The sequence below is a fragment of the Protopterus annectens genome, chromosome 17.part0 (genome assembly GCF_019279795.1).
Source record: "Protopterus annectens isolate FY-2018-M chromosome 17.part0, PAN1.0, whole genome shotgun sequence".
Classification (NCBI taxonomy): Eukaryota; Metazoa; Chordata; order Ceratodontiformes; family Protopteridae; genus Protopterus; species Protopterus annectens.
Genome location: NC_056751.1, coordinates 513,160,018 through 513,304,196, shown reverse-complemented (window position 1 = coordinate 513,304,196; position 144,179 = coordinate 513,160,018).

Genomic DNA, 144,179 nt, shown 5'->3' with positions numbered 1-144,179 from the left:
TTAGAGTGCAGTGCTGGGGCATCCACGAGTCCAAATTCATGGGATGGCTCCTGGTAAAGTGCCATGACAGGAGAATACTGCAGGGCCAGTACCAGGGCTCACAGCACAAAACGGAGGCCTAGGGTAGTCTCGCCCATGACCTCACTAGTTCCACAGGTATCCCCCGGACTGGTAAGCAGATCAGACACCACCATGCAGACCTGAAGTGGTGGAGGGGGGATGTCCTGGAACAGTGGATCCAGGAAGCAAGGCAGATGCAGAATACCCCAGAACTGAGTAAGTACTCCTTCCACTACGTAGTTAATAATTGCCTAGCTTATGTATACTATGGATAGGTATGGCTAAATATTACTGTACTTCTCTGATAGCTGCAGATGAGCATGCTGTGAACCAGCAAGCCTATGATGCTAGGCTGCAAATGATGTTTCGCGACGCAGGTTAGTAAATAGCCTGCATGTACTGTCATAACAAATAAATGTAAGAGCCTCAGAAAGTGTTGTACCAGTATACAGAATTGTGTAATATGCTGTGAATAAAGGTGTAACCCCTGCATTGCTTCTGTTTACTCTGCAGTCATATGTTGTTGTACTGTTGCAGTTATTAAATAGTACTGTTGTAGTAAGCAGTGTCACCCACACTGTGGTATGCAGATAAAATGTGTATGAAGTGCTGTATAACAATGTTGGAAGTGCAAATAGGTCAGTCATATTAGACAAAATACATTGCAAAGCCACACAATTGCCTGATAGCATAGTATACAGTGATCTTAACTGAAATGCTTTTGTCACACACAGCAGGGCTTTGGCTTCCAAGAGCAGTAGTAAGTTGTATGCTTAACCATTCCAAACAACTGCACACAGTTTTTTAGAATGTTCAGAGAGAAAGCTGTATGCATATTTACCCAACAACTGTACAGATTTTGCTAGAATGCTCAAATAGAGAGTGGTATGCATATTCATACCCCTCAACTGTTCCAGTCTGCCCAGTATGTTCTGATAAATGGCCCACATCACCTGCCTTTTGCCCTGTTCCCCTGACAAATTAGTGTGATGATCCAAGAAATGTAGGCAGCTGTTAATGACATATAACTGATAGTCAGACTTGTGCATAGTCAGAGAATGTACATGCAAACATACCTGTCATCCCAGCATCTCACCCAAAGTGTATGAGAGCAGTCTCAAAACATGTTGCATTAACACCTGCATCTTGTCAAGCCTGTACATAAGACACAGGTCCCGTACATACTAATCTACAAACATACCATTGTACAATGTAATGCCATTGGGTAGTGTAATAACACATGTAAGGGACAGACCACTGCAGTGACTATGAATGTTGTGAAAACTACAAGGATTTATTAGTTAATTGAACTCTCTCTCTCTCACCCCTACCATATGTGCAAAAATAACCAATTTACACAACTCATTTGGTATGTCTACACTCCTAACCTTTGTTGGGACATATGTCCTATTGGTTTATAAATATTCACATCTGTTTCTATACATGTGCCATGTTAAAATACTCCCATATCAGTGGCCTGTTGCTGTCAATGAAACCTGCATGTTGTTGTAATGGCCGCTATTTACCCATATATGCATGTGTTCTGCCTGCTCTGCAACTATTTATATCTGGTGTCTGGGTAATGGAATACCTATGCATGCTGTTATAACTAATTGTGAATGCTGTTGACTATTACTAACCCATATCTGCCTTAAACATGCTACAACATGGTTCGTATGGGAAGGCCGGTCCCAGTGAACCCACCTTTCCCACCTCAGCTGGCCATGGCACCAGGCACCAGCACATCTGGGGCCCGGCCTGGGACTTCCTCGTCTGTTGGCCCTGCACCACCTTTGGGTGGAACCAACACAGGGAATAGGGCTCATCTTCCAGGGAGATGGAGAGGACAGAAACCTGTCACTAATGGTACAGCCCAGGCTGTTGTATGTAGGGAGCTTGACAGGGAGATTTGAGACCGCCTACGCCAGCTTGAGGGTCGAGTGGCACAACTAGAGGGTAAGCCTACCCCTCCTACACAGCCCCCAGCACAACCACCTTCTGGGCTGTGAAGGTGCAGTGGTGACTGCCCATGGGTGGGGACCTCAGTCCCATTGTATCCATTTGTGGGCTCATGGGTTTGTGACTTCCAAACACCCCTCCGCATCCAAGGTGTTTCCCCCCACATGTGTCATATACCACCCCTGTATGTGTCTTGTTTGTCTTGTCTGTCATACTACCCAACCTATACTCCCTGATCATACCTACTCTCCTTCCCCAACATCTCACCTAAAAATAAAAGAAAAAAAGGGCAATCTGTTCCCACAAAAAAAGCACGCCCCATACATAGCTGTCCATTTCACACACATGTCCACTGGACACATGTAAACATTTCTAATTGGCATCACAACATACTAATGTTGTCCTCACCCCTTTCTCAGGGTTGTGAGTGTCCAAATGCACCACCAAATTTATTGCATATGCACAACCGTTGCTGTAGAAGTAATGGACAGCTATGGACCTTCACTACACCCTTCCTGCACATCCCTACCTACCTTGCCTACTGTCTTTCCCTCTTTGTGCCTCTTTTTCACCACTTTCCTATCACCCCTTTTTTCTTTTCTTTTAAAGAAGTTAGTGTGGGAGTAAGTGGGAGTAAGCACTTTTAAGCAGCAGTGAGTGGGTTTCAACCTGTTTGCATGGGGGTAATCACTGCCTACACAGGTTAAGTGATCAAGAAGGTAACTGAGTGTAAGGGACTGTAACCAAAAGTAACCACTGCTTACCATCGGGCAAACCTGGTCACACCCGCTCACAACTGCTTAAAAGTGCCTTAATCTCTCCATATCCAACAGCCCCTGTTCTGCCCAGCAACAAAATAAATGGCCTCTGCAAGGCTCAAAACCAGGACACTGCATACCACAACCAATGTGATTTACCACTAAGCCATGGCAAATATACAGCCATCTGATGTTATCACAAACATATCAAACAGCACAGTCATTCAACAGTATAGGAAATGTATTTCATTATGTAGATGTATGTGTGTATGTTTAAGTCCAGATATATCTACATACATAGATATAGATATATATAGATATATCAAGAACAAACCATGTGACAACAAAGCATTAAAAAAGAATGAAAAGGAAAATGCCAGCAACTCCTGTATTATGTAGTGGTGTTGTCCTATGTAATATCAAGACTCCCTCAGACAGACATGTGTCATTAATACACGCAAACATTTGTACATTGCCCAAATACATTACTTTGAGCATTTTATTTACATTAACCAAACAATTCCTGTCCAATCATAATGTGAGAACAGTACTCTTGCAAGGTGCTTTGTGCAACATCATCATCATTAAAAAGTTAAATGGGGTAACCATAGAGGGACCGGTAGTGTTGTGTGCATACTGCAGTTGTCTGCATCACATGTACCTGGAACCTTTAGGAGTCATGTGCATACCAGGATCGTGTGCTTGAGAGAGGGGTAAGGACAACAGTAGTATGTTGTGATGCAAATTAAAAAGGTTACATGTGTCCAGTGGACACGTGTGTGAAATGGACAGCTATGTCTGGGGTAAAAATCATTCTGGGAACAGACTGGCCTTTTGTTTCCATTTTTGTAAGGTGAGAGTGGGATGTTGGGGAAGGAGAGTAGGTATGCTCTTGGAGGATAGGTTGGGTAGGATGACAGACAAGACAGACAAGGCAGCATACAGGGGCAGTATATGACACATGTGGGGGGCACTTTGGATAGGGAGGGGTGTTCAGCAGTCACAAGGCCATGAGCCCCCAAAGGGAAACAATGGGACGGAGGTACCCACCCATGGGCAGCCACCACTGCACCTTCACAGCTCCAAAGGTGGCTGTGCTGGGAGCTGTCTAGGCGGGGCAGGCTCACCATCTAATTTTGCCACTCTGCCCTCGAGTTGGCATAGCTGGCCTTGAAACCCCTTATTGAGCTCCCTACACACCACAGCCTGGACTGTACGACAGCTGACAAGTTCCTGTCTGGACCTGCTGCCAGGGGGGTCAAGCCCCATCCTCAGTGGCGGTTCCACCCAAAGGTGGTGCAGAGCCAACAGAGGTGGAGGCCCAAGGCTGGGCCCCAGATGTGCTGTTGCCTGGTGCCATGGCCAGCTGAAGTGGGACAGGTTGTTCCGCCGGGACCTGCAATCCCATACAGTCTATGATGTTGCAGTTTTAACACAGTAAGGCTTAGTAAATCTCAACAGCATTCAGGATTACTTATAACAGCATGCATAGATATTACCATTAACCCAAGACAACAGATGTCATACATTTGCAGAGGGAGCACATCACATGCATATACACTGCATGACATCTGTCCAAAGCGTAGATGACTTGTGACTGCAGTTATGAACAGCGGCCCATTATTGGCATGTCACTGTGATAACCTCAGACAGTGACTATCATACCACTGTTTCATGTGATGTATGTCCAATCAGGGATGTGATGTCAGTAACTCTCATCATTGTCACTTTGTACTGACTGCAATCCTCACACTATGCTTCTGCAGTTCACAGATGTGTTTTCTGTGAGCAACACAATAAACAAATGGGTCCATACACTGACCAGTCCACAGATGACCCTACAGATGGGGGTTTCCTCACAAACAGAGCACTGTGTTGTCAGTTATTAAAACATGCAGATTAGCCATTACCGCACACAACCTGTTAAACTGGCAGAAGTCTGAATGAAGCATAGCTACACTTGCATGCTGTAGTCATGTCTGGCACATCACCCTCCTGTCTTTAGGCTGTTTTCCACAGTGTATGTTGTTTGAGGAATATCCAGATTTCATCTGTGGTGCTGTTTACCAAACACCAGATCCAGGTTCCACTCACAGCGACTGTCATTGGCAAACACCAACATGATGTTCTTAGATATTGTACTGTGTTTCCATGCAATTGGCTTTGGGAATGTCACCAGAGCTGTTCCACATGCAATCAGCTAGAGGAGGACTGCAATAGGTGCAGAGGCCATCACCTGATCATGACCATCACTTACAAAACACAAGCTGCTGCTGAGCAGGTGTACATCTCCACATGCACCAGAGAGTGTGTGTGGGAGGGACAGACAGAGGCAAAGTATATCAGAGAAGGGCTGGGAGACTAAAACCTAAGCATCTTCTGTCACACACATATGAGTACAGGGGTTCAACCCCCTGACTGACAAGCCATTACTATTACAAGTGCATGCAGCTACTTCATGTGCCACATAGCTGACATGTTGGTGTGCGGTAAGAACATATATGTGTGCTGGTGAGCAACATCTGCAACAGAGATATAGTAGACATACATTAGATGTAGCACACATGGCTGTTCACATGAACAGATGTCAATGTCAACACAGCCACACTCTCTAAGAGACTCAGACACATTGGCCCACTTTGGCAGGCTCACAAATACACTTACTAACTACTTAGTTTGCCACACTACAGTAATGTACAGGTATTACATGCACCAGAGGGGTTATCCTGATGTTCTATCAGCTAGGGCATGTGAAAGTGTCTGACATCAGTCAGAATGCCAATGGGAGTTATACTGGGTGTGACTGTGGTTGGGAAAATCATATCCCACACGCAGACACAAGGTGCCAGTACTGACATGCATGAGTGCATTGCTTCATTGGTGTGTAGTGGTTGGCTGTGCAAGATGGCTGTACAAGACTGGGTGAGGGGTAATCCTTGGTATCAGGCCACTGACAATGGTCTACAGTGCGGTTCAGGAATTCAGTGTCTGCAATGTCCCACACAGATTGGTATTGTATTAACCGTCCTGTCATCCTGGTTACTATTGTGTGTGGCCATTGCTTTGCAATGCATACCATGTCTGTGTTTGATAGTCCTTGACATGGACATTGCCTGGGATGTGCACGTCCCACATTAATGTACAGTGACATGTTTAAGTGTACCTGGTTTGTTTGGCACATGTTATGTACACAGACTGTTATCATCTAATGTGCCAATCCTGGCCTGGTGTGGCAGGACCTGCTAACAAACAGCAGGTTGACCCTGCACCTGCACTGATAGCATGATACAGGCATTCCCTGGTGTCAGTGGCATCTGTCCATACAGGGCATGTGTGTAAGGCATTGTATATCCTTTGTGGATCACATTTGATGGTACCACATATATTGCAGGCATCCAGTGGGGAACATAGTGAAGGTGCATTGTTTGCAATTATGCACCTATTGTACTGGTGGACAGGGTGTCATGCCCTCTGCAGCCCACTACAATCACACCATGCTTACTATCTGTCAGCAATGGGCAGGGTACTAGCAACATAGCGGGATTTTTCCTAGGCAAATGTGTTTGTGTATAACACATTGGTTCAGACCGTATTGTGGGTAATAGTAGGGATGCTTACTTTGTTCACCAGACCTTTTGCCAGATGTAGGGGTATGGCTTGCCAATCCAGCCTCTTAGCTGATTGACATCGGTAATCCTTGTGAGGTGGACATTGTGACATATAATATGGCCACCATATAGGAAAATTACAAAAACCCACTCCTCAACATGTCCAGTGGCTAAACACTCACAACCACCTCCACACATGATATGACTGACAAACACACACACCTGCTATGTCTTGGAATATAACTCCTACCTATCTAGTTTATCACACTACAGCATTATGCAGTTATAGCACATGCGACAGAGATTACTGTGCTACTCTATCCCCAAAGGTGTATTTCACAAGGAATGACATCAGCAGGTTTACCAAAGTAGGGCATTTCAAATTTCCTGCAAGTGAGTAGCCTAAAATACATTGATCACAAAACAGACAGTGAGACACACACAAAACACCCACCACTGACATGTGTGGGTATAGAACCCATGATCAAGATCTATATCACACTACGTCATGGAGATGTTATAGGATGCACCACAGAGATCACTAAAGAGCTTGTTCCCCAAAGGTGTATTTGTCAAGGAATGACATCAGCAGGATTACCAAAGTAGAACATTGTAAATGTCCTGCGAGTGAGTAGGCTATAATGCATTGCTCCCTAGACAGACATTGAAACACACACAAAACTGCCATGGTTGTGGATGTAACCCTACCACAGTTCTAAATCACTCCCCAGCAGTACACAGTTACCTGATGTGCTACAGAGATTACTGGGTTACAGAATTCCCAGAGGTGTATTTCTAGGTGGGTGACATCAGCAGCCTTGCCAAAGTTGAGTATATGAATTGTAAGGAGTGTGAGTACTCTAAAAATCAATGTTCCCTTCTCAAGCAGATAGACACACACAGTTGCCAAATCTGGGATTAGAACACCTACCAAAATAGTTTATCACACTACTGCATTACACATTTACAGGACATACTACGGAAATTACTGGGTTACAACAGTCCCAGAGATGTAATTCTAGGTGGGTGACATCAGCAGGATTGCCAATGTAGGGCATTTGAATTGTATTAAGCGTGACTAACCTAATTTCCACAATTAGTCTGTATGCATTAATCACTGTCCTGGCCAGACAAAAACACCCCACCTTTGCAAGTCATGAACCCAGGACACTGTACATTATAGTCACAGTAACTAACCACTAAGCTATCACAACAATATATGCGATTGAGATTTCACCACAGTAATCCCAGTATAGGCTAATCAAAGTGAACATGTGAAAAGAATGTATATACAGTTGTCCATAAAAGACCTCCCCAAAGCCAGCTTCATGCTACACAGGGCAGAAGTGACAATGCTTGTGACACCCATGGAGACAGGAGCTAACAGTTCTACAGATGAATCCTGTACTAAGGTACTGTATGAGCACATCCACTTTTGCATGATTCCTGACATCCCACATGGAACCACAATGCTCACCTCCCAAACAAGCAAGCCAGTCTGGTGGTCTCCTGCCATTAACAGAGTATACAACAGAAGGTAGACACTGTTGAAGCAAAAAGGATATTCCAAGGATGCAAACAACTCCCTTACCAGCCACAGTAAGATGTTGAGATCCCCATGGAATCCTCCAAAGCTGGTTATGTAACTAAAATCACCACAGATTCCACAGACAGCCACACACCATTCTATAGTTATGCCCTGAATCTAATAGGCAATGCTGAGACGTGCTCGGAGCTACGACAGAATGACATTACATAGATTGCTCCCACGGATTGTGCCAATATCCTGGCAAATTGGTTTAGTGCCACAGTCACCCCCTCTCACCCCCAAAAGGGCCAATGGCAATATGAACAGAGTTCCATTGGCCAGTAATCATGGCCACACAGGCAGAAACCACACTATCCGCAGCTAAGAATACATCATCCATGGGACCAGACTGTCATGAGTAATCATAACCTCGCATCAGGCCTGGTGCCCACTGAGTGGCGCACAGCTGCAGTTACCCCACTCCAAAAGGGGAGATCCACCTTGGATCTCTGGAACTACTGTCACATCAGTGTGATGAGCCTGACTTACATGGCCATGGGATGCATTATCAGGGAAGTTTGTAACACAGACATTGGCATTCCTCAAACACTGTACCCCACACAGATTGGGCTCATGGAGGGCCTGTCATGCCTCTTGAAATGGATTGTCTGCTTTGACTCAGTCTGCATAGCTGTTGAAGAGGGTAAGACCGTCCACAACACCTATGTGGACATCACTAAGCCCTTCAATACCATACACCAGTCTGGAAACATAGATTAACACACTAATCTGGCCATATATCCCTATACCACTTGATGGTTTGCCACATGGCTTACTGACAGAACCCAAATTGTAGGTGTAACTGTCTCCAAATCCATTCCCAGACAAGTGACAGGTGGAGTACCTTAGGGTTCAGCCCTGGGACCACTGTTGTTTGAATTCTACATCTCTGTAGTACAGGCCAACAGTACGGGACTCTGACTAACAAAGGTAACAGATGACTGCAAAATGGGAGTCATTATGAGCCTGACTGTATAGCATGATATGTTACTGATACCAGCCTGACTTCATACAGGTGGGATGGGGTACTGTTAACATCTTGTGGCCTTGTTGTGTAAGGTCCTGGTTACTGGATCTGCAACAGTTGGTAGTGTATTGCAGGTCAGACATGTTTTGCTGTGGGGGGGATACCTATTTGTGCATGACATATGTTGTTTGTGCCTGTCAACCCCATTCATGGTACATGTGGACATATATGTTTCTGCTATATTCCCACCTTATCTACAGATGTATGTCCGTATATACCTATATAGATATAAATATCTGCTTACACATATGTGGATATATATATCTATATATATCTATATCTATCTAACTCTCTCTCTCTCTCTCTTGCACGCGCTCTCTCTCTCTCTCTCTATATATATATATATATATGTATATATACATTTGTATCTGTGTAGACATGGATATATTTTCACACACACATACATCTGCATGTTAGAATACATACTCTATTATGTTGAATAACTGGGCCAGATGATATGTTTGTGAATACAGTAGGATTATGCATATCAGAGGTGGCTTAGAGGTAAATCACTTTGGCTATGGTGTGCATGGTCTTGGGTTCAAGACTAGCAGAGGTTGTTTATTTTGTTGCTAGGCAGAACAAGGGCCGGTGGATACAGAGTGATTAAGGCACTGTAAAGCAGTTGAAAGCATGTTGTCAGGCATGGTATGCCCGTTGTGAGTCACATGTGAAGGCAGCATAGGTGGTGGTGCAGGTGTCCATTGGGGAACATGGTGGAGGTGCACTGTGTGCATGTACGTGCATATTAGACAGATGGCCAGGGTGACATGCCCTCTGTAGCCTACTGCTATCACTGCATAGTTACTACCAGTGCCCAATATGCAGTGTACTAACCACATATTGGCTGCTGCCTAGGCATATGTGTGCATATGACACATGGGTTGAGTGTGTGCTCTGGGTAATAGTGGGGTTGCCAACTGTGATTGGCTGGCCTTGATGTCACATGTATGGGTATGGCTTTGCACCCCAGCCTGACAGCTAATGTACGTCTGTTATTCCTGTGTGGTTGACATTGTGATATAGAGTATGGCCAACATAAAATATATGCAAAACCCCCCTTCACATTGCCCACACTTACAACCACCACTACAGAGGATACAAGTCACACCTGTCATATCTGGTATTTGAACCCCTACCTAACTAGTTTATTATACTACAGCAGCACAGAGTTATAGTATGCATCACAGACATTATTGAAGTATTTCTTCCCCAATGGTGTATGCCACAATGAATGACATCAGCAGGATTACTAAAGAAGAGCATTTCAAGTGTACTGTGAGTTTTACATGTCTTTTAACCATGTGCACCCACTGCCTACTGTTGCGAAAACACATTTACACATGCTTAAAAGTGCCTTTTTCAGTCCTAAGTGACATTATTAACAACCTTTGCAGGTCTTGAACTCTGGACCATTCACACCACAGTCACTGGACCTACCACTAAGTCATCTGGCTTACATATATACTTCATGGTTTTTAGAATACACATTTTACTATAGGTATTCCACAGTACTGAAAACAAATGGGACAGTCACTTTGTGTACATATGTACAGTACCCTTGAATGTACTGTACTCTGTGAAACAACATAAACAAGTCTTCATATGTACAACTGTTATAAATAAATACTAAATACATATATACACTTATGGGATGTGTACACACACACACACACACACACACACACACACACACACACACACACATATATATATATATATATATATATATATATATATATATATATATATATCTACATATACATACACACAAACACAGCTATAGCCATATATATAAACATGTCTGAACACCTTTTATGACACAGAAGGGTTCCAAAGGAATTGACGTGTACACAAAACAAAGGCAACCCTTGTATTATAACATTTAAATCTTAATCAATTCACAAGAGAAGGGATGGTTGTTGTGTATGTGGTGTTTGGGGTGGGGAATTATGGCTAAGGAAATATAACCCGGAGAGTGTGGAGTTTGGGTGGGGGGGGTGATGGGTATGCTCAACAGTTGCACAGGAAAATAATATACACAGCAGTAGTCATTCTTGACTGTCTATTCTTTTCTATTCCTATGTAATAATTTGTAGACTACACTCACCACAGATGACTATCATGGTGTGCAGCATGTTAAAAGACATAACACATGTGTATGCCTGGCTACAGGGTAGTCACACACACACACACACACAAACACACACACACTTGCCAGTATTGTGCTTACAAGTCTTGCCTATGTAAAGGTAACTAGCAGAAAGGTATACAGTTGGGGTATGTGCCACATAACCCATACAATTACACTTAATCTGATTATGCTTCTGAGTTGGGTGACATCATAGGACTGATTACTTGCAGTGGGGAGGGGGAAAAGGTTGGTTTAGTAGATGACAAAAGGTGGTTTCTCTTTGGAAAACAGTAAAGCCCACTGTCATGACAGGATGCAGACACAAATACTCATACACTCAGGCATTTGCTGACACACACACACACACACACACACACACACACACACACACACACACACACACACACACACACACAGTTGCCAGTGGTGGAATCAGAACTCCTGCCTACCTACAGATCACTATTATAGTACTACATGGTTACGAGTCATGCCACAGCAATTATACATTTCAAATTGCTCAGACTGCCCTTCTAAGATTGAGGACATCAACAGGGATACTGACAGTTAAGATGTACATAGCTGTAAACCTGTGCATTTAATGTAGGAGTCCATTACAACCTGTATGCACAAACAAGAAACATCATCTGCAGGTAAGACATAGGTAGGCCTGAGAGGTATAGTTGTAGCACAACAAGCTCTGAACTGGTGTATGCCCATCTGTGGAATGGACAACTACTATCACTATACAGGGTTACAGTAATCATGCTCATACATATAGAATCACAGGACTTGTTTGGATGCATTGACTCCAATTACACAAGGTGACAGTGGGCATGCTCATACACTTAGTAACACAGGGCCATTTGGGATGCACTCTGACTCAAACTACACAAGGTTATACTGGGCATGCTCATACACTTAGAAACAAAGGGCTTGTTTGGATGCATTGACTCAAATTACACAAGGTGGCAGTGGGTACACTCATACACTTAGTAGCACAGAGCTGTTTGGGATGTAATCTGATTCTAACCAAAAAAGGCCACAGTGGGCATGCTCATACACTTAGATGTACAGAACACATTATAATGGACTCCTATTGCAAACACACAGGTTTACAGCTATGTACATCTTAACTGTCAGTATATATGTACATCATACAGGTTTACTAACAGATACCTGTATGTGGCCCATAAATTATATATCTGCATCTGTGCTGTGTGATGCACATGCATACATGTACATAAAGTACTGCCATACATGTTTGAAGTATACACAATCATGCATGTGTGGAAGTGACAGACAATTGGTTAACTGGTACAAACAGGTGGATGCAAAGTACAGAATGTGTCACACACATTGCTGCCCTGAAAGGCATACATTGATATCAGGTTGTGGACAGTGGCATTATACGTGGAACAGTGGCATGTGCAAGCATAATATGTGAGCCCCATTGTCTAATGTTACTGAGGTGCAGGTGTCAAGATGACCTCACCTGGCTGTGTTAGTAGTTGTCATTATTAGCAGGACCGCTCCACTAAGTATATCTGACATTGGTCATCTACACAATATCTGCTGCTGTCCATCACCTTAGATGTAACATTTGATACCAAGCACAATACTGCCACTTACAGTGATGTCATGGTACGAGTGGCAGCTGCTTGACCAAAACAGTGAGCCAATGTCCTGCTGTAATTATGAGGTTGTCCAGGGTCTGTCATTCTGGGATGACATGACTGAAAGAAGACAAGCCTGTGTCACAGATCACATGCATACATGATTCAAGGGAGTGTGGATAATACCTAGGTTGCATTTACCCATATAGTGCCATTCCAAGGCAAATGTCCAAAACACAGAAGTAACACCCTGACACCTACAAGCCAATTGCATTGGATGCTTATGCTAACCAGTGCTAGATGTGTGACTTTCGTAATCCATTTGCTCAATGTAGAACCTACAATGGGGAATACTGACATCTGTGCAGTGAGGAACACCTGGCTGATGGCTCTTTAGTGCACAGTAGCACTACTACCATATAACTCAGATCCAGACATGTGGGTCATAACACTGGTATGGACCACTCCAGGTGGTGGTGTCCACATATTCATAAAGGCTACTCACAAGTAAAGACCACTACTCCAACATAATTCATCACAGATGAGTCAGGTACAGGTGACTGGCAAACGTTGAATTCTAGGATGTATCCTCATATACATCCACCACCATGTTCTCAGACTACCAACACACATCCATAAATGTGGTATGAAATATTATGGTACAACACCAAATAACCTTCGACTAGTGGACTTTACCTAGCCCTACATCAACTGTGCATAGTACCCATGTACTGACACAGTTGCATAATGTGTTATGCAATGCAATAATACCACTGTTTGTAACCAGGTCAGTTGTACACATACCAGGGTCCTTCGGATGTTGTCAGCAGTAACACAGTTGACTGTTGCTATACACCAGTAAACAACACCCTCATGGCTGGATATGACCTAGATGTACCTGCCCTGGATATGTACATTTCACACTCATACAACATATATGAAAATACCATAGCTGTTGTTGTCCTTTGTACATACAGGTGGTTACATTCATTACACACATGCACATGGAAGATAGGTCCATGGCTGCTGAATGCTAACAGTACATAAGGTTTGATATCTATGTTGACAGTGGTAATATTCCCTCTCTACTGGTCACCCATGACACCTATTATATCATACAACAATCCATGTGGCATGTATGTCATTAGACATGTCCACCAAATGCAATGCCTACAAACATACCCAAATAACAAGATCGTAGGACCTACACACATGGCCCGTATTGACAGACTCAAAGAAATACAGCTATGCTCTGTATGTTCCTTAGTAGTAACAGGTGATATGTCCTTGACATGAACAGCCATGTGTGACCCGCAGCTCCTACATATATCCCATGTCAACAATTTCAAGCCATGCAGGCATCATCATATGCACAAGGTGATAATGTTTGCCAGAAGCCTAGGCTGCACCATTGGATGACATCATCTGTGTGGGTTAGGGCCTTTTATCTCATTGGGCATGTGTGGATATTATGTGTGTGTGTTAAGGTGCCCTACATTTGTTTCTGGTGTGTGTGTGTGTGTGTGTGTGTGTGTGTGTGTGTGTGTGTGTGTGTGTGTGTGTGTGTGTGTGCACACAGGTCTGGCATGTGGCTGGCCTACACAGGGGTATTAATGACAGCTACAGACTGTACGGGGCAGGTTTTACAGTTCACAGTGTCCGGCAACTGTGTCCCTGTTGGGACCATCCAGGACCACGTGCACATGGCCTGCTGTGTCCTGGTGTGGACAGCACAGCACCAGCTGCACTGCTGCTGCTACCACCACTATGGGAGCAGGTATGTGAATTAGCATGTTCATGTAGACCTTCAACACTTGATGTATATGGCTAATGTCCATGTGCCCAATGCCTTACTCCCACCAGATGTTCTAGCACATATATTCCACGTTTGAGGATTGACATGCCACTGTCAAGGACTCCCACCATGTCACCCAATCATCTATCCAAAACATCTTCAAGATGATGGTGAGCATTTGCAATTGCCTGGATGTTGTCAGTTAAAGAACGGACAGCAGTGCTCTAAAACTTCAGAGCTTCTCTGTTGTGCCATTCAACATGTGCCTGTGCCTTCATTACAGCCTGAAACATGCGTCTGGTGACACCAGCTGATGTGCTATGTCTTGCAGGGACATGTTGGCCAGAAGACCTTTTACGAGCAGGCCTGAGCACAGGCCTGTGTGAGACATCACCAGTCAGTTGGCTGGGATCATGGTGTGCAGGCACACCTTCCATAGTCTCCACACATTCCTGTTCCATGTTACCACCTGCCAACTGTCCTTCCACTATGGCTACTGGTGATGTGGTATGTGTAGGCATGAGAACTGTGTGCGAGGATGAGGGGGATACAGGTGGAATGACAACCAATGGCACAGATTCAGCCCCTGACAACCCTGCTTGTGCCTCAATCATACTTTCATCATCACTGCTAGAGTCTGTGGGACCACTAACATCAGGTGGACCGCAGGAGGTCAATGCACCTACGTCAACAACTGTGAGGGGCAGACAAGAACTGTACATTGCAAGTTATACATCACAGTACAGACACACAGAGACAGACACACAAAGACAGACAAAGACACACACATACACACACAGACAGACACATGATATGGCACCCAACAGCATGCAATGTGCATGTGATATGGCAGAAGGTATTCAGCTTAGACAATTATAGTGGTAGTTATCATACATCCCTGAGTTGCACACAGTGGCATGTATGTGTTATAGCAGAAGGCATGCACCTTACACAATTATAGAAGTAGTTAGCGTACATCCCTGTGTTGCACCATTTGTGTTAGTAGGTTATGCCACAAACCTGCAACATAATGCATGCACTATGCACCATTGCACCGTATTGCCATGTTTTGTGCAACATACCCCACATTTTAACAGACCATTGCTGACCTGTGTACATCTGCCACTGATGCTTTGTATTGGCCACTGCCCCTATGTGTGAGGAGGACATGAGCAGAAGGGTATGTTGAGTGAATTCTATGTTTGCCTGAGCCCTAGCTTGCATATCTCCCCTGAAACAGTGCATGTCTGTTCAACATTATTCTGCTTACCCCTGAGCTGAGTCTACAGACAATGTGCATATGGCTGTACACATGTTTAACATGGCTGTCCTTACTTTGCAATGGTGCCACAGACCAGCACAGATCAATAGTACACCAGCCTGATGCGTGGCATATGACCTTGTCAATCACATGTAGTATGACATGTCTTCTCCTAAAATGTTGAATGACATGCATACATGTTTAACACAATGTTGTCCTTTCAAATATACAGTAAGGAAATGGTGTCCCAATGCAGGGATGTGTTATACTAACATGGACCTTCAGCTGACGCAATGTTGTCAGTCCGCCCTACAGATATACAGTGACATACTGCACATTGAGCTGATGTGCATAGCCATTGCAGGACATCATGTGGCTTCACTACTGGTATACAGTGTGAGTTACAGACACAATTCATAGCCATGACTGTGTTCAGATACAATACATATTTAATGTGGAATGTGACCCATGTCACTGAGGTGTATACACACTAAACCCTAATGTGGAATGTGTGACACAACTCACTGAAGGGTATACAGATGACACCCCTGCACATCTGCAACCATATTGCTGATGCCTGGCAACTATGCCCAGACATGGCTAACTTAGCAGTACTCCATGTCCCACATGCCATCTGTATACCTCACACAAATGAGGGGCACCAATGACAGTGATGTCTGACACCAGCAAGGTGAATGTACTGTATCTGTGGCCTGATGTGGTTGTATGTGTATGTTGTGCAACACATGTATGTATTTGGATACTGTATAGGTGAAAGCTTTCATGTTGTGACACACTCAAGATGTTCAAGACATGTTATGTGGTGGTTTGATGTCATGCTTAAACAAGGTGTGCACAGGCCTGTATGATGTTTAGTGTGTCACATCTGCAATATCACCATTACACAAAAGCATAGTTGTATTGTGTCGAGCCAATGTACAACAGGGTGTACACACATGTACATCCCTTCTACTGTTTGTGTTGCTTCATGTCTCTGGCCATCCTCCATGGCCATGTGTAAACATGTTTTGTCCAATGGTTGTAATGGGCATCTATTTCATATGTCAGTGTTGTCCCATATGACATACAGCCATATATGTCATATGCTTCACTGAGGACAGGGTTATGCAGACAAAGGGTGGTATGTTTGAGATGTGAGATATCATGTTTTGCAGGATAGTTAACCAGTATTGCAGTCAGCCCACAAAATGTCATGGACATGTCTGATAGCACATGACATTGTGTGACATTCATAGCAAGGGTATAATCCACAAGGGTGAATCCTGAGGGCTTGTCATACTCCAGCTCCAAAACATTTAGAGTGTGTGCACACATATGCTCTCTGTATAGTACTGTTTGTATTCCCCACATGTGTAATGCTGATCTGTAGTACATGTCCCTACAGTGAACCACACCTCCACCATTGTATTTACAGCTGTCCACACATCTGGCAATGACAGTTTGTAAGGTTTAGTGTAGGTGTTTCATATAGTCTTCAATTATTCCACATGGGTAACCACTGTGATGCATTGCAGGTCTGACCTGTATATATATTAACAGGACCACCATACATTATGTGTACATGTGTTAAATGGCCACATGGCAGATAGCATGCAATTAATAGGATCTGTGCATTATCAAGCCTGATAAATAATAACAGTCTCACCAGCAACAGGCTGCTCTCGCTGTGAAACACCAGATGTACCTACATAGGAGTGTCACAGCAGTAAGATCATTATCCACACCTCTGTGAAAAACTACAGGGTGCAATGTGCATGTTAGCACATAAGCCAGTACAACAGACTATACTATGGAGTATGCACATCTGTGCATATATAGAGTAGCAAATTATAGTATGTGGCATGTGAGTATACATGCCTTGCATATGATGTTATGTTAAATATTGTACAGCAACACTTGTAACTATATTAAATATAGTTGTGTTATATGTGCAGTAGTGACTTACCAGGCAACTCCTGGCTCAGTGGCTGTGAGACACCCACCTCCACAATACCAGCTAAAGCTTGTGGATGGAGTTCTGCAGGTGTCCCCAGGTTAGCCAGTAGCTCCTCAGTACGTGTTAGTGGGGGCTGGGTGAGTGGCCCCCCCAACTTTTGCAGCTTGTTCCCTGGCAATTACGTTTGCATGCTGTTTCGCCCATCTAATGAGGTCAGTGCAGTGGCTGTGCACCTGTGGATAGGTGCAATTGTGGCTGCCAACATAATTTACCCTGCTGCGAAGTTCCTCCCAATGGGCATCATGGTGCTGTGCATCCTGTGGCACATGGCTGAAGAGTGTTTCATTGTTGTCAAGGAGGTATGGAATGAGGACCTCATCCTCCATGCGGGTGTAAGGTGGCAGCCTGGCATGCGGCATACCTGGAAGACATAATGATGGAGACAGGTCACAGTAACTCACAGAGAAGTGCAGAAGTACAGCTGCACATACATGTGTATCACATTTATTATGATTACAAATATGTCTTTGCAAATCTGAATGACACTAACACCAGTGACATGTTTAACTCGCACACATTTGACACTTACTGGTGATTTGATGTTATCACCATATGTGTGTGTGTGTGTCAAGTGATGGCATTGCTCATACTCCATGTGGATGCTGTCTTGATGTGGACATGTCTGTTTGCCTGTACTGGTGTCTTTACCTATCAGCACATGCCTGGATGTGTTCACATTAATGCAAGAGACCTTAATGCTGTGTATATGTCACATATATAGTCATACACAGCCTTAAGGGACATGACCTGTGACCCTGCAGACTTGCTCACGGAAAGTTTTACATGTATGTGTTTTGCCATATACAGCTACATGGCACTGTACAGCAGTATAGCATAGTGGCCAGTTCAAGCAGTGTATCAAGAACAAAGTTCCCCTGCACGTAGGGAGTTGCACGGCAAAAAACAGGACCAGAAAGAAAAAACTAAGCCAGCAACAAGTGAGCCATGACACAATTAGTAGTTTATTAAAACTACTTGAGACTTCATAAAAAGCTTAATTAACAGACCGGTTTCGGCCTGGATTTAACCTGGCCTTCTTCAGTGTATAACAAAAAAAGCTTACCAAAAAGAAGTCTTATATAGTAAATCAAAACATTTGATTGGCTGACAAGACACATCCAATTCCTTAAGCTCATGAATATTCATGTAATATTAGGCAATATTTATACACCACAAAAAGTTTTTCTATCATAAATATTCATTAAACCCTGGATTAAATAGGGCACCAAGTTTGGTAATCCATTTCTTTTCTTTTGCATCAAGTTTCTGATGCCAACCAGATTTATGAGTTCGATCACCAATGAGTTTATCAATAATAATGAAATGAAACTGAGCTGTTTGATGTATAAGTGTGTGTTTATATAGCGCATTTGAAGTTCTTTTACATTTAATGTCACTCAAGTGTTCTGACATATGTAACCTAAAAGGTCGAGAGGTCTGACCTATATAGAAAGAATGGCAACTGCAGCAAGCCATATAAATAGCCCAGTCAGTGTTACAGTTGGCAAAAAATCGAATGTCAAATACTGTGCTACTATTTCTGCTACTGAATTCTTTAGACTTCAAAATGTGTTTACAGTTAATACAATGACCACAAGGGAAACAGCCAATCAGTTTGTCACCCAAAATAGTGGTCTGATATAACTGAGGTAGTATAGATTCAGAATGATGTTTGTAGTGATTAAAATGTCCTGCTAAATTTTTTCCTTTCAAAGAGCATGTATTGGGAATTATTGTTTTGATATTAACATCCGCCTTCAGTATGTTCCAATTGTCCTTGACAATATCCATAAATCTGTTAGTGTTTCTACCAAATGTGGTGGTAAAACGTAATATATTCTTTGACAAAGATTTTCTCTTATACATCAATAGATTATGTCTATGTAGACCCGAAGCATAGTTTTGGGCCATGGTGACATACCCAGAACTGTAACCCCTGTTTATGAATCTATGGTATAAATCCTGAGAATGATGTTTAAAACTAACATCATCCGAGCAATTGCGTCTAATTCTGATAAACTGTGATTTCGGAATGTTTTTGGAGATATGTTTTGGATGATAGCTGGAGGCATGGAGTAAGGTGTTATATTGGGGAAACTTCCTATATACTTCTGTATTCAAGGTATTATCCTGATTTCTTGTTACCAAAACATCCAAAAACATTATGGAGTTCTGGTCATGAGTAATAGTGAATTGTATTCCCCATTTGTTATCATTTAAATATTCCATAAATTCACGAAGATACTCGATGTCTGATCTCCACACCATCCAGCAATCATCCAAATACCTCCGCCAGATATCAATCTCAGGCAGAAACAAATTATGGGTATCATCATATATCAGAATCTCCTCAATATAAGCCATGAATAGATCAGCATAGATGGGGGCAAAAGATGCCCCCATCGCTGTACCTCTGATCTGTAAATAACATTCCTTATCATAGAAAAAGACATTTTTTGTAAGTACATGCTCAGTCAGATTTATTAAAAAAGTGTTGAAACCAGGTTGATACATATTGGACTTGTAAAGCCAATATTCAATGGCATCAAGACCAGCCCAATGAGGGATGTTGGTGTATAGTGAACTGACATCTAATGTGCATAGCCACCAATCCTCCTCTAACTGCATGTCATTAATAATACTTAAAAATTGGGTGGTGTCCTGTATCCTAGATCTAACCCATGGTAATAATGGTTTTAAATACCTGGTCAAAAATTCAGAAAGGGGCTCAGTAAGTGATCCTATGCCCAATACAATGGGCCTACCCGGTGGATGTAAAGGGTCCTTATGTATCTTTGGCAAAAAATAAATGAATTGTCTAGCAAGATCAGTGATAGTTAGATGACTTAAGGTTTTAGTTGTTATGATCCCATTGTCAACCGCAGAATGCAAAAAGTTATCAATTTGTTGTTTAAACACAGGGGTGGAGTCGAGTGGCATTTTGGTATAATATCGAGCATCACCCAATTGTTTGTGAGCCTCGATGTCATAGTCACTCCAATCCATCACCACCACCGCTCCACCTTTATCTGCATGAAGAATGACCAGATCTTTGTTTCGTACTAGTTCGTCTAAACAAGACAACTCATTGTCTGTCATATTATTTGGCATTGGTTGACAAGTGTTAGACTGAAAATGTAAATCACTGAGTACACTGCGTAGAAAAAGATTTACAGAGGGATGCATAGGAGGTGTAAATGATGAGGCATGATATTTAAAAGTATCCATTTGCTGCTGTTCTTCCTCCCCCTTGTCCTGAAAAAACAATTTAAGGTTAATGAGTCTACAAAACGTAAATACGTCTTGTGCAAAGGTGTCTTCAGGCACAAAAAAGCCAGGGATAAAAGATAATCCTTTATTCAATAAAGATATTTGTTCAGGTGTTAATACAGTGCTAGAAATGTTACAGACATTGTTTACTTGTTCGTTAGTACTTCCATCAAATTTTGTAGACTTGTAACCCTTCTTGTGTTTCCTGCCACCTCTCCTCCCTCGATGTTGCCTAAAGGGGATGGATAATTTTTACGTTTAGGAGTAGGGGACTCCATGGTGTGCTGTGTTTCTGTGTCAGTACCTGATGAGGTGTCATAATCAGTGGAATCAGTATTGTTACCACGTCCTTTTAAAATGGAACGTGGACGTTCCCTTTTGGAACTGGATGTATTTCTATTGTGCACATCTTGAAATCTTACATGTCTAGTGTATTTAAAGGGTTGCCCCTTCTCGTAATCAGACAGATCAGGAGAGAATTTTTTAAGTTTTCTTTCTTTAAGATGAGTGTCAAAATTTAACAAATCAGAACTAAGTTTAGATAATAATGCAGAAAAAAATGTATCATTCTGATACTGATTACAATCATCTATTAATTGTAACACTTTGGAAGTTTCTTTGTCAATAATCCTAATATAATACTTGGACAGAGATTCAACAAACTTCATTGAGCATTCTTGTTGAATGGATAGCCATTCCGTAGTTAAAATATCATCAGGGTCAGCTACTAAAGGCTGAATTTTGACCCTCAAACCCCTAGGACAAATGCCTTTAGCCAAATAAGCTTTAAGTAATTTAAGGTGCCAAACACAAGATCTGAGTGTTTTCATATTTTTGTTTAAATCATTAAATAATTTTTCACATTGTTGTTCCGGCTTCATGGAACTAGTATTTACAGAGCCATCAGAACCATGACCAATACCAAAAAGTGCAAGATCATCCTTATCGGATGATAAATCCAAAAATATTTTATTTAGATCCATTATTGATATAAAGTCAATAGTGTATTGATATAAAATCAATAATGTGTTGATATAAAAAACAACCACGCCCTGTATCAAGAGAGACAAAAAATAATAATCGGACAATAATGGCAATATTCCAGTTTGTGCAATATTGTACAAACAATAGATAACTTTTTGCATTCTGCGGTTGACAATGGGATCATAACAACTAAAACCTTAAGTCATCTAACTATCACTGATCCTGCTAGACAATTCATTTATTTTTTGCCAAAGATACATAAGGACCCTTTACATCCACCGGGTAGGCCCATTGTATTGGGCATAGGATCACTTACTGAGCCCCTTTCTGAATTTTTGACCAGGTATTTAAAACCATTATTACCATGGGTTAGATCTAGGATATAGGACACCACCCAATTTTTAAGTATTATTAATGACATGCAGTTAGAGGAGGATTGGTGGCTATGCACATTAGATGTCAGTTCACTATAAACCAACATCCCTCATTGGGCTGGTCTTGATGCCATTGAATATTGGCTTTACAAGTCCAATATGTATCAACCTGGTTTCAACACTTTTTTGATAAATCTGACTGAGCATGTACTTACAAAAAATGTCTTTTTCTATGATAAGGAATGTTATTTACAGATCAGAGGTACAGCGATGGGGGCATCCTTTGCCCCCATCTATGCTGATCTATTCATGGCTTATATTGAGGAGATTCTGATATATGATGATACCCATAATTTGTTTCTGCCTGAGATTGACATCTGGCGGAGGTATTTGGATGATTGCTGGATGGTGTGGAGATCAGACATCGAGTATCTTTGTGAATTTATGGAATATTTAAATGATAACAAATGGGGAATACAATTCACTATTACTCATGACCAGAACTCCATAACGTTTTTGGATGTTTTGGTAACAAGAAATCAGGATAATACCTTGAATACAGAAGTATATAGGAAGTTTCCCCAATATAACACCTTACTCCATGCCTCCAGCTATCATCCAAAACATATCGCCAAAAACATTCCGAAATCACAGTTTATCAGAATTAGATGCAATTGCTCGGATGATGTTAGTTTTAAACATCATTCTCAGGATTTATACCATAGATTCATAAACAGGGGTTACAGTTCTGGGTATGTCACCATGGCCCAAAACTATGCTTCGGGTCTACATAGACATAATCTATTGATGTATAAGAGAAAATCTTTGTCAAAGAATATATTACGTTTTACCACCACATTTGGTAGAAACACTAACAGATTTATGGATATTGTCAAGGACAATTGGAACATACTGAAGGCGGATGTTAATATCAAAACAATAATTCCCAATACATGCTCTTTTGCTTTTCGTAAAGGAAAAAATTTAGCAGGACATTTTAATCACTACAAACATCATTCTGAATCTATACTACCTCAGTTATATCAGACCACTATTTTGGGTGACAAACTTATTGGCTGTTTCCCTTGTGGTCATTGTATTAACTGTAAACACATTTTGAAGTATAAAGAATTCAGTAGCAGAAATAGTAGCACAGTATTTGACATTCGATTTTTTGCCAACTGTAACACTGACTGGGCTATTTATATGGCTTGCTGCAGTTGCCATTCTTTCTATATAGGTCAGACCTCTCGACCTTTTAGGTTACGTATGTCAGAACACTTGGGTGACATTAAATCTAAAAGAACTTCAAATGCGCTATATAAACACACACTTATACATCAAACAGCTCAGTTTCATTTCATTATTATTGATAAACTCATTGGTGATCGAACTCATAAATCTGGTTGGCATGAGAAACTTGATGCAAAAGAAAAGAAATGGATTACCAAACCTGGTGCCCTATTTAATCCAGGGCTTAATGAATATTTATGATAGAAAAAATTTTTGTGGTGTATAAATATTGCTTAATATTACATGAATATTCATGAGCTTAAGGAATTGGATGTGTCTTGTCAGCCAATCAAATGTTTTGATTTACTATATAAGACTTTTTTTTGGTAAGCTTTTTTTGTTATACACTGAAGAAGGCCAGGTTAAATCCAGGCCGAAACCGGTCTGTTAATTAAGCTTTTTATGAAGTCTCAAGTAGTTTTAATAAACTACTAATTGTGTCATGGCTCACTTGTTGCTGGCTTAGTTTTTTCTTTCCAGTTCAAGCAGTGCCACAGAACTGATCCACATGGTTACTGATATATTTGCCATGTGGTCATCACACCATGTCTCAAAGAGGGGCAGTGTGCAGCTTTGCTGGACAGGGATGCATAGTATGGCAGGAGTACGTAAAGTGTATGGGACAGGGATCCATCAGGCATGTTATGATCTTTGTACTAGAAAGGTGGATGTCTATGAAGTATGTGTTTATTTGAAATCAGGATGTGTAAGTGGAACATGTCCAACATCTCTGGGTTGGACATGGTTTTATTCAGGGTAGGCATCATGCTACATAGTGGAGCTAGGGTTTGGGAAGGTTGGTGTAGGCCATCTGAACATGGCCAATAACCCTTAAAGGAAATATGTGATCTATTATGGGTCACTTGAGTGCTGAGTATGGCTGAACAATGATCTATATATTCATGGATGGCACCCTGTCATGATTAGGGGTGCCACTTATGACTACCTGACTGGTGTGGTAAAGTAACTATCAAAGAAAAGACTACTGTCCAGCTGCATTCCATATACACACAGATTCCATTATGTTCACCACTGCCTAGGTGGTATTTCATGAGTATGGGGTTTTTACATAGGAGACGACAATGCAATACTTAGCTGTGAGATTGTGGCCATACGTCACACACCACACATCTGACCCACAAAGGCCCTTCTATATGTTGCCCACAGCACGCATTGAGTCAACTATTGCTCCTAGTTCATAGTCATTCACAAACATCAACAGGCAGATGCCTTCTCTGTTAGTCTGTGTGGTATAGATAACAAAGAGGGGGAGTACCAGGAATGAATCCTGTATTACTGTAGCTGGCACTAGTTTGATGTGCATGTATTAGTCAGACACCTTCTGTAGTGCTGGTTCTGCCAGCGGTCCAGCTGTCAACCAATCCTGTGACATAGGAATATACACCTAGTTTACTGAGTCTAGCTGGAGCACAGTATGTGCGATGGTGTCCTAAGACCTGGAAAGGTCAAGCTATGCTGTGTGAATCAACCTTACTGTCATCTACATCTGTACTGGCTACATCAAATAAGTTGATCAAGGTTCATGGCCTTACAGACCAGACTCAGCAGGGTAGTAGTGCACTATTTCCCATTATCAGTGGTGTCTCACCCTTTGTGGGGTGTGATAACTGTTGCTGTGCACCATTCAGTGTGTACAGAGCCTGATATGAAGCTATGATTGAACATGATGTATTTGTCCCTTGGGGAGTGGTTCCAGCCCAGTGACTTGTAGCTTATTGGCTGTTTTGGGCCATTTCCTATCTCTTTCTAACCTCCTGCTTTAAAGCCAGCTTTAGTGCGCTTTTGCACTTGCCATTTAAAGTTTGTCCTGTTTGTTGCATTTACCTGTTGAGGCTACATACTCAAGTGCGCTAGCCTATGTTACATATTTATTGCATTTTCCTGCTGTTTGTTGCAAAAAAAGAAAAAAAAATTATACTTGTTTCCCGCCTTTCCTGACCTAGAGTAGTCCAAATACAGGCTTTGCTGTATTCTGGACTTTTGGAAAGTTCCTGTGTTGCCCATTTCCTTTCTTGGATAAAGGGAGGCTTCTTTGTTCACCAGTGGCAGTGGGGAGCTTAGAGTAGCCTATCTATCCCTGGAGGAGTGTTCCCAGCACAAGAATCTGGTAGTCTATTGTCCGTTTCGGGCAAATTTCTAGCTCTTTCAAGTCCTCCTGTATAAAACCCGCTTTAGCGCAGATTTGCGCGATTTTGCGCATAGTGCAGCATCAGGCAGTGCCGCTTAATTGGGTTTAAACCTTTACCGGCTCCACAAAGTCTGCTCTTCATTTTTTTCCCTTAGAACTGATCTAGTTCTCATAATAAACACCCTATTCCTACTCTAAAGCCTGGCACTTGTTCACTAAAGCAATTATATAAGTAAAAAATTTAAAGCACTACACCCTCACAAACTCCCCTTGAGTACCTTGTTCCCCATTGGCCCTTTTTTTCAATTATAAAGGAATTAACAATACTATTCTAGCATGTCCAAAGGTCAGTTGTCAATCTCCTCTCTGGTCCAGCTGGTGAATCTGGGAATCTTGAGGCAATGTTACAACTGCCTCATGTACACAGACAACCCTCTCCTCCTCCCAACAAATTCCAACACATGTGAGAGATGCAACCATATAGCCAAACTGAAGGCTAAGCTCTCTCAACTCAGTACTGGCGTAACCAGTCAGGAGGAGAAACCACACTCACTACAATTCCAGTCTCACATAGACCTACCACGACAACAAACCAAACACATAAACACACAAAAACATACTGAGGCTCTAAATAAAAATCTGCCTAAGCAGCAGAGACCTCCAAAGCAGACACCAAAGCAACCGCTACCCCAAAACAAAACACGTGCAATACATATCTCACAAAGCCAGTGTGCCAAACAGTCACAGCCCTTAAGGCTAAACAACACACCTGATACACTTGTAATAGGTGACTCTATCGTCAGGCACACTGACGTCCCGCTCACCAGGCTGAACAAGGAGAAAGTCACTGTAAGCTGCCTGTCTGGTGCTAGCATCCGCCACATAACACAAGCACTCAGGTCACTTCAAGGCAAGTACAAATATGACTCAGTCATTGTCCATGCTGGTGTGAATGACCTGAGACGTACCTCCCTGGACTACATGTAAAGAGAAATAGAGGAGCTCTCTGAGCATGTAACCCAGGCTGGTATGACCCTGACCTTGAGTAGCATCTTACCCTTACCAAGAATGATGCCACAATATGAAGACAAGATGATCAATTTCAACAATTGGCTTAAGTATTGGTGTCATTCAAAGGGGATCCAATGCCTGTCAGCCTGGGATGACATGCTCGACAAGCCATGATGCTTCGCTAGGGACGGCTTGCACCTATCACCCCTGGGCTTTTGGATATTGGCAAAGGCTTTTGCCACCCCCATAGTGCCTTTTTTAGGCAAGGCTCAAAAGACAAACCCACCTCCATAGGTATCACAAGGGATAAGAAACTAAGAGTAATGCTACTCAACGCCAGAAATCTAAACCTCAAGATGCATGCACTCGAAACTCTCCTTAGCATGGAGAACATTGATACCTGTGCAGTAACAGAAACCTGGTTCAAGGCTCCCAAGAGCACCCCAGCACTACCAGGTTATACTTCATATCATGCTTTTCGGCCCCAAAACTTGGACCAAACCACAAAATGAGGGTTAGTATCAATATTCGTCAAAGATACCCACACCTCCAGGTTTGTGGCACAGCACGAAGCAACAGAGACTATCCATGTGCAAATAACTGCGGGTAAAACTGCCTTCCAGTTTATAACCTGCTACAGACCACCCTCCCAAACCCAGGAACCCCACTCAGCCTTCCTGAGAACACTGGAAAATATGAAGGTCTCTCCAAACACCATTATATTGGGCGACTTCAACTACCCAAACATAGACTGGAAGCATTACTCTAGCTCCAACACCCTAGCCCAAAGGTTCCTAGAATTTATAAACTCAAATGCTATGGAACAACTTGTTACCACTCCCACAAGAGGGGAAAACATACTGGACCTGACCATCACCAACATGGGGACTCTATGCTCCAGACCAGAAGTGTATCCCTCACTGGTAAGATCAGACCATAAACTAATCTCACTGGATATTCACATCCCGACCCCACCCCGTGCCCAGAAAACCACAGTGAAAAAGTTCTCAAAAGCAAATTCCACACTCCTCAAAATCAAAGTGGAATCTTTCAAAGCCCCCGGGCCTGTGGAAAATATGGCCCAGACCGCAGAATCCTTTATAAACGCATTCTTTGAACACCTTCAGGAATGCATGGATCATGCAATCCCAAATAAAACCAAGACCCATTCCTCCAAAGGCAGATGTCCTATCTGGTGGACCCCAGCCATAAACAAACTATACAATAGAAGGAGGAAGGTAATACATGATAGAGCAAAATCCCAAAAAGGGAAGGCATCTCTGATCAGTATTAGCAAAAAACTACAAGCACTCATAAAATCGTCTAAGGCCAGCTTTGAGAGAAAAATTGCACAGGACACTAAGGATAATCACAAGGCTTTCTTTAGTTATGTTAGGAACCTGGGTGGGAATTCCCAGACATGCTCAGAATTAGTCCAAAATGACAAAAAATACACCGAACCCACAGACATTGCCAACATCCTAGCTGACAGGTTCAGCGCAAACTTCTCCCCCTCCTCACCACCAAAAGGGCAAATATCTATCCCAGAAGAGTGCTGCCCCCCCTGACATCTCAGATGCTCAGTTAAGAGCCACCCTCTTCAATGCAAAAAACACAGCATCAATGGGACCAGACGGTGTCCCGAGCTGTGTCCTACATGAACACCAAGAAGAGCTAAACCCAAACATAAAACTACTGTTCAATCTCAGCCTTACTACAGGATATGTACCCAAAGAGTGGTGTACAGCAACAGTGTTCCCTCTCCACAAAGGTGGTGCTGCAACAGATCCTGGAAACTATCGCCCCCTAAGCCTGACTAGCTTGGTCTGCAAAGCTATGGAAAGGATCATCATGGACCTCATAAATAAAGATATTGGGGACCTAAAGACACTGGATCCTACCCAGTTCGGCTTTGTTAAGGGCACATCCTGCCTCTTAAACCTAGTTGATTTCTTTGAAACAGTCACCAAGGCCATTGACGAGGGGAAGGTGGTCCACACAGCCTACCTGGACTTCGCAAAAGCCTTCGATACAATACCCCACTCGGGCATTATAGATAAGCTCACCAGCTTAAATATAAACCTCTATGTCACTAGATGGGTTGCAAACTGGCTCAAGGACAGAACCCACATGGTTAGAATTGCTGGAGCCATGTCAGACTCCAAACCAGTTACAAGTGGCATCCCACAAGGCTCGGTCCTGGGAACTCTCTTGTTCGGTATATATTTCTCAGAGGTACAGGCCAACATGGAAGGACTGTGGCTAACCAAGTTCGCAGTTGACTGCAAACTGGGTGCCATAATCGACTCTCCAGCCGACACAAACATCCTACAAAAGGGCCTCATAGAAACAGACAACTGGTGCCAGAGCCATGGCCTCAAGCTAAATGCCAAAAAGTGTATAGTCATCCCCTTTGGCAAAAACAAAGTGCCCACAAATTACCACATAGGTGGTAATCCATTAAGTACGGAAGAAGTAATTAGGGACCTGGGGACCGAAGTTTATAGCAATCTCTCATTTGACAACCACGTGGCCAAAGTGGTTAGAAAAACATTTTATACAGCCCACCTAATCATGAAGGGATTCATATCTATATCAGGGGAGGTCATCGTGCCTCTTTACTCATCCCTCATCAGGCGTATAATTGAGTACAATGCCCCTCTTGGGATGTACCTTACCAGACACCTGCAGCAACTGGAAAGACCCCAAAAGTACCTCACCAAAAGGATCAAAGGGCTCAAACAGATGCCATATGCTGCCCGGTAAAAGAAACTCCAGCTCTACTCAGTGGCATACCGCCTGCTCAGAGGTGATCTGTGCCTGACTTATAAAGCCATGTCCAACCTGGAATTAATGGACATGCTGCTCCTCAGAAAATCTAAATCCCGTCGAGCTATGCACTCGAGAGACTTGAACCTCAGCACTGAAATAAATAGGACATGCTGGAGGGACAGATTCATAACCCAGGAATCTTGAAGAGTGGATGGGAGATCGTAGGTTTACCCCAGATATCACTTCTATGTCACTGTTAGACAGAGGCACAGTATACTAACCTCGAAAAAGGGCATAGCAAAATTCATTTAAAATGAGTGGTGAAAGCTAAACACAACACACTCTTACTAGACTTATAATTGCCCTAGGGCAGATAGCCTAGTATGAACCTATAAACCTATGAACCTATGTGGAGAGCAAATTGTTCTGACATTTGTGTAAAATACACCCTGGGATGTTGACAGGTTCCATGCAAGCTGTATGTATGGCTTTAGAGAGTGCAGCTTGTACCTGCACAGTTGTTATTACAGGGACTCTGTAGTGTACATTAATATATAAATATGTGTACCTGTTGGTGGGGGGGGGGTGAGAGTGGGTTTAGGTTATCCAAGACCCTATCTGGATGAACAAGTGCTATTTCTTTAGATGCAGTACATCTCATGCCATAGTGCTGTGAAGCACAGCAGGTCTTGTTGTTGCTATCACGATTCATGAAACAGCTATAGAATGTTCTGTGGATGGCCTCATAATATGTGGCTGATTAGTTTCACAGTAGCTTTGTGTTGTTTTATATGGTGTATCTGCATCTTACTGAGGCTGACTAGGGATCACCGACACTCATGTGTGATAACTCTTGCAACAGTTTCTATCTTCTGTGGTACAGTTTAAGGCAGGGTACCACCAGTTTTCCTTCCTGTTTGTGTTTGGTTGAATCTTAGTTCTGTTTCAATAGCACAATCACTGCACTTATGTGAGTGCTTAAAGTGCATTTGTGTAAGATTCAGCATTTGCACATGCATTGTCCATCTGCATGGGTGCCATGATAGTCAACACTTCGCTCTTAACAAGCATAACATTGGCTTTGGAGATTGACTATGTGTAGCATACTGTTAGCCCTGTTTGTGTGACTATGGTGATCCAGGTCATTGGGGTTAATAAAATCCAACATGCATTGAGCACAGGTGTTGGTACATGAGGTGTCTTCCCAGGTCATAATGGGATAGTTGAGAGTAGCCATTATTATGGTTTTCTGTCTCAAACCTAATATTCTCCATTACAGCACAATATGACAGTTGGGAATTCTGAGGCATGGTGGGTGATCTGTCGCAAGGTGAAATTTCGATTCCACTTTGGCTCAACGGTAGTTGCTCAGCATAATGCATCTGAAGTTATGCAAGTGCAACTAGCGTTGGGGTGTACATATCCTTCAGGAATATGGACACACCTGCGGCCTGTTTGTTCCTATAAAGGATAATGGCCAAGAGGTGAGATATGTGTTATAACATGGTCATGCAGGGGTGGTCTCCAGAGCATTGAACCATATCTCAGTCACTGCACAGATATGTCCTCCATCTTTAGGATTGACATAAGTGAGTCCATATTGAGTTTCTGAAATGTATCATTGAGTAGCGAGACCCACAGTTTATTGCTTGTGTGTCCCTGTTACAGCAGTGGACTTTCACTTGAACCTTGCATGATGAAGGCACTATAGGGGAAGTATGAGCCGTAGCCAGTATCCAGATTCCCAGAGGTGACAGGTGCAGGCTCTGTCTGGCAAAGCATCATGGTCTGTTAACCATGTTATCGCAGGCAGAGAGATACTGGATACCCTTTGAATTACACCAGTATATTAGACAATTGTGGAATACAATCCTTTTGTCCCTGTACTGCAGTATCATTCTGGCCAATGGCAGAATGCAACCTAGGCCTTGGGACATACCTGCATGGGCTACAAGACCTGACAGTTCCTACATGTGTGTTTCCATGCAGTCCAGGCTACTGCGTCACAGGTCCTGCACAACAACATGGAATATGACAGAGCCATGAGTATAGTTCAAAAGGTGGTCTGAGTGTATGGGTATGTGGCTAATCATGGCAGACAGGCATCTGACAGTATGTTTGCCCTCATATAGCATGGTGTGTAACATAGTGCTAGGGTTTGCATTCACAAATGAGTACTGTTGGGCATGTTTCTGGCCACGTGTTCTGAGGAGTGGCACAATTTGGCAAACTATGTCATACAGTTTATGTATTTTGTTGTCTGTCTATTCCAGCTTGGGAGGTCTCTTGCTTGGCCAGATAATTAGAAGCCTCTGTGAATGTGTATGATTTCTGGTGGTATGTGTGGGTGCCCTTACTGTGTTCTGTTAAGGGTATGTGTTGAGTGTGGTGATGAGATACATGTGTTAACCTACACCTCATGACTGCCCAGTCCAGTCATGGCTGTAGACTGGACTGCTTTCCAACTTACCTCTGTAGCTGCATCCCAAACAATGTGTGGGGTGTGATGTTAGGTAGGTTTGGCAGTGTGCATGGCATAGAGATTACATTCCCCCAGGATGGCGACATACAAAAGGATGACATTAGTAAACACCAGTATCTGACTAGTGGGCATGCCTGTATGAGCATTCAGTACTACAAGTACCAAGTACTGTATTTAGTTTACTTACTGCTTATGAAGATGTTTTAAATGGTGATGCTAACAAGTAAATATTTGTGTTTGGACATGACGACACTGGCTATTACAGAAACATAGTAGTTAGCTTTAGCAGCAATCCTCATCTGCAGAGCACATCACATCCTGATAGTTGATTACAGATGATGCAAGTGTCAACAGGTCTGTATCCTTTTCTGGGTATATACTCACATATCCACCAGAACCATGATCTCTGATGGGCATGGGCACACACTCCCCAAACAGAGTCAAGTATCAATAGACTCTGCTGCTACTATCAACATGATCAGGATACAATCAGATAGTGTAAGCCATCACCTATAAAGCAGCTATTACACATGGGCAGCAGTCTCCTACATCTTACACTCCTACTGCAGATGTTACACTGGAGTTAAAGATGATATGCAACTTGTTTCATTACCAGTACTGTGCACAACCTTACATACAGTATTTGCAAGTAGTTGTTTGGTTGGCAATAAGAGGTTAGGCTACACAAACCTGAATGTTCAACCAGTGTGTCTCTACTCTTAATATCCACTCTATGTAGGTGTGCACATAGCCATTTGGCCCAGCCCTGTAACAAGTGTCACTACACATTTGCATAACATGTACACATGCACAGCTGTTATTGCTTGCAAACGATACTAGAGAGGTGGATATTACATGTCTTATGTAAATGGATAGTTACCTAGCTCTTCCAATTTTCTTTGCTATCATGCTTCTAAACTGTCAGATGAATACAATTTATATGTATCCTGTTATTGAGTATTGTAATTGCCAATAGACATAACTAATGTTTGCATAACATAACACAAATGTTATGTAAAATGGAATACAGATCTGCCTAGAATACTGTATATTACACAGTTATTGGCACAATATCCCACAATGCAAATCATATTTGCAAAGTAAGCCCACCTTTGACATGTTCATCTCACTAATACAACCATACATATGTCTACTGTTACAATATATCAACATATACTATCCTCTGTTATAGCACATACTTGTTGGACCAACCCTGTCACTGACAGTGGCTGGAAAAGAACTGATGAATTCCAAGCCCATATATATCATCCCTTGTGGTGTATGAGGAGTTTGCCTTGTGACCTACAGCAGTGCACACATAGAATACTACAGGCATTACTACTGCTCAACAATACATCATGATAAGATAGCTATTTCCACTATATGCATTGATTACACTGTAATTATTACAGAACAGGTACTACATACACAGACATACTAAAAGTTATACTTATCTTACTGGTAAATGGAGGTGTTATTGACTAGCATTTTAATCTTTTTCGGTTTGTGTTTTAATCTTCTGTTGGGTATGTTGTACTGTGCTGCAGGTATAATTAGATGGTTAGAATGTGTGACAAGCCATCCTTTTATAGTTAGAGATCAGTAACATGTGCTACCCTCATCACCAATTGGTATTCCAAAGTAGTTAATTACATGTACATCACCTGTGCAGCTACTCCATTAGCCAATACCATGGCAACAGTGGAGTATAACTGAGTACTCCACTTGGCTGTTGTCCCTTTGCCTTACTTGTGAGGAAGACAGCCTGGAAGTGTTGTCTGAAATCTATTGCAACAGCTGTACGGAGACAAACACAAATAGATTGTGTGTAATGCCTAAATGTGAGTACTGCTGTTATATTTCTGAACATTGATACTTGTGCAGGGTTTGTTTGTACCTAATACTTCTGCATATGTTTCAGTCTGGCTAGGATGTTTGACCAGGTCAAGACTGTATGGCTATGCATATAATGTTAGGGGGTTTGCAGTGTGTTCACCAGACTTTAGTTTGGTGTAAATGTGTATCATACTGTGCTGACAATCAGTAATTGGTAACACTTCCTGGTGTAATTACTTTTCAACACTCTGAAACAGGATTTGTTCAAACAAACCCTGTAACATCAGCAGCTCTTCCATTGTATAACACCAACTATTTCACATAGGGCCATGTTAGTGTAGCTCTGTCCAGGTATGTCAATGTTTCAGCAGATGCCGTACAGTGGGTGAATAAGTGGTTATGGTATGACAGTATGTATTGTTGTAATTAGTTTGGGTGTGGGGGAGATGTTGGTGGATATACATAGCAGATGCAGGTGTGTAGGAACTACTTTTATACATATTCTATATGTGTGTGGGGGTTCTTTTCCTATGTGAACATCTATCCCTTAGTGAACTAATACTATGGTAATTGCAGGCTGATTCATTAGGGCACTGTTAAATGCTTCCTGTATAGCATGCAGGTAATGTGAGTCCTTGAATCCTTTTGGCAATACATCGGAATGCAATAAAGTTTTGCTAAATGAAAGATGTCTGTGTATTTCCGTCATGTTTATTTGCAGTCATTGTAGTTGTGTTGGTGACTAACCCTATTTGGCTCATGTCCATAGAACATATTTGTAATAGTGTATTATCATATACTCGTCATATGTTATGTTCATATTGTTTGGAGGTGGCAGAATGTGTGACTGCTATGGTCCATGTTATACTCATATTTGAACACTTCAGATGCTGTATACACACATGTATGCATGTATGTATGTATACATATATATATATATATATATATATATATATATATATATATATATATGTATATAGATCTAGATATGTAATATATATTATTGCATACATTTATATGTACCTCCATAGATGTCTAGATGTTTTTAACCTATCTATATATCTACATATATGTATATCTATATATCAACAAGTATCTATCTCTCGTTCTCTCTCTCTTTATAGGTATATATATATATATATATATATATATATATATATATATATATATATATATATAGCATACACCTTTCATTGTGTACACGGTGGTTTGTCCTATTTCCACACAGTCCTCCCTTTTGTGTTTTAACCTGTCTGAATACATAACTGGCATAGGTACATCTCAGGTAGCTTAGTGGTAGGTTACTCTGAGGGTGGTGTACATGGTTGCTGGCTCTAATCCTGGAAGTGGTTACTATTTTACCTCTCAGAGCAGGCACTGGTAGGGAAAGTATGATTAACGTACATTTAAGCAGTTGTAAGCAAGTTTGTCCATGGTCTGCGCGATGGTAAACAAAGGTTACACCTGTGAAGTGCTTATCCATGTAACCGTGTTTAAGCGGCACTTACCATCATGAAAACCCACACAAAACCACTTAAAAGTGCCTTAATCAACCTGCATCCAACAGCCCTTATTCTGGCCCTCAAAATAAATTAACAGCCCTTGCAGGTCTTGAACACCACAGTCACTGACTTTACCACTAAGGCATCTGATATATGTACAAATGTTATGTCTTTTAGAATATACATTTTACTATGGCCATTCCTCACTACTGAAAACAAATGTGGCAGTCAGTTGGTGTACATATGTATGATACATGTTAATGTTCATATGTTTGTGGAATTAAGTGTTGCAATGTGATCTGACAGGGTGTATTAGGGATGAGAATGGTTCTAGTTTTGTGTCCTTTTTTTATTGTCTCCATACTCCATGTATACACCTCCAGTTCACTTATTTAACATCCAACCCAGGCTCTTCTTGATGCATAATTTCATTACCCATCATTCCTCCCCCACCCCAAACTCCACATACACAACAACCATCTCTTCTATGGTGAATTACGTTAATATTAATAGTTATAATACCAGAGCTGCATGTGTTTTGTGTACACTTCAATTTCTTTGGATTGCTTCTGTGTCACGAAGTGTGTTCATAGATGTTTATATATGTTACTGTATATATATATATGTGTGTGTGTGTGTGTGTGTGTGTGTGTGTGTGTGTGCGCACATCACTGAAATGCATATATATATATATATATATATATATATATATATATATATATATATATATTTAGTATTAATTTTTAACAGTTATACATATGTAAACTTGTATATGTTGATTCACAAACCACAGTACATAATAATGTACTGTATATATGTATACAAAATGACTGTCCCATTTGTGGTCAGTACTGTGGAATGCCTATAGTAAAAGGTGCAGTCTGAAAACAATAAAACATATATACAGCTCAGATGGCTTAGTGGTAAGTCCCATGACTATGGTGTGCATGGTCCATGGTTCAAGACCTGCTATGCTTTAAAAATGTTTTTTACTCCAGAATAAGGCTCTTTTAAGCAGTTGTAAGAATGTTTAAAAGTGTTTGCGTGACATTAAAGCAGCAGTTAAACACAGTTAAAACTAAATTTAAAAACATATAACCTGTGCACGCAAACATGGTCAAATCTGCTAACAACTCAGGATATATATATATTTCAGTTTAGTAACATCTCACTATGTGCTTACATAACATTACAATCTCTGTTGACTTTACTCTCAGTCACACATGGGTTTATATGGGCATTTCAAATGTTTATTATACTGAAGATTACTACCTAGATATTCAAGCTGTGGTTAAGGTATACTTTTTAACATGAAAAACATCTCTGACTTTATTGGAATTTGAACCATGAATGCACAGATACTATGCAAATGTTATAATCATTACACTATTGACATTAACGTTTCTTCTGCTTATTTCCTATTTAGATGATTTCTATGTGTAAGCTAGGCTAACCAAAGGGCAGAGGCGCGCAAACCCACTGAGCTTCACTTACTCTTGAAATAAAAACATAACAAATGAAATGAGAGACTATACATTAAATTCCTAACTACATTAGGCATAGCCCCTCACTGACACACTTCAAGAGAAACCTTGATGTGTGAATGGGTAACAGAATATACACCCCTGGGATCATGTGTCCCAAAACCATACAGCCAGGGGGAGGGGGAGCCCCACCAGTTTTATAGCTGCAAGACTTGTTGGGGAAATTGAATGGTGTTGAATTTTCACGTTAACATGCCATTTTTAGATCACTAAGTGCCCTTATCACCCTCCACCACCCCAGTCTTCAACAGCTTCCGGCAATTCTGCCTGGAATCCCTTCATTGGCTATGCTTGACAGAGACCCAGTTACTTCATCAATGGTGCGGAGAAAGCCAACACACTGTAGCTATGCTTCTAAATGCCCTTGGGCAGACAGCCTACTGCCTATCTGTGAACCCCTAAAGTGCAGGCCATCACATAAATAATATGTAAATAAACAGAGCTTTCAAATCACAATATACAGTGATAAATCACCAAGTAGTCATAAAACAGTTAATTACAGCAAGAAAATACAGAACACTATTACTTAATCACTCCAAAAGTCTATCTTGGAAGCTAGAAGTCTTGTATCAGTTTAAGGCTTTCCATTGCTTACCAGTAGGTTACCTACAGGAAAGATGAGAAATAACCACAGATGGGAAACATGCATGCAACAATACCATACTGGCTTGCATCTGTCAGCCTTAGGCTTTTGAATACTGGCCAAGGCTCTTTGCGCCCCCATGGTGCCTTTTTTAGGCAAGACTCAAAGATGAATCCCACCTCCGTAAACAGCACAATAGAAAAATCAATGTGGGTTATTCTACTCAATGCCAGGAGTTGTGATCACAAAATGCATGCACTGACAGCATTCCTCAGTATGGACAACATCAACATTGGTGCAGTAACTGAAACCTGTTTTAAGGCTCCTGAGAGCACACCAGCACTACCGGACTACAACCCATACCACACATTTTGGCCACATAGACTGACACAGACATGGGGGATGTATCCATATTCATCAGAGGTACCTACACCTCCAGGTTAGTGGGGCAGCATGATATCTCAGAGATCATCCATGTGCAGCTAACATCAGCCACAACTGCAATGCAAATTGTGGCCTGCTACAGATTGCCCTCCATGACCCAGGACCACCACTCCACCTACCTGGAGACAGTGGAAAATACGACAGTCCTACCGAGCACCCTTGCATTGGTCGATTTCAATTACCCTACCATTAACTGGAAAACTTACTGGAGTACTCACTTCCAGGCCCAGCACTTCCTGGAATTTATCATTTCAAATGCCCTGCATCAGATGGTAAACTCCCCAACCAGAGGTGGAAACATACTAGAAGTGGTAATCACCAACATGGGCAACAGGTGCACCACAGCAGAGGTAAACCGGTCACTGGTTAGATCTGACCATGAACTATTCACTGATAATTTCCACACCCAACCATCTCTCCCACCCAAGGAAACCATGGAGTAGACCTTTCCTACAGCTAACTTCACACTACTAAACACAGAGGTGGGAGGTTTCACAGCCCCCATGCTAAGGGAAAACACTGCTCAAGATCCAGAAAGATTTACAAATGCACTCTATAAGCACCTACAAGGATGTATGGATCATGCCATCATTGGTAAACCAAGACTCACTCCTCCAGGACAAGGACACCAGTCTGGTGGACCCCCTGCAATAAACAGGCTATAGAACAGATGTAGGACAGTAGTCCAGAAAAACAGCAAATCCCAAGAAGGACAGACATCTGTGACCAGTATTAGTAAGAAACTTAGATCCCTCATGAAATCATCCAAGGTTTACTTCAACAGGAAAATAGCCAAGGATTTGAAAGATAACCACAAAGCCTTCTTTGGCTATGTCAAGGATCTAAGTGGTAACTCACAGATTTGCGCTGTGCCGGTGCAATATAGCACAAAATATACTGAACCTACTGATATCGCTAACATCCTTGCAGATATATTCAGTGCAAACTTCACCCCCTAAAGAGCCCACAACAATACCCGAAAAGTACAGTATCCTAGACATCAGAGACACACAGGTGAAAATAGCCCTCTCAAATGGCAAAAAAAAGTGTCAATGGAGGCAGATGGTGTCCCAGACTGCATCTTGCAAACACTACAAGATGAACTAACCCGTCACCTAATTAAGCTTTTCAACCTCAGCCTCTACACAGGCTACAAGCCCATACAATGGCACATAGCAATGGTTATTCCACTCCACCAAGGTGGAAACACAGCTGACTATGGTATCTACCACCTCATAAGCCTGACTAGCCTGGTCTGCAAATCAATGGAGTGCATCATAATGGCACTCATTAATAAAGACATTAGTAACCTCCAAACACTTGACCCAACCCAGGTCAGCTTGGTTGAGTGCAGATCATGCCTACTGAACCTGTTTGATGTCTTACAGGCAGTCACTAAGGCATTAGATGAGGGGAGAGGTGGTTCACACATACTACCTGGACCTTGCCAAGGCTTTTGACACTATTCCCCACTCGGGTATTATTGATAAACTCACCAGCCTGTACATAAACCCATACATCACAGGATGGGTTGCCAACACGCTTACACACAGAACCCACATGGTAAGACTAGCAGCCTCCAGGTCCAACTCTTAACCAGTCACAACTGGTGTCCCACAAGATTCAGTCTTGGAACCCCTACTGTTTGGCATATACTTCTCAGAGGTACAGGCAAACACAGGTAGACTATGGCAAACCATGTTTGGCAATGACTGCAAACTGGGAGCCATAATTGACAGTCCAGCTGAGACAGACATCCTTCAAAGGGCCTCACAGAGACTGACACAGGGTGTCAAAGTCATGGCCTCAAGCTAAGTGCCAAAAAATGCGTGGTCATTCCATTTAGGAAAAACTAAACACCCACATATTAACACATAAGTGGCAGCCACCTTAATACAGACGAGGTAATAGGGGATCTGGGGACTAAGGCAGATAATGATCTCTCCTTTGACAATCATATCTCCAAAGTAGTTAGGACATCCTTCTATGTAGGCCATCTGATTACTAAAGGGTTCACATCTAGACATACTGAAGTTGTAGTGCCCCTTTACTCGTCACTCATCAGTCCCATCATAAAGTATAATAACCCATTTGGGATGTACCTCAGAAGACACTTCCAACAGCTAGAAGGACCACAAACGTACCTCGCCAAGAGGATTAATAGCCTCAAACATATGTCCTATGCAGCCAGACTGAATAAACTCCTGCTTTACTCAGTGGCATCTTGTTTACTCAGAGATGATCTCTGCTGGCCTACAAAGCCATGTCCAACTCAGGCTTAATGGATATGCTCCACCTATGGGAATCCATGTCCCACTGAGCCACATGCTGTAGTGAGCTAAACCTTGCCACAACAATAACTAGAACATGCTGGAGGGACAGGTTCCTGTCACAGAAACTGCCCATGCTTTGGAACAACATCCCTAATTACATTATACAGAGCCCCCTCACTAACACTCTTCAGGAGAAACCTTGAAGAGTGGATGGGGAACAGCAGATACACCCCAGGGATCCCGCCATTGGCTCTGCTCCACAGAGGGACAGTTAATTAATCAATGGGGTGGCAAAAGCTAAGCTCACACATTTTGGCTAGGCTTTATGAATGCCCTCAGGCAGTTAGCCAAGTACCTACCTATAAACATATGAAACTATACATACATTATCAGCACATGCTGATAGCTTAAGTTACTGTTCAGGTGTTCACTTACCTTGTGCAAATAGCAGTTGTGTGTGCAATAGTTGACGGCTGCCTATGTTGGATGCACACAGTAGACTCCCTATACATGACAATTTACAGGTAGTCTTGTGTGTGTGCCATCCGTTTTTACTGTGTGTGCAGATGGAGAAAGGTGTCATTCCCTAGGTGCCTACACTGTCAGTGTGTGCACTATACGTTCCCTCCTTGCGAAGGCATGGGCATACTGGGCATGCCTCCGTCTGCCTACTGGGGCTGGCTCAGGGTGTTCATGGTCTGAGTACCTCTGTGCCTGTGGGACCCTTGGCAATGGTGGTGGGCTGTGAGGGCCTTCACCATTCTGTCCCTGCTGCAGCTGTTTCTACAGGATCATATTGTGTAGCATGGCACATACTATGAAGATGTGGGCACACATGCCTGGAGAGTACTGCAAGGCTCCACCAGATATGTCCAAGCAAATGAACCATGATTTAAGCATCCCAAACATATGCTCTATGATGATTCTGCTTTCGGCGTGTGCTCATTATGGTATTCTTGCATGGGTATAAAATAAATTCCACAGAGGCACGAGCTCAATCAACCAGCACTTTATTACACAAGATACACGGTTCTCCACTACTGACCTAGGTTTCTTCCCGTAAGACTTCTTCAGAGTGTGTTGAACCAGACTTAAATACAAACAGTGAATTCAGTTATTCAATAAAAATACAATCAATAAAAATAATGTTAATTAAAGCCAATTACATATCCTGTTTAAGCATTTGCATAGAACAGATGAACTTACCCAAAAGAAACCCCCCAAAAAAACCCAAAAAAACTAAAACTACTAAAACAATTAAATGCTATTGAATTATATAATCAACCAGAAATGTTGTGTTGTAACCATAAAAATATATAAATTGTAAATATATATTCATGTAAAAAAATTATGTATAAATGTATATATATGTTATATATTGTTGACATATGTAATAAATTTGGTTTAAGTGAAAAATATATACACATATTTTATAAAAATAGATATATACTAAATGTTGTGTATAAAAACCGTGTTAAACAATGTTAATATGTTATAAAACTTCTTCCTGGGCTTTTTAACCTAAAATATGCCTTAACCTCAAAAATGGCTTGATCGATATGAACTCATTCAGACCCGGATATTGATATGCACTCAGTCTGAACTGCCATTTTAACTCACATACATCTAAATGATAATCAATGGTCCTACCCTGTTGGTCCTTCAACAATTGTTGTATAACACAAAATTTAAAGCTGTGGTCGTTATATGCTATAACATGTCTAGCCAATGCATTGGTAAGCTTCTTATGCTGAATGTCTAAAATGTGTTCTTTTATCCTCTCCCTGAAACGTCTACAAGTCTTACCCACATGAAAGACAGTGCATGCCTGACATTTCGCAAGATAAATTACATTAACAGAAAAACAATTATAATGTCCCAAGATATTAATGGGTATGTTGTTAATAACAATTTTATTCCCTGTGGGCAAAATCTTCGTACAAGTAAAACATCTACCACATTTAAAATTCCCCATAATTTTACTACTACAATGAACTTTACTTCTAGATGTTTTTTCAAACATATCCTTCAGGGCTAAATCTTTACGGAAAATAAACTTGGGTTGACGTGCAATAAAATCTTTGAAATCTTTTAATTTAATAAAAGATTCCCAATTCTTTTCAATAATCTTTCTAATATACTCAGAATCAGCATTGTAGGTGAGTACATATAAAAAACATTTGTTAAATGGAACATTTTCCTTATGTTGGTCAACTATGTCACTAAAAAAAATCATCTTTACTTTTGAGAATAGGTTGAATAATGCCTCTTTCCCATTTAAAAAATATCTCACTTCTGATCTCATCACACATATACTTGGGATAACCCCTATTCAAAAATAGTTTAACCATAAAATCTAATTCAATCTGAAGGTCCACCTCTTCACTAACCATGCGTGCTGCCCTGACCATTTGACCTTTTATAATGGCTCTTTTTTGATGACCAGGGTGCCAGCTGTCAAAATGCAAGTATGAATTGGAAAAGGTGGGCTTTCTATGTATTGTCGAAGCAAGGCACCCCTTCTCTTTGACATATGTCAAACAAATGTCTAAATATGTGATCTTTTCTTTTTCAATTTCGGGAGTAAACTTTAAAAACCAAATAGTTTGATTAATATACTCAATAAAGGCATCCAATACTGTCCTCTCTCCTTGCCAAATAATAAATATGTCGTCCAAAAAAACGTGTATACATTTTAATAAATGGACGATATTCGCTGTTTAAAACATAGTTGGCCTCCCAATAGGCCATAATGTAATTGGCATAGATGGGAGCGCAAGCCGACTCCATAGCTACACCTGTGCGCTGTCTGAAAAAATGATTTTCAAAAAACAAAAAATTGTTGCACAAAACCGTTTCCATTAACCTGAAATATGTGTTTATCTCTTCCTGGTCATAAATGCCCATTGCAAACAACTGTTCTTCCAAACATACCAAACCAACTTCATGTGGGATGACTGTAAAAAGATTGACCACATCAATAGTCACAAAACAAAAGCTGTCTTGAAATTCTACTTTCTTAACTTTATCTAAAAAGTGCCAAGAATCCTTGATGATATGGGAAAATCTTTTTAACCCTGGCTTCAATTTAAAATCCAAAAACTGACTTATAAAAGAAGCTTTGCTTTTCCTACCATCCACTATTGGTCTGAACTGGATGTTGTCCAGACCTTTGTGAATTTTAGGAATACCAAATATTCCACTAACAACCGGAAACTTGTTGGACATAAATTGATATTCAGTTTCGCTGATCTCCCCCTGAAATAACATATCATCGAGGACCAAATCCACCTTTTTGTAAGCTAAATTAATTTCATTCTTACTAACTTCTGTGTAATTGTCTTCCATAAGCATGGTGAACATCTCATTTTCGTAATCCAATGTATCTACTATTATGACTCCACTACCCTTATCGGGTTTCATAATGCGTATGTTCTTAATACTACATAAGTAATTGATAATATCAAGTTCATCCTGGGTCGTATTGCTAAAATACATAGGTGTTTTGTTTGTAAAGAAATTCCTAATATCCTGTTCACAAATGCTTTCAAATAACTCCATTATTTTTGTATAAGGTGGATTAAAAAAGCTGGGCTTGTGCAGACAAAGTGTGTTATCTATACATTCTCCACTGCCCTCAGGTCCAAAATATGCTGCCAAATTCATTTTCCGGGTAAATAATCTAAGATCAATTAACATTTCCACAATATCAGCATTCCTACACGGCACAAAATTAAAACCTTTTGATAGTAATTCAGCATGTCGTGTACCAAAATTCATACTAGAATAATTATACAGTTTAAAATCATGTGTCTCGTTGTAAAGTATTTTGGGATTACTCAAAGGGCCTAGCTTTATATTGCTTGCATTCATTAGATCATCTAGGCTATTAGTCGGACATTCATTTACCATAGATTTTTCCATGGAATCAATATCTGATGGTGCACAACCTTCCATTATTAAACCTATTTCAGAAATGTTACAAAAATTGCAATCAGCTTAGCCAGTTAAAACATCCAACTGTGGTGAAATGTTCACAATATACTCATCCTGACTATCACTCCCCACCTTATTATCATAATCAGCAACTGTATATGTACTCATTTGCATCAATAAATTTACGTCTCCTGATGTAGGTGTGATAAAATTCTGACTAACTGAATCTTCTGCTTCAGATGAAGGAATTACCATATTAATGGATTCGCCCACCCCCATCAGTTTTCGCAAAAACATTTGATGAATGTCCCTCGAGTTCCAACTTACTGCCATTAAAATTAGACACAGAAGATTTTACATTGTCTTCTAAACATACAGATGCATCCTCAGTACTGAAGCCGGAAATATTTAGAAACAATGAACCACTACTCTGTTGTAAAACATACCATGTAGTACACCCATACGAAACTGTCATTTTGACTACATTAGCGTATACTGAGCAGTTAAAATTGTCATCCATATAAGGATTCTCAATCGATGTTTCATGCCTGCTCAAACTGACCTCTACGTCAGTAAATAATTGTTCTGTACTCAAAAAGTTAGTATTGACTGAATAACTGTTAATGTAGTAGCCAGGGTCTAACACCCCACAAGAACCAGTACAAACAAAACAATCAACGTCGTTACAATTGGCGTCATGTAGCCCATAAATTCTCTTATCTACCTTCGTGCTGCTTTTGACCAGTTCCGTTCCTGATAAATAGTCCTGGTTCTTGCCCCCATACGAAGTGCCTCGTTGTCCTTGCGTATTGGTCCTTGCTGTTTGATTCTCTCCGACCATCTTGGTGCCTCTCCTAAAGGGTCATCCCCTCGAACTGCTGGACTATTTGAATTTCTCACTGTTTCCGGTGACGCCCCTTCGGTGAAACTCCTAGGATGATTGGCTGCTGCATCCGTTTCAACAATTGGAATCTTCTCCTTCTCATTAAAGGGATACACTTGACCCTTCTGATAGACTTTTATATCCCGTTGCAATTTGTCTAGTTTCTTGTTGAAAATAACATCACAGCAACTATCAACATCCTTTAAAATGTTTATGTAGGAGACGTAAATTTATTGATGCAAATGAGTACATATACAGTTGCTGATTATGATAATAAGGTGGGGAGTGATAGTCAGGATGAGTATATTGTGAACATTTCACCACAGTTGGATGTTTTAACTGGCGAAGCTGATTGCAATTTTTGTAACATTTCTGAAATAGGTTTAATAATGGAAGGTTGTGCACCATCAGATATTGATTCCACGGAAAAATCTATGGTAAATGAATATCCGACTAATAGCCTAGATGATCTAATGAATGCAAGTAATATAAAGCTAGGCCCTTTGAGTAATCCCAAAATACTTTACAACGAGACACATGATTTTAAACTGTATAATTATTCTAGCATGAATTTTGGTACACAACATGCTGAATTACTATCAAAAGGTTTTAATTTTGTGCCGTGTAGGAATGCTGATATTGTGGAAATGTTAATTGATCTTAGATTATTTACCCAGAAATTGAATTTGGCAGCATATTTTGGACCTGAGGGCAGTGGAGAATGTATAGATAACACACTTTGTCCGCACAAGCCCAGCTTTTTTAATCCACCTTATACAAAAATAGTGGAGTTATTTGAAAGCATTTGTGAACAGGATATTAGGAATTTTTTTACAAGCAAAACACCTATGTATTTTAGCAATACAACCCAGGATGAACTTGATATTATCAATTACTTATGTAGTATTTAGAACATACGCATTATGAAACCCGATAAGGGTAGTGGAGTCGTAATAGTAGATAAATTGGATTACGAAAATGAGATGTTCACCATGCTTATGGAAGACAATTACACAGAAGTTAGTAAGAATGTAATTAATTTAGATTACAAAAAGGTGGATTTGGTCCTCGATGATATGTTATTTCAGGGGGAGATCAGCGAAACTGAATATCAATTTATGTCCAACAAGTTTCCGGTTGTTAGTGGAATATTTCGTATTCCTAAAATTTACAAAGGTCTGGACAACATCCAGTTCAGACCAATAGTGGATGGTAAGAGAAGCAAAGCTTCTTTTATAAGTCAATTTTTGGATTTTAAATTGAAGCCAGGGTTAAAAAGATTTTCCCATATCATCAAGGATTCTTGGCACTTTTTAGATAAAGTTAAGAAAGTAGAATTTCAAGACAGCTTTTGTTTTGTGACTATTGATGTGGTCAATCTTTTTACAGTCATCCCACATGAAGTTGGTTTGGTATGGTTGGAAGAACAGTTGTTTGCAATGGGCATTTATGACCAGGAAGAGATAAACACATATGTCAGGTTAATGGAAACGGTTTTGTGCAACAATTTTTTGTTTTTTGAAAATCATTTTTTCAGACAGCGCACAAGTGTAGCTATGGAGGCGGCTTGCGCTCCCATCTATGCCAATTACATTATGGCCTATTGGGAGGCCCACTATGTTTTAAACAGCGAATATCATCCATTTATTAAAATGTATACACATTTTTTGGACGACATATTTATTATTTGGCAAGGAGAGAGGACAGTGTTGGATGCCTTTATTGAGTATATTAATCAAACTATTTGGTTTTTAAAGTTTACTTCCGAAATTGAAAAAGAAAAGATCACATATTTAGACATTTGTTTGACATATGTCAAAGAGAAGGGGTGCCTTGCTTCGACTATACATAGAAAGCCCACCTTTTCCAATTCATACTTGCATTTTGACAGCTGGCACCCTGGTCATCAAAAAAGAGCCATTATAAAAGGTCAAATGGTCAGGGCAGCACGCATGGTTAGTGAAGAGGTGGACCTTCAGATTGAATTAGATTTTATGGTTAAACTATTTTTGAATAGGGGTTATCCCAAGTATATGTGTGATGAGATCAGAAGTGAGATATTTTTAAAAGGGAAAGAGGCATTATTTAACCTATTCTCAAAAGTAAAGATGATTTTTTTAGTGACATAGTTGACCAACGTAAGGAAAATGTTCCATTTAACAAAAGTTTTTTATATGTACTCACCTACAATGCTGATTCTGAGTATATTAGAAAGATTATTGAAAAGAATTGGGAATCTTTTATTAAATTAAAAGATTTCAAAGATTTTGTTGCACGTCAACCCAAGTTTATTTTCCGTAAAGATTTAGCCCTGAAGGATATGTTTGAAAAAACAGCTAGAAGTAAAGTTCATTGTAGTAGTAAAATTATGGGGAATTTTAAATGTGGTAGATGTTTTACATGTACGAAGATTTTGCCCACAGGGAATAAAATTGTTATTAACAACATACCCATTAATATCTTGGGACATTATGATTGTTTTTCTGTTAATGTAGTTTATCTTGCGAAATGTCAGGCATGCAGTGCCTTTTATGTGGGTAAGACTTGTAGACGTTTCAGGGAGAGGATAAAAGAACACATTTTAGACATTCAGCATAAGAAGCTTACCAATGCATTGGCTAGACATGTTATAGCATATAACGACCACAGCTTTAAATTTTGTGTTATACAACAATTGTTGAAGGACCAACAGGGTAGGACCATTGATTATCATTTAGATGTATGTGAGCTAAAATGGCAGTTCAGACTGAATGCATATCAATATCCGGGTCTGAATGAGTTCATATCGATCAAGCCATTTTTGAGGTTAAGGCATATTTTAGGTTAAAAAGCCCAGGAAGAAGTTTTATAACATATTAACATTGTTTAACAAGGTTTTTATACACAACATTTAGTATATATCTATTTTTATAAAATATGTGTATATATTTTTCACTTAAACCAAATTTATTACATATGTCAACAATATATAACATATATATACATTTATACATAATTTTTTTACATGAATATATATTTACAATTTATATATTTTTATGGTTACAACACAACATTTCTGGTTGATTATATAATTCAATAGCATTTAATTGTTTTAGTAGTTTTAGTTTTTTTGGTTTTTTTGGGGGGTTTCTTTTGGGTAAGTCCATCTGTTCTATGCAAATGCTTAAACAGGATATGTAATTGGTTTTAATTAATGTTATTTTTATTGATTGTATTTTTATTGAATAATTGAATTCACTGTTTGTATTTAAGTCTGGTTCAACACACTCTGAAGAAGTCTTACCGGACGAAACCTAGGTCAGTAGTGGAGAACCGTGTATCTTGTGTAATAAAGTGCTGGTTGGTTGAGCTCGTGCCTCTGTGGAATTTATTTTACAGTCGAGTTCTGGTTCTTGGTTTGATTCTTGCATGGGTGTGTGTGCATTTCTGATGGGAGTCATCATCCACGATTCCAGTAGATAGCCAGCATCCCTTACCAGGTGGCCATATGGGATGTCCCCCCTGGCAAATACCTGATACAGCTGTGAGGCTTGCCAGATGTGGGAGTCGTGATAGTTTCCAGGGCTGCCAGCACACATATCCATGATAATACCTTGGGCATTGCACATGACCTGGCAGTTGATGGAGGTGTATCCCTTGTGGTTTATGTAGCACCTACTCTGCTCACCGGGTGGTGACTTGATGTGTATGTGCGTGCAGTCTATTGCACCCACAAGAGATGCATATTGCTGGCCAACTCCTCCTGTGTTCGGGGGAAGTTTATGTAGTCATTGGCATGTGGTAACATGGCATCCAGGAACTGGTGAAGTACCCTGGATGCTGATGCCTGTGAGATCCCCATGATATCCCCAGTTAGACTTTGAAAGGTACCTCAGGCTAGTATTCTCAGGCTTACACATACCTTTGTATCCACTGGGATGAGTTCCCCTCTGTATGTTCTGGCTCTGAGGCTTGGCTGGTACAACTCCACAAGTTGCTGTAGGGTGCCCCTGTCCACCCTGTAATGCTCTACTATATCCAGATCATGTAGTCCCTTGTAGGTTACCCTGGGCCTGAACACTCTTCTCCTCCTCTGGTGCCTGAGGTGGTTGTCAGCATCATCCTCCATGCCACCTTCAGTTTCCAATACATGCTGGTGGATCAAAACTATAGCAGCCCCTAACATGTACATATTAAAAGTTCCTCATATGTATACACCAATGCTGCAGAGTGTATGGGAATACAAAAGTGTGTGTGAGGTGCTTTCACACTTTATACTATTGTGCTATGGATGCTGCTGATGTCGTTGACTGTGTATGAGCAATTCTAGCTGCAGGTATCTTACTTTTGGGTTCTAAAGTGAGTACTGAAAGTGTGGGGCCTGTAGTGTGGAGTTATGCTTGCCTGCCTTGATTAATCTGTTGCCCTTTAATTCCCTTTTAAACCTGGATCCCCTCCCATTGTCAGGCATGCATTCACCTGCCAGCTTTCTTGTTTTGTAGTTTCCCTACCCAGTCATGTGCTGCAAAGTGTGTTTTGTAGATGATGTAATGCAATTCTGCTTTGTTCTGCTGTGACAATTTACTGTTTTCTTTGCAGTACAGCCCCTCCCCTTTCCTGTTCTGCAGGTAGCTGTTTGCAGCCTTGTTAGCTGTTGTCAATGGCCCACTGTAGGTTCCTAGGTTTTAATTAGTCATTTGTACTCCAATTTCCCTGCTGCAGCATTTTGTTATTTTTTTCCCTATATCCTTCCTGTTTCAGCTCCAGTGCGCACCGTGCAAACACGTTTACCGAGTTTAAGCATGTTTTAATCTCCGTTCACATGCATACTCAGTTACCTTGTGTGCTCTCTGCTAAGCAAAGCTAAAGCCAGTTCAACACACACCTTTCCTTCAGCTTTGCTTAGTTATGGGCAAACCGGGTTAGCAATGCTCCAACATGCTGACAGCAAAGGTGACACACCCCTCTCTTGATGTAATCTTTATCTCATGGGCACACATCGGTGTTATAACGCTACGCTGTGAGGTGCATCCTTGTACCAGCGGGGAATCTGTGATTCACTGTAACTCCTCTCATTTGCATGACATTGCCTACTAATTACTAGATAGCGCGCATAACACTGACACAGCCCCTTAGCAACCCTTGCACCATGGTGTGGTGTGGTGTAACATGCCTGCCATTGACTATTATGGGGAAATCATGATATGTGTTACATTGCAGTTTTAAACTATATTTTTCTGTTTTCCTTGTGATCCCATTTGCGCGCCACTGCCCTATGCTTAAACTTTGCAATAGTGCGAAAAAAAAATTTATTTTTATATGTTGTTCATGTTCTTTATGCCAATGGCTATATATTTAGCCATTGGCATATATTAACAATACAATACATGTGTTTGGCCAGCTGTCATGACTCCGATTTTATGTTTGCAAAAATGTAAACTGTTTTTTGCAGTTTACATTTCTGCATGCTTACACTACGCCTGCACCACTTCTTGGATCACCAAATACCTTCATTTGCATGCTACACTGCTGCAAATGGGGTAATTAGCATACAGGTGCCAGGAGCTGTGCTGGCGTATTGTACACAGGTAGTGCACATTGATACCACTCATACCTGGATCGCTCACCGGCCATATTTTGTTTTGGAACACCAACGCTATGCCTGCACCTGGCCCAAGCATCGTGAATCCCGGGGAGTATTTGTTCTGTTTTGGTTAAGATACATAGAAATCTTCTTATTTCTCCTACTCTTAGCTGTTTCACTGAACATATCATTTTTAAAAAAACATGCTTGCAATGTTACCCATGAGATGAAAACAACAAATCTGAAACTATCTTGTTGTTAAGAGCAGAAATATCCTTATTTAAAAATCTGTCTAAACATTGGTTGTTGTGTTTAATTAGTAAACTAATGTTCTCTAAACCAAATTTGTTGTATAATATAAATAAGCCTTAAGCATAGGAGAGTCCACTGTATCTCCACGTGGAAATTTAGCATACCTAAGTCCTTATGGAACTGTACCAAAATGAATATTCTCTTGTAAATTAAGGTTGTCTATAACTATAAAGACCTTAATTTAAATAACTTCTTTTCAAGTTCATATCTAGCAGCCTTTAAAGAAACAAATCCTGCGTTGTTTCAATTAAAAATTTCTTTGTAGATAACACTGTACTTTTTAGAAAGCTAATCACTGAAGTTAAAGTTCATCTTTGTGTTAATGATGGCAGAGTAAACAAAATTATTGATACCCTTGTTAAGTTGTATAGATGCTAAAGTACCTTTGAGCACTCAACTAGTGTTTGAGGCAATGGCATTCCCCAAGTACATCATATTAGTCTCCAGAACTCTCTGGTCCATCTCACCATCTGTTTGTTCTAGAAAAACAGTTTGAAAAAACATGTTATCACCACCTCGCTAGTGGTAATGATGCACTGCCACACTATGTCATGCTATGTCTGACAACCACCATTTGTGACCAACACGAAGGGCATCATTCCTAATGGTTTAAGTACTTGGGTTAACAGTTCCACAAGAATGGACAAATTTCCTTTCATAGGGGGAAGGTCCTGACTAAATTCCATCATCTCTTGAGTAGGATAAAGTTGTGGTCTAACTTGTGAAGTGTCAGACACCAAAAGTCTATGCACAGTAACAAGTAACCAAAAAAAGGTGGATGTGTTCTTAGTTCTGAAGAATTCAGTATTGTAAGTTCATTAGATGAAAGTGTTTAACTTTATTTGCAAAAATGTATTGTTTTAATAAACAAGTCATACTCTGGCCACCAGCTTGCATTTTTCTTTTGGTTATTTTGTTACTTGATGTAATTGTTGGCCATTTTTTTTTTTACTGGTTAGGTACATACCAAAGAGGGTATTGTATTCAATGATAGAGCTGATGAATGCTGAATACAGTAGAACAATGACCTTCTTGGCTCTAGATGCCATACCTTTGCTTATAAGTTGAACGCCATAAATTATTTCCTCACTACTGTAGATATGTGATGGCTAAAGGCTAGATTACTGTCTATGTGTATGTCCCCAAGTCCTGACTAATGGGTTGACTCTTAGCCATGTGTTGTCAATATGAAAATTACCAGAAGTGGATGACTTCCCAAAGGATACTGTTATGCATTTTGTGGCATTGTTTTAATCCATGGCTCTGACTCTATCAGCTTTCCTGAAGAACACTAGAGTTGGTGGAGGATACTGTGACTGCTTCTAATTTGCAAACATCTGCAAATTTGGTCAGCCAGAGGCCCTTAACATTGTCTTGACATCAGAGAAGCAGATGCCAAAAAGGACTGATCCTTGAGGAACTCAGCTTATGACTGGCCTCTCCTCAGTTCTAACTTCCTGGGCCCTGTCTGTGAGCCAGCTGGCTATCTACCTGGTGACATAAGAGTTTATACCTAACCTATTGAGTTTGTCAACAATGCCCAAGTAGGATATTGTGCCAAATACCTTGGTCAGATTAAGGTAGGCAGTGTGGATGATTTTGCCCTCATCCATTACTTTGGTTACCTTCTCAAAAAATTCTACTTGGTTGGGGAGGCATGACCTGCCTTTGACAAAACTAAACTTAGTTGGGTTCAGTGTCTGAGTGTCTGGATCATTTCCATTATAATTCTTTCCATGGCTTTGCATAAGAAACTAGTGAAACTTCTGGGTCTGTAGTTTCCAGGGCTGTAGATGGCCCACCTTTGTGCAGAGGGATAACAGTTGCTGTTCTCTGGTTGTGAGGCATGAAGCCTCTTTGGGGGCTACAGTTAAATATTGATTTAAGACAGCCTGATAGGTCATGTTTCATGATATTTAGAAGGCAACCTGAGATATTGTTCTGGCCCATCAATGTAGTGTTCCTGGCCTTAGAGAGATAATTGAAGACTTGTTACCTAGTGATAGCAGAGGGAGTACTATTGTATGCTATTTCCTGAAGGGACACTGTGGGGGAGAGAAGGGTAAAGTTAGACCTGGACTTCAGGGTTCAGTCCTGGGCCACTCTTGTTTGGCATCTACTTCTCTGAAGTACAGGCCAACACTAAAGGACTCTGGCTAACAAAGTTTGCAGATGACTGCAAACTGGGAGCCATTACTGAATCCCCAAAGGATGCGGATATTCTATAAAAGGGCCTTACAGAAACAGATGCTTGATGCCAGAGCCATGGGCTCAAGCTTAATGCCAAGAAATGTATAGTTATCCCCTTTGGGAAAAAACATGTACCCATGAATTACCACATAGGTGGCAGTACACTAAACATCAAAAGTGTGATGACAGACTTAGGGACACAGGTGGACAGTGGTCTCATCTTTGATAATCACATAGCCACAACAGTCAGGAAATCCTTCTATGTGGCACACCTCATCATTAAGGGCTTTTCATCTAGAAAAAAAGTAGGTCATTGTCCCACTGTACTCATCCCTCATTAGACCCATTAAATAGTACAACATCCTGTTTGGTATGTACCTCAGAAGAGATCTGCAACAGCTGGAAAGGCCGCAGAAATACTTCACTAAAAGAATCACAGGCCTAACGCAGATGCCCTATGCTGATCATCTAAAAAAACTCCCGCTATACTCTGTGGCATATTATCTACTCAGAGGAAATCTCTGCTTAACATACAAGGCCATGTCAAACCCTGAGCTGTTGGGCATGCTCCACTTAAAAAAATCCCTCAGAGCCACACGCTCCAGGAATCTATACCTTGTTATCACAATGAAAAAAACATGCTGAAGGGATAGGTTCCTGACCCAGAGACTCCCCATACTCTGGAACAGACTGCCCATATATGTCAAGCAGAGCACCTCCTTGGCCCTCTTCAAAAGGAACCTTGATGATTGGATGGGAGATAGGAAATTCACCCTGGGGATCAAGTCAGTTGCCCTGATAGCCAGGGGTCTGGGGAAGTAAATATTGTGGGATGAATTATCCAGGGAATTGTTATGGCTACGCTTGTATGGGCCCAAGGGCCGATATCCTAGTACCAACCTATGAACCTATGAACTTGTCTGCATGTACGTTTGCTGTATCTTCTGGCTCAGTATAGGTGTCTCCCTTAACAGTGAGCTCTGCACATAACTGTGTACTGCCATCGAGGCTCTGGACAAAAGCTAAAGATTGCCTTGTGGTTGTCCTTGAAATGAGAGAACAAATTCACATCAAATTTGGCTTTAGTAGACGTTATTTGTCACTTAGTTTGTTTGTTTAGTTTGATGAGACTGCTTTTATACTGCTGGATGCTACACCTTATTTTTGCCATGACCTTCTTCCTTCTGTTTTACACTCTCTTGATGTTGTGATTCCACCAGGATGGCTTGTTTTTTGAGTTAGTTCTGTACTTAGTCCTAGTGACTATAGCTACATCTATGCATCTAATAGCATGTTTGTATAGAGACAGTTCTGTGTAGGCAACAGTGTCCTCACAGTTTGGGGGGGATTGAAACTTTGCCAGGTTATCACTTAACTGTAGGAAGTAAGTCTTAACAGTAGTTCCTGAATATTCCGGGCTTAGCTAGGGTTCCAGGTTTTAATTTTAGGAGGCAGTTTTGTGGTCTGACCTTACCAGAGAAGACATTACATTAGTTGGGGTGCAGTGCTCTCTCATATTAGTAAGGACTAGATCCAGTGCATTTGCGCCCCTAGTCAGTGTTTTAGCTAACTAGTCCAGGGAGTCTGTGTTTACCAAATCTAGGAATCTCTGTACCTGCACTTTTTGTGTCATATATGATTCCCAGTTAATAGTGAGGTGATTAAAGTCTCCAATGAATATCATATTGGGTTGGATCGTGACTGTTACCAATAAGCTTAAATATGTGTTATGGGTTTCCTGAGGCATAGAGGGGGATCTATAGCTTGACAGGAAGTTGTATGGGATTTTTCCTGTGGCAATTTTGAACTCAAAGAAGTTCAAAGTGCATAATCCTGTTTGACTGTCATTGTGGTATATTTATTTTTGTTGCAAATCAATATATCTCCACCTTTAGTCCATGTCTGTGTAGTAGCTGGTCTAAATATGCGGAAGGCAATATAACCTTGCACTGCTGTGTTGCTATCCATGCCTTTAAACCATGCCTCATTAACTGCACAGATTACAATGTTCTCTAGAGTGAGGACAGCCTGTAAGGAGTGGAATTTCTTGCTTAGGCTCCTAGCATTGAGCAGTAGCTCCTTTAGATTTTCTTGGTTTTGATTCACTATGTTGAAAGTATTTTCAGTTTAGCATTACCCAAAAAGGTGCTTTGGTGAAGGATAATGTTTTAACTAATATTCAAAAGCCTAGAGGGAAGAGCTGCAGATCACCCCTGGCAAAGGAGTGCTGTTGACCATCTGTCTCTGTGCCGACAAACATTGCACCCACTTAGAATTACACCAGAAACTAATCCAGTTATCAAAGCTAGTTATCTTCCATTTATATTGTGACTTCGTTCTTGGAGAAGGTAGAATGTTGCTCAATGCTAGGCTCACAGCAGCCTGGGACAGATTTTCCAAGAGCTCCAATATGTCTCTCTTCATATAGTCTAAGGAGGTATGGCTAAAGTCATTTACACCTCCATGTACTACAACTGAGTCATATTGGTACTTGTGGTTTAATGACCTGTGTGCATGCCTAATATGCCAGATCTGGGCCCTAATAAGCTTCTGACCATGCCTTTCTCTTTACTCAGCCTGAAGAGAGGAACATTAGTGTATTTCATAATGTAATTACTAATGAATGGAACTTTGGATTATGTGGTGGCGTCCCTTATGGACTTAGAAGTACAGGCTCCATGAAATTTGGCTGTATGTGTTATGTTGATGTTGTTTTGAAAGACTGCACTCAGGGCTGATAAGGGCATGTATTATGTGTACTTCATCTAAGAGGTCTTTGATGTTTATAAAGGTTACATTTAAGTGCCACAGCATATGTGTGTCTATGTGTCTGCTTCATAACTACTGACTACCTGATTGATATTAAGTGTGATTTTATGTGAGAGCTTTACCTCCCATGACATTGTGGTTGTCATTAAATATGAGGCAACTTCCTCACTGCCTCGGTATGCCCATATCCACCAAAATGGCAGTGGAGATAGTGAGAAATTCCTTTTGATGGCAACATATCCATTTGATTGATTAAATAGTTGTTGTGAGGATATAAAGTAAAATCAGGAGTATCTGATTTACAACTTTGGAGGCAGTGCCTGTCACTGAAAGCTAGGTGTCCTGTGTGCAACTAGGTACTGGTGAAATGTCAACGGAGCTTTTACAGGAAAAATATCAACTCATGGTGCCTACATCTACATAGGGCACTGACAAACAATTAGAAGGAAACTACTAAAATAGACCCTGATTATTTATGGATGGAGTGTTTAGGTACATATTCTAAAGCTAAGTTAGATAGTGGGTAGCCAAGCAGAACTTACTGAAAAATTACTTCAACAAGAATAATGAATAATGGGGATTCACCTAATTGGCTACTTACTGACAGCTACTAGTGCAGATCTCACTGCTGGGATACAATGCTCCTTTGCTTCTTTTCTCATCAGAAGCAAAACAGTAGCACCACTCCCATTATAAGAAGCAGGCCACCAGCTCTTTGGGGGATCAACACTTTTCCCATGATGGTGAAGGGGTCTGTAGGCTTGAGTTAGTATTTTCTTGGTAGATACCTTGAATAGAAAGCAGACCAATCAAGAAGGTCCCACCAGGAACAGCCTTAGGTCAACTCGTACCCTAGGCAAAAGGGCTCCGCACGCCCTCCACCACACCAACTGGTGCCCCCATCCTGGTCTACTTACACCAAATAAATACTGGAAAAGTGCCCCTGCTACAGTGGCACCCTAAGTGGCCATCTAGTTGGCGTATGCTTAAGGCTGGCTATGGGTTCCACACAGACACATGCTGTCTAATCAGAGACAGTCAAGAATTAATGTCCTATGCTCTTTTTCTCACCAGGAGCAAAACAGAAGCACAAATTTCAAGTTAGCTCTTACAAAGTAGTTACCAGGCTCTCTGGTGATCAGCAATCTCAGGAAATAATGTCCCTGTGTTCTTTTTCTCAGCATGAGCAAAACAGAAGTACTGATCCCAAGATGACCACGGAAGGGCAGAATGTATTCTCCTACACTTGGTGGTATTGAGCTAGATGTTGAAGATTTTAAAGGTATGATGCAAAAAGCGGGTTAATATCCTAAAAGGTACAGTTTACACTAAGCAGTTAGATATGAAAGATGGAATAAATCAGGCTATATCAGGCTAACAGGTGAGCCACTAATTTTAAAAGAGCAAGATAGATTGTATGGGGGTGGACAATTAGTATTCTGCCTGTATGGAACATAGTGAGGAGACCAGTACATTTAATTAGCCAAAAGGGGGTAACTTCATGAAATGATAATTTTACACCTATGGACAATAGCCAGTTAAAAAGGCAAGGGGTAGAAATATGCCATCAGATTAACATAAGGAGGATGTAACTTAGAGTGAGACAGCTGAGTTTAAAAACACAACAGAGCCAGGATGGGAGGGTGGCTAAAATTGAATTTCTGTGTAACTCACAACAGACATAGCTCTAGTCTCTTTCTTAAGTTTAAATATGCAATAGAAACCAGAATAATTTTAAAACACAGTGTAATGAAAATACACCACAGAATACAAAATAGAAGAAGGTAATAAAACAATTCAAATTAAAAATAATTTCTGTGTGACACAAGAAACAAAGATCTGATCTCTTTCTTAGCTTAAATGTGCAGTAGACACACGGGTGTTATTGTCTGTCATCAAGATTGTAGTATGTCATAAAATGCTGAGAAAGCACAACAATAATATTTAAGTAATTATTATTGCTGTTTCCTTACTACTGATTGCCAAACATGTCTAATCCTCCATATGCAAAATATCGATATTTGCATAAATACATCTCTCCAGCAAATAGAGTTTTTTTATCACTGACAACATATTTAATTTTTGTAACTTTCGTCTAAATGGATCCATACTTGAAATATATAATACAACAGAATGTGAACGTATTGACACAAAAAAGTTAAATTAACAATTTATTTATATTAAATTAGTTGGAAGTACACTGAACAGTGAAGCACTATTTAATCCAAACAAAAATGGAAATCTATTTTTTTCTGTGTGTGTGTGTGTGTGTGTGTGTGTGCGTGTGTGTGCGTGTGTGTGTGTGTGTGTGTGTGTGTGTGTGTGTGTGTGTGTGTGTGTGTGTGTGTGTGTGTGTGTGTGTGTGTGTGTGTGTGTGTGTGTGTGTGTGTGTGTGTGTGTGTGTGTGTGTGTGTGTGTGTATGTACTGGGGAGGCAGGGACCTACAACTGGCACACAGAGAGCTGAACTGTCTACTTAAAATAGTTACCATATGACTGTGGAAAATGACATATTCCACTACATCAGTCATATATTATATCAGGTATTAGTGATTTAATCACACACAATAGATGAAAACGAAATATCCCGATAGCGGGGTGGGGTTGGGGGTTGGTATAATGGTTAAGGTCTGTAGAAGTTCATGTTAATAAAATGGACAAAAGCACTCACAGTTACAAGTTGTGCTTGGTTTTTGCTTTGGATGAGCTTCCTTTTCATGTTTGGTTATAATGGTTAAGGTGTTTACAATTACAAGTTACAGGGTTTGATTCTCACCTTTAAGAGGGAAGTTGGCAAGGCTTAAAATGGCACACAAGGGCAGATAGTTTAGTACTTACCTATGAACCTATAGAGATATACCCCACACAGCAACAATGGCAACAAGTTCACATACTTCACCATGTATTTCACGGTTAAAAAGTGGTATAAATGTAAACCAGAACACAATGAATTTCCATTAAAACCTGCAGTGACAAAACAAATAGGTCTCAGATAATTTCTGACTAAATTTATGACTAAACATTGGGTGTATTATAACGCATTGAATTACAGTAGCTGTAAATACATCCTCAGTTGATTTTCACAACATTAACAAATCTGAGTTCTCAAGTGTCTAAATGTGTGTAATCAAAACATTTTGAGTTTCAAGAAATAATTTATACTAAATATAACATTTTGTTTTAAGACAGACACGTTCACTTACAATTTCTATATGCAGGGAGAACAAGAAAGAAAAATGAAAAAAAAAAGTTTATCTTTCTCTGAGATGGATCTCAGACTGCAGAAATCCTATTTTTGTTTTGCATCAGCTGTCTGCTGAAACCTCAAGGTTACATCCATCAGGAGGTAAGCAACTGCAGGAAAACTAAGAATACGTGTATAATATATAGCCAAGCCCCACTCCCCAAAACAAACTTTAAAGCGTAGTTGGCGTTGAATGGTTTTGTACTGTTTTATTTTTCTTGTCTTGCGGTTTCATTATTCCTTGAACTATCAGGTAACACAATCTGAGTGAATCTTCTATGTCCAATTTACACTTATGGAACTTAAAACTGCTTTTACAAATCTTCAAAAATCTTACTACATCATTCAGGAAAGCTGTTGAATATCTAGAATACAGTCTAACAATTTTGCTTACCATCTCCTGGGATGTTGCAGTTGCTCTTTAATCCAAGAGTCCATCAGTTCTGAAAAATTCTAATGTCTGTAGCTTCTGGCACAACTGCAAAATGATAAGAAACTTTGGTTAGATCCACATTTGATCAAAATCTAGTCTGTTTGCCCACCTGGTAAACGTGAGATAAATTAAATTTAAATATGCTGTTTATCTTTCTGAAGTAATTACAAGATGTTATAGATCCAACAGGCTTGGGCTTTGTATTTCTTTTATGAATCCCAAGTTTCAATAAATTCTGCCCAACTTCATTAAATGCTAGTCACTGTATTTCTGGTATGCAGTTCTTTTTTAAGCTTACTTTCTCATTAGACATGGTTTCTGTGTTGTGTTGAATAAACTGATTCTTCCAGAAAGCTCTACTTCAAAAACATTGCTAATGTCTCATCTATTTTGACTTCAGAACATGCTATGGGGTGTGGGGGGGATTAATCAATTTTACAAACATGGTTACTACAGAAACCTGAGTTTTTCTGCATGGCTTCAGGATGTGTATGTGGTATAAGTGTCTAGTTTCCTTATTCCCAATTGTCTCACCCTATTATTTTTTTCAGTTACTTTTATCTGGTGTTTCAAAAGTTCCTTGCCATTTTGCAAAGAACTTGTTTTCTGCAATGGGGAACAATGTAAACATTTTATTCTTGAGTTTGAATTCTCTGAGTTGACCATTTTTGTTATGTATTTTCTGTTTGTCAACTTGTATCACTACCTACACCAGACTTTCTTTTTCTGTAGGCATTATATTTCTGAACTGCAGGTCTATAAATGCAGTATCACATTTTTTTAAATGAAGTGTTTTCCTCTTTCCATGTTTATTTTTCTGTGTTTTGCATCCCTCTGCAATGTCTTCCATGTAGCTGTTCAAATGGCATGAATTTAGTTGATGATTTTGGAAGTTCTCTTACAACAATGGATGGTATGGAATCGGTTGGTTTCAGTTTTGCCCATCTAGTCCTACAGTGTTTTGTAACATAGACTATTAATGCACTCACCTAGCCTATCTGCCTGAGATAGTGGCATACAGAAGCTCTTAGCTGTTTCTTCTAGTTTTTCTTTTTTTGAAAATTTTATTTATTGTAATTTTAAACACCATAGTCAATAATGTTTGTATGCAGTTTGATTCATCTCACACCTTATGCTTACATAAAGTATAGTATACATACAAAATTAAAGGAGATGTAAACTGCATCAAAATTATGTCAAAGCTAAAAAAAATCATCTGATGCAGTTATTTATGTGAAGTATATTACAGTAAATTACTAACATCTTAAAATCAAAACATTTAAAACCCTGATAAATTCTATGTATACTAGTACTTCCTGTATTGGTTAGTGAACACAGAAATAAAAAAAAAATAATAAATTAAAATGATGCAACAGAGGTTCACACGGTGTCCATAGATAAAATGGTAAAGATGTCTTAATGCCTCTTGTATTTCTGCATGGGTTGCACTATGTTACCTCCCAACATTTGCTCAAAGCCATTACCATGGGAATAGTAATTAAGTTTGTCTGATATTTGCTGAACTGGTATTTACTTAAAGGTATTGGAACCTACATACAGGGGGGCTGCAGGAGACAGCTGAATGGGTGGGGTCAACAGGAATGGGTGTGGCCAACTAGAAAGGGGAGGAGCTATGCATAAAACCACAAAAACTGTAACTTTAAATGCACTGCCTTGGGTGCCAAACATCATTATGAGAGTCCAATCAAGACAAAATGAAATGTAGAAGAAAATATATATTTTAATGCATTGGCTGCATGACAGCTTACTTAATATCTAGATGGAAACAAAAAAGGTTGTGAGGCATAAAAAAAATAAATAAATTACTGGAATGGCAGTCAAATTCAAGTACAAAAAAACAAGCAGCACTCATCTCAAACCACTTATCCTTGCACTGCAGTTCTAATTATAATTTATATTCAGCTTTATTAAAGTACCAAGTAACATGCTGAAAGTAGCAATCTCTGTGATACCCACATTGTAAAAATGTTTCTTATCCAAAAAAGCCCTGCTGCCTGAAAAGAACTATCTACTTGTTTCATGAGAAAAACATGATCAAAGTAAAAAATGAAAAGCAAACAAGAAACATGCTCAACATACATTGCTTAAAGGATTACTGCACAGGTTATGGACCACACACGATATATTGGCATTCTGCAAAGATGGCTGCAAGTCTCCAACAAATGTAAAGAGCTTCTTAAAATACTGTAATCCTGTCCTTTATCACAAATACTGTCATATGCATTTCAATACCCAAGGCTTATATGTCATCTAGTTATGTAAGTATTCTCTGCATGGCAACAACAGAAAGGCTTTCAATGTTGGCAATTCTTCAACAGTATGCTTATTAAAGCTTACTTGCATCTTACAATCTCAGACAAGCTTACCTGAGGGTAATTAAAGCATTGCTACTTAAACACAGAGCAACAGCCACTTTCTGAATAATAATAAACATAAATCAACAGTATAAAAATATGACAGAAACCAGAACATTCTGCAAAATCAAGGACAGATGAAAAGCCACTATAGCACTTATGTCTACCTTGGATGGGGGGATACTCTGTACATTTACACTGCATAACTGCTCCTTGCCTTGCTTGGACACATCCAGAGTCCCTACTTGGGGGAGAGGGGTGCTACAAGTCTGTCACAATTTGAAATGTCTCTGGCTGACTGTGATGACCCTGGCACATCTGTCATACCTCTCAACCTCAGAACAAGAAATCTGGACAAAGCCATACATAGAAGTGGGACAAAGGCCCAAAAATAAGGACAATGTTTAAATATTGCACTTATAAACTTAGAAAGATAATATAATAGTAGGTATTGCATTCGTATGAATTTTCTGAAGGGTATGAAATCTGAAACTGAAATGTCTGTCATTATTTTCTAACTTCAGACTTTAATGATTTGCCACTAATTTGCCAAAAAATACAATTTTATGAAAAATGGACCAAAAATGTGATGCAAAATATAAAATAGCCACACATAACAGCTGGGAACCTGTCAAAGAAGGGACACTTTTTTAATATTAGTACAACTAACTTGAGCAGCTGACAAAATAAAAGAATCTACATGCTTTTCTGAAATAAAAGTAACCTATAACTCTGATGATTACAGTTATTTTTTAATTGTAAACCCTCCATGTTTTCTTCCAAAATTGCCATTTTGTGGAGGGATTATTAGGGGAAGAGCAAATTTTGAGCAAAAATCAGGGACAGTTGAGTGGTCTGGGTATGCCTAATTCCATAAAGCAATTTATTTGCATGTACCTCTCAACCTGTTAATGCAGGAAATCTGGACAAGGCAAATATATTGGGGGAACATATAAACAGTACTAAAAATTGCTCTTGTATAAACTGAGACTGTTGATAGAATAACAGGTCTTGCCTTAGCATGCATTTTTCTGAAGGTTATGAAGTCTGAAACTCAATGTCTGTCATTATTTAGTGATTTAAGTCCTAAATGATTTGCCAGAAAACCACAAATTTTATGAGGAACAAACTAAAAATAAGAAGCAAAAATCTATTAATTCTGCAAAAATCTGGACAGTTGAGAGGTATAGTTCAGCCGGGGCTGTCTTTTGAGTTTGCCGCCCTTCCCCCATCACAAAATCATGGTCGAATGGAGCTTCCCCCCTGCAGCCATTCAAATGAACCATTACTTGGCTATTTCACCCCATTTACCATAAGCACTAATGTGCATACTGCTTTACCTCTGCAATGATTTGGACTTCATTTTAAAGTTGTATTTTGCATTTTACAACATAAACACTAATAGCTATCTGCAAAACAAAGCAATACAGTCTCACAATGAAAACAGACTTAGCATTAAAACTTCTCTGTTCTTGAAACTCACATTCACTGAAACAGCATTGAAACTTACATTCAAAGAAAATACATTTTGCCAGTGGCAGATAAAGATTAACTTTGGGTTTGGGCTGTTTTCAAATCACAGGCTCCTTCCACATGAAACATACACATGCTCTTTCATACACCTTCCTGATTGTATTAAATTATATTCCTTATTGTTTTGAACATTTTTCCAATAAACAATTTAACAAAATGCATGCACCAGTAATGACAAAACTGCCCAATTCAGAACATTTCCATCATAAAAGTCTATTCAAACTTCTACAGTCCACCAGTATCAGTACACAGGCACAATCTCTGAAGAAGTAAGTCATCTAAATAATTCCACATTAAAGAGATCTGTAACTAATTAAGAGGTTGCTGCTAACAAACAACTTTATATTTCATTGTTTTATCTACAAATAAAGTGCCTGATGCCCTTGAGTAATAAATTGCCTATGTTACACTAAAAAATGATAAGCTAGTAATATTGCAATAGGGAATGGATGGCAAACTGATAACGGGTTTATAGTTAATAGGTACCTTCACCAAAAAGGAGTACAGCATCTACCCCCTTTCCAACACAGTACAGTATCAGCAATGTCTATTTACTGTGGGAGTAGAACCCACAGCCTTCTGCATCAAAAGCAAGTACACTATCTGTTGTGCTATTAATAATGCAAGCAGACTCACCATAAGCAGCACTAAACTTTTGCTCCCCTGCAGCTCTCAGCTCCTTGTAAAATCTACTTACTCAGCTGTATCTCTGAACTTTGCAGCACAAGAAATCTGGAAAAAGCTAAAATTTATTGAGTGGGAGACAAAAGCCCAAAAACCAGGGGTATATTTTAAACATTGCTTGTATAGTGTTGGAAAGTTGCTAGAATAAAATGCTGTTACTACCATACATTTCACTGTCAATTTTTGAATCCAGTACCCTGTGCAAAACAGTCAGAGCAACATACCACTATGCCAAATCATCTGCATTGTGAAAGTGAGGAAGACTGAAACTTAAATGACTACCATTTAGTGAATTCAGTTCTCACCATAGCTGTCAACCTCTTAGCACAAAGCACCTGAACAAAGCCAATAGCCATTAATAGGGGAATGCAGCCCCCAAACATATTCAATGAATTCACTTCTTACCATAGCTCTCAACCTCTTAGCAGAAAACACCTGGACAAAGCCAGTAATGGGGGAATACAGCCCCAGAGCATATTCAGTGAACTCAGTTCTTACCATAGCTCTCAACCTTAGCACAAAAAACCCTGGAAGAAGCCATTAATGGGGGAATACAGTCTCAAAAATAGGGACAAAATTCAAATATCCATCTTATAAACTTAGAAAATTGCTAGAATAAAATCTTTTGTGTTACCATTTACTTTCTGAATTTTATGAAGTCTGAAATTCAAATGCTTGTCATTTTAATTTCACATTTGTTAAACAGGAAAACCTAACTTGGAACAAAAGCCAATTTTCACCAGAGGCCCAGGGAGAAACACTCCAGACACATGTCTTTGTAAGATGGGAGGACACCAGAGCACATGCAGACTCCACACAGAAGGCACCCCAGCGAAGAATAAAACCAGAAAACCTGCAGCTAGCAAGCAACAATGCTACCACTGCACTACTGACTTTGTAAGGGCATCACAGATTTTATGAAGAACAGAACAAGTATGAGGGAGACATCTGCAATTTTTTTGCAAATGGTTGTGAGTGGAGAATTCAGGCTTTTGTCACCTGGGCCCAAGGTACAGAGTTCAAGCCTGTTCTCTACCCACTCCCATATAGCATGTGGGACATTTCATACACACACACACACACACACACACACACACACACACACACACACACACACACACACACACACACACACACACACACACACACCTTTTGTATTCCTTGCCTCACACAGTCTGTAAAATAAGTTGTAGCATCCGCAGTCTGTAAACACATCCAAGCAGCATGTCCCTTCATCTGGCCCATGATGATGAAAGCAAGTCCTTCAAGTTGGGTGCTACCCAGCCTGCGGACGTTGCAGTCCGATCCCTTTTCAAGTCTATGCAGTTGTAACTGCATAGACTTCTGGAATAGTGCTTGATCCCCTTTCAAGTCTGCATAAACATCTGGGATAGTGCTTCTGCATGCTCTCTTCCTAATCCGGACTGCTGGTGAGACAGTCTGGATTCTGTGTGCATGCTCCAGACTGGTTTACCAGTAGTCTGGAAATGCCACGAGGGCATATGCACGATGATCCTTGACTTGCGTTTTTATTTTTGTATTTTCTTTTTTTATTTTATTTTCTTCTTTGTTTACAGCTGGGGGGGCTGTAGTCCTGCAGCCCAACAGCATGAGCCGCCCCTGGCTTTGCCCATATGGCCATGTATATTGCCATGTATATCTTACTATCTCCATTTAGAAAAGAGAACAGTTGGCAGTGAGCAGGAAGCATAGTGTCTTTCTCAGTTTTGAGGAGGGGGACTATGGGTGATTGTTTCCATGAAGGTGACGGTGAGAGTATAAGGTAACTCTGAGCTGTCTTGCCAGGAAAGCAAAAAAACTGGTGTAGGGAGTTTCTTAAAGAGTTTTGCTAGTATACCATCTAGGCCTGGCACCTTCTAGATTTTAATTGCCATAATGAAACAATGATTTAATCTTTTCATCTTTTCTGGATGGCTTCTGCAAGGACCACTATTTTGACTCCAAGAGTTTCAACAGTGTGTGAAAAACCCTATGCAAATTTTGAGGCAGGTTGGCAAACTCCATGGAAGATCAACATCTTTATGAAGTTTCTGAAACTGAGAACAAAAAAGGTCCAGTGTCTGTAGGACTGTGGGCTGTCCTCTGTACTCCCTTTTGAAGAAGAGCATAGGGAGCACTTTTGGTAGCTTTAGCACTGCTTTTCCTTGCTAATCTAGAAGCCACTCATGGAGAAACTTCAAAACATTGGAGAAACAGCCTATCTACTGCTACATCTGTTTTATGGCTTATGACCGCCTATATCTTAGCGCTGAGTTCTTTAAGGTGTTCACTGTCTGTAGTAGAACTGTGTAAAATATTTGTTAATCTGTATATGGTATTAATTACTGAAATAATATATAAAGCTCAAACATATTGATTGATTTTACTTTAATATTCCTAAATGTAAAGAACAGAAACACATGTCCTGCCTGTGTGTGTTGCCCAAGATAAAGGACAGTTTTCTGCAGAATCACTGATGCGATTATATTAAGCACCACATCGGCAGTTGGTGTTCCTTTTGTATGTTGCAAATGAATTTTCATTAATTTCCAGTTACTGTATAGCACAGCCAGACCGCTATCAAGTATATTAATAATTTCTTCACCAAATAACATATATGGAACAAGTAATTAATGTGATATTAAAGATGAATGAATAAAAATGCTTGTAACAGTAATAGTACCTTGTTTAAAATAAAATGCTACAGGCAGCATTTCTGAAACTAGCTATGTGATCAGAATAGGATATGATATATTAATACATTTCAATAAACAATTGCATTTAAAGGATAAGACTTAAATTCTATTTTTGAATTACAAGCAGGACTATATCCTCTGAAATATTATAAAAACTGACCATACCTTCAACTGTACACATTTTCGCAGAATGTCCAGATTTTTGCCTCATATTCTGGCCTGTTTTTCCTAAAATTGTGTTTTCTGGTAAATTAGTGGCAAATCATTGAAGACTGTATTTAAAAAATAATGACAGACATTTGAGTATCGGACTTCATAACGTTCAGAAAATTCATGCTAATGTAAAACATGTTATTCTATCAACTTTCTAAGTTTGTAAGAGCAACATTTAAAAATTGCCTCTACTTTTGGGCATTTGTCCACCTTTTATTTATGGCTTTGTCCACATTTCTTGCTGACAGAGGTTCAGAGATATGTTGCTGACCCAGCCAGCTTTACTCTTTGTCTGTCACAACAAATAAACTATGCTGATTGACCCAACTGTAGTGCTTTACTTATTGATTTAACTGCATGTCTTTTCTTCCTCATAGGTGAAGTTATCTTTCATTTTTTGATGTAGTAATCCAGAAGGAAGTGAAACAGACAGCACAGCAAGGACATAAAAAATATTTTCCCAGGGGACTCATCCCCGTGATAGGAGGCAGAAGAAATACAAATCCCCATCTGAGCAGATTTTAAGGGGACTTCCACACTGCTGACAGGTGATGACTTACCTTTCTCTTGCTTATTAAAAAGAGCTCTAAGATTTCATTTTTATTTAACAAATGTAACAATCTATGATTTATCAAGAACAATTATATTTATGAGGAATATAATTGTTGAATAGAGATATACATGTTAACAAGAGCTTAGGTGTGGGAAAGCAAGCAACCACAGTTGTAAGAAGCAGAAGTATGACCTAAGCATTGAGTAACAAAAATAACAGCATCAAAGGTCTGCTATAAGAAGAAGTAGAACAGAGGAAGAATCTGTAGCTGGGCCCAAAACAGGTAGATAAAATGCAGTAAAAGCATTTGAAGAGAAAATATTTCAAGAAGAGTCTGAGAATTGTTTTAAATCATCCACAAGTAAAAACAGCAATTGACAAAAAGACAAAAAGGGGGCTCACAACTCTTACTAGTTGTTATACATGAATGGGTGAGTCAAAAACCACATAAGGTTATAAAAGCCCTGTTAAAAAGATGTTATCACCTACAAAACAGTGTAGAAGAATTAGACAAAGTAAGAGAAGCAGTAGAAGAAATAAACACCTTACAAAATGAAATTAAAAAGAGGAAGCAACAACATGAAGAAATATGTAACCAAACAGAACAACAGTTAAAAGATAAGATGTGAGAGATAAAGGTAATCTAGAAAAAGAAGTGAAAATTATGAATGATTAAATAAGAACACTAAAAACAGCTTTGCAGGAAGCTATTAGACTGGGAACACAAGTAGGGCAGAAAGTAGAAGATGAAGGGAAAAAGCTAGGAAATCTCACCTAGAAGGAATTGAGTATGGCAAATAGTTTCTGTGTGGGGATACCTGCTACCAGATTTAGAATGGGACAAATTAGATGAAATTTCCATAAATGTAATTGTCATTGTAAAATAATATAGCTGCCCACCAACATCCAGCACCCAGCAACTCTGTCAGTGACTCCCACTACTCCAATTTGGGAAGAAAGTGCTGAAGTGAAAATAGTGTGTTCAGTTACACAGGCACTAGATACTGGCTCTGTTTATAGGGTACTAACCCCTCAAGAATTACAAGCAACATTTACTTATTTGGAAGGTAAATGCAACCATTTTAAAAAACCATGGAGTGAGAAGAGAGAAAAACTTGAGCAAGGAAAGACGATATATGAATGGTCCAGAGAAGACCTTGCTATGATGTCAGTAATAAAGATATTGATCAAACGATTTGGAAAGGTTGAGACAACTAGAATGAAATTCAAAAATGTTTAAACCAAAAGATGAAATAAAATAGTACATGTTGATGAGGGGGCATATTTAAAGGCAAATACAAAAACTGTAATACGAATGGATACATGACTAAAAATCAGTAGGTGCAATATATGCAGCTATTTAAAAGAAGAGAAACAAAAAGAAAGTGCAAAAATGTTAAAGACAGCACAAAGAAAAAAAATGGGGAAAAAAGGAAGACTCAGAACCAAGGACTAAAATTAAAAGTGTGTTTTGATATTTTAAACCATTGAACACGTGTATAAATAATAAGTAGGTATTTGTATAATGAAAGTAAATGAAGTATTAGTCATTTCTAAAGCTTTTAGCAATTATAATATAAAAAATCCAGGACAATATGGCTTGATTGAGTTACTGAAAATACCTAATTAAGAACTTGTCCAACTAATGCATTGTAATCAAGACCATTTTACTAAACATAGAAATGATTGTCAACAGGTCCCTAACCTTATTCTCAAAGTAAGAGGTGATCCTAAAAAGTCCATAAAAATATGCAATCAAGAAAGAGACAGAACAAGCAATATTAAACTCTATAAAAGCTTTAAAAGCTTAAGGAGTTGTAAGAAAAAATCAGTTAACCAGCTAACAACCCTTACTGGCCTGTACAAAAGCCAGGTGGAAGTTATTTTACAGTTGATTACAAGGAATGTAATAAGGTAGTGCCTCAACCCCTTTCATTAGTAGGGAGCATGCCTGACTTCATTCTCAGATTCAGTAAATGATGCAAATTTTCTGTACCATGGATGTGAGTAAGTGTTTCTGGAGAATTGCTCTGGCTAAAGGCTCACAGTGGAAATTTGCTTTTAGTGTAGAAGCTCAACAGTATACTTGGTCAAGAATGCCTCTTGGTCTTTCATAATGTTCCGACTGTTTTCCTTCAGGTAATGCAGGAAGTACTGAAACAACTAGAAAGTAGACCTTCTATCATTCAATATGTAGATGACATCCTTGTACTTCTGGAGACTGAGCTACTGCACTTTACTGAATTGGAAGAAATCTTCCCGGCCATGAGACAAGCTGATGAAAACCAAATCCTAAAAAGAATTAGCTCATCAAGACTTCTGTTACTGTTTTGGGAATGACAGGGTCAGTAGGATAGAGAAATATTAATGAGGACAAAAAGCAACTTAATAAACTGTTGCTGCTTCCAGTAACTGTCACAGGGTTAAGACAAGCCCTACTCTTTGCATTCTCAAGGAAATAAAACACAAGATTACATGGGCAAAACAAAACCTCTGACTGACATGTTTAAGGGAAGCAAAAAAGATGGGATGACCCCCTCAGTAGAAATGACAAAATGCTATCAGTCTTCTATAACATCAATGAAAAGCTTATTGTTGCATTTGCCTTGGGTATTCCAGAAAGAAAATATGAGTTCTTCAGGCAGTTTAGTCACAACTGGAAAATATCATGGCTAATGTGCTACTAGAAATGGTGTCCTGGAATCAGGTCCTCAGTTATTACTCTCACACCCTGAGTCCAGCTGAGAAATGAATGAGTGAATGTGAGAAGCAAACCATTAGAATAGAATGGTCCACTGACTCTCCATTTGTTACTTCAGATCAAACATGCATTAGTTAATTTCATGCTAAAAGCAAATTCAAAAGGCATGAGCAATGCATGCCTTAGTATAATTACTGCAAGTTTTGTAAACCAGGCAGGAGGGATGGGAATAGTGGCCCTGCAGATTAAGAAGAGCTCAGCCCTAGTGGCTGGCATTGGAAGAAATCAGCCCTAAGGGGCTTCCAAAAGACTGATAGGGGTTGTCTTGTCTTTCTGTCTAGGGGAACCCAATAAGTGTCTTGACCTGAAAAAAATAATGAGAAGCCATTAAGATAGCAACAAATTGATTTACAGATGATTCCAGATATTATAGTTCAGAAAATGTGTGTTTTGTGACAGGATGGGCAAATTACAACCCAGAAACAAAAGACTATAAAAAAGTAGAAGTCTTCCTTGGGTTTGTTAAGCACAAGGAGAATATTAATACATTTCAATAAACAATAGCCTTTAAAGGATAAGATTAAAAATCTATTTTGCTTTAGATGCAAGAAATATATCCTCTGAAATAGGATAAAAGTTAATTTTACTCTGTCACAACTAATAAACAGTGCTGATTGAACAACTGTAGTGTTTGCTAACTTACTGATTTAACTGCTTGCCTTTATTTCTCATAGATTCATCTTTCTTTCATTAGCAATTGTGATTGGATTTCCTATGTAAAACACAGCTCCAGCAACCCTGTATCCCGGAAGAGCAAAAACTTCAAAGACTCTAACTCCAGGCAGAACCATTTTGACTAGTATCACTTCTCATCTCTTTTTCTTGGTGAGATGTGTAGAATTTACCACTGCATTGTACCCTAAGAAGATAGTTTGCTATGATCCACAGTATTCAAACATGTCTCCTAAAGTGCAAAAATATCAGAATGATTATTTCTAATCCATGTGTGCAGATTGGCTTGCTTGATGGGATACTTCACCCTATTAATATTCACACTAAGTAATTACATCAATAAAGAAAAAACATTTGTCAGCATCTAACCACTTCAGTGAGGACAGCTGCAGCACTGAAAAACATTTGGCAAAAAGGTGTAGCATCCTGCAGTTGCCCCAAATCCTAGATGGCACCTGAAGAATGCTTTGTTGCAAATAAAAATTAGTGCAATGCTCTGCAAGCTGAAAGATGGTTACCTGAATACAGCCTTTAACTGTGTAAAGAACTGCAGCATGTATCACCAAAGAAAATATTTAACCTAAAGTCATCTATATTTGTATACTGTTGCATACTTCCTAGGCAAAGGGAATATCTCAAGGCTCCAGCTATTTGCCTGCTATCACTCTCCAGATGGATAGAAAGAGTACCCACAATTATTTGCTTTATAGTGCAAAAGTCCAAAAGACTAATATAGTTTCAGCTTTACTGTATGTAATTTATGTAGTGAAATAAAAATGAGTGCATATGATACAAAACTTAAACATGCCATATTCTTATTCACACTAAGAGTTGTGTTAAGAGCTGGATACATATCACTTAGAGTCCCTCTCAGATCCTTATTTATTTTATTTATTGACATATGTTAACCAGGTTGGTCCAGCTGGACTTGGGGCCCATTTTCAGTGGAGACCCGAGGAGAAAAACTCCAAAAAAAACACAAACAGTTTACAGAGAATCAAACATTTGAGTCAAAATATGGTCAAAATCAGTTATACAAAAACATTAGAGACAAAGCAGAAATGCAAACACATGATATATATATATATATATATATCAATATTTTTACAGAATAAAAAATATATTTACATATTTACAAAAAGAGTTTAGTCCAACAGTATTGATTGTAGAGTTTAATAAGTATCCACAATAGTGGAAAACTTAGCTGTATGTGGAAGGACTGAAAAGGTGTATAGTAGGCTTGTGGGGAGCTTAAGCAGGGGCTTGACAAGGACATGTTTTGGAGTTGAGTAGATGAAGTTTGAGTTTATCTTTAAAGTGGGATGGGTGAATGATGAAATAAATGTCTCTTGGGAGTTTGTTCCAGGCTTTGGCGACAGAGTGTTTATATAGAAGTTTGCCAGCTATTTGGTGGGGTTGGTAGATTTGTAGTAGTTGCTCATTAGAGGTATGGAGAGTCCATGGAGGAGTGTAGATAGAGATGAAAGAAGAGAGAGCAGGGCAGGATGAAGGTTTGTAAAGAATGAAGTGTAACTTTTTAAGTTGTGACAGCAGTAGAAGATGGCGGAATTCTAACCAGTGGAGAGTATCTAGGGCAAGACAGTGATGTGTATTGTATTGCGAGTTTGTGATAAATCTAGCTACCTTGTGGTAAGTTTGTTGGAGTTTGTTTAAAGTAGTAGTTTGGATGTTCTTGAGTACTGGGACAGCATATAGAAGGGAGAAGAGGAGAAGAGCTTCTGCAAGGGAGAGTGGTATTTGTAGTTAGAAATGTTTTGTTGCAATGCAATAAACCAAGTTTCTGGTAAGTCTTTTTTATGCTTTGGAGGATGTGCAAGTTGATGACTATCTATGATGACCACAAGGAGTTTAGTGTGAGCTTCAAGCAGGATAACAGTGTTATTAGAGGAAGTAATAGTTAAGGTGTATTTGAGGTGAGAGAGAGAGATTGGGGGAAAGATAATGAGCCTTTTTAGGGTTGAGAATGAGTAGATTCCTGGAAAACCACTGTTCAGTGGATAGGAAGGCCTGTTGAGTAAGAGCGTGGAGACAGGAGATATTGTCTGAGATGGAGATGAGAGTTGAGTCATCTGCATATTGGATGAGGGAGGATTGTTTACAAGAAGTATAGAGATCATTGGTAAATAGGAGGAGACCCAGGATGGAACCCTGTGGTACCTTGGTTGGGACAGGTATGAATGGAAAAGTGGAAGACAGCCATTTAACAGATTGTTGGCTGCAGGATAAGCACCTGGAGAACAAGGCAAAGGAGGAAGAAGATAGAGATCTGCAAGTTTAGATTGCAGTATGGGATGGGAGACTCTATCAAAGGCTTTGGAAAGGTTAAGGAAGAGACATGATATGAGTTTGTTATTGTCTAGGGCCTTGGTAATGGTATGTGTAAAGGATAAGAGGGCAGTAGTTGTGTTGTGGTTGGGACGGAAACCATGCTGAGTGGGAGTAAGGAGGTCATGCTGGAGGAGGCAATTGAGTAGTTGTGACTGGATACATTTTCGAAGAATCTTAAAGAAGGGAGATAGAATAGCTATAGGCCGGGCTCTGTAGAGTTTCCACCTTTATGCAGGGGAATAGTGAAAAAGGATTTCCATAGGGTAGGGATGGTGGATTCCTGAATAGATCTATTGATTAGTATAGATAATGTATAGGCAATAGAGTCAGCAGCAAGTCTGAGGAAGGTAGGTGGTAGATTGTCAGTGGAGGGAGAACAGGGTTTGAGTTTGTGAAGAGATCTGAAGTAGGAAGTAGGAACAGGATGTAAAGAGAATAGTTGTTTGTTAGAAGGATTGGGAGGGGTAGGCAGAGAAGCTGTGTTACAGTTGGTAGGTATGAGTGTTTGAATGGTTTCAATAAAGTGTTTATTGAAAAGAGTAGCAGTTTCCAGAGGAGATGTATTTGGGTAGGGGCAGGAAGTTGAGGGGCAGCCTGGAGAGAGAATTCTGTTAATAGTATACCAGAACATGAGGGTTGGAATTGTTATTGAATTGGTCAGAGTTATAAAATGACCTTTTGTCATTATTGGTGTGTTTTTTGTAAGATTTCTGAGGTGTCTATAATTATGTAGCAGAGGCAATTCCTTTGTTTGATCCAGGCTTGGTGTGTATAATTATGTAACAGAGGTAATTCCTTTGTTAGATCCAGGCTTGGTGTGTATAATTATGTAACAGAGGTAACTCCTTTGTTTTGATCCAGGCTTTCCAAGCTCTATCTCTTTTTAGCATAAGGGACTTAGTTTCTTTTGAGAGCCAGGAAGCATAATTGGGTTTTATTCCAACCTTCCTATTGGGAGCAAGGGAGTTCAGGGTATTCAGGAAGATGCTATTCAACCTAGTGACTGTAGAGAAAAGAAGTAGGAGTGAGGTGGTAATGATAAGATGTTTCATTTTTGTTGGATGGTGTAGTAGTTATAGACAGGGTGTAATAGTAAGGGACACAAGTGATGTATTTGGAGTCTGACAGGGAGTAGCTTGTCAGTGGATGTTGGGGAAGGAAGAGGAGGGAGTGGATGCTATAAAGGAAATTATAATGGGGGTGGGTGGGAATGGGTGCAGGGTAGAGGAGCGGAGTGAGCTTGAGCGGAGCAAGGGCAAACGGAGCAGGCAGGGACAGGTCAGCAATGTGAAACAGCACTGAAATTTAACAATCAGAAAGGAAGCAACTATGAAAATCAGAGCTGAAGAGGTAAGAGGAGAGCAAGCCAGAGATGGAAATATTGCAGATATAAATTTAAAAAACAGGAGACAAAGGGTACAGAAGATGTACTAGGGGTTAAATAGCAGTCTAGAATGTGTCTGGCAACATTACACCAACATACACCACAGAGTGTTTAATTCATTGGGAGAAGCTGCAAGAGATAAGGGGGGAACACATACAAAAGGTTATGCCAAGAAAGTAAGAAAAGACATATGAGAGACAAGACCTAGAAAAACCCTAGAGAATCAGAAGGATAAGTGAGGTATAATACAGACAAGAAATAACCAGTGCAGCAATAACAGTATTCCCAGTTGACTAAGCCCTGAACGCAGAGCAGATACTACTTTTTAAACAACTAATGTAGCACTAAAAGTAAATGCAGTAGTTTGTACAGAAAAGGCAAATATTACCAAACACAGTTAACCAAGCCCTGTAAGCAGAGCAGAAAACATTCTTTAAAAAACTGTAATGTAGCACTAGGAGTAAATGCAGTAGTTTGTACAGATAAAGCAACTTTTAGCAAGCACAGTTAACTAAGTCCTGTAAGCAGAGGAGAAACCAATTCTTAAAAACTGTAATGTAGTACTAAAAGTAAATGCAGTAGTTTATACAGAAAAGCAAATATTAGCAAACACAGTTAACTAAGCCCTGTAAAGGGTGGCCACTGTGGTGCATTGGTTAGCATTGTTGCCTCGCAGCAAGAGGTTCTCCAGTTCAATCCTCAGGTGGGGTGCCTTCTGTGCAGAGTCTGCATGTCCTCCCTGTGGTCACATGGGTTTCCTCTGGGTGCTCCGGTTTCCTCCCACATCCCAAAGACATGCTGTAGGTGGATTGGACACTCCAAACTGGCCCTAGGTGTGTGTGTGTGTGTGTGTGTGTGTGTGTGTGTGTGTGTGTGTGTGTGTGTGTGTGTGTGTGTGCCTTCCGTGGAAGGTTGGGCACCGGGCTGTTAACTCGACACTGTAAAACTCCACTGCCAATCATGAGCGGACAAGTGATCCGCTGTGGCGACCCCTAACCGGGGAAAGCCGAAAGAAGAAGAAGAAGTTAACTAAGCCCTGTAAGCAGAGCAGAAAACAGTTCTTAAAAACTATACTGTAGTACTAGGTGTAAATGCAGTAGTTTGTACAGATAAAGCAACTTTTAGCAAACACAGTTAACTAAGCCATGTAAGCAGAGGAGAAAACAATTCTTAAAAACTGTAGTGTAGCACTAGGAGTAAATGCAGTAGTTTGTACAGAAAAAGCAAGATGTAGCAAACACAGTTAACTCTTCACTGACAGACAGTGTGTAGCAGCAGTGTAAACACAGCAAAAAATAAAACAGTATGTCTTGCACTATACCTTCTAAAGCCAGTGAGCCCACAGGCAGGGGGAAGTAGAAGCTTCCATGTGGACTGCACAGAAGCTAAAAGGATTTTAAATATGACGCCACAGGAAGGTAGGGAAAGTTAAAGCATCTGGGGGAGCGGTTGGAAAGAAAAGAAAGTGAAAGAAATTGGGGGAGGGGTTGGAGACAGAGTGGAGATGGATGTCACAGTGGCCTAGCTGGTTGGAAATAGTACTGACAGGGCCAGGTTAGCAGTGTGAAACAACACTGAAAATAATCATAAAGAAAGCAACTTTAAAAATCAGAGCTGAAGAGGTAAGATGAAAGCAAGCCAGAGATGATCTTGCAGATATAAATTTAAAAAACACAAGACAAAGGGTACAGAAGATGTACTATGGGTTAAATAGCACTCTAGAATGTGGCTGGCAACATTAAACCAACATATAGTGGAACTATTGAGAGTAAAAATGAAATTAAACTAAAAGCTATTGGTGCTATTGTTAGTTAAAACAACATGGGATATGGTAGACTGCTGGGGTTGTGCTGCCTTTTGTTAACCAAAGTAAGTTACTACAGCCAAAAAAACTAACCTGTGTTTGTGCTCACCTGCCCTTTAGTAATACTTTAAATGATAAGGAGCAGTTCACTTTTTAAAAAGCAGATAGTCTTAAAAACACATTCAAAGTGTGGATACATTACAGTAGAAAGAACACCTACAGTTGAACTAGAAAGTTGTGCTTTTTAGTTTGTTTTTGAGCTACTTCAGACAGGTAACTTAAGCAGATTTATAACTCTTTCACCAGGTATTTTGCTGGGTGAGTCTGTTGGATAGGGGATAACCACAGATCCTGTTCACATATACCCTTAAAACTCAACACTGACACCAGCTCTGGATAAAAAAAAAAAAAAACAGAAACAATATTCAAAAAAGGACATCAGTTATGTTGAACTCAGAGTAAAATTGATATTCACTGATGCAGATAATTTCTTCTACTGTTTCAGTCCTAGTAATGTCATATTAGTGTTGTTAACTATGCTGGATAACCACTCCATGTTGCCTGGGGTATTCACTGTGAGGTTGTTTCTTAGAAAAACAGCCACTTCCTGAACCTTGTGAAACAAATGTTTATCATTGGGAAGGATAAGCTGAGCTGGTTACAACAGAGCTAAATTCATGGCCTTATCTCTCAGCAATTTGATAAGCAGGAGACATTTATTGTACTTTATTAGCAATGCCTTAATGTAAATGTTGTCAAAACTCACTTTTATTCTCATATATTGGATATCCTTCATCATCGACGTAGTCCATAAAAAGTTTTATTTCTGCTAGAAGGGCATAAACCATACAATAACTGGACAAACGTGGGGGTGTATGGAGCCAATGGGAAGGGTAAGGGCATGTGTTCTCTCTGCAGCATTAAATTCGATGTAAGATCCAGTCCCAGTGAAGTAGGGATTCATGCTTGCATGAAGTGGATAACATCTTTTGGCTTAGTGCCTTCATGAATACACAGAATGTTAAGGCTGTTACCACCATCTCTTCTCTTGATCATCAATGTAGCCAACCAGTTTATGTGCTTACTTCAATAATATGTTAACTCAATGCTCTATTTCCTCTAACCAGAGGGATAAGTCCTGCATTGTGGTTTCCAGATGGGTTGCACAATATATGACATCCATTGCTGCATGCCTGATCTCTTGCACTTGTGTATGCAACTCTAACTGAAAAGAAGTCAGGAGGCTGAAAGTTACATAAATTCTTTTGTCGAGATGTCTGGAAATGGTAGAATACTGAGGGATGTTTCTCTGGGTTGATCTGTGCTGGTGGTAGGAGGTTCAGTCATGGTGAAACCTGCATCTGCTCATTGTGACCACATCTTATCTAGATTCCTTTTAGATTTTCCTGTCATTTTTTTGGGTGGCATGGCTTCCATCTAGTGCTAAGAGATAACTCACCTGGGATCGGTGTTTGATAGGTATTGTATGAAGCAAACACCTTGGCTAATAGCAAAAGCTTTTGGAAATAGCTTGCCATGCTAGTGCATGTCTGGAATGCAGAACCAGAAATCTCTCTTAGGTGTTTGACTTAGAAAAAAAGAAAATGACAAAGGTTACACATTACTGTGGATTTGAATGTGTGCCATGCTTAATAAGAATGTCTCAGGAAATGTATACAGTAAATAAAAGTAGCAATATTTCTTTTAGACAAAACTAGGTCTAATTCTTTTGTAACTAATTTTGCATTAACCCTTCACTTCATAGGGATAATATCTCCAGAACTTTTGATGCATAATCAATGATCACCAGGATATCTTGATGACCCTTACTTGGTTTTACAAGTAATTGTACATGGTCTATTGATCTCCTGTCAAATGAGATTTCTATGATAGGTAAGTGAATCAAAGAGCTGTTAAATCCTGTGGTGGTTGCTATCAATCTGGGCATGGTGTATAAAAAGTTTGTTTGCTTTTTATAACATAATCATCATCATCATCATCAGTCCCCTTTTTCCTCATTTTCTACATGGGGTATGGGTGTTATGTCAACTGTTGCCGTCTCTCTCAATTCAATTTTCCTCTCCTACCGCCTTTGATAGGGCTAACTGTCACAGTTATTCTCTTGCACAATACTTCCATCATTTTGCTGGATGCCCTCATTTCCTCTTGCCTTCTTCCTGTCTGTGACAAATCTTCTTCACAAAGTTGTATTCTGCTTTTCTGCATATGTGCTCATATCAATGTAATCTGCTCTCTTTGACCATCTCTGCATTTGCAGCTACTTTGGCTTCTGATGTCATCATGTCTTCATCTGTCCTACAATGTATATCCCATCACATCTCCAGCACTTCATCTCCATCACCTCTAGTTTTTCAACTGCTGTGCCTTTAATCCCCAGGTTTCTGTACTATCAAGTAGAACTGGCTGCACCAGTGCTTTGTGCACCTTACTTGTTATACTATAGACCACCTCATATATCGTTATGTACTATTTTCATTACAGATATTTTAAATGCTCTCATAGCATCATCGGATCATAGCAATTTACTAGGTTATTGACCGGTAGGTTATCTCAAGCCTCACTGTTTCATCACAATGCAATACCATAGATACTCTAGTCAATACCCAGGAGTGTCTTTATTAGTGACTGTCCATGTCCAGAAGGGTTGTGGGCACTATCCCTGATAAGAATTTATGGTGCCCCATCCACTCATCCAGGTTCCTTTTGAACAGTTTCACAGAGGTGCTCTGCTTCACATGAACTGGCAGCCTATTCCAAAGATGTGGCAGTCACTGTGAGAAAATCCTTCCCTCAAGCACTTCCTATTCATGTTGTAGGCGATATTTAGGTCCTTGGAATGGGCAGCTCTAGTCCCATTTAATTTACAGATGTGCAGCAAATTCATTTGGTTTGGGTTGGAGATTGTACTGTAACTCAGGCATAAGTCTCCCCTAAGACGTCTGTATGATACTGAGTATAGTGACATTGACTTTAGTCAGTCTGTGTAAGGTACATGCTGGATTGCCTTGATCTTCTTAGTTACAAACCTCTGAGGTCTCTCCAATTACTGCAGATGCTTTGTACGATATATGACGAAAGGGGCATTATATTAAATTATGGCCCCAATTAGTGATGAGTATAGAGTAGGTATAACATCCTTTTCTCTAGAGGTGATGCCTTTGCTAATCAAGAGTGCTATGTAGAAAGCCTTCCTTACAATAGTAGAAGCATGATGGTGAATGTTAAGGTTGTAGTCTACTTGTGCTCCCAGATCTCTTACCTCTTTGTAGGTACATAGGGTACTGTTGTTAATTTGATAGTGTGAAGGGACATTGCTTTTGCCAAAGGGAGTGATGATGCATTTCTTTGTATTCAGTTTGAGACCATGACTAAGACATCAGTTGTTCGTCTGTGTAAGACCTTCTGAAGTATACTGTCATCATTTGGTGATTCAGTAACTGCAGCCAGTTTGCAGTCATCCGGAAAATTGGTCAGCCACAGCCCCATAGTTTTGGCCTGAACATTTGAGAAGTATATACCAAATGGTAGGGGGCCCAGCATGATGCTTGTGGCACACAGCTGGTAATGAGTCTGCTGGTTAATGTGGAGTCACACACTTTGATAGCATGTGACTGGTTTGAGAGACAGTTGGCAACCCACCTTACAATACAAAGGCGTACATTCAGTTTGGTAAGTTTATAGATAATGCCTGTGTGCTGGATTGTGTTGAAGGCTTTTGCTAAGTCTAGGTATGCTGTGTGCAAAGAGTTGCCCTTGTCAATGGCCCTGGTCATATTTTCAAAGAAGTCCACCAGGTTTAACAGGCAGGATCTCCTGTTGACAAAGCCGAATTGGTTTGGATCCAGGGTTTGAAGGTCACCTATGTCTTTATTTATGAGCTCTATGATGATACATTCCATGGCTTTACAGATGAAGCTGATCAGACTTATGGGTCTTTAATTCCATGGGTGTGTTACCACTTCACCTTTGTGGAGGGGAATAACTGTTGGTGTTCTCTATTTTACAGGAACAAAGCCTGTGGATAGGCTATGATTGAACAGAGTACTTAAAGATAATATTAGTTCATGTTTTAGTTTGTTTAGAAGACAGCCTGAGATGCCATCTGGTCCCATATAGGCTGTGTTTTTTGCCTTAGACAAGGCTTTAATGACCTGCTGTTCATATACGTAGCTTAGAGGGGGAGTGGAGGGCAAGGTTTGTAATAAACTTGGAGGGGATAAGGGGAGCAACATTTTCACCAAATCTATTTGCTATCAGGTTTGCTATCTCTGTGGGGTCAGTGTGTGTGATAGCATTAGTCACTAGTTAATAACTGGTTCAGTGTTTTTACTTTATTTTTGGTTATCCTGTATATTACATAATTTTTAATTCAAATTCTGGTAATGAACTGAAGCTGTTTTGTTTTTTTTTTTTTGTTTGTTTTGTTTTATCATTGTTTCCTCTTCTACTATTGCTATATTATCTAACTGTATTTAGTGCGGTATCTATTAACTTAAATTGCAAACACCTAGTCAGACTTGCATTTGACAAGGAATAATAATAATAATAATAATAATAATAATAATAATAATACGCTTTGTCTAAGTATGTTTCTGTAACTGTAAATATATATATATATATATATATATATATATATATATATATATATATATATATATACATATACTTTTTCATTTGTTTTACTTTAGTTGTCCTAGAAAAGGGTGCATGTAAAAAATAATACACATTTAAGAAGAGTGATACCATAGCTGTAAAATGTCAGCTCTAACCACAAAGCTTTAATTCAAAGTCTGCATTGGGAATTTGAGCATATAGAATGGGCTAATACTGAAATTTTACCAACTAGTACTCTTGAATTTACTTTCTGCCACTGTGCTGTTAATAATCTGGTTAAATGTACGATTGTGATAGGAGGAACAATTTGCAAGGGTTGTTTGAGTCGGGGAGAATGATTACATTGTTTATAGCACAATACATTGTATAAAGCAAACAGTAAACAAAACATTGAAGTAATCAATGTACACAGTGATAAAGTCAAATATCCTATAATACAGGTAGAAATGCAACTCCTTTTTGGCAAAGTATTATACCAGTAAATCTAATGCCTAACTTAATTCATGTTATTATAACTAGCCGACACTTTAATCATAACTTTTCCCAATTCACAGAGCTTGGAAACTATGGGAGGAGAAGAAGCTCAGCTTGATATAGTGATAGAAATCCAGGGATAAAAAACATAAAAATAATCTAAATATTGGATTTGGGTAGAAGGGATTGATAAGTCTCATATGGATTTATGCCAAAAAATTCCATTTGCAAGAGTGATAGAAGACATCAGTGTAGAGGTTAAAAGTGAAGAGTCCACTAATAGAAGGAGGTGTAAAAATGGAAGAAGAGATAAATGAACCTCATGCTAAAAAAGGAAAAGGGAATTTGAAGATGGTCTTACGCTTCTCCTGGCAACACTAAAGCAGAAAGTTATTCAGAAACAAAATCAGGACTCTAAGTGTTGAAGACTAAGAATAAGTGAGAAGTTAACTGGAGGGGTCTATATTAAATTAGTGAATGCTTAAAAAAGTGAACGCTGATTTATTGACCCCATGCAAGCGAAAGCTTACAATCCCAAGCACTTCGAACAGCAATATTTTTCTTGGGGAAAAAAGTTGCAGTTCCACAAAAAAATAAAAATAAAAACTTCAAGTTATTACATAAAGTGTGGGGCTTCACCCCCACCCCTCTTCTTAAATATACCAATTCTGAGATCGCACTACAGTAAGGAAAATGGCAAAGTAATGGAGGCAGCCAAGAAATTTCTTTTCTAGGGAAAGAAATCACATATATGCCATTTCACTATTTTGCTGTTTCATGCTTTCAAGTTTGATTAAGATGCATTCGAACAATTGCAACTTTGATTATATAATAGGAATCCAAATGGAGACTATGAGTACCCCTGATTGAATAACATTTTTTTTTTGCATTTGTCCTTCTACAGGAGATAACCTTGATGATGAGGTGAATGGAATGTCACCTAATTCTTGCTCATATAAACATGACATGTCTCATTTTGATCCTGCAGCTTTTCCTGAAATGTTTGTACTGGAGTTAGGTGGGATTGAAATATATATCACTGAGTTACATTTGTTTACTCAAGCAATATTTATCTGAATAATTTGAGTTGAAGATAAAGTGAGGGTGAGCTACATAACATGGTTCATAAGAAATATCTTTTCAGACATATTTTCCTGAGGAAATTTTGCTGGAATAAGGTGGCATGAACTAGAACATGATTCAGTTGGAGGCCTTTTGTTCCGATAGCATTTGTATGAAGCAACTCTGTCAGAATGAAGTAGCATCGACATCTAGGGAATGATTCATTGGAGACAGTTCCTTCCACTACTACTATCAAGAAGACTCTGTGTTAGCATTAGGGTGGTACTTGTAACATACTGGTGAATATTACTTAACTATTAGGCAGTGAAAGACAAGGAATAGGTGTTATATAATGGACTATAATATATAGTGCAGGATTGCTGGTATTTAAGCTTACATATAATGCTACATGGTGTTGCTGCACATCTCATGTTGTTGTATTAATAAATAGTGAAGATTTCCATAGACTGACTCCTTGGTGTATGTGTTTGCCATTAAGTTATAACACATTGTGCATAAAAGAGAATTGCATTTTAGTACACCTTTCTGTTGAAAGCAGTTAGAGTTAGCATCTCATGTAGGCTAGTAACATCCATAATATAAGATTCTTTTAAGTATGCTGATAGCCATTATATATGTTACATGTGGTCAAAGGTAAAATATTTTTAGTTTCTAAATTATCTATTGTTTTCTACTGTAAAAATAAAATTTACTTTTTAAAATTATTTTTAAGTAATATATGTAAAAAAGGGAGCACACAGAATGAACCATGGTGAACCAAAGTACTTTAGTTGTTAATATCTAACTATTAAAGTACTTTGTTTCACCATGGTTGGTCCTGTATGTTCCCTTTTCTGCAAATATTTCATTTTTTGTTGATCCAAGGACCATTTATCCAGTGTGGAATACTTTATTTTTCTCTTTATTTTTAAGTAATGTCAAACTAAAGCATTTTACTCATGTAACTTGTGAGAAACCCTCAACCATTTTTGAAAAAGACACCCTAAATGCAACCACAATGAAACTATACATGCAATGCTACTGATCTAAAAAATGTCCACAAAACTAGACTAGTCTGTAATATAAGAATTTATACAAGGAAAATGTGTTAAAGAGAAGCAGACCTGACCTTATCTAATGATATGGATGCATGTAGAGTAATTGAAATTGCAAGTACACAACTAGTAAGAAATTATCTAAAGAACTGTGCGTGTGTATAATAAAATGAGAGAAATAAGTAAGTAAAAAGTACAGTAACAGTCATGGTAACAAGAAGAAGAGCAATGACATGCATACACAGTATAGTCATGAACAGGTCTACTTCACGTTGTCGTAAACTGACAATATCAAGTCTGATATTGTCGGAACGACAATATCGAAAGTGAAAAACATTGTGCAAGTAAACGGAAATCTCCATAAGGGGAGATTTTTATTTACCTGAATGTAGTGCGGTCTCGGAGTTGGTATAGTTAATTAGGGGGTGTGTGGGATGCAGGGGGGCTTTCCCCCTGTCTATGCCATTTAGTTTTTATTTTTTTTTTAATTTTTTTTTTACGTTATTCGATGTTTTACTTAATCGATCAATAAAGTTCGACCTTTATTGATTCGATTAAGTAAACTTTCGATGACGTGATATAGACGCTCATGAACTAGGTGTGATTATAAGCATGAAGGAAAAAAGTGTTCGGTATTTAATAAGTTCTGTAGAAGTTACAGTAGAAAGAATTGTTTTAAAAGTGTAAAGGAATAAAAAATGTTTTAAATAGTTTGCATGTTAATGATTAAAAGTAGGAAAATGTGTCATTTCTAAGTGTTAATAGGATGGGAAATAATGATTTAGTAGAATCAGAGAGTAAATCAGCAATGCATTAAGTCAATCAGAATGACAAGAGAGCCTCATAATGTAAAGATGTAGTCCAATTTAAACTAAACGTAGGAAATGAAATCAACATTTTTTTTTCAAATGCTATTCTAAAATACTGGGCTTAAATGCTGCAAATACAAGCCCAAATAAAACAATTAGGTTAGAAGCTAATGTTGTGAATATACGCATGGAAAGTAAGCTACCTCCTTTCAAACAGATGCAATTAATCAAGATGGTTATTTGTCTAATAGTTGGATCATTTGGCTGGTAAGAGACTACACATTTAGATCATATTTAAAGTGTTTAAGTACATTTTGCAGAAACAGAGACATATCAAAAACTGTATGGAGTCATGGCAAAGACATCTGGCATCACTCTGCTAATTTATTTACAGGCTTAGTTAGTATTCCATGAGTCTATATTTTTCATGTAAGTCTAGATGTTATCACAGTAATACATGCTTAGAGAAATTGTATGTAGCTCAAAGAGGCAAACATTAGCAGGAAAGGAAACAAAGATAAAGCTTAAGAGTCATTAAGAAACACAAAGAGTCAACAGAACACATTGATAGTATGGCCACTTCTGTGAAACAAGACAAGATCTGAACTGGTTTTGAGTTATAAGATCAAAATACCCATTGCCTAATGTTGATGATGTGGTATCATCTGCGCAATAAGCCACATTCTTATTTGCATTAGATATATAACCGTGCATTCTGGCAGATAAAACTAATTGAAGAAAAATTTATTAATTATGTCCTCAATAACTGCAGGAAGGTATGTATTCTAGAGACTTCTGTTTGCTGCCTCATGTGCAGCAGATATACTTCAAACAGAAGTTACACAAGTTTTTGATATCATGAAAGGTGATATGAATTCATGAACATAATCAATGTTATGTTTGTGTAGAGAGAACCACAAAAATGTTATGATAAGTGATTGATATCACTAATGAATGGGCTGAAAAAATTATTAAAGTTAAGAGCAATTATGAAATAAGAGTGGAAATCTGAAATACCTTAGTCATATCCTAACAGCAGACTCTGAGAAAGTCAGAGCAATATAACAAATGCCACAGCAGGAAGATAAACAAGTATTAATTAGATTGTTTGTGCCTTATACAGTCTCTTGTGAAATTTATTCTTAATACGTCAACAATAACTATTGCAATTAGAAAGCCGTTGGAGCAAGACATAGACCAGGGATGCACTCATAAATAAGAAAAACAGTTTGTATTTGTTTTATTATTTATTTTATTTACTTTTGTTCATTTTTTAAATCCTAATAGATATGACGTTTTCATTGAAATGAATTGTACTCCTTGAAGACTGTTTTGGTCAAGGCGCTAGAGAAATCCAGGCTTGTGGCAACAGAAAACATGTTCTTCTACTCTTTCCAGCACCAAGACTGCATTATGATCTTGTAGAAACTATAAGAGAAGAAAATGTGTTTAAATATTGTGATATAAAAGAGCCAGACATATTGCAAGTATATGTTGTTTAAAATATAGGTTCAAGGGTGTATAGTAAGCTTGTGATTTAAGTGGCCATAGGGAAGTTTAGACATGTTATCCAATAGGCAATGTATACTAATTCCCCTAGAAAGTAAACAATTACCACATATCCCTGATGTGAATTTATTTTCTCACATCTAATCATCAACCCATATTTTGAAAGTATTAGGAGAACTTCTTTGTTTTGTATGCTAGATGAGCCGATTCCATAAGAAAGATGCAACTACTTTTTACACTGGCACTACTATTAATTTGGTGATTTATGTTTTTGGACTTTAGAGATGGTATTAGTAGCAAAGGTGGTTTAGATGTGGTCAGAGAATTGAAAAGAGTTGAGTCATTCCTGGAGTAGAAATATAAGCATATGCCTCCAAAGTATCCTAGATAAAATAGAATATTGGAAGAGGATAATTTAATCTTTATGGCTAATTTAGCTGACGTATGCCATTAACTCCCCTAATCAAGCATCTTTGAAGCTCTTTGACTTGGTATAATTTCTTCATGAAGTAGTTGTGAAAGGGATATAATACTGAAAGATAGGTCTTATGAGAGAAAACACAAAGAAAAATGAAGACAAAATTGGTTCTACAAAAGGCACTCATATGAAAAAGTCTGGCTAAATATAAGGATTTCCTCACCAGCTGAGGTGTGGTATTACAGCTGCAATCTTACAGGAAAATACACCAGATGCATAATGGTCAAGAGTGTTTACATATGCACAAAACAAATACACTAACAAAGAAAGGGATGTTAGAAATAGTTTATGAGAATAAAATATCCTGAATATATTCATGATAAACAAGTGCAAGGAAAAACACACTGTACACAATTGCAAAAAAATATTTGTAAAAGGCACTTCAGGAATGAATGAGACTATTGCTTAATCTGCAGAATTATGTCTTAAAAGTGAAATACAGACCATGCAAGAAAGTATACATGATAAATACATTAAATAGAACAGCATGACAAAATCTGAATGAAGAACTATTACAAGAGGGAGAGAGAAATAATGAGGAGTCTTTGGATGATACCACAATTTTCAATGAAAATGAAAAAGTAAAAGAATCTCAGAGATTTGCTAACACTGACTTAAAAATAGCATTGCTATAATAAGTTACAGTGAAGACTGTCCAAAGCAAAGATCAACATCCAGGAAAGACCTCAAGGATAATACAAGTCATATGAAAGCTTGAAAATGATTTCCCTATGTTCAACCAATTTTAAAAGAGCAAATTATGCTTTTTGAAATTTGAATGCCAAAAATTTGCAATTCAAAAGTATTAAAAACTAAAATAAAAAAAACCTCAAGGGCTGCAACCCCACCACCACAAACACTCTATGTAAAGAGCATGACCCTCCCACATCCTCCCAATAACTATGGTGCAGCTTTATTAGGTTTTTCCACTGTCTCCACATATATATATATATATATATATATATATATATATATATATATATATAAAATTAATTTAACATTTGACCACCCAGACTAACAAACCTCTTCTTGTGAGGCGACAGCACTACCACTGCACCACTGCACCATCGCACCATCCTGTATATATATATATATATATATATATATATATATATATATATATATATATATATATATATATATATATATATATATATATCTATATATATAGGGTTAAATGAACTGCAATCTAACAATCTAAGATGAAATGCTGTTTGGCAGGGCAGGCAGAAATGATGCAGTGGCATGTAATTTATTTTCAAAGCTGACAAGATTGTTGTACATAATCAGTTACAAGAAAAGATCCTTGAATGATTAAATGAGTCATATATTGGTACAATAAAAGAATAAATGACAAAGAAAGAGTAAAAGTCAAAATGCATTATTGTGAGGTGTCACAACGAATATAGGAGGTTGCAATGCTCATAGCATATACTGTAACAACAATTCAGATGAAGATAAGTTAACTGAAATGTCCATGGTAAGGCTTAACAGCAAACCAAACTAATGTAAAGATAGTAAAGACAACTATAAGGTCTTCTATAGTTATGTAAAGAATCTCCACAGCAATACCCAGATTTGCTCTGAGCTTCTGCACAATGGTACCTCCTATACCGAGCCAACAGATATTGTCAAGATACTGGCCAACAGATTCAGTGCCAACTTTACCCCTCTCACCCCCCCCCCCAAAGTACCAATCACAATACCAGTAGATTGCCAGGCACCCAGTATTACTACTGCATATGTTAAAAAAGCACTGCCCAAGGCCAAGAATACAGCTTCTATGGGTTCTGACAATATCCATGGCTGTGTTCAACATGAACTACAGAGTGAACTGGCACCTCAACTGTGTGCCCTGTTCAATCACAGCCTCACCTCAGGCTTTTCCCTACCAAATGGTGCACTGCTACAGTCATCCCTCTCCACAAAGGAAGAGCAACTACAGACCCTGGGAACTATTGCCCCATTAGCCTGATGAGTCTGATATGCAAAGCTATGGAATGCATCATCATGGACCTAATAAACAAGGATATAAGACAATAAACTGTTTGGTGGATATACCTGTTGTTCTTTTTACCTACTTAGACTTCTGCTGTTGTTCCTATATATATAAGGATATAAGGAATCTCCAAACTCTGGATCCCACACAGTTTGGTTTTGTGAAGGGTAGATCATGCCTGCTCAACTTGGTCAACTTCTTTGAGTCAGTCACCAGAGCTTTGGATGAAGGCAAGGTGGTTCATACAACCTACCTTGATATGGCCAAGGCCTTTGTTACCATTCCCCACTCAGGAATCAGAGTAAAACTCACAAAGCTAGGCATAAACCCCTGTATCACTAGGTGGGTTGCAAACTGGCTCACAGATAGAACCTACAGTGTGAAAGTAGCTGACTCCAAGTCAGACTGATGACCAGTCACGAGTGCCATCCCACAGGGTACGGTCCTGAGTACTTTCCTGTTTGGTGTCTACTTCTTGGAAGTCCAGGCCAACATGAAGGGACTTTGTCTGGCAAAGTTCGCAGACAATTGCACGTTGGGGCTATTATTTACTCCCCAAGTGATGTTGACATCCTACAGAAAAGCCTCACTGAGACCAACGACTGGTGTCAGAACCACGGCCTTAAGCTCAATGCCAAAAAATATGTCGTCATCCCCTGTGGGAAAAACCCGGTTCCCATAAATTACCACATCAATGGTAGTCCACTGAACACCGAAGGTGTTTTAAGAGATCTGGGAACACAGGTTGACAGCAATCTCTCTTTTGACCACCACATTGCCACTGTGGTCAGAAAGCCCTTCTATGTGGCACATCTCATTACCAAGGTTTTTGCATCCAGGAAGAAAGAGGTCATTGTCTCCCTCTACTCTTCCCTCATTAGGCCAATCATTGAGTATAATGCCTCATTTGTCATGTACCTCACTAAAAACCTACAGCAACTGGAGAGGCCGCCAAAGTATCTCACAAAGAGGATCCTAGGCCTTAAACATTTGTCCTATATAGATAGACTCAGAAAACTCCAACTATTCTCTGTCTCATATCATCTACTTAGTGGCAGTCTCTGCTTGACTTACAAAGCCATGTCTGACCCAGCTCTGTTAGAAATGCTACATCTAAAGAGATTCCAATCTCTCTGTACCATGTGCTCCAGAGACCTCAACCTCATTACTACAATCAACAAAACATGCTGGAGAGGCAGGTTCATAACCCAGACACTGCCCATGCTATGGAATAGGCTTCCCATACATGTCAAGCAGAGTACCTCACTGGCCCACTTCAAGAGAAATCTTGATCAGTGGATGGTAAATAGAAAATTCACCCCGGGGATCACTCCAGTGGCTTTACTCAATAGAGGCACTGGGAACTAAGGTCGGTTGGCACGGTGCCAGGGTAATTCTATGGGCTAGGCTTGTAAAAGCTCCAGGGCCATTAGCTTAGAACACATCTATGAACCTATGAACCTATGTCTATGGGATAGAGTAGCCTCATATTTATTCTATTCAAAGTAACCATCAAATAATTTGAGAAGTAGTAAACTATTGCAAAAGTAAATCACAACTGTATAAAACTTTACTGATGACAGAAAATCATGCATGGAGAAAATGATGCTAACATGAAATCATTAAAGGAATAAATATTTCTATGACAAGAACTCTTAGATTCTCCTTAGAATTTCAGGGAAGCAGTAGAGTAAATATCCACTATCCGGCCAAGGTTTGGATTAAGAGTATGACGTAGCTACTAATTTTGCAGCTGACCATCTACTCTTATGCAGAATAAATCTTTAAGGCAAGAATGTTTTACCCAGAGAGTCAGATGCAAGCTGAAAAAAAATAAAGGAACAAAGATGTGATTGAGACATTAAGGGTGTGATCTTCCATGGAGAATAGTTATTGTTTGTCCTTTCACAACATTCTCTGTAACCAGATATATCACAAAAGGAATACCATATGGTCAGAGAGGACAATCATATTAAATATCTTAGAATTGGAAGACTTTGGACATGTTGAGTTTGCCCCGAGTTGTAAAAATGTGTATCTTATTCTAGCATAAAAATGTAAAGACATCCTTTTGTGCTATGATCGTGAATATTTTTAGAATTCATTTTTAGTTGTTAAAATAATTAGCTGTTTTGAAGAGTAAAATGGCTAAGAGCTAAGAGTTTACAGTAACTTGGGCTTTAAACTTTCATTATAAGTCATGTTGAATAAATGCAGCTTTGTTTCATAAAAAAACTGACATATCTTAAAGTCTTAGGCATACAGTGGGAAAACATACTTTTCATATTGTTCAAAAATTAAAATTTTTGGCAAATATTCTCAAAGATTGGTGTAAGTCCTTGCTATTCATGCAATTTCTGCCATTGTGGAACAAATTTTTTACATATCTGTGCATTATTTGCCACTGTTTTGCTGAAATCATAACAAAGACATGGAACTTATTGAAATACAAATGAATATTCTTTAATATTCAGTACTTTTTCAACAGCAACCATACTTGATTTTCTATGTAACTATTGTATTTCTCAAAAGAAAATTATGTTCTGCATCATGTGCCTGTTGGGCAAAATCACTAAATAGTCATTTGCAGTCTACAATACAGAAATGAAAAATGAATGCAATTTATTCACATCAAGGTAAATAGTTATAGATAATTTGTTTCTAAATGGAATAAAATGACTACAATGAAAAGTATGACAAACAAATGATTTTAAAAATAGTACATATGTTTTTATTTATTTCCAGCTTTCATATTCTCCATTTTCATATAAAAATATTTCAGTAGGTCTCTACATGCAAGTACAATGAATATTTTTATGACATTTTATCCTTTTGAATTCTGTGAATGTTCTAGGTCAGAGGACTTTACACTTTGTGTTGAATCATAAGCCCTACATTGCAAAACCTTTTCTTTTGATAAGTCAGTATTTATAAAATGTAGCTTTTCTCAATAACATCAATAATCAAGTGTGCAAAGCAGAGCTGGTATAGCAGCATTAGCAATCAGCAATTAATTTGTATTTGCTCATTTTTGGGAGATATTTCTACTGTTTAAGTATATCATTTATAACTGTCCTGTGATTAAATACAATTTTCTGAATCTTAGATATAGATAAAACAGTGGGGTATATTCAGAAACAAATAGCGCAGGACACTGTGTGAAATAGCACTATAAGCAGTGATGTCCAGAAAGGGGAGTTATTCAGAGAAACACGTACTGTGACTGCATAACTAGAAAACAAGAACAATATGCATTGTATGCCAGTGATCCCATAATGAAATGCAAATGAGTTTTCGCATACTGATGAGATCCATCACCTACGGAAATAATGAAACCAAACATGACTGCCTGATTTAGAAACATAACATTCACAATATAAGTCACTGCAATCAGCTATTCTGGTTTTACATCAAACAGCAGCATTGCTCAGACTGTGGTGTTAGGAATAGCATCAGTATGTGTTAGTGTCACCTTCAGAGCCAGTGTCAACCATGACCAGGACATTGTTGGCTGCTGCTCTCTGGACAAAGGCTGCATATGGGAGGTAGTAGCCACATGCTGCCCGCACATAGAATCAAGAGGGATGTAAGGCTTGCCTATCCTATTCCAGCAGACACAAAGATTTATGCATTTGCAACTATCTATCTTATCCTACATTCTTGCTTGTTTTTTAAAATAGCCTGCTGAGGGTTGTGTAATGTAGTTAAGAATTGTACCTCAGAAGAAGCAGCCCTTGTCCTTGAAGTTGTTTGTTCGAACTATAGTTGTGATTAATTTCTGTTAAAACTGATACTGCTTCGCTAATACCAATTCTGTATAATTTATCTCTTAGGTACCTGCCCCTTACATATAAATACGAGTGGCCGCATAGTGCTAAAAACTGAAACAGGAAGAATCCTCTATTGCGGTGCGAACACACATGCTGGTTCCGGTTCTCAGCCCTATTAAATAACATCCCCAATGAATAAAGGGTAATAACTATACCCTGGTTGTTTTTTGTTTGGCTTTATACCTCTGGTAAACGCTCCTGGGCAGGCAGCATAGCAGTACTTTAACATAGCAAATAGTACTATCCCAGCCAGACTCCATCTAAACCATTACTCCAGTCCTTGCTAGGCAAGGGGGTAACAGCGTGAATAAGAACAAGACAGTAAACCCAAACAGAATCCTTGCCTTTACTTAAAATCAGGCCATAGAATTAGGTAAAGTGGTAAAATCAGGCCATATAATTAGGTAAAGTGGTCTTTAACGCTCACCTACAGCATAGGATCTCTAAGACCCTGAAAGCTCTTGGTTGGTGTATCCCTGCTCCGCTTCCCTCCCCTCCCTGCCCCCTTATTCCACCCGCCCCCACTATCTCTACTTTTATTAGACTAAAAACCACACCCCTCTTATCTCTAAGCCAATTGCCCACACCCAATCATCTAACCTATCTCCTCCCACAACTCCATCCAATAGCCACTATTGCACTACCACTTCCAGGTCCTACACATGTTGGATTAATCCTACACTACAAAATGGGTAAAGTAGTGAATCTTGTTATTCCATTACTATTGCCACTTTTAATCACTCTTTACTACTTATCGAGGTGCGAAGACCAAAAACTCAAGGGATCCCACTACCCAAAGGACCAAACCTGCAATCTCTTACATCATCTCTCGAAAGAGACCTCTTCTGTTTACTACCCCTTAGAAACCCTAAGCAATAAAAGCCTACATTTTACCCAACCATACACAAAGGCAACAACATCTAAATGTGGACTAAAGGTACTATATAAGCTCCAAAGACTCCTATACCACTTGAAGAAATGTATCACTAAAGATGGTGATATACATCCGAACCCAGGCCCATCCACCCATCATGACTCAGTCTCTTCAATATCAGCCCAAAGATCAGCTAGCTCCCTCCTTATCTTCCATCTTAATCTAAGAAGCCTAAACAACAAGGTTCACAATCTTCATGCCTTGTTAGCCATACATCTCCCTGACATTATGTGTCTAACAGAAACCTGGCTCAATCCAGTCACAAAGGATGAAGAGATCCTCCCACCTGGGTATAATATTCTCAGGATAGATAGGGAAAAAAAAGGGGTGGGGGCATAGCTGTCATGTATAGAAGTACCCTTAACATCATCTTGAATCCTATTCAACCACCTAAGGTAGCTAAAGCAGAGTTAATTGCCCTAAAAATATGCTTAAATAACCAAAAAAGTAAGATTAGAATGTTTTTTCAAACTGTTTTCAAAATATTCAAGACCAATAGTGTTGGGAATACACGAAAACAGTTCCTGGACATCTATAGTCAAAAAAATCAAATTGGGGGACCATATATCCTGTTTTAATTTACTTAAAAAGTCCCATGAGTCCTTTGTTAAATGTGGGACGTTATAGTATACATGTTTGCACCAATGGTCGATAGCGACCCCTATATTGAATGTTTTCGATTTTGAACCGGATATGTTGGGTCTAAAGGGGGGTTTTTTTGACACTTTTGTGTATTTTGGGAATACCGACTATTCTAGCCATCACAGGATGCTCAGTTCTAATAAATTCGTATACTTCATTCGTAATACGGTTATCAAGTAAATATTCCTCAATAATCAAGTCTATTCTGTGATATCCTATATTAATCTGGTTGAGAGAAATCTCTTCATAATTACCCGAGTTAAAAAGGATATCTTGTATAGCTTTACAGTAGACATTAGAGTCGTAAATCACAAGACCACCCCCTTTGTCCGGTTTCATAATCCTAATTTCACTATTGGCTACTACCTGATCCAAGCACAATCTCTCTCCCTTCGTGAGGTTGTCAATAAATAGTGTACCATACCATGGGTCTCTCCGTATATGTCCACACAAATTGTAGATATCCTTACATACCATTCTCTCATAATTGCTGACCTGTACATTAAACGCAGGAATATATGCACTTTTTCTAACTAATTTATTAGTATAGCCATCACTTGTGGTATCATTAAATTGTAATGCTAACTGGAGCCTTCGACAATAAAACTTCACTTCTTTAATAGCATCAACTACATTAAATCTAGCAGATGGAATAAATTTCATTCCCTTACTGAACAAAGAAAAGAATTCTTGAGTTATGTAAACATCAGTAAAATTATACACTTTGAAACCTGAAAAGGAGTGAACGACAACTCTATTGCCAACACTCGCCTCAGCTTCAATTGAGTTCTTATCACTCACATCTACTTCACAAGTTAACAAACACTCATTTGTCGAGGGTACCTGCGTTAAACTAGTCAACAAATTTTCATTAATCAAAGGTGCATACGTTGTACTATTGTTCAGGGACCTCCCTCCCCTTCTCTCTATCTTCTTTTGCGATATATGGGTGCTTGATGAAACCTTCCCCCTTGAAAATTTTCATCCTCATCCCTCCTTTTATTCCTTCCCCTATTTAATTCATAGTGTGACACAGTATTACTCATCCTGTTATAAGTGTTGTGGGGCCAAATATATGCCCTGTGTAGTTTGTATGCCTCTAAGTCCCGTTCTAACTTGTCCAACTTCCTGTTATATATATCATACGCCTTGGATTTCGCCACTCTAAACTGTTTGTGAAATAGTTCTTGCCATGAGGGAAAACTGGGGTCCTGTGTAATTTCATTGTGCAATGTTCAATTTCAGCCAACAAATTTCCTATCTTCTCATCATTGAACTTCATGAGTAGTTTAGTAAATTCAAAACCAAAAAAATCAAATAAATTCTTAAATTCATATTGCACCGTTTCATTGTACTGAACCCCTAAAGGCAGTTTAAAAAATCTAAGCCCTTTGGGCACAATTTTCAAATTCAAACATTTCTCTAAATATCCATTATCAATTTTGGCACCCTTGATATTATGCAGTTTTTTACCCAATAAATAAATCTTTGACTTAATGGAATCATTAACTGAAATCCCATTTCTATCTTCAGCATTTGTTGTATTATTATTATAGCCAAAATCATATTCATCATTCAAAAAACTATTCATAAACTCGTTCGAGTAATGTCCAGGGTTTTTATTAATATTGTTACTACAAGAAGAAGCACCCTTGTCCCTTTGATTATAATTGTAATTATGAGTTTGAGTTCTAGCACAAGGACTAGAAATAGTATCTTTCCCCACAGTACCTTTTTGGCGGTCAGCACCCTTGCTAACCGTTGCAGAGTAAGTTTTCATCATAGCCCGATGTTTGGGCTTTGCCCCCATACGGTGCGTCTCTTCATGAGAGTGAAAGAGACTGAAATCGAATGTAAATTCTGCATCGTCTAATAACTGTGTATCAATCTCCTTAGGGTCCAAGTTAAGTTGCGCACATGGCGTTTCCGCCAAATTTCTTATAACTTGTCCATTAGGAATACTCGACTCACTGATTCCAACCTCCTCATTAGGTGATATCGAACCGATAGAGGCAACCCTTGCAGCATGTAAGTTTGTAGAAACTGAGTTTAGACCCGGTGGAGCCGCTTCCGTGTTTACGGCTTCCACCACAGGTCTAGGAAAAGATGCAACCAACTTTTGTGCTATGATCGTGAATATTTTTAGAATTCATTTTTAGTTGTTAAAATAATTAGCTGTTTTGAAGAGTAAAATGGCTAAGAGCTAAGAGTTTACAATAACTTGGGCTTTAAACTTTCATTATAAGTCATGTTGAATAAATGCAGCTTTGTTTCATAAAAAAACTGTCATATCTTAAAGTCTTAGGCATACAGTGGGAAAACATACTTTTCATATTGTTCAAAAATTACAATTTTTGGCAAATATTCTCAAAGATTGGTGTAAGTCCTTGCTATTCATGCAAATTCTGCCATTGTAGAACATTTTTTTTACATATCTGTGCATTATTTGCCACTGTTTTGCTGAAATCATAACAAAGACATGGAACTTATTGAAATACAAATGAATATTCTTTAATATTCAGTACTTTTTCAACAGCAACCATACTTGATTTTCTATGTAACTATTGTATTTCTCAAAAGAAAATTATGTTCTGCATCATGTGCCTGTTGGGCAAAATCACTAAATAGTCATTTGCAGTCTACAATACAGAAATGAAAAATGAATGCAATTTATTCACATCAAGGTAAATAGTTGTAGATAATTTGTTTCTAAATGGAATAAAATGACTACAATGAAAAGTATGACAAACAAATGATTTTAAAAATAGTACATATGCTTTTATTTATTTCCAGCTTTCATATTCTCCATTTTCATATAAAAATATTTCAGTAGGTCTCTACATGCAAGTACAATGAATATTTTTATGACAACATTTTATCCTTCTGAATTCTGTGAATGTTCTAGGTCAGGGGACTTTACACTTTGTGTTGAATCATAAGCCCTACATTGCAAAACCTTTTCTTTTGATAAGTCAGTATTTATAAAATGTAGCTTTTCTCAATAACATCAATAATCAAGTGTGCAAAGCAGAGCTGGTATAGCAGCATTAGCAATCAGCAATTAATTTGTATTTGCTCATTTTGGGGAGATATTTCTACTGTTTAAGTATATAATTTATAACTGTCCTGTGATTAAATACAATTTTCTGAATCTTAGATATAGATAAAACAGTGGGGTATATTCAGAAACAAATAGCGCAGGACACTGTGTGAAATAGCACTATAAGCAGTGATGTCCAGAAAGGGGAGTTATTCAGAGAAACACGTACTGTGACTGCATAACTAGAAAACAAGAACAATATGCATTGTATGCCAGTGATCCCATAATGAAATGCAAATGAGTTTTCGCATACTGATGAGATCCGTCACCTATGGAGATAATGAAACCAAACATGACTGCCTGATTTAGAAACATAACATTCACAATATAAGTCACTGCAATCAGCTATTCTGGTTTTACATCAAACAGTAGCATTGCTCAGACTGTGGTGTTAGGAATAGCATCAGTATGTGTTAGTGTCACCTTCAGAGCCAGTGTCAACCATGACCAGGACATTGTTGGCTGCTGCTCTCTGGACAAAGGCTGCATATGGGAGGTAGTAGCCACATGCTGCCCGCACATAGAATCAAGAGGGATGTAAGACTTGCCTATCCTATTCCAGCAGACACAAAGATTTATGCATTTGCAACTATCTTTGTTAAGGAGACCTTTCAGAGGCCAAAAGGGAATATGTTAGGTGTCACACAGATGCAGGCCTCATGAATCCTTCAACAGTTCCTTGACATAATGCTGCAGTATGGAGAGGAGCATACTCAGTTTCAGCATTGCTCAAGTTTTAATTTGTGTGAAGCCTGGAGGTTAGTAAGGATAGGAGCACTGTAAAGAAGAGTGGGGAAGAGGTAAGTAGTGGCAAATGTAGTTTCACTTGCAGTGGTGAGAAAGCTTTTGGCTCTGTAAAACATCCCTAGATTTGATGAGCTTTTCTTATGCAATTTTGTATATGCGGGTCGAATGTAAAATTATCATCCACCATCACCCCTAACAGTTGGCTATGAGAAGTCACTTCAACAGTTGTACTATCGAGAGAGGATTTTTAATTTTGTTTTTTTTCATGAGAGAGGGATTTGGAGGAAAAAAGTAGTAATTTGGTAATTTTTGGGTTGAACATGAGTTGTGAGTTAAGTCATGTTTTGGTGTCTGTTAAAGCTTCCTGGGCAATTTTTGAAGGTATACCATGTTGTCAGATGTGCAAATGAGAGTGGAATCATCTGTGTATTGTATTGGGTTGGCCTGTTGTGTGGAGGTATAGAGGATGCTGGTGAACATGTTAAAGAGGAGGGAATCGATGATAGATCCTTGTGGTACACCGGTGGTAACTGGGAGGTAAGGAGAGAGCATGAAGTTCTGTTTTACTGACTGATACCTATTGGACAGGTAGCTTCTGGACCACAGAAGGGTGGTCTGAGAGAGACCCAGTGATGACATTTAAAGTAGAAGTTTGCTGTGACAAACTGCATCAAAGGCTTTACAGAAGTCTAGAAATAAGGACGAGACTGGCTTGCCATTATCTCTGCCTTTATTAACAGTATCTATATAGATTAGACGTGTGTAGGGGACAGAAGTTCTTCCTGCAGGGTATAGTCTAGCAATTGTTTTAATACATTTTTCAAGAATTTTGGTGAGGGGAGACAAGATTGCCATAGGTCTAAATTTATTAATGCCTGTTGAATTTCCTCCTTTGTGCAGAGGGATAGTATGTGACTTTTTCAACAGAGAGGGAATGTGGGATTCCTGAAATGACCTATTTATAGGGACTGAGACAGAACAGGCAATGCTATTGGCTGATATTTGTAGGTACTCACTTGAAAGGTTATCAGTTAAAGGAACGTATGGTTTAAGTTTGTTTAAGAGCAGGTTTGAAGGTGAAAGTGGATGTGTTGATATGTGGCTCTTGGGCAGGGAAGGGATTAGATGTTGAGGAATCCTTGGTTAGAGATGCTACACTATCTAAAAATAAGAGTTGATCTGTATTGCAGTTTAAAGTGGTGAATTATTGGGAAAGGTGTTTGGATTGAATTTGTGGCCGGGATGTAAGATTACTTTAATGGACGTCCAAATTTTTTAAGGTTGTGTTTAGTATTATTCTGGAAGTAATTATAGTATAGATTCTTGTCTTCGTTTATTTGCTTTTTAGTATGACTGTGAAGCATTCTGAAGCTTTCACATTATTTAGGAGTTTTATATTTTTGCCACTCTTTCCATGCTTTTTTTCTCTAGTTTGCAGTAGCATGCTGCTCTTTTTGGATAGATAGATTGCATTATTTGCTTCAGTCTATTCCTTTTAGAAGGTTGCAGGCTATTTAGGATATTTAGAAAAGTTGTGTTGAATTCAATTAAAGCATCATCTAACGGGAAGATTTTTAGGAAGCTCCACTTAATACATAATAGTGTAGTAATGAACATTGCTAGGTTAAACTTGGGAAAGGTTACATGTTATTTTATAAATATGCTGTTTAACTGGATGTGTGAGATGTCTGGTCACATGGACTGAGAGATGATCACTGAAAGAGTCTGACACTGTACCTGTGAAGGAGTATTTGCTAGCATCTGATAATAGGATCCAGTCTAATAGAGAAGTTGATGTCTTGCTGTAATGTGTGGGGATATTAATTAGTTGAGTGAAACCATATATGTTCTTGCTAGATGTAGGGGAGTTAAAGTTTATGCCCAACCAATTGATATTCACAGCACCTGGTAATATTTTTTCTTGTGGAAATATTCTGGATATCCCATGTACGATATTTTCCAGTATAACTGTATTGTCCCCAGAAGGGATATAAAGGACAGTAATACATATTTGTTTATGATTGTTTATTTTGAGTAACACAATAAGAAGCTCTGCTGAAATTAACTTTGGTATTGGCTTGCTGTAAGGGGAAATGTGGAAGGTACTGGGAAATATTAAAGCAATAACACCACCTTTTCTCTTCATATGGTCATTATGGATGATATTATAGCCAGGAGGTATAATGTTGGAGTTGTTTATGCTGGGTTTAAGTTTCAGTTGCAGCAAAAACATTAGGCTTATGCTCGGTGATCCAGTCATATAGTTCAGAATTTCTTGTACTTCAACATTTATTGCAAAAAAAAAAAACTTAGATCACCAGGGTTGGAGAATGATTATTACTGGGTTATAGATGTGTGTGGGAGAGAATTATCTTTGCATTCAGTATGATAGGTGGTGCCAGGATTAGGGTATATATCTCCTCCTAGAAGGATGTCTCTACATTGGAGAATCATCCATACCCATTTTTTGAAGAGGAGTCTTGTACTTAATTTTGTTTTGGTTAGAGTTCAAGTGCAATTAATCAGTCTATAGTTAGAATAAAGGTGAGGGGCAATATTAAATAGGTTTGGTGCAATGTGTGGAGAATGTAAAGAGGAAGTATGGTTATGTGGCTGGTACAGAGCTGGAGAGATGTTTTAATATATTATTGAGTTATGGTAAGATGAAAGATGGCACAGTAAGAGGAGAAGAATAGAGGATAAGCTGAAAAGCAGCATAATTAAGTACAGGACTCTGCATTTTCTAGATGTCAGATAGTGGGGAATTAGCAATGAAGAAGGAAACAAGAAGTTGAAGGACAGTAGAAAATTCAGTGAAACCTGGAAAAGGATAGGTAAGGGGAGAGAGAAGTATTTTCTATAAAAGTAGAATGGAAGGAACAGAGGGATGTTAGAGGCTCGAGCATAATATTACAGTAAAAATAAGAGGCAATGAGGGTTTATTTGGGAAAAGAAAAAAATGCAATGTGGAATAGATGGGTACTAATAGGGAGAGCTGTGATTATAAATGGACTTTCAATCAAACAACAGGGATGTATTTAACTGATTGAAGTTAATAGGTAGCAAGGTTCTTAATGATAAATATGCCTTCATTAAACATTGACAACGTCTCAGTAAACTTATAGGTGTAGTACCCTGTGACAGAGATATTGCAATACAGAGGTCACATGTAGTGACCACAGGCTCTGAAATGAAAAAAGAAAAAGGTCAACTAAGGTGTAAAATCATATAGAGGCAATAAAATGTGTACCTATATACAGAAAAGAGATGGAGGAAGGACCGCAGTAAGTCAGAACAAGAGAATACAGGAAAAATAATATGAGTAGAGTGATTTTTAAGAAAATGTATGAATGCCTCCTCAAAGTACTTTTAGTAGGAAATATACTGATTGAGAACAATAGTAATGCAATGTAAATATACAACTGTACAGAGCACATTCTCAGATCATGGCACTATATTGACAAGTACAATGTAACACCATCACTTAGAAATCATTCATGGAATTAACTGATATATCAAAACAGTGTAATGTATATATATATATATATATATATATATATATATATATATATATATAAAGTTTACTATCAAAATCAAATTGAAGAATTGAGGTTCGGTGAACATGGGAATGACAGATGTGGGTTGGCTGATTCCTGTATTGCCAAACTACAATTCTCCGAGTGTCCTTTGCAGCGAATGCCACTGTGAATTCACTCATATGTGGTCGACATTATGAATAGAGATCTTGGTACAGTGCGGGTCAGGAAATTTACCCATTTCTTCACTGTAGTCCAATCTCGGAGTTGGAATATATAATTTGCAGAGGGTGTTGGGGTGCAGCCCCCAACAGGGGAGGTGCAAAAAAGTGAATTTCAGCAATGTGCAGTACTGAACTGTGTACATTCATACCATTGGAAAGCAGACAGGTGTAAGTGGCAGCAGGTATAAAAATCATTGATATCGAAAATATCAAATTTGATATCTTCGCTATTTCCATTCAACATTGTAACCTAATTAATATGCAGTGCATTGGCATTATGGTTTGGTATTTCTGCCACATTATAATCTGAATTTTGTGTTTTTGACAATAAACCATATATATACACCAGTAGCTTGCATAAGATACATATGTGTTAAAGGTTAATACATTCAATGTACATACATCTTATCCAATCTGAATGAAAGTGTCACAAAAATAACACACTTTCAAAGTATTTTCACTGTGACACAGAGTCATAGGACAAATAGAAATGTATGAAGGAAGAAAGTGACTGAGTCTAAGAGGAGACAACACTGAGGGGATATTTAGCAACACATTATACAGCAGTGACAATCCCACCCTCAGGTCAAGGTATAACAGAGCTCAATCTGTTTATAGCCAGAACAAAGCAATTAACAAGGAGATGCAAGTAAAACAGGTTGTTTCTCATTTCTTGAGATTAAGTAACTGGTTTATGTAAAAAAGTCTACTGGGCAAGCAAAAGCTGACAGTGGCAAACTTAGTAAGAGGTCCTTCAGATGCACTGACTACTTTACAGAGACTTTAAATCACAAAGCAGGCATGTATTTAACTGATTAAAGTTAATACACAGCAAGTATCTTCATGACATATATTCTATTATATACTTATATTACTATGTTTACACTGACAAAATTCTCAGAAAACTTGTATGTGTAGGTTCTACTGGCAGAGCTCCTGGATCATAGAAGGTCAGATGTACTGACCACAGGATATTAAACACTGACAAAATTCTCAGTACACTTGTAGGTGTAAGGCCTTGTGACAGAGCTCCTGCAATATCGAGGTTATATGTAGTGACTGCAGGATATTAAACACTGACAAAATCCTTAGTAAACTTGTAAGTGTAGGTCCCTGCGGCAGAGCTTCTGCAATATTGAGGTTAGATATAATGAACCTAGGCTCTGAAATGAAGGAAGGAAAAAAATCCAAGCTGCAAAATTATATTTAGGCAATAAAATTAGTACTTATTATACAAAAAAGAGATGGAAGGACAGTAAGTCGGTCCAAGAGAATAAACGGGAAATATAACAGTAGAGTAATTTTAAGAAAATGTATGAATGAAAGCTCAAAGTAGTTTTAGCAGGAAGTATAGAGACAGGGAATCATAGAAATGCAGTTCAGATATACAGCTGTATTGAGTGCATAATCAGAACATGGAACTACAATGATAAGTACAATATAAAACCATCACTTAGAAAGCATTCAAGGGATTTGCCTGTGTGTCAAAACAGTGTAGATAAAATGAATAAAATAAGGGGAAACAACTGCATTTTCAGAAAACATGTATTTTTGTATTAAGCAAAGATATGCAAATTATCAGGTGTATAAAGTGCTTGCATGTTTGTGCAGTTACAGTAAAGTTATTTCACAGAATACAGCCATTACAGAGCATTTTTCACAAAGTACAGTATTTCAAAGAGTTTGTTGTGCATTTGAATGTTATTGCTAGCTCACAGAACAGTTTGCTCATACATAATTACAAGGGCCATATTTTCAGTGTGTTTGTGGGCATGGCCAATGGATTTTGAAAACTCAGTGCACTTGTGTTTGACAGTAATATTGCTGAGAACTGATGAGTGCTTGAGCAAGAGTATGACATTTTCATACAGGCTGCATTTTCTAATAAAGATGATCGTACAAAGACAGTTAGGACCCTGAGTGATTAAAATGCAAAAATAGAGAAAAAAGTGTAACCCTCAGACAAATGGTACTATGGAAAGGCACTTATTTTATACAAGGAATCAAAAGCCTTGTGAAACTTTTGCAGCATATATAACTGACTTGAGAAATTAAGCTAAACCATGCAGATTTGATGATTTAAGGGATGAGTCTATATAGGACAGATGTGTGTGGTATAATAGATGATACCGTGAGAAAGGATTTGCTTCATGGAAGTAATAACTTTGATAAGGCCATTGAGATTTTTCAGATATATGAGCTCACATAAAAGCACACAGATATGCTTAAAAATAAGTACAGCTCAGCTCAAGAAGGCACAGTGACAAAGCTCATGTTGATAGTATGCAGCATATTATTAAAACAAACAGGCCCAAGCACATGACAGCAACTGTAGTCCCTGCAGTATTCACTAGTAAATCCTATAACTTTCCAGCAAATTTCAGAGTTTGCACAGTCTCAGTGAAGCATAAGAGTGAGTCAACAAACTCAAAGCATGGGCCTCCACCTAGTTTCCTTGCCAACTGTCGTAATTGTGGTGAAAGTCATGAATCTAAAAGAGAAAAAGTGCTTAGCTTTTGGTCATCAATGCCATAAATGCAATAAATGGAATCATTTCAAAAGGTTTTGTTATTCAAAAGGCCCACATTCTTTTATTAAAAGGGAAGATTTTAAGAAACAAGTTAATCAATTAGAAAGCTGTAACCCTACTCGTTATGTTGATGGTGTGCCAGTGCTTCATGAAACAGTTAATGCAGTAGAATGAAGTATTTTGTACTGTTCAGATAAATGGGAAACCCAAAGAGCACAAACTTGACAGAGGTTCCAAGTGCAATGTTATGTTTGTATAAACATTAGCTAGAGTCTGTAAAGGTGAAAGGCTTGATTTGGCAAGGTGTGCAAAGCTAGTTTCTTGTGTAGATGATGAAATTCAAACCGAAGGCTCAATAATGTTTTCATGTTACTCTGCTGGGAGATGTTACAACCTGTTATTTTATGTAGTCAAGAGGCACGTCCAGTCACTATTAGGGCTCAGAGATAGTTTGAAAATGGGAATGCTTTCATTTAATAAGAAAGTCCACCAAGTCAGCTTAAAAGACCACTACTTCAATTTCACACACTACATTTTTTTCTACATATGCTGATATTTTAGAAGACAAACTAGAAAACTTCCAGTTGTGTACTCCATGAAGTAAGACCCAAAGGTCAGTCCAGTTATCAGACCAGCAGAAAATGTTCCAATAGCCATGTAGGACAGAGTCAAAGCCAAGATAGATAAAATGGTGCAAGAAGGTGTGATTTGTCTTGTTGAAACTCAACTCAGTGGGTAACTTCCATGGCGGTAGCTCATAAGAAAAGGTCAGATGACATCAGAATATGTATTGATCCATGAGATTTGAACAAAGTGATAAAAAGACCTCATCAACCCAGCCACTGGGGATGCACAAGCCAATGCATTTCTTTGTGCCGGTCCCATGCCTGGATAAATGGGGAGGGTTGCGTCAAGAAGGGCATCCGGCATAAAACCTCTGCCAAATTGCGGAGAACATTTCATATTTCCATACCGGATCAGTCGAAGCCCGGGCTAACAATGACCACCACCAGTACTGTTAGCCAACAGGGTGCTTGTGGAAATTGGGCTACTGTTGGCCGAAGGAGAAGAGGAGGGGGAAGGCATGCCCAAAGGCAGGAAGAGAGGAAGAGGGTTAGGAGTGTAGTCATGAGGGTAGGAACTTTGAATGTTGGCAGTATGACTGGTATAGGGAGAGAGCTAGCTGATATGATGGAGAGAAAGAAGGTTGATATATTGTGCAAGAGACCAGATGGAAGGGAAGTATGGCCAGGTGCACAGGAGGCAGGTTCAAATTGTTCTATCATAGTGTGGATGGCAGGAGAAATGGGGTAGGGATTATCCTAAAGGAACACTATGCCAAGAGTGTTTTGGAGGTGAAGGGAGTGTCTGATAAAGTGATTTTTATGAAGCTTGAAATTGATGTTATAATGATGAATTTTGTTAGTGCATATGCTCCACAAATTTGGTGTGCGATTGATGAAAAAGAAAAGAAAAAGTAATGGGTAGGTATGGTGTTAAGGAGAGGAATGCAGAAGGTCAGATGATTGTGAATTTTGTGAAAAGGATGGGCATGGCTGTGGTGACTACATATTTTAAGAAGAGCGAGGAATATAGGGTTATGTACAAGAGTGGAGGAAGATGCACACAGGTGGATTATATCCTATGTAGGAGGGTTAGTTTGAAGGAGGTTGGAGACTGTAAAGTGGTGACAGGGGAAAGTGTAGTTAAGCAGCATAGAATGGTGGTCTGTAGGATGACATTGATGATCAAGAAGTGGAGGAGGAGTGTGAAAGCAGTGAAAAGGATTAAATGGTGGAAGTTAAAAAAGGGTGATTGTGAAGTGGAGTTCAGTGAAGAGTTAAGACAGGCACTGGGAGGCAGTGAAGAGTTACCGAATAGCTGGGTAACTAAAGCAGAGCTAGTAAGGGAGACTACTAGAAAGGTGCTTGGTGTGACATCTGGACAGAGGAAGGAGAACAAGGAGACCTGGTGGTGGAATGAGGAAGTACAGGAGAGTATACAGAGGAAGAGCCTGGCGAAGAAGTGGGATTGTCAAAGAGATGAAGAAAGTAGACACGAGTATAAGGAGATGAGACGCATGGCAAAGAGAGAAGTGGCAAAGGCTAAGGATAAGGCATATGGAGAGCTGTATGAGAGATTGTATGAGACACTAAAGAGGGAGAAAAGGACCTGTACCAATTGGCTAGATAGAGGGACAGAGCTGGGAAAGATGTGCAGCAGGTAAGGGTGATAAAGGATAATGAGGGAAATGTACTCACAAGTGAGGAGTGTGTGTTGAGTAGATGGAAAGAGTACTTTGAAGGGTTGATAAATGAAGAGAATGAGAGAGAGAAGGTTGGATGATGTGAGGATAGAGAATCAAGAAGTTAAACAGATAAGCAAGGAGGAAGTAAGGACAGCTATGAAGAGGATGAAGAGTGGAAAGGCTGTTGGCCCAGATGACATACCAGTGGAAGCATGGAGGTGCTTAGGTGAAATGGCAATGGAATTTTTAACCAGATTGTTTAATGAAATTTTGGAAAGTCAGAGGATGCCTGCAGAGTGGAGAAAATGTGTTTTGGTACCTATCTTTAAGAATAAGGGTGATGTGCAGAGCTGCAGTAATTACAGAGGGATGAAATTGATCAGTCACAGCTTGAAGTTATGGGAAAGAGTAGTGAAAGCTAGGTTAAGAAGGGAGGTGATGATTAGTGATCAGCAGTATGGTTTCATGCCAGGAAAGAGCACTACAGATGCAATATTTGCTCTGAGAGTGTTGTTGGAGAAATACAGAGAAGGTCAGAAGGAGTTGCATTGTGTCTTTGTGGACTTAGAGAAAGCATATGACAGGGTGCCTAGAGAGGAGTTGTGGTATTGTATGAGGAAGTCAGGAGTGGCAGAGAAGTATGTAAGAGTGGTACAGGACATGTACGAGGGTAGTGTGACATTGGTGAGGACTGCGGTGGGAATGACAGATACGTTTAAGGTGTTGGTGGGATTATATCAAGGATCAGCTCTGAGCCCTTTCTTATTTGCAGTGGTGATGGACAGGTTGACAGATGAGATCCAACAGGAGGCCTCGTGGACTATGATGTTTGCAGATGACATTGTGATATGTAGTGAAAGTAGGGACCAGGTTGAGGAGACCCTGGAGAGGTGGAGATATGCTTTAGAGAGGAGAGGAATGAAGGTCAGCAGGGCTAAAATAGAATATATGTGTGTAAATGAGAGAGAGGGTAGAGGAATGGTGAGGATGCAGGGAGTAGAGATGGTAAAGATGGATGAGTTTAAGTACTTGGGATCAACAGTTCATAGTAATGGTGAGTGTGGAAAAGAGGTGAAGAAGAGAGTACAGGCAGGGTGGAATGGCTGGAGAAGAGTGTCAGGAGTGATTTGTGACAGACGGGTACCAGTAAGAGTGAAAGGGAAGGTCTACAAGAGGGTAGTGAGACCAGCTATGTTATATGGGTTGGAGACCGTGGCACTGACGAAAAGGCAGGAGTCAGAGCTGGAAGTGGCAGAGTTAAAGATGTTAAGATTTGCACTGGGTATGACAAGCATGGACAGGATTAGGAATCAGTATATTAGAAGGTCAGCTCAGGTTGGACGGTTTGGAGCCAAAGTGAGAGAGGCGAGATTGCATTGGTTTGGACATGTGCTGAGGAGGGATGCTGGGTATATTGGAGGAGCTGCCAGGTAAGAGGAAAAAAGCAAGGCCTAAGATAAGGTTTATAGAGGTGGTGAGAGAGGACATGCAGATGGTTGGTGTGACAGAGCAAGATGCAGAGGACAGGAAGAAATGGAAACAGATGATCTGCTGTGGCGACCCCTAACGGGAACAGCCGAAAGAAGATGATGATAATAATGATAAAAAAACCTCATCATGCAATGCACACAGTTGAAGAAGTTGCATCCTTGATGTCAAATGCTACTGTTTTTCTGTCTTAGATGCAAAGATTTCATATTGACAAATAAATCATCATTGTTCACTACTTTCAGTACTCAGTGTGGCAGGAACAGATTTTTCAGAATGCCATTTAGGATAAATACTGCAAGTGAAGTATTTCAGCATGCAATGGAGCAACTTTTTTCTGGGTATCCTTGTGCTATTATAGTCAAAGACATACTATTAGGAGGTTGCAATGAAGAAGAGCATAACATAAACCTTAGAAAAGTTCTGGAATGGGCACACCAAGTGAATCTTAATCTCAATACTCAGAAATAAAAATTCAGGCTACAAGAAATTACTTATGTTGGTCATCTATTTACAAGTACAGGCCTACAACTAGACCCTTCAAAACAAACAGCCATTCTAAAGATGCCAGCTCCAGACAATGTTCAAGCCCTGCAATGTTTTCTTGGCATGGTTAACTACCCAGGCAAGTTAATTTCAGACTTAACCCAACTTTCAACACTGCTTAGAAAGCTGACATGGAAAGATGTATCCTGGTCTTGGTTAGAGCAACACCAAAGAGCATTTGAAGTCCTGAAACAGAGAATTGCTAGTCCACCAAATCTCAGATACTATGAGGATCACAAGCCAGTTGCTCATTCACGTGATGCTTCGAAATCTGGTCTTGGTGCAGTCATTCTACAAGAGGATGAACTTGTTGCCTAGGCATCGAGAACTCTAACCCAAACTGAAATGCAGTATGTCCAGATCGAGAATGAGCTTTTGGCAATTGTGTTTGCATGTTTGAAGTTCCACAATTATGTTTATGGTAGATCTATCCAGATTGAAACAGACCCGCAACCTTTAGTTACTATCTTGAGAAAGCCTATGCATTGAGTTCCAGCCAGATTTCAACTCATGATTCTGAGATTGCAAAAGTATAATTTCAATCTTGTCTACAAGAAATGCAAACTTGTTTATCTTGTTGATACATTGTCCAGATCACCCAGAAATACCACAGCACAGCATGAGGATGAGAATTTTGATTTTGAAGTCACGGAAGTAAGAAATGTTTCTTCCACACATCTTGAATAGCTGAGAGATCACACAGCCACAGATCCAGTTTTACAAAGGCTCAGCTACTTTATCAATCAAGGATGTCCATCAAAGCAATCTAGTTTACCTCAAGAAGTTCAACCTTATTTTCCATACAGAGATGAGATTTTGTCTAACAAAGGTATCATTATGAAAGGTCTGAAAGTAATTGGTCCAAAGTCCTTGCAAATTACTATCTTGCATCGTGGTCACCCAGGAACCAACTCTACCAAAAGAAGGGTGAGAGAGCTAGTATTTTGGTCTTCTATGCCACAAGACATTGAGAGAGCACTTTCATCTTGTTCTGTGTGTATTAGTACAAAGCCACATCAACAGAAGGAACCACTTCAGCTAAACCAGATTCCTGAACTACCTTGGTCAACAGTAGCTACAGATATTTTTGAGTGGAATGATCAACATTATTTGGTGTTAGTAGACACTTACGCCAATTAGTTCGAGATTGACCTACTTCCTAATCTAGCGACCGGTACTGTCATAAATAAGACGAAGCATCATTTCTGAGTACATGGTAATCCACACAAAGTTATTTCTGATAATGGCATGCAGTTTACAAGCCAACAGTTCAAAATATTTGCTGAAGAATGGAACTTTACTCATGTCACAAATAGCCCTGAGATCCTGCAGTCAAATGGTTTGACAGAACATGTTGTTCAAAGTGCAAAACAGTTACCCGAGAAAACAAAATGAAATAATAGTAATGTTCTCCTGAATCTCTTGAATCTCAGAAATGTTCCTCGTGATAAACATCTTAGCTCACCTGTTCAGAGACTTCTGTCGAGACAAACCAGAACCACATTACCAATTAGTAGTCAACTGTTGGTTCCATGTGTCAAGAACCACAGGTCAGTGAAAACCAATCTATTGAAGAAGCACTTAACTCAGAAATTATACTACAATAAAACCAGCAAACTCTCAATCCTTTATGAGAAGGAGAAGTGGTAAGGATGCAAACATCCAAAGGTTATGATGGGATTGGTGTCATGAAGAGTATTTGCCCAGAGCTGAGATCATACACTGTGGAATCAAAAGGAGCAGTCTTTAGATAGAATCAGAAACATTTGTGATGAGTGTCCAAGCCTATACCACAGCACTTAGCATGTGAAAAAGACTCTTTATCTCACAGAGAGTTGTCCGGTGTTCCAATTCCAGAGGAAGTTCTAGAGGACATTCCCATTCCTCTGATAAATCCAGATGTTCCTGACACGAGTTGTTAACCAAAGACTGTCCCTGCTGCTAAATTTGGTCCAGACTGTTATGTTATGTGATATGGTCGCATCTCTAAACCCTGTAGCAGATATGAAGCAACTTGTACATGAACATTGTGTTTTGTTTCTAATGTCAATAGTAATGTATGTCTGACTCTAATATTGTTTTTTCAAAAGGCAATCATTTTAAGAGGGATAATGTAGATCAATGTGTGTGTGTGTATGTGCCTTTATGAAACTATCCAAGGGCTTGCACAAGTGTATAAATGCTAAGCACATACAAGTCTGACTGCCATTTTGTAGTATGCTGTTGAAATGTAAGCATGTAAGTGTGTAAGGTTTGTCTGTTAGCCAGTTTGTTCGTATTTTATGATGCTGCTATCCATTCTGATGTGTTTCTATGCATTAAACCATCTAAACAAAATACTCCACCTGCTTGTCATGTGTGTTAGAGAGGGACAAGTGACAATGCACATATATATCTATGGATTCACTTCTAAATTTTGAAATCCTAAAATCTCGAGTTTCAGAACACTGAGTTCAGAATCTTGAGATCTTGGAATCTCGAAATTGTGAAAACTCCCCCGAAACACCCCTCAACGCTTAAAAAACAAGTGTATGCAAGGGGGCAAGCCCCCCCTGCAACCCCACACCTCCTGCAACTTAAATATACCAACTCCAAGATTGCACTAGAGCGAGGACAAAGAAAATATTCCAGTCCATGCTGTATGCTGATCTCCGTTCAGGATTTCAAAGTTTTAAAACTTCGATCATATGAGATTTTAAGTTTTAGACTTCAAAATTCTGAAGTGGACCCATATCTATATATCTATCTATATCTATATATCTATCTATATATATATATATATATATATATATATATATATATATATATATACATATATAATTATTATTATTATTATGTATTTATTTTACATTTGTTGACTAGGATTGTCTGACTGAGTTGAAGAGCCCTTTTTCAGAGGAGGCCTGGGAAGAAAAGCTCCAACATATTATACAATTTTCGCTATAAATTAGTATTAAACAGCAATGTTACAGGATTATTACAAGGCATTAAGTGGCAATACAATGTTATACAGTGGCAATAATGAGGAGTATAGCAAAACTATTTCAAGATGTATAAAAAGAAATGTGTCATTAAAATGAATATAGTTTTTGGGGTAAGTGGTACAAAAACCCAGTTTTATCATAATGTAGTTGCATGAAGGCAAGATAATTACAATAGAATGTTTCTCTGAGGCAATTTGCTTAATAGATTTTAGAAGACAGTAGAAAGAGTAGTCAAGGAAGATTAGAGAAAGCTAGTGAGAAGAGTGAGTTAAGGGCAGAAAGTAGATTAAGGTATGAGAAGTAGGGGATGTTTAAGGATTTAATGTTTATATATAAATAGATATAGATAGATATAGATATATATGTATAGATATATATGTTTATAAATACCTATCTATATATATATATGTCTAAAATATATACGTATATATATATATATATATATATATATATATATATATATATATATATATATATATATATATATAAATATATCAGAACCCTAGTAACTTACATTATGTACATAAGTGTTAACGGTAAACATGCTCAGCATATATAAAGCTTAACTGATCTAAACGAAAGTGTTAGCCATATTAGAAACTACCAAAGTCTTTTCACTGTTATACATAGTCATAGAACAGATAGAAATGTTATAACATGACATATACATATTCTGTGAAGGTAGATAGTGACTAAGTGTAAGAGGAGACAACACTGAGGGGATATTTACCAACATTTATTTATTTATTTATATATTTACATTTGTTGACCGGGAGTGTCCGACTGGACGTAGGTCCATTTTCAGTGGAGGCCCGGGGAGAAAAGCTCCAAAGTTAAAAAAAAAAGACAGTAGTTACATTGGATTACATAGCGATTAACAATTTAACATAGCAATTACTTACAACATATTTACAGATGAAGAACATAGTACATCAGTAGACAACTTGAATCTTTATCTGTGAAGTACATAACAGACATTAACAAATGTTACAATAAGAAGTTCCTGCTGTATAATAAGTACTAGGCTTATGAGCATCTGAGCTTGCTATAATCAAGGTAGTTAGTGGAGTGGAAAGAAAGGTAGTGGTTGGATGGGGTGGGTGATATTAGAGTGGGAGTTGCAAGGGCATAGCCAGAATGTTTTTAGGTGTGCTTTTTAGTAAAGTTTTGAAGTGGGTGCATGATGGTATGGAGGTAATTGTGGGTGAGAGGGAGTTCCATAATTTATCTATCGTGTAAGAGAATAGTGCTTCACCAGCAGAGTTAATGGCTTTACTGATCTGCAAGTGATTTTTATTGCTGGATCTTAGTGGTCTGGTGGTGCGATAGGGTTGGAGTAGATTCTCGGGGGATGGGACATTTAGTGGATGGTTTACTAGTTTGTGGACGAATGAGAGTTGATACCACTGAAGAAGATGAGGGAGTTCAAGCCAGCACAGTTCAGAAAGTGAGAGGCAGTAGTGACTATGGTAGGATGCCCCTGTGGCGAATTTGGCAATTTTGTTGAAGCAGGTCTCTAGCTTGTTTAAATCGCATTGCCTTAGGTTGGTATATATTGGAGAGGCATAAAGTAGGGTGGAGATAGTGTGGGAAATTGCTATTGAAATCTTTGCTGCTTTGGTGAGAAGTTGCTTATTTCTGTATAACGCTCCTAGTTTTTTGTGGACTTTTTTATGGTCATGGATATGTGAATGTCAAATTTTAGTTTATTGTCTATTTCCACTCCTAGCAATTTGGTGTGTTCATTTGGGTATATAGTGATGTTGTCTTTTGCTGTGATGTTAAAGTGAGAGTTGTTTTGAGTATGTTTGGCGGGTAGGAAGATGAGTAGTTTAGTTTTGTTTGGGTTGAGTACCAGTGACTTCAAATCAAAGTGGGGCTGCAGGAGACAGCTGAATGAGTGGGGCCAAGAGAAAGGAATTTGACAAAATAGAAAGGGGCAGAGCTCTGCTCAAAACGACAAAGACTGGGACTTTATTTAAAAATGCTGCCCTGGGTGCCAAACCTTCACTATGAGAGTCCAATCAAGACAAAATGAAGTGTAGAAGAAAAAAATATTTTAATGCATTCGCTATGTGACAGCTTACTTAATATCTAGATGTAAACAAAAAGGTTGTGAGGCATGAACAAATAAATTACTTTTAAAATACATTACTGAAATGCCAGTCAAAATCAAGTGTAAAAAACAAGCAGCACTCAACTCAAACCACTTCTTCTTGCACTGCAGTTCTAATTATATTTAGCTTCATAAAAGTGCCAAGTAACATGCTGAAAGTAGCAATCTATGTAATATCCCCACTTGTAAAAATGTTTCTTATCTCAAAAAGACCTAATGCCTGGCAACTATCTACTTGTTTCATGGGGAAAACATGATCAAAGTAAAAAATGAATAGCAAACAAGAAACAAGCTCAGGATAAATTGCTTAAAGGATTATTGCATAGGATATGGATCACACATGATAGATTAGCATTCTGTTTAGTTTAAGAGTAAAGCCTGTAAAGATGACTTCAAGTCTCCAACAAATGTAATGAACTTCTGAAAATATTGTAATCCTGTCCTTTATTACAAATACTGTCATATGCATTTCAATACTTAAGGCTTGTATGTTATGTAAATATTATCTGCATGGCAACAACAAAAAGGCTTTCAATGTTGGTAATTCTTTAACAGTATGCTTATTAAAGCTTACTTGCATCTTACAATCTCAGACAAGCTTATGTTGTATACAGTTCTTGCTTAAGCATACCTCTCAACTGTCCAGATTTTTACAGAATGCCCAGATTTATGCCTCATATTTTGGCTTGTTTCTGATAAAATGTGTGGCGGGTGGTCAATGAATAATGAAATATATTTGAGTTTCAGACTTCATATCCTTCAGGGAATGCATGGCATAAATCCAGCTATTGTAGCAACTTTCTAAATTTGTAAGAGCAATATTTAAAATCTGTCCCTATTTTTTGGGCCTTTGTCCCTCCATTATTTTAGGCTTTGACTAACTTTCTTGCACTAAGAGTTTGACAAGTATGTACTTCAGTAAGGGTGAGTGTTGCCCCCTGCACCAACGTACTTGTGTTTGGTAAATATATAACTATAACCCTGCACCTATCCCTAACCATTCACATTATATTATTAAAAATGTTTCCCTAACACAACTACTACACAAGACAAATGAACACAGATCACACACAATGCCAAACATGCAATACTCTAAATCTGTCCCCTTATCTAGCCCTTACTTTTCTCAAATACGCTTGTACATGCACAGTGTACAGTATAATGCAATCTTCCACAACCATCTTTTCTGTCAAACATTCATTGTCATGCTCGCTCCTACTTACCTTACCTGCACCCACTGTATAAAATTTTAATTAAACAATTTTAGAATCACACATATGTGCAGTCACTCTTTCATACACACACACACACACACACACACACACACACACACACACACACACACACACACACACACACACACACACACACACACACAAATTAATTAAACAAAAAATAAATAAAAGTTAAGACTGCCTAACCTCAAACAAATGAACCCAGGTCATTGAACCTGCTACAGCATGAACTCATTTTAACCACTTTGGAAAACCTTTCCAATAAAATTTAGATTGGCCAGGCCTACACATTCTGTAAACAGTAAACTCTCAATTACCATCAGCAGCACACCACACAGGTATAAATTACAAAAAAAAAAAAAAAAAAAAAAATCATCTTTTTCTTTTCTGACCATTATAGCCCTTTTGCTTCTGGATTATCCAGAGTGCCGTTTCTTTAAAAAAAATAACATACAAACACAGCTTCAGCAATGATATGCTGACTACAGATGAAATAAAAAGAAAAAGTGCTGTACTATTTTGACAGTGACACCAAAGCCTGGCAAAAACAGTAAACTTTAGACTCTGAATGTAATCTGGCTGTTAAGACGCCCACCTCGTTAGTGGATTTGAAAACTAACTCTAACTCAAGTTACTCAACTCAGCTGTAAAGAAGTAAACAAGCCACCAGAAAACACTCAAAAACAAACAGTATAGCAAATATATTGTTTAGGGCAAGCAAGTAAACATACCAAAAGTTTTGATAATTTATCTCTGAACAGACAGCACAGGAGGATTATTATCTACTTAGTGATGAATGAGCAATCAAATGTTGACTGTACACAGTACTAGTATTTTGTAATTTTGCCCTACCTCAATAATTTAAAAACCGAGTGACCTGTCCAGTGTCTCCATCTTAGTAAGTCACAAAATTTGAACTCTGGAGTCCCGACCATAACTTAATAAAGCCAAAAAAAGTTGTTGTAAGCCCCTGAGCACCATCCGTACTCCGCAATTCGCAAGCCAAGTAATACCATCCAAAGCACTGCGCTGCCTAATAGTAGTAGTACTGATTGGTTCTCACTCTGAAAAAGAGAGTGAGGACCAATCAGTAGCCATCCAGCTGCCAACATTATGTACATGCCTGCGGACATAGCAGTCCGACCCCCTTTTAATTTATTGGGCAGTTAACACATAGCCTTCTGGGCATCACAGTGATGCCTTCTTCCTTCCTTAATCCGGACTGCCTGTACAGCAGTCTGGAAATTTTAGATAGATTAATTTAACTAAAAAAAAAAAAAAAACGGAACTCACCAAGCATGCGCAGTCCGAGTTCCAGGTCATCAGTTGGACTCGCTTAGAAATGCAGGCAGACGCCAGCTAGACAAACAGTATATATTATTTAATTTTAACTAGTACTAATTTGTAAATATTTTTTAAATCTGGGTGGGCTGCAGTCCTGCAGTCCGATGGCACGAGCCACCAATGAGTACTAATTGGGCATCAGATAACCAAGTTTCAACAGAGGAAAAGGCTTCCTGTGTGACTTTTTGCAGTTTGGGTAGGGACTGGGCTGAGCAGATGATGGCTGAGTCATCTGAGTATTGTATGAGTGTGCCATGTTTGGTGGCAGAGGCTATATTATTGGTTTAAACAGAGAAGAGTAGGGGTCCAAGGATGGATCCTTGGGGAACCACTATGGAGACGGGTAGTTGGGGGAGATATATCATTCTGGATTGTTGGCAGTCAGACAGGTAACTCTGAAACCAGTTGGTGACTGATTGAGAGAAGGATAGGTTATAGAGGACACAGATAAGTTGTTTGTAGGGGACCATATCAAATGCTTTAGATAGGTCTAGGAAAGTAGCAGAGGAGAGATAGCCATTGTTTTTATGCTGAAGGATAGTGTTAGTAAAGGAGAGGAAGGCAGTGGTGGTGCTATGGTTTGATCGGAAGCCATGCTGAGTATTGAAAAGGAGGTTGTTAGTAAGGAGGTAGTCTGAGACCTGAGAGTGTATGCATTTCTCTAGTATTTTGGAGAGTGGAGAGAGAATAGCTATGGGGCAGTAATTGGTTAGTTCTGTGGAGGGTCTGTCTTTGTGGAGGGGAATTATATGTGATACGTTCCACAGTGTGGGAACGTAACTTTCTGACAGAGATCGGTTAATCAAGATGGATACTGGGTAGGCCAGAGCATCAGGTTGCCTGCTGCTAATTTGATGGGTTTAAGTTTAGATAAGAGGTTTTTTTTTATGTTGGAGGTAGGTACAGGAGAAAAAGAGAAAGCAGTGGGGAGATTACTAGTTGAAGGTGTGGGTTGGATGGGAGGGGGGGTTGTGTTGTTTAGCTAGTGATAGCATGGTTTGTGTGAAGTGTGTGTTGAATGAGGTAGCAATATTTTCTGATGAGTGAGGAATGTTAGGAGGAGGGGCACTGACTTTACCTGGGTGGAGGATGGAGTTTATGGGGGACCAGAATTGTTTGGGACTGTGTTGTGAGGAGTCTAGGGCAGACTGGTAGTATTGGAATTTGTCCTGTTTTATTAGCTTTTTGACTCTATTGCATAGTTTTAGGAATTTCTGTCTAGTTGAGGGGGTTTTGGTTTTGTGCCACTGCTCCCAGGCTTTATTCGTATTTTTCATTTCTGACTTAGTGGTTTTCTGTAGCCATGGGGAGGGTTGTGCTTTGGTTCTGCAATGTCTTATGGGGGCATGGTAATTAAGGATGCTCAGGAAGGTAGTATTAAAAAATTCAACTGCGTCATCAAGACTGAGGTAATTTAGAGGATGCCAGTTACATTCTTTGAGGGATGAGATGAATGTAAGTGGGTTAAAGTTTAGTTTTTTTACGTATTTGACGGTAGATGACAGGTTTAGCTTGGTATAGGGTTTTTTTAGTAGGAATGTTGGGGAGTGATCACTGAGGCTATCTGATAAGCAGCCTGTTATATATGACTGGGGGGCTCTTACTGACTAGTATCCATTCCAGGGTAGTATGCTTGCTGGAGTTTTTATTTATCCTGGTTGGCAACTGGACTAGTTGGGTGAAGCCAATACATTATACTACAGTTAAAATCCCACCGTCAGTTCAATGTATAACAGAGCTCAATATGTTTATAGACAGAACAAAGCAATTAACAAAGAGATGGAAGCAAAACAGGTTGCCTCTCTTTTCTTAGGACTAAATAACTGATATATGCAGAAAAGTCTACTGGTCAAGCAAATTTGAACAGTGGCCAACTTAGTAAGAGTTCCTTAGAGTGCTTACCTTAAGCACTGACAAAATTGTCAGTACACTTGTAGGTGTATGGCCTTATGGCAGAGCTCCTGCAATATAGAGGTCAGATGTAGTGACCACAGCCTATTAAACACTGAATAAATTCTAAGTAAATGTGTAGGTGTAAGTCCCTGTGCTAGAGTGTCTGCAATATTGCGGTCAAATGTAGTGATTGCAGGCTAATAAAGACTGACAAAATTCTCAGTAAACTTGCAGGTGTGGGCCTTGTGGCAGAACTCCAGCAATATTGAGGCCAGATGTAATGACCACAGTGTATTAAGCACTGACAAAATTCTCAGTACACATGTAGATCTAGGTCCTTCAAGTAAATCTCCTGCAATACTGAGGTCAGATGCAGTGACCACAGGTTTATAAACACTGACAAAATTCTCAGTAAACTTGTAGGTGTAAGGCCTTGTGGCAGAGTTCCTGCAATATTGAGGTAATATGCAGTGACTGCAGGATATTAAACACAGTCAAAATTCTCATTAAACTTGTGGCAGAGCTCCTGCAATATTGAGGTTATATGTAGTGACCTCATTTATTAAACACTGACAAAATCCTCAGTAAACTTGTAGGTGTAAGGCCTTGTGGCAGAGCTCCTGCAATACTGAGGTAATATGTAGTGACTGCAGGATATTAAACACTGACAAAATTCTCATTAAACTTGTGGCACAGCTCCTGCAATATTGAGGTTATATGTAGTGACCGCAGGTTATTAAACAATGATAAACTTCTCAGTAAACATGTAGGTGTAAGGCCTTGTGGCAGAGCTCCTGCAATATTGAGGTCAGATGTAGTGACTGCAGGCTGTACTCTATGAAGGAAGATATTGAATGAGTGTAAGAGGAGGCAACGCTCATTTACTGTCTTTACTGTTTTACAATACACCCCATTTTTCTGAGAATCTGAAGGAAATCTTACTGCACCTAAATTGCTATCATGGTCCACCACCTTCAGAAGGCATCTGAGACGGGCTTGAAGTCCATGAGCTATCAGGTAGTTTGAACTGTACGGGGCATTATATGCATTGTGTCTCTGTGTCATCCAGGCATTTTCTATGATTCTCACATCTGGCACGTGTTTCACGCAGGGTGAATTTTGTACGGGATTATCTAATTGGTAGGTGCACATTTTGTCACCTATAGAGTTCTCAGTTTGCTGGTCATGTGAATGTATGTAACCAACCACTTGCAATGGTGTACACTGTTGTATATTGCAAGGTATGCTGGAAATGCCTTGGACCAGTGGCTGATGATCCCCATTTTCTGCCTCTAGCTAATAGGCTCGTAGGTTCATAGGTAGGTACTAGGCTATTGGCCTTAGGGCCTATATAAGTCTAGCCAAAAAGGTACCCTGGCTTTCGCCACCCAAGAAAATTATTTTTCTGTACCCCTGTTGAGCAGAGTCACAGGGGTAATCCCCAGGGTGAATGTCCTATTTCCCATCTGATCATCAAGATTTTTTTTGAAGAGTGCTAATGAGGAGCTTTGCTTGATATAAATAAGTAGTTTGTTTCAGAGTATGGGATGTCTATGGGACAGGACTTTATCCCTCCAGCATGTTCTGTTTATTGTGGTGACAAGGTTTAGGTCCCTAGAGTGTGTAGCTTGGAGGGATTGGGATTTCTTTAAGTAGAGCATGCCCAAAAGATTTGAGTTTGACATAGCTTTGTATGTTAGGCAGAAAATGCCTCTGAGTAGGTGATATGTGACAGAGTAAAGCTGGAGTTTTTTGAGACGGTCTGTGTAGGGCATCTGTTTGCGGCCAGTAATCCTCTTTGTGAGGTATTTCTGCGGCCTTTTCAGTTGTTGTAGATGTCTTGTGAGGTACATACCAAAAGGGGTGTTGTACTCCATAATGGGTCTAATGAGTGACGAGTAGAGGGGAACAATGACCTTTTTTTTCCTGGATGAGAAACCTTTTGTGATGAGGTGTGCCATGTAGAAGGATTTCCTGACTACTGTGGAGATGTGATTATCAAAGGAGAGACTACTGTCCACCTGTGTCCCAAGGTCTCTTATCACCTATGTGGTAGTTCATGGGAATAGAGTTTTTTACCAAAGGGGATGACAATGCACTTTTTGGCATTGAGCCTGAGGACATGGCTTTGACACCAGGCATCTGTCTCAGTGAGACCCTTTTGTAGGATGTCCACATTGTTAGGTGTTTCGATTATGGGTCCTAGTTTGCAGTCATCTGTGAACTTTGTTAGACAAAGACCTTCTGTGTTTGCCTGTACTTTAGAAAAGTAGATACCAAAAAGGAGAGGACCCAGGACTGAACCCTGTGGTACTCCACTTGTCACTGGTCTGAAGTCGGATTTGGAGTCTGATACTTTCACAGCGTGGGTTCTGTCAGTGATCCAGTTGGCAACCCATCTTGTGACATAGGGATTTATACCTAGTTTAGTGAGTTTATCTATAATTCCTGAGTGGGGGATGGTGTCAAAAGCCTTGGCGAGATCTAGATAGGCTGTGTGAACCACCTTAACTGTGTCTATGGCTTTGCTGACTGCTTCAAAGAAGTCTATCAGGTTCAGGAGACATGATCGGCCTTTTACAAACCCAAACTGGGTGGGGTCCAGAGTTTGGGGATTACCAATGTCATTGTTTATAGGTCGATGATGATACATTCCATGGCCTTGCAGACCAGGCTCGTTAGACAAATCGGGGTGGTAGTTCCCGGGGTCCATGGTGGCTCCTCCTTTGTGGAGTGGGATGACCATCGCTGTGTGCCATTCAGTGGGCACAAAGCCTGAAGTGAGGCCATGATTGAACATGGGGCTTAGGTGGGGTGCCAGTTTATTCTGCAGTTCATGTAAAATGCAGCCTGGGATGTTGTCAGGTCCCATGGATGCTGTGTTCTTGGCTTTGGAGAGTGTGGTTTTTTACCTGTGCAACCATGATTACAGGGACTTTGCATTCTTCCAGTATAGAGTTGGGCTCTTTAGGGGGTGAGAGGGGAGTAAAGTTAGCACTGAACCTATCTTCCAGGATGTTGGCAATATCAGTTGGTTCTGTATATTTAGTGCCATTGTGCTGTAATTCAGAGCAGATCTGAGTGTTGCCATTGAGTTTCTTGACATAGCTATAGAATGTTTTGAGGTTATCTTTAGAATCAGTGGTGATTTTGTTTTCATAACTAGCTTTGGAAGATTTTATGAGGGATCTCAGCGTCTTACTGAGGCTGACTAGGGAGTTCCTCCAATCATGGGATTTTACTCTTTTTTGCAACAATTTCTTTCTTCTGTTGTAGAGTTTGTTTATGGCAGGGGACCACCAGATCAGTTTCCTTTTTTGGAGGATAGCATCTTGGTTCTGTTAGGGATAGCACAATCCATGCACTCGTGTAAGTGCTTATAAAGTGCATTTGTGCAGGATTCAGCAGTTGTACCTCTATTGTCCATCTGCATGGGTGGCGTGAAGTTTGCCACTTCTGTCTTAAGAAGCGTGAAGTTGGCTTTGGAGAAATTTTTTACGGTGGTTTCCCTAATGGGGGGTGGGGGCAGGATGTGGATGTCTAGGGTGATTAGCTTGTGGTCGTATCTAACACACGAGGAATTGACCTCTGGTGTGGAACACCAGTCACCCATGTTGGTGAAGACCAGGTCTAGGATATTGCTGCCCCTGGTGGGGGTTGTGGATAAGTTGATCCAAGGTGTTGGAATTTATGAATTCCAGAAAACGTTGAGCAAAAGGGTTGGTACATGAGTAGTTTTCCCAGTTAATTGTGGGGTAGTTGAAATCACCCATTGTTAGGGTGTTGGATTGTACCCTAACATTTTCCAGTGTATCAAGAAATGAGGAGTGGGAATCCTGGGGCATGGTGGGGGATCCATAGCAAGTTACAATTTGGATTGCGGTCTTGCCCAGAGTTGCACTTGGATAATCTTGGATGCATTATGCTGAGCAACAAGCCTGGAGGATTGGATATCCTTAATGAATATGGACACTCCTCTGCCTTTAGTGTTTCAGTCCAGTTTAGGTGGCCGAAGGATGTGTTATTAATTGTAGCCTGGTAATGCAGGGGTGCTCTCTGGAGCCTTCAACCAGGTCTCTGTCACTGCACAGATGTCGATGTTCTCCATTTTAAGGAGTGCCTCGAGTGAATGCATTTTGAGGTTTAGACTTCTAGCATTGAGTAGCATTGAGTAGCATTACCCTCAGATTTTGCTTGCTTGTACCTGTTACAGTGGTGAATTTTTCATTTCAACCTTGCCTAAAAAAGGCACTATAGGGGTGGCAAGAGCCTTAGCCAGTATCCGGAATCCCAAGGGTGACAGGTGCAGGCCATCTCTGGCAAAGCATCGTGGTCTGTCTATCATGTCATCCCAGGCAGACAGATACTGGATCCCCTTAGAATGACACCAAAATCTTAGCCAATTGTTGAAGTTGATCATTTTGTCCTTGTACTGTGGTATCATTCTGGGTGATGGAAGGATGCTACTCAGGGCTAGGGTCATACCTGCCTTGGATACAAGATCGGAGAGCTCCTCCATATCTCTTTTCATGTAGTCAAGGGAGGTGCATCTCAGGTCATTTGCACCAACATGGACATTGACAAAGTCATATTTGTACTTGTTGTGGAGTGGCCTGATTGTATGCATTGTGTGGCACCCGACAGGCAGCTGACAGTAACTTTCTCCTTGTTTAGCCCAATGAGTGGAGCATCAGTGTGCCTGACTATAGAGTCACCTATGACTAGAGTGTTAGGTACGTTGATATGCCTTATGGACTGTGGTTGAGTGGCACACTGAGTTTGTGGGCTATGTGTCATTTGGGTTGTGTTGGTGGGTGGAGGTTGCTTGTGTTTCTGCTTTGGCGGTCTCTGTTGCTTGAGCAGATTTTTATTGAGAGCCTCCATGAATGTAGGTGTGTTTTTGTGTTTGTATGTGTGTGTTTTATTGGAGTAGGTTTTTAGGGACTATGTGATGAGTGTGGTGTGGTGAAAGTGTTTACCTTCTCCTCTTGACTGTCTAGTCCAGTCTTGGGTGAGGAGAGCTTTGCTTCCAGTTTGGCTATATAAGTGCATCTCTCACAGGTTGTAGTGTTGGGTGGTAGGAGGAGAGGGTTGTCTGTGTACATGAGGAAATTGCTGCATTGCCCCAAGATGCCCAGATTCATCAGGTAGACAGGAGATAGCACCGGGAGCTGACTCTTAGATATGCCTGGAGAGATGCTTATTTATTAAGTACTAAAAATTGTTTTCCTCTAGACAAGTGAGGAAAGTTGAGTGCTGTAGTAATTTGTAGCTTATTTACGGCTTACAAGTTCTGAACAAGTGCTGAGCTCAAAGAACAGATATGAGTGCTAAAACTAAAAAACTGGCTAGTTCTAAGGGAAAATTTGAAGAGCACACTTTATGGCATCGTGAATAGTTTAACCCTAGGTAAGTGGCGATGCAGAAAGTGAATTTTTTTAAATAACAGTAGCAAATGAGCAAACTGATTTTAAACAAATGAACCAATTAAACAATAAAAAGCTAAAAACTGAGCCCCGTTCCAGCAGTCTTCTATCAGACGAGTTCTAACTGCACACTCCTGCCACTATGGTGCAGAAGAACCTTCTCCAAAAAAAGATGGTCTGGATTAGTGCTCAAGTTATACAAACAAAGCTAGATTCAGCAGGTCTGAATTTAGTCTATGCTAAAGCAAACAGGGCGTACCAATTTTAGAAAGAAACAGTTCCAATAAGCAGGCACAATAAGCCTTTAACCAGGAACTCCCAGCTCAGAAGGAGAGAATCTACCCTTTCCTCCCACAAGAGTGCAGACCACACCTTCTTAATGTAAAATAACTGTCCCGAAGCTCAAGTGCTTAAACCAGAACTAATACACCTTTAGAATAACAGACACTAAGCCTTCAATCAGCAACTCACAACTTAGAAGGATGTAAGCTACCTGCCCTGCCACAACAGTGCAGAACACAAACATTCTTAATGTAAAACAACTGGTCTGAAGCCCAAGTGCTTCAACCAAAAGCTCAAAATAACAGTTACAATTTAATCAGGCTACTAACAAGCAGTAATAAATGCAGCAGAATAAATGTAATTAAGTACTTTTAAGAACAGGCAACAAAAGCAAAATAAAGTAATAAAGTAGGAAATAACACAAATACAGTAAAACAGATGCATGAAGTGCATTTTTATATAACAATAGAAAATGAGCAAACTGATTTAAACAAATTACCCAATTAACCAGCAAAAAATCTCAAAACCGAGCACTGTTCCAGCAGTCTTCAATCAGAGAAGTTCTAAATGCACACTCCTGCCACTAGGGTGCAGGAAAACCCTCTCCAAAAAAGATGGCCTGGATTAGTGCTCAAGTTATACAAACAAAGCTATATTCAGCAGGTCTGAATTTAGTCTATGCTACAGCAAACAAGGTGTACCAATTTCAGAAAGAAACAGTTCAAATAAGCAGGCACAATAAGCCTTTAACCAGAAACTCCCTGCTCAGAAGGGTAGAATCTACCCTCTCCTCCTCCAAGAGTGCAGACCACACCTTCTTAATGTAAAATAACTGTCCCGAAACCTAAATGCTTAAACCAGAACTAATACACTTTTAGAATAACAGACACTAAGCCTTCAATCAGCAACTCCCAAATTAGAAGGATGTAAGCTACCTGTCCTGCCACAACAGTGCAGACCACAAACCATCTTAATGTAAAACAACTGGTCTGAACCCCAATGGCATCAACCAAAGGCTTAAAATAACAGTTACAATTGAATCAGGCTGCTAACAAGCAGTAATAGATGCAGCAGTACTTTTAAGAACAGGCAGCAAAAGCAAAACAAAGTAATAAAGTAGGCAGAAACACAAATACAGTAAAGCAGATGAATAAAGTGCAATTGTTTTTTATATAACAATAGAAAATGAGCAAACTGATTTAAACAAATTATCCAATTAACCAATAAAAAAGCTCAAAACTGAGCCCTGTTCCAGCAGTCTTTAATCAGACAAGTTCTAACTGCACACTCCTGTCACTATGGTGCAGGAGAACCCTCTCCAAAAAAGATGGCCTGGATTAGTGCTCAAGTTATACAAACAAAGCTAAAATCTGCATGTCTAAATCTAGTCTATCCTACAGCAAACAAGGCGCACCAATTTCAGAAAGAAACAGTTCAAATAATCAGGCACAATAAGCCTTTAACCAGAAACTGCCAGCTCAGAAGGGCAGAATCGAGCCTGTCCTTGCACAAGAGTGCAGACCACAAAACCTCTTAATGAAAATTAGCTGGCCTGAAGCCCAAGTGCTTAAACCAGAACTAATACACTTTTAGAATAACAGACACCGAGCCTTCAATCAGCAATTCCCAACTTAGAAGGATTTAAGCTATCTGTACTGCCACAAAAGTGCAGACCACAAACCTTCTTAATGTAAAACAACTGGTCTGATGCCCAAGTTCTTAAACCAAAATGCTTAGAATAACAGTTATAATTTAATCAGGCTGCTACCAAGCAGTAATAAATGCAGCAGAATAAATACAATTGAGTTCTTTAAAAAAGAGACAAAAGCAAAATAAAGTGCATTTTTTTGTTTTTTTTAGTAAATTGCAAGGAGAGAGGAAGGAGGAGCAGAAGAAAAATTCAAGGTTAAGAACCTAAGTGAGTTTGCCTTCTCAAATGTTCTCTCTGCATTAAGTAGTGGTGCAGATGGTATTTAACACCACACTGTTGCAGACATATAACATTATCAAGCATGTCTTTAGAGGTAGAAGGGCCTGTTTATTTTGCTTGGATATATCTGGGGGTTCCCTGCTGTACTCCACAGAAACATGCACCTAGTTATTTGTATTCCATGCCTGCTATATAACATGGTTCTAAAAAAGTACTTAAAATGTGAAGACACAAGAACTGCCATACACACGTGGGAACAGCAGAGCATGGTATATAGATGAAGACTCAACTATGTAAGGTAAAAGGAAGCATAAAATGTTGTGACACTGAAAAACTGACAACAATGGGCCATGGTATGGATAACACAGAATAAAGCTGATGCATGTAATAACATATGCAGTCTATGCAGTCCAATGCATTGAATGGCCATGCCATACATCAGACATTACCTTACCCACACATGACTGGAAGGGGGAGTAAGGCACAATCATTATCATTTGTCGGGAGTGATAAGGCACAGTTACAGGGAATAGCAATACTAAAATAGGTGTAAGTGTCATGGGTCGTAGATGTGCTAGCTATGCACATGGCTAAGAGGGGGAATGGAGTCAGGGGTTACATTCTCTAGTGACTGAGGAAGATTCCTTTGGTAGAATGTTGTCCAGTCATACCATGGGGCCCTGCAGCATGACTGGCATTTATTGAACTCAGGAGCATGTAAGAAAGCCTTGCTGTGGTTTTTCATGAGGTGATCAAGTGGGAAGTTGCAGAAATGTATCTATGTTGCTCTTACAAATAGTAGGGCTCAAAAGGAGTGTAATGGTATTCACATGGGAAACCCTGACTGGCTTGCTTAGTGGAGTCTGCTCATATTGCATTCAGATGAGTGTCGGCCATGATGATGGATCTGACTTTATCCCCCGATAGAAGCATCCTTGAAGACTGTGGGCAGTGAGGCTGTCTGTGGAACAATGTGTGCTACCTGAATAAGTCTGCATGTGATTATGCAATGTGTAACAATTCTCTAGCACAATCATGGTAACAAGTTGTTTGAATCTTCATGGCTACATCAATGACTGCCACCTGGGCCACTAAAGTCCTCTCCAAAACACACCAAAACACTTTATTTCAAAGCTTTCGAGTCTACACCCTTCATCAGTACAAATCAATTAAATGTATTCAGTATTTAAATAGGAGATACAAATAAATCACATGCTTCAGCCTACCTATCACACTAATTAACAATCAAAACTTAAAGGAACCTTTTAAATAAAATATAACACTTTCCTTAAATATATTTAAAACAATTATTACATAAAACTATGCATCTATATAATTTCAAGGCATATTACATACATAAATACATATAATAATACACACAATGTGTGCATGTAAAATGCATATTAATACACATACAGACACACACACACACATATACAGACACACACACACACACACACACACACACACACACACACACACACACACACACACACACACACACACACACACACAGACACACACACACTCTCACTCTCGCCTACCATATTGTGAAACTAAACTATATCTTCTCCCTTCGTCTAAAGTCCTCAACAGCATGACTGCCCTGGGTCTCTACATACCATATCACTCTGAATGTACTGAAGAATGTTGCACAGTCCCAAATTTGTCTGCAGTTCTCCACACAGACCAAGAAAGCACTCAGCACTTCTGACAGCATGAGTAGAGGCCACTTGTACCTTGATAACTGACCTGTACTTCTGCTGATTGATGCAAGGAGTGACATCAAGTCAGAGGAATGTCCTGCAGTCATGGTGGTAATTGGCCATCTTCACATCTTTAAAACCATAAAGGAGCAACAAGCATATAAAAGGTAGCAGAGAACCAACAATAAGCAGGTGTTTCAAGTTCCACTAGAAATAAGTGAAGTAATGGACAGAAAAACTCTTTTATTATCACATTTAAGCGCTTTTGTCCACATTGGTCAAGGCTTCATAGAACTAGCATGTACCACAAATGCACAGTGTCTTAACAATGCTGTCATAAAAATATGTAAAGTGAGCTTAAAGTATCAGCAAAAACATGAAATATGATTTTATATGTGTACTAAGGTTGTCACTTTATATTTTATTCAGATGTTGCTTCAGCAAATCGTGACAATATTTCTGATCATTACATCATTCTGCATGAGAATGATATTGTTCTAACATGCAATGGTTTTAATATTTTTAATTACAGTTCCTTAGAAGGGAATAAGATGTATTTTAACCTGTTTCAAAATACATTTACATTCATGTGAACAGTAGTAAGAAAGTGGCAGATAAGATTATTGAGCTAAAAATGTTCACTAGGAATCTTAACATAACTATATTTTTGACATCAACAATGTTACTAATGAATTGAATTTTAACTAGAAATGTATTTTCATATCCCCACGCACTCTGCCACAGGTTTATTTGAAAAAATGTGCAAGTAAGATATAAGAAGAGCCTCTTACAAGAATAAATATCACTAGTATATCCCTTATAATGGTGAAAGACACTTACTGAATGAGTAAAAAAAAGTGAGAAACAAATCATGATACCTGATAAGGATGGAGGGTAGATATTATGAACAGAAATTATTATTCTGCAAATATGGTCTGCTTATTAAACAATGGTGAAAAAATGCAGTGTATCCAGAAATAAATTGAATATAGCTCACCAAAGGTTGGCCTTAATCTTTTGGACATTGTTATGCAACATAACATCAAACCTGAAGTATATAAATTCTTGATAGGGTAAAACTCCATTATTCTTTCAATATTCAGAACTCAAAAAGTCCATAAAGAAATAAATAATTCACCTTTTCACCTGACTGCAGCAGCCACACCGTCTAAGGCCTACATCCTGGAAATATATATTGCTAGAGGTCTTGAAGGTTTTTATACAAAATATCTCTAACTGACTAAGGTCTCTCGGAACTTTTTTTTTTGGGGGGGGGTAATGGGATTAATTGCTTGACACTGTTGGCAGTTTTATAATAATAGACACAACTGATTTTTAATGCCATTCCCCACAGATAGGGTATTAATTATTCTTAGAAGCCTTCTTTGACTGAGATTTTATTACTGACTTTCGCATTATAATCTGGAGCATTTCTCCCCGGGCCTCCGCTGAAAACAGGCTCTGTGGAACCTAGTCGGACATTCCCGGTCAACAAATGTTAAATAAATAAAAAAATAAAAAATAAATAAATAAATATAATGTTTGCATCTTTATGGAAATTATTTTAACCATAACGTTATATATTTATATATTGAATTTTTCCAGCATGACAGTGGGGTAGCTTTGGCAGCAGCATGGCCATTCTTGTACATTCATCACTATGTGGTACTGGGAACAGTGTTACATACTTGGGAAGAGACAAAAATCAAATAATGCAATCTTGCTATCCAAAAGAGTAAAAGGCTAATGCAGGATAAATAAAAAGTGTGGAAAGAATGGCAAAAAATATGAAACACCACAATATCTCAAAAACTTCAGAATGCTCTGCAACCATACTAAAAAGCAAATATATGAAGACAAAATACTATACTATAACAGCTTTCAGCCCAATAGTAAATGCATCCCTAAAAATTCTGGTCAGTAGTTAAAGAAATCTTATATCTCAGCCAAACATGCAACTATAATTCCCCTCAGTATAACTTATCATTCAAGACTGCAAAAGAATTCAACTCTTATTTCATAGATGGTTGACCATCTCTAACCAAAGATTTCCCAGTGTCTAATCCCAGCTCTGCCAAAGACCCACATATCACCACATCCACCTTCCCCTTCAAACCTGTGCCCATATCCTATATACAACTACTCTTAAAGAAACTCAAATCATGCTCTACTTTATCTGATGACCTTCCAAGGGATGAAGAGAATTTTAACAGAGCTTTAGTTATTGAATTCAATGCATGTTCTACTTTGATCGGGAGTTTTTTAGACAAGTAATGGAATAGATTTATTGCCATCACTGACTTGGACAAAATAACCAAAGAAAAATTGAGAGTGGTATATAAGAATGCATGCAGCCTGAAAAATTTATCAGAAAAGAATCATGAGATGGATTCTGGAAATAAAATGAAAAGAAAAGGATGTGGGCACTGTTCACAGTGTTCCTATATTGCCAATAAAGAAAATATTATTTTGGAAAGTAGGAAAAAGATAATAGAAGGGAAATAATTTAATAACTGACAACAATAGCTTAGTGTACTTGGCAAAATGTGAGGTTTGCCAAGTATTTTACGTAGAAAAGACCGAACGTAAATTAAGAAGAATTTATGATCATACATACGACATCCAAAACAAAAAAGAAACCAATGCTCTATATAAACACAAGCAGGAATGTAAAGATTCCCACTACTTGTTTTTTTGTGTTAGAAAGAGTGAAAAGTGATGAAAGGGGTTGCTTATGGGAGGAAAAAATCAAATACAGAGAGCTCTGGTGGCAGGTTACTTTACAGGCTAACAAATGGCCAAGGCTGAATTATTGTATTTCCATTGCCCCCCCCCCATGTGAAACTCAGAGCTGCAAAATTATAAACCACATTTAGTTAAACCCTTAACCAATAATATATCCTTTTATGGACAGGGTTTTATGTAATTGAACCATACTTGGTCCTTTTTAATAAAAAGTTTTATATTGTTTATTTATATGTCATTTTAGCAACAAAGATGCTATTGTTTTAGAATGTTTTTTGAATAACAAAATGTCATACTTTTGAAGTGCAATTTTATAGTTGACCACAAGATGGTGCTACAAATCATTAGAATTAAATGTGTCTTCTTTTCTTATAGGTTCATAGGTTCATAGGTAGGTACTAGGCTATCGGACCAATGGCCTACGTAAGCCTAGCCAACAAGGTACCCTGGCTTACACCATCCAAGAAAGTTATTTTCCTGTGCCACTGTCGAGCAGAGACACAGAAGTGATCCCCGGGGTGTATTTCCTATTTTCCATCCACTCATCAAGATTTTTCTTGAAGAGTGCTAATGAAGAACTTTGCTTGACATAGATGGGTAGCCTGTTCCAAAGTATGGGAAGTCTCTGGGACAGGAATCTATTCCTCCTGCATGTCCTGTTTATTGTGGTGACAAGGTTTAGGTCCCTAGAGTGTGTAGCTCAGAGGGATTGGGATTTCTTTATGTGTAGCATGTCCAACAGCTCTGGGTTTGACATAGCTTTATATGTCAGGCAGAGATTACCTCGGAGTAGGCGATATGCTATGGAGTAAAGCTGGAGTTTTTTGAGGCGGTCAGTGTAGGGCATTTGTTTGAGGCCAGTAATCCTCTTTGTGAGGTACATCTGTGGCCTTTCCAGCTGCTGCAGATGTCTTTTGAGGTACATTCCAAAAGGGGTATTGCACTCTATAATGGGACTAATGAGTGTCGAGTAGAGGGGGACAATAAACTCTTTTTTCCTGGATGAGAACCCTTTTATGATGAGGTGTGCCACGTAGAAGGACTTCCTGACTACTGTCGCGATGTGACTATCAAAGGACAGACTACTGTCCACCTGGGTCCCAAGGTCTCTTATCATGCATTCGATGTTAAGTAGATTGCTGCCTATGCGGTAGTTCATGGGTACAGAGATTTTACCAAAGGGGATGACACTGCACTTTTTGGCATTGAGCTTGAGGCCATGGCTCTGACATCAGGCATCTGTCTCAGCAAGGCCCTTCTGTAGGATGTCCACATCATTTGGGGACTTGACTATGGTTCCTAGTTTACAGTCATCTGCGAACTTTGTTAGCCAGAGGCCTTCTGTGTTAGCCTGTACTTCAGAGAATTAGATACCAAACAGAAGAGGTTCCAGGATGGAACCCTGTGGTACTCCAGTTGTCACTGCTTTGAGGTCAGATATGGAGTCTGCAACTTTTACAGTGAGGGTTCTGTCAGTGAGCCAGTTGGCAAGCCATCTTGTGACCTAGGGATTTACACCTAGGTTAGTGAGTTTAGCTATAATTCCAGAATGGGGGATGGTGTCAAAAGCCTTGGCGAGGTCAAGATAGGCTGTGTGAACCACCTTACCCATTATCTATGGCTTTGGTGACTGCCTCAAAGAAGTCAATCAGGTTCAGGAGGCATGATCTGCCTTTCACAAACCTGAACTGGGTGGGATCCAGAGTTTGGAGGTTACCAATGTCTTTGTTTATGAGTTTCATGATGATACGTTCCATGGCCTTATAGGAATAATTTATATTTTGTAATAATATATGTTTTTATAGGGTTCATATCTATTTATTCATGTCTTATATTATTTATTGAATGGTTTTAATGCAGAGTAATTTTGTTAAAAGGCTGTTCAGCATACAATTCAAGTTTTATGGAAGTACTGAAGTTTTTAGTTCAAAATTAATTATGTTAATTAAAATGTTATGTGATTGGTTCTAGTTCAATTGCAAACAGATATAAATACTTAGGAGATTTTAGCCCACATCTGATGAAGTTTTTAAATGAAAACATATTTTGAGGATGTTAATGCTTTGGTTAGGTTCTATTAATTGTGACAATAAAGTGAGTGAATTGGACTGTCTGTGACTTTCATTGTACGCCTTCTCGGGTCTATTTTTGGAATTCCAAGGGATTACCTTAAAATAGCAGACAATAGCATTGCCTATCCTTTCTCAGTCCTTAGAACTAGGTCAGTCCAGGAATCACATGTTCCCACTCTCTCTGAAAAAAAATTGCACATTACCCCACTACACAAAGGAGGAAATTCAATAAACATTGCTAACTTTAGACCTATAGAAATTGTATACCCCCTCTCCAGAATGCTTCAAAAATATATACAAAAGCAGTTGTTAAACTGTCGCCTGATAGAAGAACTCCTTTCCTTCACACAGCACAGCTTCCATCCCTGCCATTGGACTAACATTGCACTTCTAACTTTTATAGATATTGTCAGTAAAGCTAGAGATAATGGCAAAGTAGTCTAGTCCTTATTTCTAGACTCATCTAAAGTGTTTGATGCAGTTTGTCTCAGCAAACTTCTGCTTCACATGTCCTTACTAGGTCTATCTCACCCCACCTTTCCATGGTTTAAAATCTACCTGTCCAATAGATACCAACCAGTAAAATGTCACTGCACTTTCTTTCCTTACCTCCCACTCACCACCAGTGTACCAGAAGGCTGTATCCTTGTCATCTCCTCTTTAACATTTTCACTAACATCGTTCACAAATCCACACAACAAGCATCCCTAATTCAATAAACCAATGACTCCACTCTCATGTGCACATCTGACAACCTGGTTTATATCCACAAATTTACTGAGCAAGCTTTCACAACCACTGAAACATAGTTTTGTAATTGTCAACTCGTATCCAACCCCCCCCCCAAAAAAAATGTATTTTTCCTCAAATCCCTCTCTTAATAAAAAACAAAAAAATAAAATCCTCTCCCTTAATAACACAACCATTGAAGTCACTTTTCACAGTAAATTATTAGGGATAATAGGGTGTGATAATAGCAATGCTGACTTGAATATACAAAATTGCATAAAAAAACTCAGCAAAAAATATGGATTTTTACGAAGCCAAAAACTTTCTCACCATTACATCTAAAAATTACATTTGTCACTACTTACCTCCTCCCCTCACTGTACTTCTATCCTAACTAACCTCCAGGCATCACAAAACTCAAAATTTGAATAATGCTATAATAATGTGGCTAAATTTGCAACAAATATTCTGTTCAAACCCCACCACTGTATAGAACTAAAAAGCCTAAATTGGATAGAACTTCCCCATTAACTCACATATACACAGCCTCTTACCTCCTGTAAAATTATCCAGCGTCCATCTGCTTGTCCGACACTAAATACCATTTTACACAACTATGTTCAAAATCAGTCATTATGATCCAATGACCAATAAGTCCTCTCTCTACAAACCAATCAAATCTAATGGGCATGGTCTATATGCATACCACTCTGCTTGGAACTCCTTAACAGTATCCATCAGGTCGATACCCTCCATACAGTCTTTAAAACCATTTTGAAAGACTTGCTAGTCAAAATCTGTCTCTATTCTTGCTCATCCCCAGGATAAACTATATACTGTAGTACGAACACGCACCTACTCATACCTTACACCTCCATATGCTACCTTCTTCACTCTCTTCCTTACGTCAATCAGTCTCTCTCTCCCTTGATTTTATTCTTTAACATGCTATAATTCTATTTTTTTCTCTCGCTTCATTTTGCGATTCTTGTTTATATTACAACTTAACTTTAATTTTCATATAAACTTTCTAAAATTTCACTAAATATTAAAGCATTATCATAAAGTTGCATTTATTCCTAACAAATATTTCACATTATGACTAATTTGGTATAATTATTTAAACCTTAGATGCTTTTGTATTATTTTTGAAAAATGTAAAATTATTGTTCAAAAAATGTTTTTGCAATAGTTGTAGCTTTTCTCCATGGACCTCCACTAAAAATGGGCGTCTACTCAGTCAGTCTTTTCAGGTAAATAACTATATCTATATATATATATATATATATATATATATATATATATATATATATATATATATATATATATATATATATATATATATATATATATATATATATATATATATATGGGTCTATATTACAACATCAAATTCACAGGAGTTTGCATGTTGCAATATCAAACTGTAAAGTTTGAAATCCAATTATGGCAAAAACACAGAACAGAAATATTTTTTCCCAGGGAAAAAAAAATCTCTGTTACCTGACAAAAAAAAATACACTTTAAACTTAAACTAAAGTGGGGGGCTTCACCCAACATCCCCCAATGTGGGGGGCTGTGATCCCCACACCCCTCTACTTAAATATACCAACTCCGAGATTGCACCACAGTGGAGGAAATAGCAAAGCCCCGAAAACAGCCCAACGATTTTTTTCCCTGTAAAGAAAAATCGGTTTGCCGTGGCTTCGTTATTTTCGTATTTCGAACATTTGGGTTCGATAGTACAACGTTTGAACTCCTGTGAGTTCGACATTATAATATAGACCCATATATATATATATATATATATATATATATATATATATATATATATATATATATATATATATATATATATATATATATATATATATATATCATACATATATATATATGTGTGTGTGTATACATATATATATATATATATATATATATATATATATATATATATATATATATAAAGTCCAAGTTTACTAGATGTTTCATTATTTTTTAAGATTCATGGAGGATGCCTTTTTCCTGTGGAATGACAGTGTTTGAAAAGTTGGAAGAATTTTTCAGTTTTATCTAGAGCACCAGTTACTTCTTTTTGTCCCCCGTGGGCCTCATTTGAACCAGACCAGCCCCAAGTGCTCCACATCTGCACATGTGCTTCCAGCATCCTTCTGCATGCCTGGACTTGCTGCAATATGGCCGGAGCCACTTGTGGCTCCTATGGACATCCTGGGGGCCCAAGTATCTGTTTTTCTATCAGATGGATGGGTTTATTTTATATCCAAAAGCACTGATGAAGCAGTGTGTCCAGTGCAAAATAAACTATTTATTAAAAGGCCATGAAGAAGTCTTGAAATAAAAACATGGTGATTCAGTTAAAGCATTACGTTTTTTGCTGACCTTTTAATAAATTGTTTATTTTGCATTGGACACACTGCTTCACAAGTGCTTTTGCATTTTACTGGTTTCCCTTTTGGGGTTGCACTTGTTTATTGTTTTCGTGTTATTTTATATCCCCTATCTTCTTTTCATACCCAACACTCAATGGTTATAGCTGGACCATGCATCCCCTTAGGGAGCATCACCATCAAGCATCCTCTCCCCAGGATGAGCACTCCTATTAATCCCTGCCAGTATGTCAGTCATTTGAGCTACTACTATAACCAGGGTTGGTTAAGGTGTACTTAGGGCTTTATCCTGCTATGCCAATGGAGTGACCTCACATTATCAGTTCCTTCTTGAGGTTTGCACACCAATATTCACAAGAAGGAATTAATTATATGAATGATACTTTTAGCTAGGATCTAGACAAAGGTATTTTCTTATTTATTATTTGTAAGAAACTCATATTTTCTAATTTATATCTTCATTTTCAAAGCCATCATACATTCAAACAAAAAACAACTTAGTGAATGGTTAGCAGGTAAAGTTAGTCATGAATGTTACTGAAGATGAAGTATTGATCAAAGAGCTAAATATTGTAATGGATATGTTTGTCTAAAGGGGATATGCCAAGATCCCAGCACAGATATGCATATGTATTTGCACACATTCACCTTTCACAGTTTCAAGTCTGTGTCGTACAGAAACAGCATATGCTACTAATAACCTGGTGCATCCCTACAGACACTCATTCAGTTACACTTGCCCAGCTCCCACATCCAAGTTATCACTGTCTATAAAGTTGTCCCATCTGCCCCAGTGATGGAGAAAAGGAATTTCTACATCTCTATGAAATGGCTCTATGTTTGTAATACATCTCCAGTAGTCATGCTATCTCTGCAAATGTCCAGTGCCTTGGTCTTGGCATATAATAACATATCAGTGATCCCATGATGCCCCTGTACTATTTTTCTGTTATAGCATCTATTGCATCAATGTCTTGCGTCAGTCCTTGCCATACTTTGTCCAGGATTTCTGTGTCTGTTTTACCTTTCTCAAGGAAATCCATGATATATATATTTTCTCAAGGTTAGCGGTAGCACCTTCAACTCCTTTGAAATTAAATTTTCCTGCCATTACAATACCTTTGGTCCCATGATAAAATGTGTAGACCTATGTGTTCCGTATATGGGTCAGTATGTGTCTGCATGTATACTTATGTTTTTCGTATATGGGTCGGTATGTGTCTGCATGTATACCTATGTGTTTCGTATACGGGTGGGCATGTGTCTGCATGTATACTTATGTGTTCCGTATATGGGTCACTATGTGTCTGCATGTATACCTATGTGTTTCGAGTATGGGTCGGTATGTGTCTGCATGTATACTTATGTGTTCCTTGTATGGGTCGGTATATGTCTGCATGTATACCTATGTGTTTCGTATACGGGTCGGTATGTGTCTGCATGTATACTTATGTGTTCCGTATATGGGTCGGTATGTGTCTACATTTATACTTATGTGTTTTGTATATGGGTCAGTATGTGTCTGCATGTATACCTATGTGTTTCATATATGGGTCGGTATGTGTCTGCATGTATACTTATGTGTTTTGTATATGGGTCGGTATGTATCTGCATGTATACTTATGTGTTTCGTATGTGGGTCGGTATGTGTCTGCATGTATACCTATGGGTTTCGTGTATGGGTCAGTATGTGTCTGCATGTATACTTATGTGTTTCGTATATGGGTTGGTATGTGTCTGCATGTATACCTATGTGTTTCGTATATGGGTCGGTATGTGTCTGCATGTATACCTATGTGTTTCGTATATGGGTCGGTATGTGTCTGCATGTATACCTATGTGTTTTGTATATGGGTCAGTATGTGTCTGCATGTATACTTATGTGTTTCATATATGGGTCGGTATGTGTCTGCATGTATACCTATGTGTTTCGTGTATGGGTCGGTATGTGTCTGCATGTATACTTATGTGTTTCGTATATGGGTCGGTATGTGTCTGCATGTATACTTATGTGTTTTCTATATGGGTAGGTATGTGTCTGCATGTATACCTATGTGTTTCCTATATGGGTCGGTATGTGTCTGCATGTATACCTATGTGTTTCATATATGGGTCGGTATGTGTCTGCATGTATACCTATGTGTTTCGTATATGGGTCGGTATGTGTCTGCATGTATACCTATGTGTTTCGTATATGGGTCGGTATGTGTCTGCATGTATACCTATGTGTTTCGTATATGGGTCGGTATGTGTCTGCATGACTGTTCATGCTGGTTAGTAATTACCTCACATTTGTATCCAGCAGCTTTTTGTTGCCATATCCTTTTTTGATACTGTGGTCTATCCATTCTGTTAACCAGCACAATCTATGTCTGAAGTGGTGGAGGCCTCACATTCCACTGAGCATGTTATACATAGGAATGAAGCCAGAAGACACTGGACCTTACCCAATTCAGTTTTGTAAAAAGCAGCCCATTTCTACTTAACCTGGTGAACTTCTTGAAAGGTCACTTAAGCTATGGATGAGGGAAAACATTTCACTCTGCCTACCTTAACCTAGCCAAGGCAATCAAGACAATAAATCCCTCAGGAACTGCAGGAAAATTTTTTTAAAAATTAGGAAAAAATCCATATATCACCCAGTGGATAGCCAGCTGGCTCACTGATAGGACACAAAAGTTAGGATAGGGGAATCTTCCTCCAAAAAGCAGGTATTCACTAGTAGAGTCCCAAAGGGGTTGGTGCTGGGGCCTCTCCTTTTCGGTATCTAGTTCTGTGAGGTGTACCTAAGATGGGGCAAAGGAGGAACTGCCCCTGGTGTAAAGTGTTGCGGTGGGGTGAAATCTGTAGATGACAATCAGTCTTTAGTGCATTATTATTATTCAGAATTGAATGCTTGCACTGAATTTGCAATTAGGTGAAATGCCTCAGCACCTCACATGTGATATATTTACGTATTTATTATTTATTTATATTTGATTACTGGGTAGTGTCCAACTGGACCAGTAGCCTTTTTTCAGCAGAGACCTAGGAGAAAAGCTCCAGAAAAAGTTACTTAATTACATATTTTGTACAATAAGATAAAGAGAGGGTACAAGCAATGTTAAACAGAGACTTAAAAATTACATGCCGCTAAACAGACATTAAAATTTAAATACAGATAAACACAAAATCAGGATATAACAATATATCATGAGTAATGAACACTGATTCAAGTTCAAAACAGATTTTTATTATAAATATAAATGTATCATAGGGAGGTAGAAGACAGATTGCCAAGATAATAAGAGGCAAGACAGAAAAAGTGTGTGTAGAGAGTGTAAGGAAGGTGGGTGTAACTTGACCTGGCTATGTACAGGAGAAAAGCCATTGATTTAAGAAGTATTATTTTAGAAGTAGTTCAAAATTATGTGTAACAGGGATGGATAGAATATGCTGGGGAAGAGAATTCCAGGATTTGGCTATTGTGTGGCAGTATAAGGAGTTTCTGTTACAGTTATGGGCTTTGATTACTTTAAGCAATAATTTATCAGCTGACCTGAATGAACTCAGGTTAGTGGAGGGTAGAACAAGGTCAGTTAGAGCAGGACAGTTGTCAGGTTTGTGGATGACTGTATGAGCAACTAATAGTTGATTGAGAGATAATAAGTTAAGGAGTTCAGTCCAGGTTAGATGGTGAAGGGCAGTGCGATGATGTGATCTGTGAGGCTGGTTTGAGGCAAATTTGACTATTTTATTATAGCAAGATTCAAAGTTATTCAAATCTGATTTACAGAGGTTGGCGAATATTTGGAAACACTAGAGAAGGGTGGATAAGAGGTGGGTTTTAGCTGTTGTAAGTCTGGCATGATTGGTGAGACAGGGTTTAGCCCTATATAGATCATCAAGTTTTACATGGACTTTTTTGATAGTTATTGTTATGGGTTTATCAAACTTCAGGCCATTGTCAAGAGTAACACCAAGAAGGTTTTATTTGTTCTACTGGTTCTATTTTTGTGCCATTGGAGGAATAGATGGAAAGAGGTGATTAGTTATGTTTTATAGTTGTATTGGTAAAGACCTTGAGCTTGGTTTTGGGTGGCTTTAATTGAGTAGATGGTCCAATATGTAGTTTTCAATGTTTTTGGGGGCAACCTGAGTATTTTCTTGAAGTTCTTTGATAGTGGGGTGAAGAACAGATGAGGGAGGCATCATCAGACTATTTAATGATTGAGGCAGGTTTGGCAGTGGAACAGAGGTCATTGGTAAAAATAATGAAAAAGAGAGGGTCAAGGATGGAACCTTGTGGAACACCAACAGTGATGGGTAGTTGGGGAGAGAGTTTATTATCCCATAAGGTGGCTGTTTTTGGTTAGAGAGATAGCTATGACACTAGCTTAGGGATTTGGGGCTAAAATTGTAAGAGGCAAGTTTATTGAGAAGTATTTGATGTGATACAGTGTCAAAGGCTTTTGACATATCAAGGAAGGTAGCTGAGGCAAATTGGCTTTTATTTTTGAGGTGATTTATGGTATTAGTGAAGCTTATAAGAGCTGTGTTAGTACTATGTCTGCGTTGAAAGCCATGTTTAGTATTAGATAATATGTTCTTCTTAAGAAAGTAGTCTATGATTTGTTTGCGTATACACTTTTCTAAGATTTTGGCTAGTGGTGAAGGAATGGCGATAGGTCTATAGTTGGAAAGGTCAGTAAAGGGGCCACCTTTATGTAGGGTTACGGCATGAGATATTTTCCAAAGGAGAGATACATACTGTTCAGAGGTAAAGTGGTTTATTCAGATAGATATAGGTTAAGAGATGGATGTGGCAGCAATTTTAGAAAATCACTGGGTAGTTGATCTGGAGCTAGAGTACGTGGTTTTAATTTACCTAGAAGATTTTTCATATAATTATTTTGGACTGGTCTAAAAGAGAGAAAGGTGGCATTAAGGTTGGTGGGGGTGGATATGGAAAGAGGAGAATTTGCAGATTTGTTTAGAAATGAAGTTATCAAGGTGATAAAGTGGGTATTGAATTGAGTGGCTGTACACCCTATAGAACTGCTTGTTGTTGGAGCTGGAATACTGGGTTTTCTGGGGTTAAGAAGGAGGTTTAATGTTTGCCAGAAATTTTGGAGGTTCTTTTGGTATTTCTGTTGACATGATTGAAACTGATTTCTTTTTTTAACTTTTTTGATTTGTTTTTTTGACTTGATTTCTCAGTTGTTGGTGGAAGGTAAGGTTGACTTTATTTCTGTTATTAAGAAAAAGAGTCAGATAGGAATCACATTGGTACAGTTTGTAGGAATCAGACTGGTACAATTTAAAAATAACAGGAACTTTTTTATTTTTGCCCCTCATCTTAAAGATGGTGGGGGATGACAAGAGGACGGCAATGGCACAGGCACCAGAATTATTGACTATGTCTCAGGTCAAGCAGGATGATATGTCTGAGGAGATGTCATAGGCTCTCCAGGTAACAGGGTGAGTACAGTGTGGAGAAGTGTATATATGCCAATACTGAGCAATTTTAATGAAGTAAATTACATATTTATGAATCTGCTATATAAGGCTTATTTCTTCCTTTTATTTATTTTTTTGCCCTTTCTATTCTATGGTTTGATGTTTTGCTTTACCTTTTATTTTCTTTTTGTACAAGATCACCCTTGGTGCAGTGTGGAGTGAGGAAGATGCCACCAGACTCTGCATTAACCAGTTTGCCTACCACTCCATTGCCATCACTCCCCAAGCTGGTTCTTTCAGACTGAAGGAGATCATCCTGTAGAATGTGACTCAAATGCTCACTGGTGCCTCCAGAGGTGTTGGGTGTGAAGGCATCTCATTTAATAACGCTACAGAGGGAATCCAGCTGGTGACCTGGTGAGAAGCTCAGCTGCTGGTAAATGTTTAGGCAAGCAAGCAGCTAGATGCCTATATTAGCACACTACAGTGTGTCCTTGTGTGACTGATGGAGTCACCTGGATGTCCAGTCTTGTCCATGAGGCCACCTGCAAATTCTACTGATAATGTCAGACAGGGAGGTAAGTGACATCTGACATGGCACCCATTTTGACAAACCAATCAGACTCTCCTTACCAGTTCCTTTCCCTGAGCATTGATTTCCAAATCCTATGTTTACTGTCCAATCTTCTCCATCACCACTTGTTTAAAATCTGTCAGTCTGTGTGTCTCTACAACCAGCCCCCACGGGTCACTTCATACTCTGCCAGTCTTTTTATGCATTGTGAATTTTTTTGTTTGTTTTTCTGTTGTTGTTTCATTCCTTTGACCCCATGTAGCAAGCACCTTGCCCTTGCTACCTATTCTATCAACCCTTCTCAAATAAAATAAATAAATAAATAAATAAAATAAAATAAAAAAATATGCAGCTGTGCTCACAAAAAAAATAAACTCCACCCATAAACATAAACATATCCTCTCTTCCTATTCTTATTTTGTTTGTTACTTTGGTTCTTCTTTATCATTTCTGCATATCTTTTCTGTCTATTTCCTCTATATATATATATATATATATATATATATATATATATATATATATATAGATTCACTTTACAAGCTTGACATTTTACAACATCGAAATTCATATGGCTGAGACCATATAATCAATGTTTTAAAACATCGAACTTGTAAAGGAAACACAAAAACAACAAAAATAATTTTCTAAGATGTTTTTGCAGGGGGGCAAGCCCCACTGTACCCAACACCCCCCCTATTATTTAAATATACCAACTCCAAGATCACAGTACAGTGAGGAAAAGGGAAACATACCCTTTCCATGCTGTATAGAGATCTCTGCTTTACAGGTTCAAAGTTTTAAAACGTTGATTATATGGTCTCGGCCATATGAATTTCAACGTTTTAAAACGTCGAGCTTGTAAAGTGAATCCATATATATGTATATATATATATATATATATATATATATATATATATATATATATATATATATATATATATATATATATATATATATATATATATATATATATATATGTAATATGACTTAGAACTATCTGTCATGACCTTGCATGAGCTGCCTCTAAGCTTGGATTGTTACCATAGGGTGCTGCAATGCATTGGTGAATGAGCACATGAGCCAGAACAATACCCACCTGACATGTGATCAGACATAGCACAGATGTTTTCAACAGTGCAGTTACTGCTGTTATCTACCTCTTTACCTACCATAACAGCACAATGCTTGTGCTCACACATGCCTAATTAATGTTGGGCTATGGCATGCTAAATTCAGTATTCCATTTAGTGCTGAGTGATGGTATTATTCTTTTTTTCTGAATATCCCCAACAGTAACATGCAAACCAAAGAGTGAAAAAGGACATAAACATAAACCACTCAGGAAAACCACAAGAAAAAAACAAGTCAAAATAGAATTTCCACTATGTAAAAACTTAAAGCTTGTCAGAGGCACCAGAAGCAGTTGAAGACTGGGGGGGGGGCAATTAGTGATCTAAAAAGGACAATTTTTTTATAACTATTTACTACCACAACATAGGTTTACTTGGAGGACATTTTAAGCATAGCCAATTTTGGTGCTTGAATTAACATTTCCTGATTGGTCTTACCTATCCTATTGCTGATAATTGTATATTAGCCCTAGTGAGAATAAATGTGATCACACTGTAGATAATTTGAAGGGATCCATGTAAGGGATGCAGCATTTAGGAACTACCTCTATCCATTAGTGGCACGAGGGGTAATCTTGGAGTACATTTTCTAATACCCATCCTTAGATCCAAGTTGCATTTGAATATGGACAGGGATGAGCTTTGTTTCACTTGAATGAATAGTCTGTTCTGGATATATATCCATCTCTCCACAACATTCAGTTGAGATACCTGGACTGAGTATTTCTGATGCCATTTGACTTGCTGATGTTCAGCAAGTCCATCTGTATTAGGTCAGAGGATACCTTGTAATGCAGACATGTCATCTCTAAGAACTCTGAAGGATACTAAGCATAGTGATTAATCTTTGAGGTGGTCAATGCAAGACCTACTGTCTATGACTTTTATCCATTTAGTAAGGTATCTCTGTGGGTATTCCAATTGTTGCATGGGTCTGGACAGATACATGCCAAAGAGGGCATTATACAAAATGATTGACCTAAAGAGGGCTTTATAAATGGAGACAATAACATCTCCAGATCTAGTCACAATCAATTTGTTTATAAGCTGTGCAATATAGATAGACTTTCTTATGACTTTGGGCACGTGTTGGTCAACAGTTAGCTCTCTGTAGACACAAGTTCCCAAATGCCAAACAACTGGGTCACTTCTCAGGGGGCATTGTCAATTTGGCAGTTCCTTGGATTAGATGACTTCCCAAAGAATACAATAATGTATTTTCTAGAGTTTAGTTTCAATTCATGATTCTGGCAGCAGTTATTGTCTGGGATAAATCTTCTTGCATAATGGTTAAGTTATTTGGGGATTCAATAACTGCTCCTAACTTGCAGTCATCTCAAACTTAATCAGCCAAAGCCCTTTGGCATTTACTTTTACTTTTGAGATGTATCTGCCAAACAAAAAAAGTCTCAGCACAGAACCCTGGGGGACACCATTGGTGACTGGTCTCTTCTCCTATTTTGATCTCCTGCATCCTGTGAGCAAGCATACATGTATATGTTCTTTGATTCACCTTCCTGATTGAATTAACCTGATTGTATTAAATTATATTCCTTGTATAATACAGCACCAATTGTTAGAATGTGTTTTAAATTTATAGTTTAGAGCAGTCTTCTATTGAGTAATGAAACAAAAT